Here is a 138,588-nt window from a genome sequence, read left to right as displayed (position 1 = left end):
AGTGCAGGGGGGGGGGGGGGAGACACTGCCTCCACAGTGCAGGGGGGGGGGGGGGAGGAGACACTGCCTCCACAGTGCAGGGGGGGGGGGGGGGGGAGACACTGCCTCCACAGTGCGGGGGGGGGGAGACACTGCTCCACAGTGCGGGGGGGGGGGGGGAGACACTGCTCCACAGTGCGAGGGGGGGGGGGGGGAGAGACACTGCCTCCACAGTGCAGGGGGGGGGGGGGGGGGAGGCACTGCCTCCACAGTGCAGGGGGGGGGGGACACTGCCTCCACAGTGCAGGGGGGGGGGGGGACGACACTGCCTCCACAGTGCAGGGGGGGGGGACACTGCCTCCAAAGTGCAGGGGGGGGGGGACAATGCCTCCACAGTGCAGGGGGGTGGGGACACTGCCTCCACAGTGCAGGGGGGGGACACTGCCTCCACAATGCAGGGGGGGGGGGGGACACTGCCTCCACAGTGCAGGGGGGGGGGGGACACTGCCTCCACAGTGCAGGGGGGGGGGGGACACTGCCTCCACAGTGCAGGGGGGGGGTAGACAGCCTCCTCAGTGCATGGTTGGGGGGGAAAGAGGCTGCCTGCTCAGAGTGCAGGGGGGGGGGGGGGGAAAGAGAGAGACTGTGGCAGTACGTATTGGGGGTTATGTGGGACTGGAAGCCCTAATGTCATTGGCTCCAGATCCCAGGTCCTGGTGGCCGTTGACCTCAAGCTCCGCCCTGAAGGCGAAGTATAAGAAGCCGGTGTCTTCCCCCGCAGGCCAGTTTACTATCGGGCTGCTGGGGAACAGACACGCTTAATAAAGCCTCATCGAATTCACTATATTCGTCTCATGGAGTCTTTGTGCGCTACAATTTATTAAGACGTGCCTAAAAAGGACTATGGAGCTCAGGATCATTCCAGAATGCCTGAGGATCAGCCCACACGCAGTGAATGCGGCAGCAGCCTTCAAACACTGGCAGACTTGCTTCGAGGCCTACCTCAGAACGACCACCGGCCGAGTCTCAGACGAACAAAAACTGCAGGTCCTGCACTCGAGGGTGAGCACGGAGATTTTCACCCTCATTGAAGACACCGACGATTTCCAGACGGCGTTCGCAACACTGAGAAGTCTCTACGTTCGCCCAGTTAACCAAATCTACGCTTGCTACCAGCTCACGACGAGACGGCAAGCTCCCGGAGAATCGATGGACGAGTTCTACGCCGCGCTGCTGATTTTGGGACGAGCCTGCAGCTGCCCGTCGGTGAACGCAAACGAACACACGGACATGTTAATGCGTGACGCTTTTGTGGCAGGTATGCAATCCTCCCAAATCCGCCAAAGACTTCTAGAAAGAGAGTCGCTAGGACCTCTGAGGCACGGGCCCTAGCAGCCTCCTAGATGTGGCCGCGTGTAATACCCGCGCCTACGGCACCGACCGTGCGGCAGGCCATTGGGCCCCGTACGTACCCGTCGCGGCAAACCCCCTACCCCCCCCCCGACACCCCACAGGCTTGCGCGGTCCAAACGCCGAGTCGCACCGGGGGCGCCCGCTGTTATTTCTGCGGCCAGGCGAAACACCCCCGACAGCGCTGTCCGGCCCGCGCAGCCATCTGCAAAAGCTGCGGGAAAAAGGGCCATTATGCGGTGGTGTGCCGATCCCGCATGGTCGCCGCCGTCCCGGGAGCACAGGGAGCCCTGCAAGCAGTCTATGCGCCCAACCCCCCCAGCACGCCATTGTGCGACCCGCAGGCGCAGCCGCTCTGGGTCCCGACCACCGTGGTCCCGGGAGAACTGGGAGCCCTGCACGCCGCCTACGCTCCCCAACCCCCCTTCCCGCAGCCCACGTATGACCCACCGCCGGCGCTACCGCTTTGGGTCTCGGCCAACACTCCCACGGAGAGGAGGGGGTTTTCGCATCCCTAACGCCACCCTAACCCCCGTCTCACACTCCACCCGCCGGCGCCACCTACTTGGACCCCGACCACCGCTGTCCCCGGTGAGGGAGCTCCTCGCTCTCGCGGCCCCACGCCTGACCCGCCGTTGCCACCTACTTGGACCCTGACCACCGCTGTCCCCGGTGAGGGAGCTCCTCGCTCTCGCGGCCCCACGCCTGACCCGCCGGCGCCGCCGACTTGGGCCCCGACCACCGCTGTCCTCGGTGAGGGAGCTCGCGCGGGTCCTAGCGCTCGCGGTGAGGGAGCTCCGCGCGGTCCTAGCGCTCGCGGTGAGGGAGCTCCGCGCGGTCCTAGCGCTCGCGGTGAGGGAGCTCCGCGCAGGTCCTAGCGCTCGCGGTGAGGGAGCTCCGCGCGGTCCTAGCGCTCGCGGTGAGGGAGCTCCGCGCGGTCCTTAGCGCTCGCGGTGAGGGAGCTCCGCGCGGTCTAGCGCTCGCGGTGAGGGAGCTCCGCGCGGTCCTAGCGCTCGCGGTGAGGGAGCTCCGCGCGGTCCTAGCGCTCGCGGTGAGGGAGCTCCGCGCGGTCCTAGCGCTCGCGGTGAGGGGAGCTCCGCGCGGTCCTAGCGCTCGCGGTGAGGGAGCTCCGCGCGGGTCCTAGCGCTCGCGGTGAGGGAGCTCCGCGCGGTCCTAGCGCTCGCGGTGAGGGAGCTCCGCGCGGTCCTAGCGCTCGCGGTGAGGGAGCTCCGCGCGGTCCTAGCGCTCGCGGTGAGGGAGCTCCGCGCGGTCTAGCGCTCGCGGTGAGGGAGCTCCGCGCGGTCCTAGCGCTCGCGGTGAGGGAGCTCCGCGCGGTCCTAGCGCTCGCGGTGAGGGAGCTCCGCGCGGTCTAGCGCTCGCGGTGAGGGAGCTCCGCGCGGTCCTAGCGCTCGCGGTGAGGGAGCTCCGCGCGGTCCTAGCGCTCGCGGTGAGGGAGCTCCGCGCGGTCCTAGCGCTCGCGGTGAGGGAGCTCCGCGCGGTCCTAGCGCTCGCGGTGAGGGAGCTCCGCGCGGTCCTAGCGCTCGCGGTGAGGGAGCTCCGCGCGGTCCTAGCGCTCGCGGTGAGGGAGCTCCGCGCGGTCCTAGCGCTCGCGGTGAGGGAGCTCCGCGCGGTCCTAGCGCTCGCGGTGAGGGAGCTCCGCGCGGTCCTAGCGCTCGCGGTGAGGGAGCTCCGCGCGGTCCTAGCGCTCGCGGTGAGGGAGCTCCGCGCGGTCCTAGCGCTCGCGGTGAGGGAGCTCCGCGCGGTTCCTAGCGCTCGCGGTGAGGGAGCTCGCGCGGGTCCTAGCGCTCGCGGTGAGGGAGCTCCGCGCGGTCCTAGCGCTCGCGGTGAGGGAGCTCCGCGCGGTCCTAGCGCTCGCGGTGAGGGAGCTCCGCGCGGTCCTAGCGCTCGCGGTGAGGGAGCTCCGCGCGGTCCTAGCGCTCGCGGTGAGGGAGCTCCGCGCGGTCCTAGCGCTCGCGGTGAGGGAGCTCCGCGCGGTCCTGGCGCTCGCGGTGAGGGAGCTCGCGCGGTCCTGGCGCTCGCGGTGAGGGAGCTCCGCGCGGTCCTGGCGCTCGCGGTGAGGGAGCTCCGCGCCGGTCCTGGCGCTCGCGGTGAGGGAGCTCCGCGCGGTCCTGGCGCTCGCGGTGAGGGAGCTCCGCGCGGTCCTGGCGCTCGCGGTGAGGGAGCTCCGCGCGGTCCTGGCGCTCGCGGTGAGGGAGCTCCGCGCGGTCCTGGCGCTCGCGGTGAGGGAGCTCCGCGCGGTCCTGGCGCTCGCGGTGAGGGAGCTCCGCGCGGTCCTGGCGCTCGCGGTGAGGGAGCTCCGCGCGGTCCTGGCGCTCGCGGTGAGGGAGCTCCGCGCGGTCCTGGCGCCTCGCGGTGAGGGAGCTCCGCGCGGTCCTGGCGCTCGCGGTGAGGGAGCTCCGCGCGGTCCCTGGCGCTCGCGGTGAGGGAGCTCCGCGCGGTCCTAGCGCTCGCGGTGAGGGAGCTCCGCGCGGTCCTAGCGCTCGCGGTGAGGGAGCTCCGCGCGGTCCTAGCGCTCGCGGTGAGGGAGCTCCGCGCGGTCCTAGCGCTCGCGGTGAGGGAGCTCCGCGCGGTCCTAGGCGCTCGCGGTGAGGGAGCTCCGCGCGGTCCTAGCGCTCGCGGTGAGGGAGCTCCGCGCGGTCCTAGCGCTCGCGGTGAGGGAGCTCGCGCGGTCCTAGCGCTCGCGGTGAGGGGAGCTCCGCGCGGTCCTAGCGCTCGCGGTGAGGGAGCTCCGCGCGGTCCTAGCGCTCGCGGTGAGGGAGCTCCGCGCGGTCCTAGCGCTCGCGGTGAGGGAGCTCCGCGCGGTCCTAGCGCTCGCGGTGAGGGAGCTCCGCGCGGTCCTAGCGCTCGCGGTGAGGGGAGCTCCGCGCGGTCCTAGCGCTCGCGGTGAGGGAGCTCCGCGCGGTCCTAGCGCTCGCGGTGAGGGAGCTCCGCGCGGTCCTAGCGCTCGCGGTGAGGGAGCTCCGCGCGGTCCTAGCGCTCGCGGGTGAGGGAGCTCCGCGCGGTCCTAGCGCTCGCGGTGAGGGAGCTCCGCGCGGTCCTAGCGCTCGCGGTGAGGGAGCTCCGCGCGGTCCTAGCGCTCGCGGTGAGGGAGCTCCGCGCGGTCCTAGCGCTCGCGGTGAGGGAGCTCCGCGCGGTCCTAGCGCTCGCGGTGAGGGAGCTCCGCGCGGTCCTAGCGCTCGCGGTGAGGGAGCTCCGCGCGGTCCTAGCGCTCGCGGTGAGGGAGCTCCGCGCGGTCCTAGCGCTCGCGGTGAGGGAGCTCCGCGCGGGTCCTAGCGCTCGCGGTGAGGGAGCTCCGCGCGGTCCTAGCGCTCGCGGTGAGGGAGCTCCGCGCGGTCCTAGCGCTCGCGGTGAGGGAGCTCCGCGCGGTCCTAGCGCTCGCGGTGAGGGAGCTCCGCGCGGTCCTAGCGCTCGCGGTGAGGGAGCTCCGCCGCGGTCCTAGCGCTCGCGGTGAGGGAGCTCCGCGCGGTCCTAGCGCTCGCGGTGAGGGAGCTCCGTGCGGTCCTAGCGCTCCCCAGACCCCCCAGCACACCATGTGCGACCCGCAGACGCCGGCCATTTTGGGTCCCGGCCACCACGAGGGGAGGAAGGGCGCCATCTTGGACCACCCCAGACCTGTACGACGCGTGGGGGCGGCCATTTTGTCCACCCCGCCCGCCATCTTGTGACCCCCCCAGCCACGTGCGATGTATGGGGGCGGCCATTTTGTCCATCCCCGACGCCATCATGGACGGCAACAACGGACCCCACCCACTACTACAACCACGGCTCACTTCGGTACACTCGATCAGGCTCGGCCCCAGACACTCCAGACGACGACGTCAACGGTCCTAATTAACGGCCACGAGACGCCATGCCTAGTCGACTCCGGGAGCACGGAAAGCTTTATACACCCGACACGGTAAGACGCTGTTCCTTGACCACCTATCCCAGCGCACAAAAGATTTGCCTAGCTGCAGGATCCCACTCCGTACAGATCCAGGGATTCTGCATAGTTACCCTAACGGTGCAGGGGAGGGAGTTCAAAAACTACAAACTAAACGTCCTTCCCCAACTCTGTGCCCCCACCTTGCTGGGATTAGATTTCCAATGTAATCTACAGAGCCTTACGTTTAAATTCGGTGGCCCCATACCCCACTCACTATCTGCGGCCTCGCTACCCTCAAGGTGCAACCCCCGTCCTTGTTTGCGAACCTCACCCCGGATTGCAAACCCGTCGCCACTAGGAGCAGACGGTACAGCGCCCAGGACCGGACCTTCATTCAGTCCGAAGTCCAGCGGCTACTAAGGAGGGCATAATCCAGGCCAGCAATAGTCCCTGGAGAGCGCAGGTGGTAGTAGTGAAGACAGGGGAGAAACAAAGGATGGTCATTGACTATAGCCAGACCATCAACAGGTACACACAACTAGACGCGTACCCTCTCCCCCGCATATCCGACAGGGTCAATCGGATTGCCCAGTATAAGGTCTTCTCCACCGTGGACCTCAAGTCCGCCTACCATCAGCTCCCCATCCGCCCAAGTGACCGCAAGTACACAGCCTTCGAGGCAGACGGACGATTATACCATTTCCTACGGGTCCCTTTTGGCGTCACAAACGGGGTCTCGGTCTTCCAACGGGAGATGGACCGGATGGTTGATCAACATGGGTTACGGGCCACGTTCCGTATCTCGACAATGTAACCATCTGCGGCCACGATCAGCAGGACCCACGACGCCAACCTCCAAAAATTCCTCCAGACCGCCAAAGCCTTGAACCTCACGTACAACGAGGACAAGTGCGTTTTTAGCACCGACCGGCTAGCCATTCTGGGCTACATAGTACGCAATGGGATAATAGGCCCCGACCCCGAACGTATGCGCGCACTCATGGGATCTCCCTCCCGCACTGCCCAAAATGCTGCCTGAGGTTCTTTTCGTACTACGCCCAGTGGGTCCCCCAGTGCGCAGGACAAGGCCCGCCCCCTAATACAGACCACGACCTTCCCTCTGTCGACAGAGGCTTGCCAGGCCTTCAGCCACATCAAAGCAGACATCGCAAAGGCCACGATGCGCGCCATCGACGAGTCCCTCCCCTTCCAGGTCGAGAGCGATGCCTCCGACGTAGCTCTAGCGGCCACCCTTACCAAGCGGGCAGACCCGTGGCCTTTTTCTCCCGAACCCTCCACGCCTCAGAAATCCGCCACTCCTCAGTGGAAAAGGAAGCCCAAGCCATAGTGGAAGCTGTGCGACATTGGAGGCATTACCTGGCCGGCAGGAGATTCACTCTCCTCACTGACCAACGGTCGGTAGCTTTCATGTTCGATAATGCACAGCGGGGCAAAATTAAAAATGACAAGATCTTAAGGTGGAGGATCGAGCTCTCCACTTTCAACTATGAGATCTTGTACCGGCCCGGAAAGCTGAACGAGCCGTCCGATGCCCTATCCCGCGACACATGTGCCAACGCACAAATTGACCGCCTCCAAACCCTCCACGAGGACCTCTGCCACCCGGGGGTCACTCGGTTTTACCACTTCATCAAGTCCCGCAATCTCCCATACTCTTTAGAAGAGGTCCGGACAGTCACAAGGGACTGCCACATCTGCGCGGAATGCAAGCCGCATTTTTTCAGGCCAGATGGAGTGCACCTGATTAAGGCTTCCCGCCCCTTTGAACGCCTCAGTCTCGATTTCAAAGGGCCCCTCCCCTCCACCGACCGCAACGCATATTTTCTTAATGTAGTGGATGAATACTCCAGCTTCCCTTTTGCCATTCCCTGCTCCGACATGACCGCGGCCACAGTCATTAAAGCCCTGAACAGCATCTTCACACTGTTCAGTTACCCGCATACGTCCACAGCGACAGGGGGTTCTCTTGCATGAATGACGAGCTGCGTCAATTCCTGCTCAGCAAGGGCATAGCCTCAAGCAGGACGACCAGCTACAACCCCGGGGGGAACGGGCAAGTAGAGAGGGAGAACGGCACGGTCTGGAAGGCCGTCCTACTGGCCCTACGGTCCAGGGATCTCCCAGTTTCACGTGGCAGGAGGTCCTCCCGGACGCTCTCCATTCCATCCGGTCGTTATTATGTACAAGCACTAATCAAACGCCGCACGGGCGTCTCCTAGTCTTCCCTAGGAGATCCTCCTCTGGAACGTCGCTGCCGACCTGGCTGGCGGCCCCAGGACCCGTCCTGCTCCGAAAGCATGTGCGGGCACATAAGGCGGACCCGTTGTCGAAAGGGTTCACCTCCTCCACGCAAACCCCCAGTACGCCTACGTGGAGTACCCCGGCGGCCAACAGGACACGGTCTCCCTGCGGGATCTGGCACCCGCCGGCACCACGCACACCCCCCGACACCATCAACCCAACCGCCCCCTTCCTGCCACCGCCGCACCCCGCGACCGCCCCCTTCCCAGGAGGATCAGTCCCCTTCCCCTTTGCACCGACAGCTGAAACCATACGGCTCCTGGAGGTGACAACACTGGTACAAGCACCACCACCACCGCCGGGGCAGAGGCGATCGACACGGACGACCAGACCGCCCGAACCGACTCGTGGCGTCGATGTAAAACAAAGATGGACTGTTCAAAGAACATTTTGTTTTTTCCTATACCCTCTGTAAATAGTTGCAACAGGACGAAACTGTCCAATACTGTGCTACCATGTGAATGTTCTATCCTCCCAGGACCAGCCCTGTAAACCCTTACCACCATACGAAGCATCACCCCGCCGAGTTCATTTTTGACAAGGGGTGAATGTGGTAGTATTGTATTGGGGTCATGTGGGACTGGAAGCCCGAATGTCATTGCTGACAGATCCCGGGTCCTGGTTGGCCGTTGACCTCAAGCTCCGCCCTGAAGGCGAAGTATAAGAAGCCGGTGTCTTCCCCGCAGGCCAGTTTACTATCGGGATGCTGGGGAACAGACACGCTTAATAAAGCCTCATCGACTTCACTATATTCGTCTCATGGAGTCTTTGTGCGCTACAGAGACTGCCTCCTCAGAGTGCACGGGGGGGGGGACACACTTCCTCCACCGGGGGGGGGGGGAGACACACTTCCTCCACCGGGGGGGGGACGGGGGACACACTTCCTCCACCGGGGGGGGGACGGGGGACACACTTCCTCCACCGGGGGGGGGACGGGGGACACACTTCCTCCACCGGGGGGGGGACGGGGGACACACTTCCTCCACGGGGGGGGGACGGGGGACACACTTCCTCCACCGGGGGGGGGACGGGGGACACACTTCCTCCACCGGGGGGGGACGGGGACACACTTCCTCCACCGGGGGGGGGGACGGGGGACACACTTCCTCCACGGGGGGGGGGACGGGGGACACACTTCCTCCACCGGGGGGGGGACGGGGGACACACTTCCTCCACCGGGGGGGGACGGGGGACACACTTCCTCCACCGGGGGGGGACGGGGGACACACTTCCTCCACCGGGGGGGGACGGGGGACACACTTCCTCCACCGGGGGGGGGACGGGGGACACACTTCCTCCACCGGGGGGGGGACGGGGGACACACTTCCTCCACCGGGGGGGGGACGGGGGACACACTTCCTCCACCGGGGGGGGGACGGGGGACACACTTCCTCCACCGGGGGGGGGACGGGGGACACACTTCCTCCACCGGGGGGGGGACGGGGGACACACTTCCTCCACCGGGGGGGGGACGGGGGACACACTTCCTCCACCGGGGGGGGACGGGGGACACACTTCCTCCACCGGGGGGGGGACGGGGACACACTTCCTCCACCGGGGGGGGGACGGGGGACACACTTCCTCCACCGGGGGGGGGACGGGGACACACTTCCTCCACCGGGGGGGGGGACGGGGGACACACTTCCTCCACCGGGGGGGACGGGGGACACACTTCCTCCACCGGGGGGGGACGGGGGACACACTTCCTCCACCGGGGGGGGACGGGGGGACACACTTCCTCCACCGGGGGGGGGACGGGGGGACACACTTCCTCCACCGGGGGGGGGACGGGGGACACACTTCCTCCACCGGGGGGGGGACGGGGGACACACTTCCTCCACCGGGGGGGGGACGGGGGACACACTTCCTCCACCGGGGGGGGGACGGGGGACACACTTCCTCCACCGGGGGGGGGACGGGGGACACACTTCCTCCACCGGGGGGGGGACGGGGGACACACTTCCTCCACCGGGGGGGGGACGGGGGACACACTTCCTCCACCGGGGGGGGGACGGGGACACACTTCCTCCACCGGGGGGGGACGGGGGACACACTTCCTCCACCGGGGGGGGGACGGGGGACACACTTCCTCCACCGGGGGGGGACGGGGGACACACTTCCTCCACCGGGGGGGGGACGGGGGACACACTTCCTCCACCGGGGGGGGGACGGGGGACACACTTCCTCCACCGGGGGGGGGACGGGGGACACACTTCCTCCACCGGGGGGGGACGGGGGACACACTTCCTCCACCGGGGGGGGACGGGGGACACACTTCCTCCACCGGGGGGGGGACGGGGGACACACTTCCTCCACCGGGGGGGGGACGGGGACACACTTCCTCCACCGGGGGGGGGACGGGGGACACACTTCCTCCACCCGGGGGGGGACGGGGGACACACTTCCTCCACCGGGGGGGGGACGGGGGACACACTTCCTCCACCGGGGGGGGGACGGGGACACACTTCCTCCACCGGGGGGGGGACGGGGACACACTTCCTCCACCGGGGGGGGGACGGGGGACACACTTCCTCCACCGGGGGGGGGACGGGGGACACACTTCCTCCACCGGGGGGGGGACGGGGGACACACTTCCTCCACCGGGGGGGGGACGGGGGGACACACTTCCTCCACCGGGGGGGGACGGGGGACACACTTCCTCCACCGGGGGGGGACGGGGGACACACTTCCTCCACCGGGGGGGGGACGGGGACACACTTCCTCCACCGGGGGGGGGACGGGGACACACTTCCTCCACCGGGGGGGGGACGGGGGACACACTTCCTCCACCGGGGGGGGACGGGGGACACACTTCCTCCACCGGGGGGGGGACGGGGGGACACACTTCCTCCACCGGGGGGGGGACGGGGGACACACTTCCTCCACCGGGGGGGGGGACGGGGGACACACTTCCTCCACCGGGGGGGGGACGGGGGACACACTTCCTCCACCGGGGGGGGGACGGGGGACACACTTCCTCCACCGGGGGGGGGACGGGGGACACACTTCCTCCACCGGGGGGGGGACGGGGACACACTTCCTCCACCGGGGGGGGGACGGGGGACACACTTCCTCCACCGGGGGGGGGGACGGGGGACACACTTCCTCCACCGGGGGGGGACGGGGGACACACTTCCTCCACCGGGGGGGGACGGGGGACACACTTCCTCCACCGGGGGGGGGACGGGGGACACACTTCCTCCACCGGGGGGGGACGGGGACACACTTCCTCCACCGGGGGGGGACGGGGGACACACTTCCTCCACCGGGGGGGGGGACGGGGACACACTTCCTCCACCGGGGGGGGGACGGGGGACACACTTCCTCCACCGGGGGGGGGACGGGGGACACACTTCCTCCACCGGGGGGGGACGGGGGACACACTTCCTCCACCGGGGGGGGACGGGGGACACACTTCCTCCACCGGGGGGGGGACGGGGGACACACTTCCTCCACCGGGGGGGGACGGGGACACACTTCCTCCACCGGGGGGGGACGGGGGACACACTTCCTCCACCGGGGGGGGACGGGGGACACACTTCCTCCACCGGGGGGGGGACGGGGGACACACTTCCTCCACCGGGGGGGGGACGGGGGACACACTTCCTCCACCGGGGGGGGGACGGGGGACACACTTCCTCCACCGGGGGGGGGGGGGGAACTGCCCTCCTCAGAGTGCAGGGGAGGGGGGGGAACTGCCTCCTCAGAGTGCAGGGGAGGGGGGGGAACTGCCTCCTCAGAGTGCGGGGGGGGGGGGGGGAAACTGCCTCCTCAGAGTGCAGGGGGGGGGGGGAGGAAAACTGCCTCCTCAGAGTGCAGGGGGGGGGGGAAACTGCCTCCTCAGAGTGCAGGGGGGGGGGGGAAACTGCCTCCTCAGAGTGCAGGGGGGGGGGGGGGGGGAAACTGCCTCCTCAGAGTGCAGGGGGGGGGGGGGGGAAACTGCCTCCTCAGAGTGCAGGGGGGGGGGAACTGCCTCCTCAGAGTGCAGGGGGGGGGGGGGGGGGAAACTGCCTCCTCAGAGTGCAGGGGGGGGGGAAACTGCCTCCTCAGAGTGCAGGGGGGGGGGGGGAAACTGCCTCCTCAGAGTGCGGGGGGGGGGGGGGGAACTGCCTCCTCAGAGTGCAGGGGGGGGGGGGGGAACTGCCTCTCAGAGTGCAGGGGGGGGGGAAACTGCCTCCTCAGAGTGCAGGGGGGGGGGGGGAAACTGCCTCCTCAGAGTGCAGGGGGGGGGGGGAAAACTGCCTCCTCAGAGTGCAGGGGGGGGGGGGGAACTGCCCTCCTCAGAGTGCAGGGGGGGGGGAACTGCCTCCTCAGAGTGCAGGGGGGGGGGGAACTGCCTCCTCAGAGTGCAGGGGGGGGGGAACTGCCTCCTCAGAGTGCAGGGGGGGGGAACTGCCTCCTCAGAGTGCAGGAGGGGGAGGGGGGAGGGGGGGGGGGGGGGGAACTGCCTCCTCAGAGTGCAGGAGGGAGGAGGGGGGAGGGGGGAGGGGGGGGGAGGGGGGAGGGGGGGGGGAACTGCCTCCTCAGATGTGCAGGGGGGGGGGGGGGGGAACTGCCTCCTCAGAGTGCAGGAGGGGGGGGGGGGAACTGCCTCCTCAGAGTGCAGGAGGGGGAGGGGGGGGGGAACTGCCTCCTCAGAGTGCAGTGCGTAGTTACAATTATATAACATGTTTTGCAACATAAAAACAGCTTATTTACTTGCATTACATTTTCGAAGTTGCTAGTGATACTTGCAGATTTGTCCACTTTCCTCTTCCTTGTCTTGAAATCTTCAGTTTGGAATTGGATTTCCCTCCTGGATGGAATTTCAATGTCACATCAACACTCTGTCTGATTTCCGAACATTGTTTGTGTGGCAGCTCGCTGCACAATTCTAGCTGCAACAGCGCAATGTGGATCTATTCAGCAAGTTCCTATTCTGAATCACTCTTCTAATCGGATGTTAAGTGGGTTTATCGTGCCGAAATCTTCAAGTTCTGGATAATCGGCCCTCCACACTGAGGCACACATTAGTTGATAGTTACCAGATGACATTATTCAAATATCATTTCACTTCAGTCACTGCAATCAAATTAAGATCTGACTTGTGTAAATCTTATTTCAACACTTGGCACTTTATATTGCTAACTAGATAAAATCAATTCTGTCCTCACCCAATCACAACTTAGTGGCTATTAAAACGTTCCGGCTCTGTCAAATCTTGCCATAATTGTTTCATCCTGGTAGGGTTATCATGTAAACCACTCTTCTGCCAAGACGAGTTGGGAACACATTAAAATTGTTCTCAGGAGATCATCGTTCCTAAACTGTTTGATCTTCAACGTTGTTTGAAGACTTTTTCATATTCCGTCTTCAGTGAAATTACAATAGGTTATTTCTGGCCAAAAACAAGCGCCGTATGTCTGTTAATCCACACAAGCACTAATTAGGAAATGATTAATTTTCTAATTAATTGATTACCAATAATTTGGAGGGCAAAGCGATTCAACAGCCGAACGTTATGTTTTAGAAACACGAGCAGCTCAGTGGTTAGCACTGCTGCCTCACGGCGCCAGGGACCCGGTGGCCTTGGGTGACTGTGTGGACATTTGCACTTTCTCCCCTTGTTTGTGTGGATTTCCTCCCACATCCAAAGATGTGCGGGTTAGGTGGGGCAAGGGGGGTAGGTGGGGCAAGGGGGGTAGGTGGGGCAAAGGGGTAGGTGGGGCAAAGGGGGTAGGTGGGGGCAAAGGGGGTAGGTGGGGCAAAGGGGGTAGGTGGGGCAAGGGGGTAGGTGGGGCAAAGGGGGTAGGGGGCAAAGGGGTAGGGGGGGTAAGGGGTAGGGCGGGCAAGGGGGTAGGGGCAAGGGGTGGGGGGTAAGGGGGTGGGGGGTAGGGGGGTAAGGGGGTGGGGGGTAGGGGGGCAAGGGGGTGGGGGGTAGGGGGGCAAGGGGGTGGGGGGTAGGGGGGCAAGGGGGTGGGGGGTAGGGGGGCAAGGGGGTAGGTGGGGCAAGGGGGTAGGTGGGGCAAAGGGGTAGGTGGGGCAAGGGGTGTAGAGGGGACAAGGGGGTATGGGGGCAAGGGGGTATGGGGGCAAGGGGGTATGGGGGCAAGGGGGCAAGGGGGTAGGGGGGGTAGGGGGCAAGGGGGAGGGGGGGCAAGGGGGTAGGTGGTGGGGGCAGGGGGTAGGTAGGGCAAGGGGGGCTGGTGGGGCCAAGGAGGCAGGTGGCGCTAGGGGGCGGGTAGGTGGCGCTAGGGGGCGGGTAGGGGGCGTTGGGGCCAAGGAGGCAGGTGGCGCTAGGGGGCGGGTGGGGGTGGGGGGTAGGGGGCGTTGGTGGAGGTGGGGGGTAGGGGGCGTTGGTGGGGGTAGGGGGCGTTGGTGGGGGTAGGGGCGTTGGTGGGGGTAGGGGGTGTTGGTGGGGGTAAGGGTGTTGGTGGGGGTAAGGGTGTTGGTGGGGGTGGGGGTAGGGGGTGTTGGTGGGGGTAGGTGGGGTTGGGGAGGTAGGTAAGGTTGGTGGGGGTAGGGGGTAAGTGGGGTTGGTGGGGGTAGGGGGTGTTGGTGGGGGAGGGGTGTTGGTGGGGGTAGGTGGGGTTGGGAGGTAGGTGGGACTGGGGGGGTAGGTGGACATAGAGGGTTAGAAGGGGCAGGTGGGGTAAGGGGGTAGGGCGGTATAATGAACCTCGGTAGGGTGCTCTTTCAGAGGGCCGGTGCAAACTCGATGGGCCGAATGGCCTCCTTCTGCACTGTGGAGATTCTATGGACAAAATGTATTTCTGTCCTCTCTGTAGATATTGAATAGCGGTCGGTTAGAAAATTAGATTTGAAAAAATAATTACTAGCCGTCCGATGTTGGACGAAACGGCCGTTTTATAAACTGCCGGGACTTTTAGATGTGTTTGAAATGGAAGCAGAGACTGAAAGCAAACACACCTTTCCCATAACATACAGCTGGTAACTCGTGCAGGAGAGGAGTGGAATGGTGACTGGGAGACGTGTCAGACATTAACAATCTGACGGAGGTAATCGAGTTGATTTTTGTGCTTCGCCTCCCCACCGAGGAAGGTTGAGCCACAGTATGAAGTGCCTGTGCGCCGCGTGGCTGGGTGTTGCCTCGTTTGCATGTAAAAATAAACATCGCTGATAATCATATCACTTCTGGTTAGGCAGGAAATTAATTTTAATAGAGAATTGAGAAGGACACTTGAGATTCACCCAAGATATTTTCAAAAAAACAGTAGACGAAAAAGCGGGCAAATCTCGTTCTCCCTCTTGCCCAGGAATAGGATTTCAGTGAAGCCTGAAATCTTACCAACTTGCGCGTTGACAGGAGCAGAATTTGCAGAGCTGTGAATGCAAAGTTAGCTATTCGTTACACAAAAAGCTGACACCCTTTTTAAATGTAGGATTTGAAAACTGCAGAGTCCATTGTCAATTAATTTGGGACTCGGCGTCCGAGGGGTTATGCATGTGCGTTTTGAACTGAACCCACTTCAAAAAGTGAAGGCATATTCCTCGGTTCTCATTTGATCACCTCTCCTATCGCAATGGTGAGGTGAACAAGCATGTCCCAGCTGCCCCAAGTGTCCACATCGATCATGTCTTGTACGAATCTAATGGATGCTAACACGAAGTAATTGAGAAATTAATGATCAGCACAGTGAACGCGGCGTAGTATTTCTCGACCCTGAAAATGGGATATGATGTTGAACATCGCCCCAAGGACACCCAAAGCCAAATGCTCCGGGCGAAGGAGACGGTTAGCTTCTGACGGCACACACCGGTTTCCCATGGGGACCGTAGTTGTTTGTCGGGGAATCTTCAAATCAACTCAGTCGGACCGCAAGTGATCGGTACTGGGAAGAGGACCATCAACTTCAATGACCAGAAATGTCAACAATTGGCAGAGTTGCAGCGTCTAACTCCAGTTGAGTCGGTCCCCAGCTGTAATCAGACCAAGGGAGCTCGAATCAGACCAAAGGGACTCAATTAAGCCCCTCTCCTCATTTTAGTGGAAAGACTCAATACAGACTGCGCCGCATGGAATGGGGGTAGATTTTCCTAACATGGCTCGACCTACACATGCCAAAGGCCATCTCCCATTTCTGATTGAAACTGGATTCACCTTCCTCAGCAAACAGCTGTTGCAATTCTTCCGGCCGGTTTAATTGCATCCACATTGTGTAGAGAGGCATTGGAGTTACAATGCATGAAGTTCCTGGCTGGAGCTTCTAACCCCTCCCAGTCAAACCCACGACATGTATTCTGAATCGGCCAGATCATTTCATTGGCGTGTATTTGTTTACTGAAGAACCGGCAACGTGGGCAGGAGGGAGATACTGTAGTTGAATAAATTATAGATACAACAAATATTTATCAGGACAGTATCGCCTATATTAACACATCCTGGTTTGGCACAGTGGGCTAAACAGCTGGCTTGCAATGCAGAACATGGCCAGCAGCACGGGTTCAGATCCCGTACCGGTCTCCCGAACAGGCGCCGGAATGTGGCGACTAGGGGCTTTTCACAGTAACTTCATTGAAGCCTACTTGTGACAATAAGCGATTATTATTATTATTACATCCACTGTAACACTTGAACCATTCATTTCTATGTTTCAATCTCTATCCCACACTTCTGAATCTTAAACGATATATGAACCATCTCAAACTGGCCAGTTATCACATGTGCTTCAACCAAATTAGCATGAAACTAGAATATATTTAAATAAAAGTAAATATGATATTCTCTATTTCGCATTTTCACTTTCCCTCCGTATCCTCATAAGTTTAGATACACTTCAAACGTGAATCTACTTGTCGCCTACAGAATGTCCGGTCTTTAGTCCAGCTTTATTTGGACGAATTTAATTGAAGCGATTATTCTTGTAAAAGGTGGGTTAGTGGGCTTTGAAGAAACGGTGTTATGTGGGATCCAGGATGAATCTGTGGCCAAGACCATCTCGATTATCACAGGAATAAGTAACTGCAAAATCACAATCCGTGTCCTCTGCTCAGAAACTCATCCACATCCTTCAACTCGAAAGCCAAGCTTTGTGATCCGGAGTTTGGCAATGGGGATTTTTTTTCTCCTTTGGCGTGTGGAAGTTAAGAAGATTATATAAAGACAATTTTTCAGTTTTATCTCTTCCTTCCAGAGTAATTATTATTGACTGTGCTTCTTATCTGACCTTGCCAGGATCCACATTCTGCCCGTTGAAATTGGGGGTTGTGGCCAAGTGAATTATTTTGAGCTTCTCATTCAGGGGGTTATTTTAAAAAAAATAAACTGTGGGCGTTATCTTTACAACGGGAAGATGTGATGTTTGCTTTCGTATATTGAGTGAAACTTTCCCTGCCCCTGAAGTCAGGGTAAAATGTTATATCCCGCCATTCAATATGCACTTGATCCAACTTTTGCTCGACCCGTGTCTACTCCTATGCAATTCATAGTAAGATATTAGCACCCTATGCAATTCATAGTTGGACAGAGCACCCTATGCAATTCATAGATATAGCACCCTATGCAATTCATAGATAGATATAGCACTCTATGCAATTCATAGTTGGACAGAGCACCCTATGCAATTCATAGATAGATATAGCACTTGGGATCAAAGGATAGGGGGGAAGAGGAGGCGGGATTAGGCCATTGAGTTGGATGACCAGCCATGATCATAATGAATGGCGCGGCAGGCTCGCAGAGCCGAATAGCCTCCCTCTGCTCCCATTTCCCACCTAATCCCGTTTGTTTTAAAACTTTGAACCCTTGAAATGGCTCCTGACATAACTTGAGGGGCATGAACGGGTTTGGGTTGCTTGATCTTCAGACACAACGTGCGCCCTATTAAAATGCTAATACTTTCCACTTGGAGTTTTCCAGCCAGCCCTCTCAAGTGGGCATGTGTTTGGCCTCCGCGCAGTGTCAGCTGGTTGGAAGTGGGCAGCAAACCGCCAGGAACAAAAAAGCCCCGAGCGTGTCGAGGGCAGGAGCAAAACGAAAACACAAGGAAGAGGCAGCAAAGCGACGCCCACTGCTCTCAGTGAATGTGACTTTGAGATGACATTGACGCTATGTAGATGAAAGGGGAGCAGGCTGGCCGCCGCACGCTACGTCCTCGCTGGAGGCATTTGGGGAGTTGCGCGGGAGCCTCGTCCCTGCCCCTTTTCTGCTTCGCTCCGCTCGGCGAGGCTCAGCCAGACCCGCCGCACACATCAGACGGATACTGCGCCCGATGCTCTGAGCTGGGCAGCTCGCAGACGCGAATCAGACCAAAAGGAAGCGCAAAGACTCGGGGTACTGGAGTAAGGAACAAGTTGGAGCAGTAAACCCGACCTCACCCTGCGCTTGGCAACAGTAAGTGGATGTTTGAACCATGTAACATTTGCAGAGAGTGAACTTTTGTTTCAGTCATTTATGTGGAAATAGAAGAGGAAAAAATCCAGAAAGACAACAGGCTGATCTGAAGCAGAAATCACACCGATTGGTGTGCATTGATTTCACTGAAGGATAGTGGAAACTTCCAGTGTTGCTGTGTGAGAATGTCCCGACGTGAGAGGGTTTGGTGGCAATTGCTACGATGTAAAGTCCGAAACATTAGGGTTAAGACGCTAACGGTTACATGTGGAGGGGTGGGGGTGGATGGGGGGAGGGGGGGGGGTAGAAATGCTGGCGGTCTTTACAGTGATCAATTGAAGGCGACAAGGGATATTTTTATCCACATCAGGAATAGGCAGGCTGACGGGCAAATCTCGGAGTTTGAGGCCAGTGGTTGGCGTGGCCGCTTCAATGTGATTGCTATTACTCTGTGGCAATGTCCGAAAGACAGACAGGGGCTCTATTGCACACAGCTTGTGTTGTTGCCCGCGCTTCGGAGAGAGGCTTTGTGCCAAGTGCACGCTTGGTAATATTGTAATTGGCACACAGTAGCAGAGCTTGGTGTGGACATGTTAGGGAATGGGTGAGAAGCGACTGTGTGAACCTGGGTGAGATTTTCCACGTTAATCTTTAATTTAAAAAAAAGGTTAAACCGCTTTTACTTTCCAAACAAGGTTCACTTGTAAACAGCTGGAAAACGGATGACTGGTTTAGAATCGTGTCAATCTCGCCGAGGTTGATTTTGTTTTAAGGCAAGCTCTTAAACCAGCGGCGGTGAGTCCCTAAATGCCATCAATATTGAGCAGAATGTAAGCACTTGCCCCCGGTTGTTTCTATATTTACCGACTCTAGCCTTGTGTATCCTTGTTTCATTTCAGAGTCTCCCTCTGTCCCCCCCCCCCCCTCCCCCCCCCCCCCCCACAGAAGCCCCTGCCTCAATCTGCCCGCTCGCCTCACATCCACTCCCGACTCGACCCAGCTCGTGTTTTCCGTGTCCGCCGGCGGCCGCCGAAGGTGTCCTGCAAGAACTTCCCTTTTCTCACCTGTGCTGTGGCCAGACAGAACCGCGAAGCTGCTTTCCACGTGGTCCGGTGCTGAAAATCTCCGACCTGCTCCGAGACGCTCGGCGCCCAAGTCGAAAGGCATGGCGGCGAACGGCGCCAGGACCCCCGACGGCCAGGTCTCCACCGAGCTCCACGACGCGCCCACGTCGAACGACAAGCCCAAAACCCTGGTGGTGAAGGTGCAAAAGAACAGGACCATCCCCGAGCGGGAGAAATGGGGAGGAAAATTTGACTTTCTGCTGTCCTGTATCGGATATGCAATCGGCCTGGGCAACGTGTGGAGGTTTCCGTATCTTTGTGGCAAAAACGGCGGAGGTAATGGAAAAAACAAAACTTTTTAAAATTTCACCATAATAATCTTTATTGTCACAACTAGGCTTACATAAATAAGGCTACATTGTAAACAGACGTGGGCCGGAATATCCCACCTTTCCTGGATTTGTTTTTAACTAGAGTCAATTAAACCACAAATATCAACTGTCCCCCACAAAAAAAGTTGTTTGCAGATGTGTTGAGGTTGGATCTTACCAGCTGTTTAATTCCTGCAAATAATGCATCGATTTGATGTATGAAATTGGAATAGTAGAATCCAGATGCATATCCATCCACCTAGACTTATATTTTCGAATCGAGTGCATTAAGTCCAAAAGCAGCGATGCAGCGCATTTTAACGGTGTTAAAAGGTGTTTGATAGCATGACCAGCCCGCGCACTTCACATGGCAGACTGTTTATTGACTAGCTGGATTTGAAGAGGTTTCCCATCAATGTCTAACATGCCGCTCATTGTTCTCCAAAGGGGCCTTTCTCATTCCCTATTTTTTGACGCTGATCTTCGCCGGGATGCCCATCTTCCTCCTGGAGTGCTCCCTGGGTCAGTACACATCTGTCGGGGGACTCGGCATCTGGAAACTGGCGCCGATGTTCAAAGGTATGGGATGAAATCAGCACCGTAGAGAGGGCGCCGCTGATTTCTCGGCGGGTCGGGGTGCAAGGGAAACAACACGATTCCTCTCCAAACAGCGCCGGTGGAATTTGAGCCACTGAAATTGATTTGTTTACAAGGCGACTGCTTTGAAATCCGCGCGCCAAGTGTTCGTGTCAATTTCACAGTGGTGCAACAACCCGGAGTTGGTCATTGCAATCGTTGCAGCCAATCTACATTGAATTTTTGCAAGTTGAAATAAAATCCAGCCACAGGCGCCTTCAGTCCCGTTTCATAGAAGGCGTCCCAGGCGACATTGTGCCTTTCATTCAATTAAATAACGGTGGAACAGTCTTCCCTGGACTTCCATGGGAGGCGCGGCCAGAAATGGCACAATCTGTTGCATTAGGCTGTTCAGTTTAACATTTCGGGTTATTCTCGATGTGTCCTCTATTTACAGGCGTGGGTCTGGCCGCTGCCGTCCTCTCCTTCTGGCTAAACATCTACTACGTCGTCATCATTGCTTGGGCCATTTATTACTTGTACAATTCTTTCACGTCAGTAAGTTGCTTCTGCTTATTTTGGGGGCGCGAGTTAAATTCTCTTGGCTCTGACACGAAGCCTCCCGTGATGCCAGCGTGGCCACATTCTCATTCTCGGCTACAACTACCGAAGCAACTACCACATTCAGCCACCCCGAATCAATCCGGTTTCTCCAAAAGTGAATGACAAATAAAGGGGGGGGGGGGGGTCCGTATGTTCACACAGCGGGGGTGGATTAAACTGACAAACAAAATCCGTGAACAATAGACTTTGGTTGTTGGCCATGTGAGATCCAAGTGGCCAGTTGTTTAAAACATGTATAATTGTGACGTTTTGTAAACAGGAACTTCCCTGGCAGAGTTGTGACAATTCCTGGAATACCGAGAGCTGTTCCTCAAACTACAGCGCGGCCAATGCAACTAACCTCACCAGCCCGATTGTGGAATTCTGGGAGTAAGATAGCTTTTACGTCTTTGGCCTGTTGTCCTTTAGTGCCAATTAAGGTTAACTTTAACAAAAACAATACTAATGTCAAGGCTGAAAAAATGTTATTGAGAAACTCGTCACTATGTCCACAGACGCAACATGCACCAGTTATCAGTTGGACTGGATCAGCCTGGAGAGATCCGACCTCCCCTCGCAATATCACTGGCCATCGCCTGGGTTCTTGTGTATTTCTGTATTTGGAAAGGTGTCAGCTGGACTGGAAAGGTAAAGTGATTCGTTACTTACAGAAAACATTATTAGTCCGGCCGCATGGGTTTAATTGAAACTACACGAGGCTAGGGTCCCAGCAGAGACACGAAATCTTGGTGCCCCTCATTACTTCCCATGTGCCCTTGGCCATAGCGCCCTTCGCCCCAGTGCTGTTTAAAAAAAACCCAGCACTCTCCACAAGACTGTTAGTTTAAAGGAGTTTTACTTTCCGACTTTAAATATGCAGTGGTCTTAACCATCTCCAATTGGAATCAATCTTTTCCGCAATAGGTAAAGGGAAGCTCTGGCCAATCCAAACTCGCTCTCTCTAGCTCTTCGGCTACCGTGCCCCAAGATGACATGGACTGGCCACCACCTGTTGGCCCACAGTTATGCTTGGCAAGTATTGCAGTTCTCGGCCGACCAGGAGACTCTCCCGCTCTTACGCGCTCTGCTCATGGGCAGATTGATAATGAACCTGCCTAGCCAGGTTATGAACGAACCTCTCGTTACATCAAAACCCCGAGAGGGACTCGAACCTGAAGTTTTAGACTCAGAGCTGGACACATACCACAGGACTCCCTTCCAAAGTAGCTCGTGATGAATAATAAGGTCGGTGGCCTCCAAGAATACGGGCAGACATTTCCACAGCCTCACACTGACATTCTCTGTGATACACGACATCGCCAACGTAAGTTTCAATGGATGCAAAGTGCGTATTATTTATATCATTCCAACTTTTCCCTTCGTGCAAGGCTTGTCTTCCCAATGAAATTGCAAAGGCCCCGCTAGAATTAACAGTGGAAGGAACCTAATCAAGACTTCACGAGACAATTAAAACTTTGAAGTAATTATACGCTGCTTAGAACGTCACATCAAAGATTTGAACATCTGACAACCAGGGCTAATTCTTAATGAGCATATTTTGTTGCTTGAGTCTTTTAGTATTAATCCTCTGGAGGGAAAAACATGTATTAAAGTTGCAAATCTAAGCCTGATGCTGGTAACACTTTGAAAAATGATCAGTGTCCATGGCACTAAATGCTGGGTGTCTTTTCACAGGTAGTTTATTTCTCTGCAATCTACCCCTATGTCATGCTTGTTATTTTGTTTTTCCGTGGAGTGACACTGCCTGGGGCTCGCGAAGGGATATTGTTTTACATAACCCCCGATTTCAGCCGTCTCTCTGACTCCGAGGTACGTGTCGACAGCAATCTTTATGTTTGGCTCTCATCTAAAGAGGGGAATGAATGAAGCCACTTTAATGACTGTGTTCCCATCCCGACCATTTCTCTCGCAGGTATGGCTGGATGCAGCCACCCAGATCTTTTTCTCATACGGCCTGGGACTTGGCTCCTTGGTGGCGCTTGGGAGCTACAACACCTTTCACAACAACATTTACAGGTAACATATTCCTTCCGCTGTCACTGTGACAAGTTGTACATTTCTACTGATACAAGTAACTTCTGCAGAGCCTCAGAAGGAGGCCAGTCGGCCCCTTGCGCCCGTGCTAGCCCATTGAAAGAACCATCCAATTGACCTCCCCTCCCTGCTCTTTCTCCATTGCCCGCCAATGTGCAAAATACGCTATATCAGTCTCCTGTTGATTGGGAGCAACAGCGTCAGATACCATGGATAAACCTCGCCAATTTACCTTTTTTTGTCACCATCTGGATTTGTTAATCAGACGACTATTTTAGCATCATCTCTAATCCCCGCTCCCCCCCCCCCCCCCCCATTATTCCTACAGAAAAGGGGCCTCTCCCCATTCCAATGCTTTCTACCAGAACGACTGCGAAATCATTTATTCTTTGGAAATAAGTCACTCCCACCAATTATTGTCCGAATCCCTTCGATCATATGCAGAACAGAATTTATTGCACGGAAGGAAGCCATTCAGCCCATTTTGTGGGTGCCAGCCAACAAGTAGCCATCCAGCTGAACCCACTTGCCATAGCTTCGTGGGTCAAGGTAGTTCAAGTGTATATCCAAGTAGGTTTCAAATGTTAGGAGGGTTTCTGCCTCTACCACCCTTTCAGACAAAGCTCCAGTCCCCATCACCTTCTGGGGATAAATAGCCCATCAAATCCTCCCTAAACCTCTTAACTCTTACCCTAAAGCCCCTGGTCATGGACCTATCAACCAAGGTGAATAGGACCTTCTCATCCATTCCATATAAACTACACATAACTTTACACCAGCCTGTGTTTGCTGCCAGTTTTTCACATACAGTTCTAGTGTTTGTCCGCCATGTTTACTCTTTTCGTACAGGTCTGGATACAAGTCAGATTTATGAATCTGGAGGGAGTGATGAGGCAGTTGGAGTTGGGTGGTATTGTGCAAGGGGTGGTGCGAACCAATTGCTTTAAAGCTGTGGCATTTGTTTGTGGTCATTCCCTCCAGGATGTTTGCGATTACACTGTAATTCATTCCGTTAAATATACACTGAAAGGATATTTGCATTTGTGTTACACGTCTCCTTTTCAAATTTCAATTGGATCATGAACCAATTTGGTCCCAATTTCTCAATACGAACTGTAATATGACCCACCACCTTGTTTGCCTGGAATATATTGTAGCAGAAATATATCCTGTGTGTTGTCAGGACATTAATTGCTTTCCAACTGAACAAATTGAAGTCCAAATGGACCAGTGCACATGTGCAGATAGCCATTTTGTGTTGGGAGTGTTTTATACACTTCATTTAGATCTCATATCTACCTCCTCTGCTCCACAGAAAACAACACTAATCTATCCAATCTTCCCTCATAATTAAAAGTCTTAAACACAGGCAGCATCCTTGTAAATCTGCTCTGTACCCTCTGTAGTGTGATCATATCTTTCCCATAATGCAATAAGGAAAAATCCAATGGAATCTAAGTCTCTGAATTCAGTTTTGCTTGACATATCAACACAGGATTGTTCCATTTCATTAAATCTAGCTGGACTATGTCATTTGATCAAACAGGCCGGATTAAAAAGTGTTGAACATATTTCTGTTTTAAATTGATGCCTGATTCGACAATTGTTTTGTAAAGGGGATAGTTTATTTTAATTCTCACTTCAAATTTAGGTCAGTCATTTGGGGTTGGTTTTCACTCCTGTGCTACCAGCTGCTGGATGTTTCTGTGCCTTCGCATTCCCCAAATTGTTTCATTAACTCAAATGGAAACACCAGAGAAGACAGTCAGTGTTTTCTTTTGGAAAAGGTTTTGTTACATTTTTGACATTTTATACAAAATTACAAAACATGTAAACAAATACCTTCAACAAAACATCAACCGCATACAGATACCCCCACAACCTTGCAAAAACAATGAAAAGAAAATAGAAAAGACAAGAATACCGCCCCCCCCCCCCCCCCCCCCGCAGCTACACATCCCTCCCCCCACCCACCCCTCCAGCAGCTAACAGTGACCAGTTCTCTGAAATACAATATAAATGGCTGCCATCTCCAGTAGAACCCTTCAATCAACCCTGTCATGGTGTATTTAACCTTCTAGAGGTGTAAAACTCCATCAAATCCCCTCGCCACGCCAAAGCACTCAGCGGTCTTGTCAACCTCCAGCTCAACAGGACCTGTCTCTGCGCCACCAATGAGGCGAAGGTAAGGACATCTGCCCTTGCAGTCACCCGGCACATCTGAAATCCCTAAAATAGCCACCGGGGGCAGGGTTCTAACTCAATATTTAGGATTGCTGACATGGTGTCACAAAAGGACCTCTTGAAACCCACCAGCTTGGAACAGGACCAGAATATATGTGTGTGGTCTGTGGGCCTCCTCGAACAGCGCTCGCACCTATCCTCCATCCCCTCAAAAGAAAATGACTGATCCTCACCTTTGTGAGGTGCACGCCATACATTACCTTTAACTGGATAAGGCTCAGTCTTGCACACAATGACATAGCATTCACACTCTGCAGTGCCTCAATCCACATCCCCTCCTCCAGTATTAATCCCAACTCCTCCACCCACATTGCCTTCACCCCTTCCATTGAACTCAACTCTTTCCCCGCTATCCGCACACATATGCCGAACATACTGCCCTTCTCCGACCCCAAACAGGAGAGAATCCGCTCGAATAAGAAAAGCTGAATAAAACCTCTGAACAAAGCTCCTCTAGAACGTCAAATACACCTGGAGGTACCGAAACATGTCCAAGCCCAACAGCCCAAATTTTTCCTTCAGCTCCTCCAGGTTGGCAAACCACCCAGAAGACTGTCAGTGTTGGTGGTTTGCAATCCCGTAAAGTTATTTCTAACCATCTTGCAAATAAGATGAAACCAGACCATGAATGAACCATAGCAGAGAAGGCAGCATGCTAACTTGCTTCCCCAGCCTTTGTTAATGCTATTATCAACTACCTGAAGGTTGTACATGGGTCGCATGATGTTGAGACTCATACATTCCCCTTCTGATGCGTTGAGGAATTGTTTGCCTCCATTAAATACTCCTCTTAGATATCAGTAAATCAACAATTTGCCAAATCATAAGCCGGAATCCAAGTTCCACTACTCTGTGGCATTGCATTTTGGTGCTACATTGATGTTGCCCCCATAATAATTCAGTAATGTTACACACTCTAGAAACAAAAGCATTTTTTCTCTCTCACTTATTTCAGAGACTCGATCATTGTCTGCTGTATAAATTCCACCACGAGTATGTTTGCTGGCTTTGTCATTTTCTCCATTGTGGGCTTCATGGCACATGTGACAAAAAGATCTATAGCAGACGTGGCTGCTTCGGGTAAGTTAAATCCTCGCTTACACCATTTTGCAGCGTTAATCCATCTCTAATGTATAGATTTAGACCTTCCTTGATCTTATTTGAGCAATAGGGAATATCTTTTGCGCCATTTCTGAATGATCCAAATAAATTTTTGATGTTGTTTGCAAGACACTATTATTTTTCCCAATGCCAGTCGTCTAATAACAGAGATTTCAGATGGCTTTGTGTTTGAACTTCAATGGTAAAATGTTGTACTTCTGTCCAACTTTGGAATAACTTTTGCACCCCTATACCGAATGTGGTACCTTCTCTCATCTTAAAAATATTCAAGGATATCAGAAGGTTTAGTTTCTGAAACCCTTTCTCGATGTGTTTCACTTCCACAAGGAACAATTCCTAACACCTGAAATTTAAAAAGAAAACAGAAACCATTGGAAAAACTCAGCAGGTCTGGCAGCATCTGCAGAGAGGGAAACAGTGTTAACGTTTCGAGTCCGTATGACTCTCCTTCAGAGCTAAAGAGAGAGAGAAATGTGATGGATTTTATACTATTCAAGAGGGCTGTAGTAGGTGGAGCAAAATAGAAAGTCAGGGATAGGTGGGAGCCAGGACACATTTGGTAATTATGTCATTGGCACAAGATGCAGGGAGTGCTAATGGTAGTGTTAAAGTGCGGTCTCCTCTAATTGGGGAGACTAAACATTGATGGGTGACTGCTTTGCAGAACATCTCCTTTCAGTCCACAAGCATGATCCCCAACCTTCTTATCACTTGCCATTTTAACTGGCCATCTTTCTCCCATACTCACATGTCCGTCCTTGGACATTTAAGTAAAGCCCAAAGCAAACAGGAAAAACAGCACTTCATCTTCCCATTGGCCACTTTGCAGCCTTTTGGCCTTAACACTTGAGTTCAAAACTTCAGGCCATGAACTGTCTCCTTCATCCTGACCACTTTTTTAAATCCAATTTTCTTGTCCCAACAATTTGCCGGACTCTAGAGACCTTTTTACCAAATAGCTGGAAGTAATCTGTCTACTTATGTCTCGGAACACATATCCTCAAACGTCCATCACCATTGTGAGTATCGCACTGAAATCTGCAATATTTTCTTATCTGGGGTAGATCGTTATACAGTCGTGGAATAATAGACTTGGAAATTTGCAGCCAAATCCAGAAGGCTAGCCTATAGAAGTGGTGAACATTTAGGCATGACATGACATTGGGTTGGGAAATGAAAATGAAAATTTAAGTCCATCAGGCTGCTGTGTGTTAAGCTGCTGCACTTGAATTGCACAATAATTGCAGAGTTATAACTACCACAATGAGCTGGGGAATTTCCAATTGTAATAGTCCTGCACCCTTCTTCATATCAAATGACATGGCGAGATTCAACACCGACATCTTCATCAGGGAAGCAACAACCAGCAATGACCGCATGTTGCTGTAAATGAGATGAGATATGAAAATGCCACCTGGCAGACTTCTGCGTAACATTTCCTTGATGACCAAGCTAGAAGATTAAGCAAGAACAGAAGAACAAATTCTGAAATTGAAATATCCAGATACTAGTAATTATCATTGCGGAAGGACCTAAAACTCTTAGGCGACAGGCCTGAGACTCTTGCAATCATCATCATGATTACAATTAGATTGCCAATATTATATGCTTACTAAATCTGTCAAGATGAATGCATATTTCATGCATGTTGAATTCAGACAGTTCCGAATGTCATCATGTACGAGCAAACAAATTAGCAGCAGGAGTAGACTACTCAACCCGTCCGCCATTCAATAAGATCATGGCTGTTCTGATTGTAACTTCAGCCCCACATTCCTGCCCACCCACAATAACCTTTCACCCCCTTATTAATCATGAAACTATCTAGCTCTGCCTTAAAAATATTCACAGACTATGCCACCCCGCCTTTTGAGGAAGAGAGTTCCAGAGACTCATGACCCTGAGAGAAAACATTTATTCTCATCTCTGTCTCAAAATGAATGATCACTTATTTTTAAATGGTGACTCCTAGTTCCAGATCTGTACTCTACAACAAGAGGAAACATCCTATCCACTCCTCCCTCTCAATACTCGTCAGAATCTTAAAGGTTTCAATCAAGTTGCCTCTTACTCTTCTAAACTCCACTGGATACAAAACTAACCTCTCCAACCTTTCCTCGTAAGACAACCTGCACATTCCTGGTATTAGTCTGTAAACCTTCTCTGAACTATTTCTAACACATTTACATCTTAAATAAGGAGACCATTATTGTACACAACATTCCAGATGTGGTCTCACCAATTTCCTTTCCAACTGAAGCACAACCTCCCTAATTTTGTAATTAATTTGCCTCACATTAAATGCTGTACCTGCAGTCTTTTGTGATTAATACACGAGTGTTGCTCCTTTTAACCTTAGTCTATTTGCTCTGTTTACGTCACCTTTGCTCATGAGTCGCCAGGTATCTTTATGATACCGCCACGTGGTTCAAGTTCAGGTTATGATTAATAACACAGCACACCGCTTAGTAAGGATTAAAACAACGGTCATTTATTATATACAACAAGCAATATCAATACCCTAATACTTCTTTCTATATAATAAACCTATCACTACTGGCCAATACTTAACTTAGGAAGAGCCCACCAGGTCAGGGAAACAAATGGCTTGTCCAATCAAATCTGGCCCGCGGGATTCAAAAGGCTGCTACAGGTCGGTGGCTAGGTGCCTCTACCGGATAGCGATCGTTGGATTCAAACTTACTGCTACCGGTGGCTGGTCTTCCGAAGGTCTCGAGCAGGCGAAGGTGAGAGAGAGAGAGATCTGAACTTGGACCTTCACTTTTATAGGGCCATGGGGCTTCACGCCTCCCGGGGCGGCCCTTGACCCTGAGTCCCAAGTGATTGGATCTGTCTCCAATCTCTGGGGTTGATGTGTCCAATGGTGAGGCGATTCCTCGATCGGGGGGTGGTCGCTCACCTGTCTTTGTTTCGGCCACTGCAGGCGCCGACAGGTCTGGCCCAGTATTCAATTGCTAATATGTTGCAATTGTTCCCGGGGATAGCCGATTTAACTGTGGATGTCTGAATAGATTGGCTGCAAACAGTCCTGAATGCAACTGCGAATACCTGGGTTGATGGGCTGTTGATAGCCCTGTGTATCGATCTGGGCTACCTTCCCAGAGCCGAATATGCAAAACTGTCTGCAGCTGCCTGCTTGTGTCTTCTTGGCTGCTTTTCCCAGCAGTCTTTCGGGTTAGCTGTTTTAAACTGGGTTTTGGCCAGATTAATCGGAACGCAGCCATTTTACATGGCTACACGAGGACACCCAAAACCTTCTGCACCTCAGAACTTTGCAATCTCTCACCATTTAGATAATAAGCTTTTTTATTCTTCCTCACAAAATGGACAATTTCACCTTTTTCCAAATTACACTCCATTTGCCAGAGTTTTGCCCACTCACTTATGGTGGCCAGCCAATGTTTAGCGACATGCTTTCCTTTCGGACAAGAGTATTTGAATGAGGCGCAATATCCAATCAGTTGTAGAACTCTCTTGCATGCAAATTCTGTTCACAATCATTTGAAATATATATGCGATTGTAATGTCCCGCACGCGACCTACGGGGTGGGAATGGTTGTCTTTCCCGTGTTCCTTGTGGAGTACAGGCATCCCCGCTAAGGTTGGCCAATAGGGCACCGATCGGAGAGAGAGGAACCCCGGTAGATCCGTATATATCATTTGTGTAAATAAAACTTTGTTCTGATTTTACTCGGTGTGGACTTCCCATGTGCATATATAAAAGAGATGTTTTTAAACCATCTCTGCTTTATATGCCTACAAGATAACCAAAATGTCAAGGAAGAGTAATATGGGATATAACATTTAATAGCTTTTCTGGAGTTTGTCACTACTTTTTTTGAAATGAACTTTGCAGCAATTTAATTGGTTGAGTCTTGATGAAGAACTTGTACATTGTCTGTGAATGGATAATCACTTTTCAGTTAGTGCTTTATAATGCTTTAAGTTCATTTTAATAGTGTGTTCCCCCAGTGAAAATTAACATGGCTAAATTATATTACAACAGATTTAATATTGCCCATGTTTACTCTTGAAAATAGGGCAGGTAATGTTTGATCCTGTTTTTTCTAAGGTCCTGGCCTGGCATTTCTGGCCTACCCTGAGGCAGTGACACAATTACCAATATCTCCGTTATGGTCCATTCTTTTCTTTTCAATGCTACTTATGCTTGGGATTGACAGCCAGGTAAGCTTCAGCTTTAACCCTTTGTGTTTTATTGTATATCTGATGGGTCAGTGGTAAAAGTTGCTGGTTGTTAATTTTTGAATAGAGTTAATTGTCAGGTAGTTCTGTTTTTTTTTGATTGATCGCAGTTGATTAAAATTTTAAACAGGGAAAGAAAAATAGTGCAACAACAATATTTGCACATATTTTAATGACATTTTCAATATCTGTTACGAACAGATATTTATATGGTGTTCAATATGTTAAACATTTAAAAATTATGCTATTTGAACAAATTTGAATTGTTAGATTTACAGTGTAAGCAGCATTTAATATTACACTTAAGCAAAAACAATTTGATTACAGTTTATACCACAATGAAGAATTGCAACTCTACATTCATAGAGCTGGGAGGTTTAGCCAGAGATTATTCATGCCATTTGCTTGAAGTATTCAACATGAGTCTAATGATTTAGGGGGATAAACACCATGAATGCCTTTACTAATTGTGCCTGACAAGTGCAGACATACCCAATCCTTGCCTCCGCCACACATCAGCACTGAACAGCCTCCTGTTGCTATGGGCAACACTGCTGATTAGCCCCTGGCCGTGTTCTTGCTGCAATCTCTAGGATGAAGTGCTGTAATAAAAATCACATTTCTTCGTAAAATCAATGTTTTGTGTGTCAATAGTAGTCCAAGTTAGGCTGTCTAAATATGCCAGTGTGAAGAACTGTTCTATTCTCAAAGCATTCTTCCAATGAAAAAAATCACTGTACAACAGTCTAAATAAATTCATGCTCGGCGCACAGGCTGAGATGGTTGCAAGCGAGATAAGAAGAGAGGGGTTTGGCAGATGGCAAGTGCAGCAGTGTGGTCAACATTTAATAACAAGTGTGACGGAGACAGGCAATTACTTTTAAACATTTTCCAATATTCACTTGGGAAAGCGAAATACACTCTGGGACACAGTGGCTTGGACGATTTAGCTACAAAATTGATTTGTCCCTAGATGTTTGGGTAAACATGTTTTGTTAAAAGTCTCTCTCTCTCACCCTTTCCGCACCTTGACGGTGCATTGGTCAGACTTTGGTCTGTTTCCGTAGCTAATTATTCCTGAAACAGGTCGGTAGTCTGTCATCAGGGGCTTATAGTTTATGGGGCATTACACTACATCAGGCATAGCCGCAATCACACAGTCAAACAAAGGGCAATTTAGTATGGCCAATCCACCTAACTTGCACGTCTTTGACTGTGGGGGGAGAAACTGGAGCACCCAGAGGAAACCCACACAGACACTGGAGGAAAGTGCAAACTCTACACAGACCGTAATCCAAGGCCAGAATCAAACCCGAGTCCCTGCTGTTGAGAGGCAGCAGTGCTAAGCACTGTGCCGCAATACTGCCCTTGATTAAAAATAAATAATATATATTGAAAAGATGGAATTTGAGGGGAGGCATTTTCTGTTTTCAACATTATCCCTGTAAGACAGTTCAATGTTGGTCCTGCCAAACCTTGTACTTTGTTTCTTCGGCTGTAGGTTCCTACACCAACATGCTCAGCATGTAATGGAGCAATACACAAATTTACACTTTGCCATTTTACACACAATGAGTTCCCAAACTCAGGTATGCTAGCAAGAGGAGAAGTTGAGTGAAGATTAGGCACTTAGGCTGAACAGCAAACCACTTTGATTTCCTGTTGTTGACTTCGCCATTCTCAGCATCCAGTCACAAAGTTGAATTTCCAGAAACTATGTGTAGCTCAGTACACAAAATGTAACAAACAGCAGGCAAATTATGACTTACTTATGAAAAAAATGTTACTTTTTCTCCACACTTATTGTACAAATGCTAGTTCACCAATTTGCAGTCTTGCACAATTTTGTTTGGAAGTTGTTTTGTGGGCAATCATGAAGATCTGTGTGAGATGGGGAAAATATGATTCATAGATTCCCTACAATGCAGAAGGAGGCCATTTGGCCCATCTAGTCTGCACCATCCCTCCGAAGAAACACTCTGCCTAGGCCCACTCCCCCGCTCACTTCACCCGATCCCCGTCACCTAGCCTGCACATCCCTGGACATTAATTTAACATGGCAAATCCACCTAACATGCACATCTTTGGACTGTGGGAAGAAACCAGAGCACCTGGAGAAAGGCCACACAGGCACAGGGAGAACGTACAAACTCCACACAGACTGCCACCCAAGGCAGAATTGAATCGGGTTCCTGGCGCTGTGAGGCAGCAGTGCTAAGCACTGTGCCACCGTGCCACCCTTTATTAAAAATAAATAATATATATATAAAAAGGGAGAATTTGAGAGGAGGCATATGATGAAAGGAGGGGAAAATTATTTTAGAGGTTAAATAACATTAAAGATTGTAAACTTATTCAGAGGAGAGACTGGCACTCAATGGAAAGTAAAGAGTAAAACAAATTTTAAATCAAAATGAGGTTGAAGCATGAAGAAAAGGCAACCATTGGGCAGGGTCTGAGGCAATATTCACTCAAAAATGTTTTGTTTTCATCTTTAATTCAGAAGCCTAATATTTGTGAAATGCATTGGGCGAGATTCTCCTGTCGCATTTGCCCGGTGACCAGAGAATCCCGCCCGAGGTCAATGGAGTTTTCCATTGTACGCGGCTCACCCGTGGCATTCTTGTGGCCGGCGGGGCAGGGGGATCCAGCCCAATTTTCTTCAGAATATTGACTAATTTACAGGTACGGTGCAATCAAGAAGTTATAATGACTACTGATTTGCTAATAGGGAATGCCCAAGATTGTACATTTTATTTTATCTTTGTAAGTAAGCTTTTGCATTTATCATTGAGTTTGTTCTGTTTACAAACAAAAGCATACATAATGTAACAAAAAAATAAATTGAATTTCATGTGCAATACTTCTTCATTTTCAGTTTTGCACAGTAGAAGGCTTTATAACTGCTTTGGTGGATGAGTTCCCCAAATTATTACGAGGAAGAAGAGAAATTTTCATTGCTGTGGTCTGTGTTATTTCATATTTGATAGGACTCTCGAACATTACCCAGGTAAATTACAATACATTTCCATGAAACCGTATTAAATATGATTTTTTTTATTTTTAAGGGATTTCCATCTGAAAAAGTGACAGATACAGTGTAATATTTTGTTGCTCTGGGTTCTACAGCTGTGAGTTTGGCTCAGCTGAAATTGAAACAATGCAAACCTACAGCATCGCTAAACAAAAGTCTTATTTTTATGCACATTTATGACATTTGGATGTCACAGCGCCAGGTTGAACTGCAACCATTGTGTGTAAATGGGACAGAAGTAGGTCAAAAATGTAATCAGGTCACTTACTGCTCTGTTTATGCTGTATTACAGCCATCACCATCTTAGTAAGAGCCTTTGGCTTGCCATTCCTTTCATATTTACCATGAATGATGGCATCCTATGAATTAAATAAGTCTTCAGCTGAAACTCTAAGTATGCACTATGCAGTTCCGCCCTTTTTTGTTGGCACTGAGCATCCTAATGAGCAGAACGTAAAGGCCCAACTAAAACACTCCACCCTTCTACCAGTCCATGCATGTCATTCCCCACACACCCTACCAGCATTGGAATCTCTCAATTTAATGTCCTTCCCATCCATTGAGTTGCACTGCAGTGTCTTTAGAAAGTGCAGCTTACAGGATTGATGCAAATGAAAGCCTCAAAATAGCTTTGGCCTTTTACCAGGGATGAACAACACTGCCCATTAACTACCAATTTTACACCAAAAGTTAAAAATCAACACCTGCATTTGGAAGCAGCAGAAATATACGTCGACAGAAATAGTTATTTCTTCAGATCGAGAGTTGGAAATCTACAAAGTAATCTTCAAACTTCCCTCGCAAACAACAGTTAATCTCTAATTGAATCAGGATCTTTTATTCACAGCAGTTTTGGCTTTAAAGAGGTATCATTGGTTAATTGTAGAATTGTACTTTACCTGCCACAGATCATTCCAAAACAATATATAAAATATATAAATATATAAAATATCCCATACCAGCCTCCCCGAACAGGCGCCGGAATGTGGCGACTAGGGGCTTTTCACAGTAACTTCATTGAAGCCTACTTGTGACAATAAGCGAATATTATTACATAAAAGTAACTAATCCTGAATCCAGACTTAAATGGAACTTCCAAAACTGCATTACTTGACTTTTTAAAAGAACAGTTTCATTGGATGATCTAACTAAATAATGGGCAGACCTTTCTGAGGACTCTGTTGCACTGGCAGGGTTCCTTGCTAAGGTTCTTCTGTCCATCAATATACAAGACAAGTGGTCTCGGAAAATTCTGTCCACCATGCGGTGAATGGCTGAGTTGCAATCCATGAGATTAACCTGGGAAAACGCCAGTAGTAACATAAATTATAAACATAATAAGAGAGTCAGTGTCATAATTTAAATATTGTGACTTTTAAATAAAAGATCAATTAATTGTTAAAATTAACAAACAAATAAAGAACAAAGAAATGTACAGCACGGGAACAGGCCCTTCGGCCCTCCAAGCCCGTGCCGACCATGCTGCCCGTCTAAACTACAATCTTCTACACTTCCTGGGTCCGTATCCCTCTATTCCCATCCTATTCATGTATTTATCAAGATGCCCCTTAAATGTCACTATCGTCCCTGCTTCCACCACCTCCTCCGGTAGCGAGTTCCAGGCACCCACTAGCCACTGTGTAAAAAACTTGCCTTGTACATCTACTCTAAACCTTGCCCCTCGCACCTTAAACCTATGCTCCCTAGTTATTGACCCCCCACCCTGGGTAAAAGCCTCTGACTATCCACTCTGTCTATGCCCCTCATAATTTTGTAGACCTCTATCAGGTCGCCCCTTAACCTCCGTCGTTCCAGTGAGAACAAACCGAGTTTATTCAACCGCTCCTCATAGCTAATGCCCTCCATACCAGGCAACATTCTGGTAAATCTCTTCTGCACCCTCTCTAAAGCCTCCACATCCTTCTGGTAGTGTGGCGACCAGAATTGAACACTATACTCCAAGTGTGGCCTAACCATGGTTCTATACAGCTGCAACATGACTTGCCAATTCTTATACTCAATGCCCCGGCCAATGAAGGCAAGCATGCCGTATGCCTTCTTGACTACCTTCTCCACCTGTGTTGCCCCTTTCAGTGACCTGTGGACCTGTACACCTAGATCTCTCTGACTTTTCAATACTCTTGAGGGTTCTACCATTCACTGTATATTCCCGACCTGCATTAGACCTTCCAAAATGCATTACCTCACATTTCTCTGGATTAAACTCCATCTGCCATCTCTCCACCCAAGTCTCCAAACAATCTAAATGCTGCCGTATCCTCTGACAGTCCTCATCGCTGTCCGCAATTCCACCAACCTTTATGTCGTCTGCAAACTTACTAATTAGACCAGTTACATTTTCCTCCAAATCATTTATATATACTACAAACAGCAAAGGTCCCAGCACTGATCCCTGCGGAACACCACTGGTCACAGCCCTCCAATTAGAAAAGCATCCTTCCATTGCTACTCTCTGCCTTCTATGACCTAGCCAGTTCTGTATCCACCTTGCCAGCTCACCCCTGATCCCGTGTGACTTCACCTTTTGTAATAGTCTACCATGAGGGACCCTGTCAAAGGCCTTACTGAAGTCCACATAGACAACATCCACTGCCCCACCTGCATCAATCATCTTTGTGACCTCCTCGAAAAACTCTATCAAGTTAGATAGACACGACCTCCCCTTCACAAAACCATGCTGCCTCTCACTAATACGTCCATTTGCTTCCAAATGGGAGTAGATCCTGTCTCGAAGAATTCTCTCCAGTAATTTCCCTATCACTGACGTAAGGCTCACCGGCCTGTAGTTCCCTGGATTATCCTTGCTACCCTTCTTAAACAGAGGAACAACATTGGCTATTCTCCAGTCCTCCGGGACATCACCTGAAGACAATGAGGATCCAAAGATTTCTGTCAAGGCCTCTGCAATTTCTTCTCTAGCCTCCTTCAGTATTCTGGGGTAGATCCCATCAGGCCCTGGGGACCTATGTACCTTAATATTTTTCAAGACACCCAACACCTCGTCTTTTTGGATCTCAATATGACCCAGGCTATCTACACACCCTTCTCCAGACTCAACATCTACCAATTCCTTCTCTTTGGTGATGCAATGTATTCATTTAGTACTTCGCCCATTTCCTCTGGCTCCACACATAGATTCCCTTGCCTATCCTTCAGTGGGCCAACCCTTTCCCTGGCTACGCTCGTGCTTTTTATGTACGTGTAAAAAGCCTTGGGATTTTCCTGAACCCTATTTGCCAATGACTTTTCATGACCCCTTCTAGCCCTCCTGACTCCTTGCTTAAGTTCCTTCCTACTTTCCTTATATTCCACACAGGCTTTGTCTGTTCCCAGCCTTTTAGCCCTGCCAAATGCCTCCTTTTTCTTTTTGTCGAGGCCTACAATATTTCTCGTTATCCAAGGTTCCCGAAAATTGCCGTATTTATCCTTCTTCCTCACAGGAACATGCCGGTCCTGAATTCCTTTCAACTGACACTTGAAAGCCTCCCACATGTCAGATGTTGATTTGCCCTCAAACATCCACCCCCAATCTAGGTTCTTCAGTTCCCGCCTAATATTGTTATAATTAGCCTTCCCCCAATTTAGCACATTCACCCTAGGACCACCTCTTATCCTTGTCCACCAGCACTTTAAACCTTACTGAATTGTGGTCACTGTTCCCGAAATGCTCCCCTACTGAAACTTCTACCACCTGGCCGGGCTCATTCCCCAATACCAGTCCAGTACCGCCCCTTCCCTAGTTGGACTGTCTACATATTGTTTTAAGAAGCCCTCCTGGATGCTCCTTACAAACTCTGGCCCGTCTAAGCCCCTGGCACTAAGTGAGTCCCAGTCAATATTGGGGAAGTTGAAGTCTCCCCATCACCACAACCCTGTTGTTTTTACTCTTTTCCAAAATCCAAAAAGTTTCTGTTTACAAATTTAGATTGAGAGTACTTTCAAATGTGCAATTGGATGGTAAAGAGGATTATTAAACTGTCCTTTAACTGGTCAAGATGAACAAGTTGAAAGTTTCCTTCCTTTGAAGATTCCAAAGAAAATATGCTTGTATTTTTAAATCCTGTTCTTAACGGGCTTGAGTCCACAGCACATAAATTGCCTGTGTTCGTCCAGCCAGTGATTGACAATGCCACTTAGACTGATATGGAAATAGCCAGATTGCACTAGTGCAACAGCATATGTTCTCCTGAGGCAAGGGTAAGGGTCGTTTAAAGACATTTTCCCCTTACATCTAACCTATTTTAAATATGTGAGAGTCCGAAGAAATTGTCAGGTTTCACAATGGTCAAAAATGATGCAGTAAAAGCTTTAAGCAACATATCGTATTTCTAAAATCTGTACATAAAGCATTAAAACGTATCTGTCACATTTTCAAACCAGTTGTACCGGTTGTTTGGTCACAGAAGCGAGAATGTTACAGCACAGAAATAATCAACTCAACCCAAAATGATTCCCCTGAAGTTTTTTTCCCTCAACTTGAGCCATGTCTATTCTAATACGACTCTCTTCCCATACCTTCAAACATTTCTCCTTATTAAGCAACTGTCTAATTCCCTTTTCAAATCACTTCATGACTTTATTTCAACAATTGTTTGTGGCAAAGTTTTCAACATTCAGATTCTCTCTGTATAAAATGTGTTTTCTCCCCAGCTTATATATTTTTTCTGATTAGCTCAAATCTGTTCCATGTTGCTCCCACACACTGACCAATAGAAACAATTGTTACGATTTACCCTATCATTGCCTTTCACAATCTTGAACATCTTGTTCAGGCCATTCCTCAACCTTCTAATTTTCAATTAAAAAGCCCTAGCGTCTTCGGTTTCTCTTCATAATTGTAACAGCTCACCCCTCATGAAATTATTTCTTCAACTGCTTTTATACCTTCCTACAATGGGTGACTAAAATTCTACTCAATACTCCAACAAGACCTAACCACAAAGTACTACCTTAACATGATGCCCTTGCTTTTGTAACCTGTGCCTCTGGATATAAAATCAAATATTCTCTCTGTCTATTGTTATGGGCGAGGCGTTTTCAGAACCCCAAAATGTATCATGGAGTTCAACCAACCTCCCCATTTAATGTATTTGTTGCTTTTCCTAGCACACGGCTTGTTCCCTAGGTGTGGGATTACAATTATGGACACAAGGGTTTTTAAACACAAAACAATGTTTACTCTATGAACTCAACTTAACGTCTTAAATAAACATTGGATCCCTTAACACCCCTTACTTCAAAGATATCTCAGAAAATATTGCAACAGTAAATAATTCCTCAAAATGTTCCTTCAAACTTCCAAGAGACTTAACACCTTTAAACAGAATCACATCAGGTTAAAGGCTTTACTATTAGAACAAAGAACAAAGAACAAAGAAAAGTACAGCACAGGAACAGACCCTTTGGCCCTCGAAGCCTGTGCCGACCATGCTGCCCGACTAAACTACAATCTTCTACACTTCCTGGGTCCGTATCCCTCTATTCCCATCCTATTCATGTATTTGTCAAGATGCCCCTTAAATGTCACTATCGTCCCTGCTTCCACCACCTCCTCTGGTAGCGGGTTCCAGGCACCCACTACCCACTGTGTAAAAAACTTGCCTTGTACATCTACTGTAAACCTTGCCCCTCGCACCTTAAACCTATGCTCCCTAGTTATTGACCCCTCTACCCTGGGTAAAAGCCTCTGACTATCCACTCTGTCTATGCCCCCCATAATTTTGTAGACCTCTATCAGGTCGCCCCTCAACCTCCGTCGTTCCAGTGAGAACAAACCGAGTTTATTCAACTGCTCCTCATAGCTAATGCCCTCCATACCAGGCAACATTCTGGTAAATCTCTTGTGCACCCTCTCTAAAGCCTCCACATCCTTCTGGTAGCCATGATGTGGAGATGCCGGCGTTGGACTGGGGTGAGCACAGTACGAAGTCTTACAACACCAGGTTAAAGTCCAACAGGTTTGTTTCGATGTCACTAGCTTTCGGAGCGCTGCTCCTTCCTCAGGTGAATGAAGAGGTCTGTTCCAGAAACACATATATAGACAAATTCAAAGATGCCAAACAAATCTTATAGACAAATAAAAATATAGACAAATCTTTGAATTTGTCTATATATGTGTTTCTGGAACAGACCTCTTCATTCACCTGAGGAAGGAGCAGCGCTCCGAAAGCTAGTGACATCGAAACAAACCTGTTGGACTTTAACCTGGTGTTGTAAGACTTCGTACTATCCTTCTGGTAGTGTGGCGACCAGAATTGAACACTATACTCCAAGTGTGGCCTAACTAAGGATCTATACAGCTGCAACATGACTTGCCAATTCTTATACTCAATGCCCCGGCCAATGAAGGCAAACATGCCGTATGCCTTCTTGACTACCTTCTCCACCTGTGTTGCCCCTTTCAGTGACCTGTGGACCTGTACACCTAGATCTCTCTGACTTTCAATACTCTTGAGGGTTCTACCATTCACTGTATATTCCCTACCTGCATTAGACCTTCCAAAATGCATTACCTCACATTTCTCTGGATTAAACTCCATCTGCCGTCTCTCCACCCAAGTCTCCAAACAATCTAAATCCTGCTGTATCCTCTGACAGTCCTCATTGCTATCCGCAATTCCACCAATCTTTGTGTCGTCTGCAAACTTACTAATCAGACCAGTTACATTTTCCTCCAAATCATTTATATATACTACAAACAGCAAAGGTCCTAGCACTGATCCTTGCGGAACACCACTAGTCACAGCCCTCCAATTAGAAAAGCATCCTTCCATTGCTACTCTCTGCGTTCTATGACTTAGCCAGTTCTGTATCCACCTTGCCAGCTCACCCCTGATTCCATGTGACTTCACCTATTATACTAGTCTACCATGAGGGACCTTGTCAAAGGCCTTACTGAAGTCCATATAGACAACATCCACTGCCCTACCTGCAGCAATCATCTTTGTCACCTCTTCGACAAACTCTATCAAGTTAGTGAGACACAACCTCCCCTTCACAAAACCATGTTGCCTCTCACTACTACGTCCACTTGCTTCCAAATGGGAGCAGATCCTGTCTCGAAGAATTCTCTCCAGTAATTTCCCTACCACTGACGTAAGGCTCACCAGCCTGTAGGTCCCTGGATTATCCTTGCTACCCTTCTTAAACAGAGGAACAACATTGGCTATTCTCCAGTCCTCCGGGACATCACCTGAAGCCAGTGAGGATCCAAAGATTTCTGTCAAGGCCTCAGCAATTTCCTCTCTAGCCTCCTTCAGTATTCTGGGTTAGATCCCATCAGGCCCTGGAGACTTATCTACCTTAATATTTTTCAAGACACCCAACACCTCGGGTGAAATTCTCTGGAAACGGCGCGATGTCCGCCGACTGGCGCCCAAAACGGCGCCAATCAGACGGGCATCGCGCCGCCCCAAAGGTTCGGAATGCTCCGCATCTTTGGGGCCGAGCCCCAACATTGAGGGGCTAGGCCGGCGCCGGAGGAATTTCCGCCCCGCCAGCTGGCGGAAAAGGCCTTTGTTGCCCCGCCAGCTGGCGCGGAAATGACATCTCGGGGCGGCGCATGCGCGGGAGCATTAGCGGCCGCTGACATTTTTCCACGCATGCGCAGTGGAGGGAGTCTCTTCTGCCTCCGCCATGGTGGAGACCGTGGCGGAGGCGGAAGGGAAAGAGTGCCCCCACGGCACAGGCCCGCCCGCGGATCGGTGGGCCCCGATCGCGGGCCAGGCCACCGTGGGGGCACCCCCAGGGGCCAGATCGCCCAGGACCCCGGAGCACGCCCACGCCGCCTTGTCCCGCCGGTAAGGTAGGTGGTTCAATTTACGCCGGCGGGACAGGCAATTTATCGGCGGGACTTCGGCCCATCCGGGCCGGAGAATCGAGCGGGGGGGGCCCGCCAACCGGCGCGGCGCGATTCCCGCCCACGCCGAATCTCCGGTGCCGAGACTTCGGCAACCGGCGGGGGCGGGATTCACGCCAGCCCCCGGCGATTCTCCGTCCCGGCGGGGGGTTGGAGAATGTCGCCCCTCATCTTTTTGGATCTCAATGTGACCCAGGCTACCTACACACCCTTCTCCAGACACAACATCTACCAATTCCTTCTCTTTGGTGAATACTGATGCAAAGTATTCATTTAGTACCTCGCCCATTTCCTCTGGCTCCACACATAGATTCCCTTGCCTATCCCTCAGTGGGCCAACCCTTTCCCTGGCTACCCTCTTGCTTTTTATGTACGTGTAAAAAGCCTTGGGATTTCCTTAACCCTATCTGCCAATGACTTTTCGTGACCCCTTCTAGCCCTCCTGACTCCTTGCTTAAGTTCCTCCCTACTTTCCTTATATTCCACACACGTTCTGTCTGTTCCCAGTCTTCCGTTCCTGACAAATGCCTCCTTTTTCTTTTTGACAAGGCCTACAATATCTCTCGTTATCCAAGGTTCCCGAAAATTGCCGTATTTATCCATCTTCCTCACAGGAACATGCCGGTCCTGAATTCCTTTCAACTGACACTTGAAAGCCTCCCACATGTCAGATGTTGATTTACCCTCAAACATCCGCCCCTAATCTAGGTTCTTCAGTTCCCGCCTAATATTGTTATAATTAGCCTTCCCCCAATTTAGCACATTCACCCTAGGACCACTCTTTTCCTTGTCCACCAGCACTTTAAAACTTACTGAATTGTGGCCACTGTTCCTGAAATGCTCCCCTACTGAAACTTGTACCACCTGGCCAGGCTCATTCCCCAATACCAGGTCCAGTACAGCCCCTTCCCTAGTTGGACTGTCTACATATTGTTTTAAGAAGCCCTCCTGGATGCTCCTTACAAACTCTGCCCCGTCTAAGCCCCTGGCACTAAGTGAGTCCCAGTCAATATTGGGGAAGTTGAAGTCTCCCCATCACCACAACCCTGTTGTTTTGACTCTTTTCCAAAATTTGCCTACCTATCTGCTCCTCTATCTCCCGCTGGCTGTTGGGAGGCCTGTAGTAAACCCCCAACATTGTGACTGCACCCTTCTTATTCCTGATCTCTACCCATATAGCCTCACTGCCCTGTGAGGTGTCCTCCCGTAGTACAGCTGTGATATTCTCCCTAACCAGTGGCGCAACTCCGCCACCCCCTTTTAGATCCCCCTCTATCCTGCCTGAAACATCTAAATCCTGGAACGTTTAGCTGCCAATCCTGCCCTTCCCTCAACCTGGTCTCTGTAATGGCAACAACATCATAATTCCAAGTACTAGTCCAAGCTCTAAGTTCATCTGCCTTACCCGTAATACTTCTTGCATTAAAACATATGCACTTCAGGCCACCAGCCCCGCTGTGTTCAGCAACTTCACCCTGTCTGCACTGCCTCAGAGCCATACTGGCCCTATTCCCTAGTTCTCCCTCAATCCTCTCACCTTCTGACCTATTGCACCCATGCCCACCCCCCTGCCATACTAGTTTAAACCCTCCCGTGTGACACTAGCAAACCTCGCGGCCAGGATATTTATGCCTCTCTAGTTTAGATGCAACCTGTCTTTCTTATATAGGTCACACCTGCCCCGGAAGAGCTCCCAGTGGTCCAGATAACAGAAACCCTCCCTCCTACACCAGCTGTTTAGCCACGTGTTTAGCTGCTCTATCTTCCTATTTCTAGCCTCACTGGCACGTGGCACAGGGAATAATCCCGAGATTACAACCCTAGAGGTCCTGTCTTTTAACTTTCTGCCTAGCTCCCTGAACTCCTGCTGCAGGACCTCATGCCCCTTCCTGCCTATGTCGTTAGTACCGATATGTACAACGACCTCTGCCTGTTTGCCCTCCACCTTCAGGATGCCCTCTACCCGTTCGGAGACATCCTCGACCCTGGCACCAGGGAGGCAACTTTCCATCCTGGAGTCTCTTTCACGTCCACAGAAGCGCCTATCTGTGCCCCTGACTATAGAGACCCTATGACTATTGCTCTTCTGCGCTTTGACCCTCCCTTCTGAACATCAAAGCCAGCCGTGGTGCCACTGCTCTGGCTGCTGCTCTTTTCCCCTGATAGGCTATCCCCCCCGACAGTATCCAAAGGGGTATACCTGTTCAAGAGGGGGACAACCACAGGGGATTCCTGCACTGACTGCCTGCCCTTTCTGGTGGTCACCCATTTCTCTGCCTGCACCTTGGGTGTGACCACATTTATATAACTGCTATCTATGATGCTTTCCGCCACCTGCATGCTCCTAAGTGCATCCAACTGCTGCTCCAACCGAACCATGCGGTCTGTGAGGAGCTCCAGTTGGATGCACTTTCTGCAGATGAAGCCATCCGGGCCGCTGGAAGCCTCCCGGACCTGCCACATCTCAGTCAGAGCACTGCACCCCTCTAACTGACATTGCATCAATTAATTAGTAAATTAAATTTAAAAGTTTTTTTAAAAGTTACTGTTAAACTGTATGTTTCCTAGCACTAGATTTCTACTATAAATGTGAAAGCTAAATACAGTACTCTTCGATCTCTGGCTTAGATACCCCTCTAAATTATAATTCAGTAATTATGTTTAATTATTTTACCAATGCTTAATTTTTTAATTTAGTGTAGATTCCCAACCAGCCAATCACATCACAGCTTTTCTGTGATGTCACTTTAGTTCCACCCCCCCCCCCCCACACACACACACACACAATTTGAAAAGGTAATAAAAGTAAAAATGAGTAAAAATCACTTACTTACCTTCTGTGGGTCTCAGATGCTCTCAGGTTCTCTCGCTGCTGATTAAAAGTTACAGGCCAGAAGAAAGAGAGAGAACAAAACAGTAGGGACAAAGCAGCTTCTCCCACTCTGCATTGAATTACCTCACTGCACCAAATTACCAAGTTCCAAATTCCCACTCTGGATGTGTCTCACTCAGGCTGTGTCTCTTTGACCTGCGCAACGCAATGAGTTTAAATCACCCAAATGATCCAGAGATAGTCTTTCATGGCAGACATCACAGCAAATCCAGCTCACTGCAAAACGCAGACACTCCCCAAGCTCTTTTCCTCCAAACTGCAGCTCTCTGGAAACACAGACACACACAAGCTGCTTTTTCAAACTCAAACTTCAAAATGGTTGATCTAAAGCCCAGCTCCACCCACTCTCTGACATCACTGTTTTCTTAAAGGTACATTGCTTAAACATCCATGCCTTAAAGGTACTATCACATGACACCTCCCCGAAGAAAATAAAATTAACCATCAACTTCAAGATGGTTTTATTTTTCACTTTTGCACCATCCACTAAGAAATGTACACAGTAAATATACATTTTCATTTAAAGAAAACAACACACTCAAACAGCTATAATAATATAGTCCATTTTTTTTAGTTCTTCTTCCTCCGACCGTAATCCTCCTCAATTGATCACATTCGTGACAAAGCATCGGCTATCACATTTTCCCGTCCTGCCACATGTACTATTTTTAAATGAAATGGCTGTAACAATAAACTCCAGTGAAACAGCCTTGCATTGTTATTCTGGCATCGCTCCAAAAACGTCAAAGGATTATGATCAGTATACATAATGGTGTCAGATGTATTGCTGGTCACATAAATGTGAAAATGTTGCAAAGCCAGCATCAAACTCAAAGTCTCCTTTTCAATCGTCAAATACTTTTTCTGGTGAGAATACAATTTCTTTGAAAAATAACCAACAGGCCGCTCTAGTCCTTCGTCGTCGTCTTGTAGAAGCACCACACCTACGCCTACATCGCTCGCATCAACAGCCACTTTGAAGGGTTTGGTATAATTTGGGATGACTAACACAGGAGCAGTGGTTAACACGGCCTTCAGGCCGACAAATGCCTGTTGACACTCCGCTGTCCACTGGAATTTGTTACGCTTCTTGAGCAAGTCCGTCAGTGGAGCGACCACACTGCTAAAATTTGGTGCAAATTTCCGATAAAATCCATTCATACCAAGAAATCGCATTATTTCCCGTCGTGTCAAGGATATCGCAAACTCCCCAATAACTTTCGTTTTCACATCCCATGGGACCAGTCGACCCTGTCCGATTGTATGGCCAAGGAAAGTGACTTGGGCTTTTCCAAATTCACTTTTGGCTAGGTTTATCACCAAACCCGCCTCCTGAAGTCGATTGAATAACTCCCACAGATGTTTTAAATGTTCTTTCCATGTCTGGATGAAAACTACCAGATCGTCGATGTATACCGCACATTTGGGTAATCCTGAAACAACTGTATTAGTTAACTGTTGAAATGTTGCTGGGGCGTTTTTCATGCCAAATGGCATAACTTTGAACTGGTATATACCATCTGGAGTCACAAAAGCTGAAATCTCTTTCGCCATATCAGATAAAGGTACTTGCCAGTAACCTTTCAGTAAATCCAATTTGGAAATAAGAGCGGATTGTCCCAATTTCTCAATGCAATCCTCCAAACGTGGGATAGGATAAGGGTCCGTTCTTGTAACTGCATTCACCTTTCGATAGTCCACACACAACCATTGGGTACCGTCTGGTTTAGGTACCATCACTATGGGTGAGCTCCATTGGCTGCAACCCTCTTCAATTATGCCATTCTTCAGCATACTCTCAATCTCTCTGTTAACCTGTGCCAATTTTAAAGGATTAAGTCTATATGGATGTTGTTTGATAGGAACAGCATTTCCCACATCTCCATCATGTATAGCCATTTTAGTACTTCCCAATTTATCTCTACAAACTTGCCCATGTGACATATATAACTCTTTCAAGTCAGTTCGTTTTTCCTCTGGAAGGTAACTTAACAATTCATCCCAATTTTTAAGAACATCCTCATTTTCCAATTTAATTTGAGGTATGTCAAATTGACTGTCATCTGGATTTGGTTCGTCACTTTGAGTTAGAATCATTAAAACCTCCTTTTTCTCTCCTTCCCTTTCAAAGTACCTTTTAAGCATATTCACATGACACACTCGGTGAGTCTTCCTTCTATCTGGTGTTTTTACCACATATTTCACCTCACTTAATTTCCTGTCAATCTGATACGGTCCACAAAACCTAGCTTTTAAAGGCTCACCTACCACTGGTAACAACACTAAAACTTTATCCCCACTGACAAAACTACGAACTTTGGATTTCTTGTCCGCTACCCATTTCATCACATTTTGTGCAACTTTCAAATGTTGTCTAGCCAATTCACCTACTCTATTTAATCGTTCCCTAAAATTTGACATGTAATCCAATAGTGTAATTTCCGATTTCTCACCCACCAATTTTTCCTCAATCAATTTAAGTAGTCCTCTTACCTCATGACCAAAAATTAGTTCAAAAGGACTAAATTTGGTAGACTCATTAGGTGCATCCCTAATTGCAAACAATACGAATGTAATTCCTTTATCCCAATCCTCTGGATAATCTTAACAATACGCCCTCAACATTGTCTTTAATGTCTGATGCCACCTTTCTAATGCTCCCTGCGATTCTGGATGGTACGCAGTTGATTTAAATTATTTTATTCCTGATCAATCCATAACTTCTTTGAATAACTTTGAAGTAAAATTCAATCCTTGATCCGATTGAATTTCTGTGGATAGTCCATATCTAGTAAAAAATTTAAGTAACTCCTCCACAATCCTTTTAGCTGTAATATTACATACTGGAATGGCCTCTGGAAACCTAGTAGACACATCCATTACAGTCAAAAGATATTGATTCCCACTTTTTGTTTTAGGAAGCGGTCTACACAATCGATTAGGACCCTTGTAAAAGGTTCCTCAAATGCTGGAATGGGTATTAAGGGCACTGGTTTTATCACTGCTTGAGGTTTCCCTATCACTTGACATGTGTGACATGATTGACAAAATTTAGCGACATCTTTATGTAGTCCAGGCCAATAAAAATGTTTCTGGATTTTAGCTTGAGTTTTCCTTATTCCCAAATGACCTCCCACTGGTACCTCATGTGCAACTCGCAACACGTCCTTTCTATACCCTAGCGGCAATGCTACTTGATGAACGGCTGCCCACTTTTCATCCACCTGCATATGTACAGGTCTCCATTTTCTCATCAAGACATCATTTTTACGGTAATAACACTCTGGAATACTCTCAGATTCGTCTTCCGTATATGCTTTCTGATATATCCGTTTTATTTCTACATCTTTCTGTTGTAACTCCGCCAATTTTCCTGAACTAAAAATATCCACCTCATCCTCCACCTGTTCTTGTTCTTTTTCAACCATCTGATCAAAAATCGTTTCTGATAATTGCAGTTCAACTTCATCTTCACTCTTTGATTTCTCCTCTTGTCTTAACCTGTGACTTTGCGACCTTGTTATCACACAATCCGGAAAAATCTCAGGATATTCGTCCTTCAACCCTTCAGTTGTCTTATTTTCCACTGGCTTATCAACCACAGTAGGCATCACTCCCACCTGCGATCCAGCTATATCATTACCCAAGATAAACTGTATTCCTGGACAAGATAGTTTATCTATTACTCCTACTACCACTTCACCACTCTTCACTGGACTTTCCAACCTTACCTTATATAATGGAACGCTAATCCTCTCACCCTGAATTCCACATATAACCACCTTTTCTGGCAACATTCTTCCCAAACTACATAATTCCTCATTTCTTACCATTAAAGATTGACTGGCCCCTGTATCTCTTAAAATTGTGACTTCTTTACCTGCTCCTCCTGATACACATGAGTAAACTTTATTCACACAAGTAAATTCTTTAAATACATCTGGCACCTTTTAACAATTACTTCTTGAACAGGCTGTACAATGGTTTGCACCTCCTTCTCTTCCCTTGGGCTTTCCTTTTCCACTCTAGCAAACTTCACTGTCTTATCCTGTTTTACCACATCCGCCTTCCCAGTGCTTTTCTTCAACCACCAACACTGTGACTTTACATGGCCTAGTTTATACAGTGAAAACATCTGAAACTTTTCATTTCTTTTCCACCCTCCTGGATTTCTTTTTTTAAAAAAATATATTTTATTCAAATTTTTTGGCTAAACAAAACAATACAAAGGTTTTCCTTTTTACAACAGTAAAACAGTATAAATAACAGTGGCCGTTTTTAACAAATAAATAAATAATATATAAACTAAGTGGCAACTGCCATATCGAAAATAATAACTCTCCAACAACAAAATCAAACAATCCAATATACATAGCCTAATACAATATCTATACCTAAAACACCTCTGAGGACCCGCCGGGCCCTCCCCCCCCGGGTTGCTGCTGTTACCTTCCCATTTCCTTTATCGTTCTGCGAGGTAGTCAATAAACGGTTGCCATCGCCTGGTGAACCCTTGAGCCGAACCCCTTAGTGCGAACTTTATCCGTTCTAGTTTTATAAACCCTGCCATGTCATTTATCCAGGTCTCCACGCCCGGGGGTTTGGCATTCTTCCACATAAGCAATATCCTTCGCCGGGCTACTAGGGACGCAAAGGCCAAGACATCAGCCTCTTTCGCCTCCTGCACTCCCGGCTCTTCTGCAACCCCGAATATAGCCAACCCCCCGCCTGGCTCGACCCGGACTCCCACCACCTTCGAAAGCACCTTTGCCACCCCCACCCAGAACCCCTGTAGTGCCGGACATGACCAAAACATGTGGGTGTGGTTTGCTGGGCTTCTCGAGCATCTCCCACACCTATCCTCTACCCCGAAAAATCTACTGAGCCGTGCTCCGGTCATATGCGCCCTGTGTAAAACCTTGAATTGTATCAGGCTTAGCCTGGCGCACGAGGATGACGAGTTTACCCTACGTAGGGCATCAGCCCACAGCCCCTCCTCAATCTCTTCCCCCAGCTCTTCTTCCCATTTCCCCTTCAGCTCATCCACCATGATCTCCCCCTCGTCGCTCATTTCCCTGTATATATCCGACACCCTACCATCCCCCACCCATGTCCCTGAGATCACTCTATCCTGAACCTCCTGTGTCGGGAGCTGCGGGGATTCCCTCACCTGTTGCCTCGCAAAAGCCCTCAGTTGCATGTACCGAAATGCATTCCCTTGGGGCAACCCATATTTTTCCGTCAGCGCTCCCAGACTCGCAAACGTCCCGTCTACGAACAGATCTCTCAGTTGCACAACCCCAGCTCTTTGCCATGCTCCAAATCCCCCATCCATTCTCCCCGGGACAAACCTATGGTTATTTCTTATCGGGGACCGCACCGAGGCTCCCGTCCTTCCCCTATGTCGTCTCCACTGCCCCCAAATTTTTAGTGTTGCCACCACCACTGGGCTTGTGGTGTATTTCTTCGGGGAGAACGGCAATGGCGCCGTCACCATTGCTTGTAGGCTGGTTCCCTTGCAGGACGCCATCTCCAATCTCTTCCACGCCGCTCCCTCCCCTTCTCCCAACCACTTACACACCATTGAGATATTGGCGGCCCAGTAGTATTCACTTAGGCTCGGTAGTGCCAGCCCCCCCCCCCCTATCCCTGCTACGCTGCAAGAACCCCCTCCTCACTCTCGGGGTCTTCCCGGCCCACACAAAACTCATGACACTTTTCTCAATTCTCAAAAGCCTTCGTGACCATCACCGGAAGGCACTGAAACACAAAGAGGAATCTCGGGAGGACTACCATTTTGACCGCCTGCACCCTACCCACCAGTGACAGGGGCACCATGTCCCATCTCTTAAAATCCTCCTCCATCTGTTACACCAATCTTGTTAAATTAAGCCGGTGTAAGGTTCCCCAACTCTTGGCTATCTGAATCCCTAAGTACCGGAAATCTCTTGTTACCTTCCTCAGCGGTAAGTCATCTATTCCCCTACTCTGTTCCCCCGGATGCACCACAAACAACTCACTCTTACCCATATTCAATTTGTACCCCGAAAATTCCCCAAACTCCCTGAGTGTCTGCATTATCTCAGGCATCCCCTCCACTGGGTCCGCAACATACAGCAATAAATTATCTGCATACAAGGATACCCGGTGTTCTTCCCCTCCCCTGAGCACTCCCCTCCACTTCCTGGAGCCCCTCAGTGCTATGGCCAGGGGCTCGATCGCCAATGCAAACAGTAACGGAGACAGGGGACATCCCTGCCTCATCCTTCTATGAAGACGGAAGTAATCAGACCTCTGTCTGTTCGTGACCACGCTCGCTACCGGGGCCCTATACAGCAGCTGTACCCATCCGATATACCCTTCTCCAAAACCAAATCTCCTCAGCACCTCCCACAGATAATCCCACTCCACTCTGTCGAATGCTTTCTCGGCGCCATTGCCACCACTATCTCCACCTCCCCCTCTGGTGGGGGCATTATCATTACCCCTAGCAACCTCCGTATGTTCGTATTCAGCTGTCTCCCCTTAACAAACCCAGTTTGATCCTCATGGACCACCCCTGGGACACAGTCCTCTATCCTCATCGCCATCACCTTGGCCAGGATCTTAGCATCTACATTTAAAAGGGGAATGGGCCTGTAGGACCCACACTGCAGCGGATCTTTTTCCTTCTTCAAAAGGAGCGATCTGGATTTCTTTTTTAATCTGAGGTACACTCTCTTTATTGTCTCCCATCAGATCACCTTTACCTTTATCACTTGAGTATTTCTCATGTCCCCAGTTTCTATCACTCACCGGCTGAAACCGATGTCGGAAACCAATCTTTGATTTATGAACTAATTCATAATCATCTGCCATTTCCGCTGCTGATCTCGCAGTTTTAAGCCTCTGTTCTTTCACAAGAGTTCTCACTACATCAGGAATTGAATTTTTAAACTCCTCCAAAAGTATAATTTCTCTGAGAGCTTCATACGTTTGGTCTATTTTCAAAGCCCTTATCCACCTATCAAAATTACTCTGTTTGAGCCTTTCAAACTCCATGTATGTTTGACAAAATTCTTTCTTTAAATTTTAAACCTTTGTCTGGAAGATTCAGGCACTAGCTCATATGCACTTAAGATGGATTTCTTCACCTCCTCATACGTTCCAGATACCTCCTCCGGTAGTGATGCAAACACTTCACTAGCCCTACCTACCAGCTTTGTTTGAATCAGTAATACCCACATGTCCTGTGGCCATTGGATTTGTTTAGCTACCTTCTCAAATGAAATGAAAAAGGCTTCCACTTCCTTCTCGTCAAACCTTGGCAATGCTTGGACATATTTAAATAGATCCCCACCACGTTGTCGACTATGACGCTCTGTCTCATTATCCTCATCCATCTCCTCCAACTGTACGTGTCCCTTTGTGTCTGGCAATTTTAATTGATTTTCATGTTTCAGAGCCATTTTCCGAAGGTCAAACTCTCTCTTTTTCCCTTTCCTCTCTATCTCTTTCTTTGTTTCTTTCTTCTCTCTCCTTTTCTTTTTCCTCTCTATATATTTCTCTTTCTTTTTCCGCTCTCTCTCTTTCGTATTAAAGCCGCTTCAATTCTTTCTCATGTTCCATTTGTTTAATTTGCAACTGAATTTTTGCCATTTCCCATGAGTCAAACTCTATATCTCAGGCAACTTTAAATGCTTAACCACTGCCATAATTACCTCATCTTTTCGCATTTTGTCAGGTAATGCTAACTGCAATGTTTTTGCCAGATCCAACAGTCTGCTTTTCGTCTCTGTCCGTAAAGTACTGCGTGTGAGTCTCCATCCCCAAAAACCTCTGAGCCTCTGAAAGAGCCATTGTCCACAACACATTGTCCTCACTTAAACTAAAATACCACACCGGAAAAGCAACAATCCTTCACTGTCTTTAAGTTCACAAAAGCCAATCCAATAGACTTTTATCCCCCTCGAGCCCCCAATTGTTATGGATGAGGCGCTTTCAGAACCCCAGATGTATCATGGAGTTCAACCAACCTCCCCCTTTAATGTATTTGTTGTTTTTCCTCGCACATGGCTTGTTCCCTAGGTGTGGGATTACAATTATGGACACGTGGGTTTTTAAACACAAAACAATGTTTATTCCATGAACTCAACTTAACATCTTAAATAAACATTGGATCTCTTAATACCCCTTACTTCAAATATAACTCCGAAAATATTGCAACAGTAAATAATTCCTCAAAATGTTCCTTCAAACTTCCAAGAGACTTAACACTTTTAAACAGAATCACATCAGGTTAAAGGCTTTACTATTATGAGTTTAAATCACCCAAATGATCCAGAGACAGTCTTTCATGGCAGACATCACAGAAAATCCAGCTCACTGCAAAACACAGACACTCCCCAAGCTCTTTTCCTCCAAACTGCAGCTCTCTGGAAACACACAGACACACACAAGCTGCTTTTTCAAACTCAAACTTCAAAATGGCAGATCTAAAGCCCAGCTCCACCCACTCTCTGACATCACTGTTTTCTTAAAGGTACATTGCTTAAACATCCGTGTCTTAAAGGTATTCTCACATGACACTTTTCTTGGCCTTATTCACTTGTGCCACACTGGTAATGAGCTGCACACAATGATATCTCTGCTCCTCTACCATTTTTGAAATCTTACCATTCAAGTTGTTCTCCTTTAGCAATCGTAATATCTGCTTTTGTTTCAAATTTGAGCTAATCTTTCTATTTACCCAAGGAACACCAGTTTTTGATATACCTTACATTTATCATCTGAATCAGGACTAGCAACAGAACAATCTTTTCCCCTGTTTTTCCCCGAATGCAATACGCCCAGTTTGCTCTCTTTCCATCTCCTGCGTAAATGTTTCCTACTGCTGGTTTCTGATACTGTTTGTAGCATATATATATTTAGAAAACTATTTTTGAATGCCCAAATTAGATTTCACCAAGGGCAAACAAACTCGCATTGAAATTAAGAGTAATGCTTACTTGATTTCAATAGAGTACATCGTTGGTACAAAATGTGGAGAATAATTATATGGCAAGTAAGTGTAGAATTACACAAAGTTGGTCAAAGGTTGCTGATTTTGTTACTTTATTATATAGAGTTTCAGGAATAACTTATTATAATCACGACATGCTGAACTTAAAACTTGAAAGTTTGAAAAAAAGCTTTTCCTCTGAGCTCATCCGACGGAAGTGAAATAGAGAAAAATTATAATTATTCAACGTTGCTAGTCACTTTGTATGAGCATATTGGGTTAATAATGCTTATACACATAGGCACCTGAAGCATGTTTAAAATATATCAAAGGGATTGTGCAAAATGCATTAATGGTAACTTTATTTTTGTGATGTTAAACATTGCACATCTTGCAAGCTTATTTTAATCATAATTATCCACAGAACAGTATTATCAGGTTAGTTAATCTGCCAATTATATTTAGAGTAGGTCAGTTATAATCCACAACTGGTGCAGAACTAAGAGATGCTGATGAATGATGAAGATTGAAAAATGAAAAGTTATCTAAGCAATTTATTATCATTTTTCTCCCCAGGGTGGTCTGTATGTCTTTAAACTTTTTGACTACTACTCTGCTAGTGGAATGTCTTTGCTGTTTCTTGTTTTCTTTGAGACCGTCTCAATATCTTGGTGCTATGGTAAGAATTATAAAAAAAGATTTTCTTTTATACCATGAACCTTCTCTGTTAAAGATTTTGGGCCGAGGTGAAAAACATCAGCATTTTTCCCGTCAGTCATCATGAGGCCACAATCATTCATTTCACAAGCAGCTCATCCCCACGGCCCAACACGGGGAAAAAATATTCAGTCCCAAATAGCTTGGTATCAGGTCACTTCACTGAAGATCAAGCTCACACATTTTCTGCGAAAGGCTATTGAGACAATTTGGGAACCAAAATTCAACTGTGTAATTGTGTTTGTTTCAAAGCACAATGACAAATAACATGCACACATGCGGAAGTGTGTGAACTAATAGCAGGTGAGCCATTCGACCCCTCGAGCTTGCTTCACCATTTAATAGGATTGTGGTTGATCTGTTGTGTTTCCATGTACCCACGATAACCTTTGATTCCCTTGCCTAACAAGAATCTATCTACCTCCGCCTTAAAGATATTCAACAGCCCTGCACCACCGCTTTCGGTGACAGAGTTCCAAAGTAGCACAACCCACCGAGAGGGAAAACAAATCTCATCTCTTGTCCCAAAAGGAAGACTCTTAACTTTAAAATGGTTCCCCCTAGTTCTGGAATCATCCTTTCCACATCCACCTTGTCAAGGCCGTTCAGTGTCTTATATAGTTCAACCAAGTCACCCCCTCACCTTTCTAAACTCCAGTGGAAACAAGCCCAGTTTGTCCAACCTCTCCTCATCCAACATCTAACTACATACCAAATATTTCAGGTGGCTGAACCCTGCTTCCTCATACAACATACCAATAAGTACACTTCAATTACATTTGACCAGGAAAATCCTAGATTCTAATTTCCAAAATATGCTTTTTCTTTGCATATTTTCACAACAGTTCCACCACTTCTGTGAATATTCATCAGATTACAATGAATTCAAACCTTTAGCAGATTATCTCAGTTAAATCTGTTTTACTGGTATTTTTAAAATAAATGTATGTATATTTTTATACACGTACAGAATAAATGACAGTATTATTAGTCATTCATAAGCAGGTACTGATAGCAGATAGTATCAACACCGTACTCGTCAGCTGTATTGCTATTTATATGCGTAGACGAAAATGGCAGGTAATGTGAACATTTGTGTTTAAACCGCCTTGCTGTTGTGCCCTCCTCTTACAGCTCTTCTTATCTGCCTGTTGTTTCATGAAGTTGTCTCAATCAGCAGCTAAGTGTAGATCATGTGCTATCGTCAGAGCAGGCTGAGTTGGCACTCTCCGCCACAAACAGTTTGATCAGTATATTATCATATCAGATTAAGGCTGTGCAAACAGTTATTTGTAACTGTAGTGGCAGCTGATTACCAGTACAAAGGAGGAAATGTTCATCTGCTCAGCAGGGGAAATAATCTACTCTCCATGAGAAACACAAATGCTTGGTCATTAATTTGACATCCAACATAGCAATCACCACATCCTCTTCGAATAGTGTTCAAAAATAGGAGAAGAAGCTACACTTTTGTCCTTGATTTAACCAATGGTTAATAGTTGATCTTGACCATTTTGTCTAGTATGAGCCATCTCTCAACCAACTCAGCAGATCATAATTATGGAGGCCAATGGTATTTCACTCATTTTTTTTCACAAGAGGATTTGTCAAATGCAAAAATCTCAATCTGAGGATTTTTATTTGGAATGGAATAGAATTTCTGAATGTAACTGGAATAATATACTGTTGAGAAACTCGGCATTGATGCTTTTTAGCTTGGATATAAAATCAAAAAGATTGTTGCCTGACGACAATTTATTTAAAGAAAAACAGACAGATCAATAAATTGCTATTAAAGCCATAAGTAACCCGTATGAACTTGATGCCGTTGCTGATTATCAATGTCAGGCAACCAGAAACATTTCCATAAAACATAAGAGCAGAATTAGGCCATTCGGCCCGTCGAGTCTGCTCCGCCATATTTCATTGATGTGTTAGACCATTTTTGGGGATGACTAAAACAAAAGGCTGACTATTGACAGAGTGACTGCAATCTGGATTTGCATTGAACGTTGACCTCATTGATGCGAGACCCTTATTTTGGCCACAAGAGCATTTTCAACATTTTTCCAGTTTAAGAATACAACCATTTGCATTCGCTGAAATTCTCTCAATGGGATGGGCTGTGTATCCAGTCATTCCAGACCAATAAGGACATCCTTTTAATGATTCAACTCGATATCGAAGCTGATTCGACTTTTAATGTCCCAAGAGCTAAAAAAAAGTTACGCACTTAATTCACAAACAAATCAGTTTGTGACACACATTGTGACAACAAATAACAACTCTGCTGAGTTACATTGTTATTTACGACTTTTGGAATACATCAGGCAAGCAACATGAACGCCAGTGTTCTGCGAGAAGAAAAGTAACTAACTCTCCATTTCCAAAAATAAAGAAAGAGAATTTGGTGACAGAAATCCCAAATTAAAGAAAAGAAGCGAAGGAGGAAAGTGACAGGCCGTAGGAATCCCCCATCTTTATTTGCAACCTCTTCCCTGTTGCGGGAAATAAATAATCGTCTGACTTTATTTATTTCAGCAGTCTAACTCAGGATGCACATCATAAAACGGGGCACAAGGAGTTAAGGGGGAAAGAAGAGAAGGTAGCCCAAAACTACACTGTTGCAGGGGGAAAACAGCTATTCAACTTTAGTGTACTTCACTCTTCCACTCACTAGAAACCAGACAAGGGCTTTTGGAGTTAAAACTAGGCCTTTATTCCAAGCTATAGTAGGGGCTAGTGGCATTCCTAGTTGGGGTACCAGAGAGCACAGATTCAAGAATGGTACAGACAGATATACTTTGAGATTCGGTTACAAGAAATTAGCATATACCAATAATTTGTTACTAGTTATCTATGTCCAATAATGACTATTGATTAAGGTTACATTATGTATAATGAGTTTAATTACCAATCATAATCACGGCATGTATGTATTATATAGGCAAGCATGTATTTGTCTCTACTTATCTACTAACTGCTAGACATGAGTAAGATAAAGATATGCCTGGTGTCCCATACTCCCATCCCATTGTTAAGTGTTTTGTAAGACACACATGGGTGGCAGTTGCATAAAGATCAATTGAATGTTTGCATGCAAGCTACGTGACTACATTCTTTCTGTAATTAATATAACATGGGTCCTTGAATACGATCTGTAAATGGTCTGCGCTGTAGCAACTGGTTTCTCATCGCTGGTTTCTGTGTTTAAGAATTTACCAGCTAGCAAGCAGCAGCCTGCATGAACCGTTTGGTTTTTAACCTTTTCTAGACTAATCATAGGAAGGGGGGAAGGAGAGACAGGACCTCCTTGAGGATGAGGAAAGAACAAACACATAACCCCTCTGAAGATAAATGAAGGGAGAAGAGAGGCAAAATGTTACACATTGAGCGAGAGAGGGGCTTTCCATGTCTGGAGATACCCGAAGCATAGCTGCTGCTGGATGCACATTATAATACAGCCTCCCATTAGCCATTTGCAATACCATGGGAGTATCACTATTAAATGTGAGGAGGTGAAAGCTCAGAACAAAATACTTATACAAATTAAATTTCACAATAATAGTAATTTTGAAAATAAAAATATTTAATAACGAAAATGTGGCTCTAAAAATCTAGTCCATAGTTATATCTGCTTATATTGGGAACAGTCCATTCATTACATGGCCAAATAAATTAGTTCAGAGAATTTGGATAAGAATATCTTCCAGCACATTTGAAGTTATTTCGGGACGGGGTCAATTCACTACAGAAAAAAGTAAGGAACAAGGCAGATGACCAAAAAACTTGGCAATTGTCTCAACTTAGCGTTGATACAGCTGTCAAAGACACCCAGGAGGAAGAAACTATCTGAAACAAAAGAATATAAAATCCCAAGGGATCGTATGCTAAATTCAGAATTAACAACTTTACAACTTCCATTGGGTGACATCTATAGATTTATTTCAATTTCTGACATGCTGATTTCACCACAGCAATCAATCTGCCAATAAATGGATGCAAAATTCACTTGATGAAAAGAGTGTCAATTATGCAAAGTTTGTGAAGTGTTGGAAATCCTAGTTCCAAGTCTCAGATCGATGCTCCTATGTGTAATCTTGCAGACGATTGCTAACTGAATGATTCTCTCCCAAGGGCCAAGTCTGCATTAGAAAGTGAAGATTCAAAGAAATGCTAAACAAGTGACAATATATCTACTGTGTGGCTTTTGTGAGGGTCACAAAGAGTACAGCATGAGTTTGTTGAGTCAAACAGAAAGTAATTTTCATTTACAACAATATTTACACAGCACCAGTTGTTCACTGCTGGTTCTCTCTAGCCGGTACCACGCTGTCCAGCTCTATTTATACAGCTGAAAGGTTAACAATTGCTCTACCCCCTTATTGGGGGAACTCATATTCCCCAAGATCCAAGGGGTAACCAATTGTCCCGACTGAATAACATCCGGGTAGGTTATAACAGTGTTTGTGAAGGTTTCATTATAGTTTTGGGAAAAAATACACAAGAACACAGGAGATAGGAGCAGGAGTAGACATTACTTCGAGTACTCTCTCACATTCAATGCGATCATGACTGATCTTGAACTTAAACTCCATTTTCCTGCCTGTTCCCCATATCCCCTAAATTCCCTGATAGTCTAAAAGTCTGCTGATCCCAGGGTTAAATATATTCAATGATAGAACTTCCACAAATCTCTGGCATAGAGAATTTCAGAGACTTATAACCCTTTGAGTGAAGTAATTTCTCCTTATCTCAGTCCTAAATGATCAACCCTCTTGTCCTAAGACTGTTACCTCATGTTGTAGCTTTGCAATGCTGACCGTGTCAAGCTCATTCAGAATCTCAATGACATCACCTCTCATTCTTCCAAACTCCGAAGAACATAGACCCGATTTGCTCTGCCTCTCATTACAGGGCAACCTTCTCATCCCAGGGACCAATCTAGCACAATAAATGGTTGATTACCAATAAAAAATTAAATACATTGATGTAGCAGTGCGGAGGTACATGAGACGACATTCCAAGCAATTAATCTCAACATCGCTTAAAATGGAGCTGCGATTTCTCTTCCAAAATGCCACTAGAATGACAGAATCCAACAAGTCCATCTCTGCCTAGTGGATTACATCAATATCCATTTGTTCCTCACAAAAGACAATTTCTCTGTGCAATCTATAGTGTAGAACATGCTGATTGAAAAATCTTCATCCATGTACTCACTATCCTGTGTAGATATATCCTGAATCCAAACTCAGTAGGCAAAAAATAAATGAAGTGGGTTCTCATAGGAAGATAGGAGCAGGAGTAGGCCACTCAGCCCCTCAAGTCTGCTCCGCCATTCAAATAGATCCCAGCTGTAGCTTGTAGAAGTACAATATTGAAAGCACGAGTGATAGCGAGTCCACAGTTTCTTTTATGTCTCTCTCTATTTTCATTTCCATTGAAGTCAAAATCCAGAAAGATGAAAGCAGGTTGCTGACTCACCACCCATTTTACGTAATTATAATGCCAAGACCTACTCCAATATAAGCAGTTCAAAGATGATCTTACCAGGAGTTGGTATTATTTTATGCTCTTCCAATCACAGACAAATATCTAAATTCATCTTCTCTAGATTTCAGGACAGACCTTAATGTTAAATTTAAATTCTGAGACTGGAAGCTTTACATTTTTAAATGTATTTCGAGTTTCTGCTTTGAACATTTTCCAGGGTGCCTTGTGGCTGCTACATTTATATTGATACAACTGATGTTCAGGGGTGCATCAATACCGGTGTCAGGGCAGCCCACAGATCAGATCTGCACCTCGTGCCTGAACATACAGTAACAAGCTGTGTGAGACCCCCTCCCAAAGCTTGTCTCACGGTGCTATTTACTAGCCTGCCTTACATACTTAACGCAAATCCAGAGTTATTTGGAGCCTGACTCCCGAGTGATAATCAGATCCTGATTCTGAGTCCGGAGTGAATTACTGCCAGAGCATGGGCATGAGGTGAAACAACTTCACACTAATTCTCCTGTTGCAGAGTGAATGCACCCTCACACTGCTCTGAGTTGGCACTGACCATCACTGTAGGTCAGCTCAACGTGCAGCATTGTGCTAAATAATAAGCAATAATTTTCTTGGCGATTTATAGCTTCACTGACACTTTCTCATGGGGTTGGCCCTGGGATGCGAGGCGCAATAAGTTTTGAGGCTGGGAGCAAGGAGTTACAAAAAGACACAGCACAGACTGAATGAACGAACAAAACAATGGCAGATAGAGTTCCACGTGGGGAAGCGTGAAGTCATCCAGTTTGGATCTGAGGAAGGCAAATCAGAATATTCTCCTAATGTTAGTGCTCAGATAGAAAAAAGTAATTAATTGGAATGCTGGAATAAAACAAATAAAAATAAAGGTTTTCAGCATCCGTATTATTTTGCTTGAGTGTGTAATGAAATTGGTCTTTATTGTAAAGGGTCTGAGTTTTTAAAGTGAGGAAGGAATGCTTCAGTTGCACAGAGAATGTTCAGATCCCATGTGGAGCTGTGCCATTCAGTGCTGGACATCCTCAATCAACATATATTGATCTTTGATAGGGAATGATACAGATTCACCAGGATGTTAACAGGACTTAAAGAGTTAAATTATGAGGCCGTAGTGCAGGGGAGAATCAATTTTAATGGAGACAAGAAATAGCAAAGGAAAGAAGTACCTGGTGAGAGTAATTTATGGGCCTCCTCACAATAGCTACATAGTAGGACTGAGTATACATCAAGAAACAATCAAGAAAAGAAGGTAGTGCAATAATGACAGGTGACTTTAATGTTCAGATCAATTGGACAAATCAAATTTGCAATGGTAGCCTGGGGGATGAGTTCATAGGCTGCATTCAAAATACAATTTAGAATACAAATTCTGGAATCTACCAAGGATCAGTCTTATAATGAGACAGGATTAATAAAAGAGCTCATGTAAAGATCCTCTGGCAAGAGAGATCAGAACATGATAAAATTTCACATTCAGTTTGAGAGTGAGAAATGTGGGTCCATAACTAGTGTGTTAAACTGAAATAAAGGCAATTAAAAGGGTAAGAAGACAGAGTAGGCTAAAGGTGACTGGGAAAATAGGTTGTAAGGTGAGATTGTAGAGGTGTAGTGCAGACATTAAAGGATATATTTCATGGCTGTCAACAAAGATGTATTCCATTGAGAATGGTGCAACATCCATGGTTAACTAAGAGAGTTAAGGCTGATATCAAATTGAGAGAAACGTTGTACAAGCTGCGAAGATTTGTGGTAGCCAGTGTAAGTATTTTGGATACCTAAATAGACAGTTGACCAATCAGAGGTCATCTTAAGATGGTTTATTAAGAAACATCACTTTAGATATGATACATTAATTAGACAGAAAAAATATACAATTGGCACCAGTTGAGAGTAATTTACTGATTCCGGAGGTCAAGTGGATGGTTCAGAGTTCGTTGATCTCAGTAGCTTGTGATAACAGCACTCTGCTCTCTAGTCCAAGTGTTGGGTAAAACTTTCTCTCCCGCCGGTCCATTGTCCACCTGAGGAAGGCAAATGCCCAACGAGCTCTGCCACCTCCCCAGTGCCTCAGCTCTTTACCACCAGTATAAACTTATATTTATATACTCTTTTTTGGGGGCTGGTAGCTTACCTAGTATTAATCATCTATCTAACCATTCTGACCAATAGATACATGACAGGTACTCTAAATGTCAGGGTGGTTACCACCTTCCCTGTCCATCTCCCTGCTCAAGATCAGCTTTTTAGTTTACATTCTGCCGAGGGTCATATCCTGGTCCTTTCTAAACAATTGCATAGTTAAGGAGGCGGGGGGGGGGGGGGGGGGGGGTTCACAGGACGCTATCCTAACAGCTTTGGAATGTCAACATGACAGCCTGACCTGAGAGTGTTTATAGGTCCAAGTGTTTAGTAATCCTCTTTCAGAGAGCGAATCAACGCTGTTCAACAAATCTTAAAAAGGTTCGAATTACACAGAAAATGTCTGTTTGTTAAAGTCGCTGATTGTTTTGTACCAGATGATTGGGAAAGTTTCAGAAATCTGTAAAGAAGGACTAAAAGATAGCAAAGGTGGAGAAATTGGAATATGTGGCAAAACTAGCAAGAAATATAAAAATAGACAATAAAAGCTTCTACAAGTATATAAAAAGTAAAAGAGCAGCTGAAGTGAGTGTTGGTCCCTTAGAGGGTGGGACTGAGGAATTAACAATGGGAAATGAGTGGCGCGATGCTCCCCCAAAATTTTGAGTTTCCTGCCAGCTCTGCAGGTGAGTTCTCCACCGCTATTCAATAACAGTTTGTTCACTTTTTTGTGCCCTGGGGAGTTTCTCACCAGTTTAGCCCACACTGGGGAGCTGAACTCCGAGATCGGGCCACCATTTTGAAAAGGTGCCCTGATCTCTAAGTGAGCTTATGGGTCCCCCCCCCCCCCCCCACCCATGGGCAATGTCATCCCCCACACACATGGGCACTACCTCACACACCCCCACGTGAGAACACCCTGCTATGGCGTCCCTGAAGGTCCCCTCTCTTCAGGTCCCCCCAAGCCCACTTACAGTATCCCCTCCCTTCTAGGACCCCCACCCAACCTCCTGGAGGCCCCTGCTTACCTGCCCTGCACTGCCCCACCCTTCAAACACCCTTCAAACTCATTTCATGGGCATGGCCTCGCTCCTCCCAGGCCCTTAGCAATGCCTCACTGGCACTCAGACACTCTTGCACTGCCACCATGGCACTAGCTTGGCAGTGCCATCCAGGCACCTTGGCAGTGCCACTGGGCAGTGCCAAGGTGCCCAGCTTCCAAGTGGAGGGCATTTAACCTGACCATTCTGGAGTCTCCGATGTCCGGGAGACCCCCCGGGTGCCGTTCCTCCTGGTCCACGTTTATGTTGACCAGCACTGATTGAGCTCAGTTGCAGCCTCCCTGGGGAGGCTGAAGAATCAAGGGAGACCGTTGGATCCCAAGCAGGTAGGTTGTAAGTAGGTTTACGACCTACATGAGTGAGCATCATTTGGTCCTGCCCATTTGGGGCGGGGTTCTGCTTCTGACATCTCGCGGGACTTCAGAGAATCTCGAGAGGTACAGAGGCTGTCAGGACTCTTGCCGCAAACCCCTCCCGGCATTCTCCAGCCGCGTTGCGCTCAAGCTAGAGCACAACGCAGACGGAGAATCGCGCCCACAGAAATGATAGAGGCTTTGGACAAGTGCTTTGTATCCATTTTCCCACTAGAAGGCACAAATAAAGCATCCCATGTATAGTTGAAAATCAAGAGAAAAACAGAGAGAAGAACTTTGAATTATTACTGTCATAAAAAGTCGGAAAAACTAACCACTCTAAGTATATTATAAATTCATGCAAATTCGCACCCTTCCTCGCCGGTGCAAATCCCATTTTTGGCCTCTCGTGAGATTACAAGATTAGAGGATTTGCACCCACAGCTAGCGGGCCTGCCAAATTCCGCCCATGGGCTGTTCAGACACCAACATGTTTAAAATAACCAGGTTGTCACCTCTGCTAAAGGAATGGAGAAAGAAATTCAATACAAATTATATTCAACATTTGTACCCTGGTATTCCATGACACATTTTCAACGCCATTAGAAACAAATTGCTTGAGGAGCATAAGTTCAAGCAAATATACAGCACTCCATGTTAGCTGACCTTAATATGACCAGAAACAGTGTAACTCAGATTCAACTGATGCTAACAGGGTGTCATACTGTGCAGCTAATAGCTCGATAATAGTAGCTTCGGTGTAATTGCAGCTCTAGGCTTATATTCATAGCAATAGCATCAATATATAATGCTTCTATTAAATACCTTGGTGCAGTTATCAAATTATTATACTGCTTTTGCTGTGTATGATGCCATTGGCCATCTGATATTGTAACAGCGCAATCTGTTACTGATATCCATGTTATGTAGCTATAGCAACCATAAATGTCAGCTACTAGTGTCCTGCTTTCTGCGACTGCATATATGCTTTATTTTCGGCTTTTTGTTCACCAGAAACATTGTTTCAATGCTAATTCACTCTCACTTCTTTTTGGATGTGCTTACACGTAACAGAGTGAGTTTTCATTTTGGTGGAAGGGGTATGAAAAAAGAGAGAGAACTCACATAGACATTTGTCCCACAACCCCATCTTTTTAACGTGGTAGATTTTAAACAGAATACCATAGAATCTCTACAGTGCAGAAGGAGGCCATTCGATCCATTAGTCTGCACGACCCTCTGACCCTACCTAGGCCCACTCCCCCACCCTAACCCTGTAACCCCACCTAATCTGCACATCCATGGACAGTGAGTGGAAATTTAGCATGGCCAATCCACCTAAGCTGCACATCTTTAGACTGTAGGAGGAAACCAACGCAAACACGGGGAGAAAGTGTAAACTCCACACAATCTCCCAAGGCCAGAATTGAACCCGGATCCTTGGAGCTGTGAGGCAACAGTGCTAACCATTGTGCTACCATGCTGCCCTTAATTCTCCCCTCATTACAACTCAACCGTCACATTGGAACAAGTGAATATTCATACCATGGATATTCCAACTTCATATAACAACAGGCTACGCTGGAAATATTCTGTCAGGCCGCCAGCTTCTGTGGAGATGAGAAATACAATCAACGTTTGGGGTCGATGATCTCTTATCAGAACTCATAGCCAACCGGCAGACCTCACTTTGTTTGGTCCAATGATAAGTAACATTCGGTCATTCAGAGGAGGGGGGGGGGGAAAGTGAGCAAATTCCTTTTCATTAGTGAAAGACACTAGAAGAGAAGAATGAATGAAGCATAATACAGAACTTACTTCTGAAAAATGCATTTCGAAGAAATTACAGAAATAAGGTAACATGTTCCAAATTGTCAAAAGGACAGAACTGCTTTATGACTGTCAGGAGTTTGGAAGAAAGAAGAACTCCTGCAGAGAATGTCACAGCCGGGAGAGACAGTCATGAAAAATAATTGAACAGATGAATTGACCAGCCATGATAGTTGGGAATGAAAATGAAAAGTTACGGCAAGATGAAACCAATTTGTCTTAGAATCAGCATCAGCTCCGATGGACTATCTCAGGCATTTTTCTGTATTTTCCTACATATAGTGGAAAAACCCAACAAAAAGGTACGGTATGATTGTGAAATACTTAACCCCGTCAAGGCTGGAATATCTGATACATTTACCTTAATTGGTTTGTTTCAATATTTCCAGGAAAGAAGACTTCAGTATTGTTGAAAAAAAAGAGGCATGCTGTCAAAGTTTATCATCTTGTGCCCATCAGGACAGAGTCACAAACATACAATCTCAAAGGAAAGTAGAATTTATACTGAATGAGAAGAGGGTGCTAATTTGTTGGCAATTGGGTTCTGATTGCCGGAGATACTTCCATGGCTAATTCACCAGGAAACAGTTACCTGTCAAACCTTTGTTTAAATTCAAACCAGGCAGATTGATTTTGATTGATCAAGGCTTTTACATGGGGAATGTACCAGGAAATGGCTGTCCCCCAACCTTTTGTTTCGTCGAAAAATGTGCAATGTGTTGACACGTTCTTTCTGTTTCCAAAGGACAGGGCCCTGCGTATGAATATATGTTGTTTTGCACATGCATAAGTGAGCCACAATATAAGCTCAACTGATGATCTCAAATTGGTTATTAGTGTGGTTCTTAGCACAATCACAGCTACTGGAAGTTATATGTATTCACACACAGAACACTGCATTTTGCAAACAAAAAGAATATGTACATTGCGCTTTTTTCAACTACACAAAAACTTGGGAGCAGCCATTCTCTGGTTCATTCCCCAGTAATGCCTTTGCCAATCAGAGTTTACTTGCCTGGTTTGAATTTAAACAAAAGCTTGGCAGTTATCTGTCCTCTGTGCATCCTCCATGGCAATGCCTCTACTATTCAGAGCCCATTTGCCAACTAATCAGCCCCCTCTTCACATGCAGTATAAATTGTCCCCATTGAGATTTGAGATTTTGTCCTGATGAGTGCAAGATGAAAAGCTTCAACAGCATGTCTCTTCTTTGAGCAACTACCTGGTGTACTACCTAGTGCCAAAAAAAGGCTCGCTAATACTCAGGAGATTCCAACAAGGCCCAATGACAGATTCAAAATAATGGTTGCGATCTACCAGCTGCGTAGTGCCGAGCGCGAAAACGAGTGGGCCGGTTAGATAGCGAGAGAAGCCGATATCAGGAACCATGCGGGTCGCCGATCAGTTTTCGATCTAACCAGCCTGCTCCCGTAGGCGAGATCCCGATCCCGCCGCAGCGTGGCGAGAAACCAATAATCACCAATTGAGGACAACCCTATCCCGTTAATGGGAAGGACCCCCTATCGAACGATCTCCAGTGATCGAACCCCCAGCGAGTGGTCACGCATGCGCCGTTCAGCACACCAATTTTAAAACGTGAAGCACTGTCAGCGGGTCAATATACAAGTCAGGAGGGTGATGATAACCCACTGTGAACTGAGCTCTGGTGCTTCCCAATCTATGCCATAGTCTGACTCCTGTCTGCTAGTAGCGCACTCACAACATGTTGTATGCCTTGGGCAGGAGAGGATCCAGGTCTGGTAGCTGGGAGCCCAAGGGGCTGGGGCAGGGGTGGGGGGGAGCGTGCAAAAGGCTACTGGGGAGGGGGGGTTCCTGGTCGGCCCATAGTGCGGAATAATAGGACAGAAGCTTCACATGTCTCGGATGTAATGTTCTTTAATGGTATACAGTAGCGACCCCCAATAGTCCCGAGCTCTCGATGGTGCCACCCCCTTCCCCCCCATTACCTTATCAATGACTATCTGCTTAGCCACCCTTGCCCTGCTGCTATGTCTAGGTGTGTCCGCAGGATGCACATCAGGGCTGGGTGAAACTTGCTGATTACTGCGTCATGTGCCCTTTGATGCGCTTGACGTGCGTCCTCTGAAGGGTTTGTGGCTGGAGGGCCCCGACAAACTTGGCGGTGGCACATGCCTTGCCGTGCCACCCTTTTCTGCACGCTGACCCCAAAATGTTCCGTTGTCGGGGGCAGGGGTTGGACTCGGGAGAGCTGTCATCACCCCATAGGGAGGCCCCGGGTTGGCCTCCAGCGCTCCATCCTCCCAATCAGTGCTCCGAGGGCCCTGGATGTCACTTTGGGATGGAGGGACAGTTGGGTTGAGATCTGGATGCGCCTGCATCGTTAGGCTTTGCCAGACCCTGGCATCTCCCCAATGTCTGTGCCATGGTGTCGATACCCTCAGAGATGCCCCTCTGAAAGCGGGCCATGCTCTGCAGTGCCTCACCAAAGTCCACCTGCATCTGGGACACAATCCTCAGCAACCAGAATGTGCTCTGGAGTGTCTCGGCAATGCCCACCTGAGACTGGGACTTGCTCCGCAACCCATCGGAAAGGTTCACCTACGTCAAGGACACGTCTCCCAGGGACCCGGACATGCTGTCGAGGTGTTCAGTCATGGCCGTCAGCTACACCTTGGACACCACCATTCATGGTGCTGACGCGTGCTCCAGGCTTTCCACTGCGGTCATCACTAGCAGTGTTGGCCTCGGTGCCATGCATTGCCGGCACCATCTCCTATGCCTGATGCCTTTGGAACTCCTCCAATTGGCTATGGACCCACGGGAATGTCACTGACAAACCCCTCTGAACCTCACAGCTGCACTCTATCGACTGCATCAGCTGGGCATGGGTGAGGTATAATGGTGGGTGCAAGGGTGCGCTGGGGCATGTGCATGTTTCGGTCTTGTTGGAGGAGGGCGGCCGTGCTACGCGCAGGATCGTCGGGGGCGGGGGTACAGGTGGGACCACTGCCAGAGGGCCAATGCCAACTCTCCTGTGTGGCCCAATGATGGTGGTTGAGCTTCTTGTGGCACTGGGTGGCAATCCTCCCGGTGGCACTCCTCGAGCTGACGGCTGCTACCACTGCCTCCCAGGTGGCACTGGCCGACTCTCCGACCCCATCGGGGGAACAGGGTAGCCCGTCTGGACTCCACCGCATCCTTCAGCCTGGCCGGGTCGGCACCTCCGAACCGTGAAGCTGATCTGCGTGGTGGCATGGCTGCCATGCTGTCTGGGGGATCCCACTGTTTGCTCTGCTGGATCGGTTTAAGTGCTGCTCCCCCTCGTTAGCAGGGAGTTGACGGGCGCGGTCCTGGCGAATCAGCTGGCAGGACAGTCATTTGCGGCATGAAACCCGTGGGGCATCAGTAAGTGCCCCAATTAACATTAGATATCGGTGATAGCCTCACTGGGTCAGATGTCGGGAAACACCCGGTGATTCCAGCTCGCGTCCACACTTAGAACCAATTTGGTTAGATCACGTCCAATAAATGTTAGCACTGTCTCTCCAACAGTGACATAAGACAGATAGATACATTTTGTCTTTGCTCTATGACAGAAAGGTCAAGGGTGCAGCGAAGACAAGTAGCACAACCAGAGGGCGATATAACTTAAGACAGCAATAATGAATTACAACTGATGGAAACGTAGAGAAGTTCTGAGAAGGGGGATTGGTTTGTAAAAGGACTGTGTGTCAAACTAGAAGACAATTGAAAGTAATAGCTGAGCAGCAACATGGAAAACATACAAAGAATAATAGATAATTCATTGGAAAAATGTGTTAACGGTTGTAATTGTAAAATCATCACAGTGCATTTGTCATTAGGGAACTGAGAAACGCAATTTGTCACATTCACAAATTAACCTAAAACAGAAATGACCGAAGTATATAGTTTAGAAATAGTCATCTGTGAAAGGGGTTAACCTATTTGTATATGTGAGGAACATACATACACCAGGTACCACCCAAAGCAAACCTGACAGTCGGGCTTTACAGAAAGATACTTGTTTAAACTGTGCAATTCACAAATCCCATCTGTGTTCAGTGTGTCAATAGGCTATATTGATTTGTTCGCAATGCTGTAACATTGGCCAGTGATAGATTGTGTGCCATGAAACATGTAGAAAAGTTTCTACTTAGCTTTCAGATCACCTCTTCATTAATCCACACTGTGGTGGAAAAAACACGTTGGTAATATTATATTCAGTTGCAGAATATTTTGTAACATTTTCAGAGTTTTGCTTTAAATAATTGCCTCTATCCTCCACACAGAAATATTTAATTTATTCAACAAGTTAATGGTAAATTATATTACTGTACTATAGCACTCTATTTAACTAGTGCTGCGTGCTGTTGTGTCAATCTGGGAGTGAATGTGTTTTATATTACTGCATTTATTTATTTAGTGAATTCCAGTAAATTTATATTTTCTTCCTTCAGGCGTGAACAGATTCTTTGAAAACATCGGGGAGATGGTTGGCCACAAACCTTGTCTCTGGTGGAAGCTTTGCTGGTCCATTTTCACTCCAATTATTGTGGGGGTAAGGAAGAGCATGCATGCACAAAATATCTTGGTGCCAAAGGGATGACCTATTATCCCAAACAAACTGTAATGTGTTCCATTCCAAACATCACAAAGGTTACGGCACAAATCGGTCCATAAGGTCCATGACGTTTCTCAGGTGGAGCTCACTTACTGGAAGGGGTGACGACAGCCCACACCGTGGAATCTTCGGGTCTGCTGGGGGTGGGAGTGGGGGAACGTGAGGGCGAAAAACAGTGGCACTGGCCAACGTGCTGGTTTTCACCAGGATTGGGGAGGGTGGTCCCAAGAGTCTGCCCACTCCATTGTGAAGGCCAACTAATGTTGTTAAAAAGCTCATAGGAACATAAGAGCAGGAGTAGGCGATTCAGCCGCTCACTGCTGCTCTGCCATTCAACTAGATCATGGATGATATCTACTTCAATATCACTTTCCTGCATTATCCTCATATCCCTTGATGTCATCAGTATCTAGAAATCTATTAATCTGTCTGGAACATGCTCAATGATTGAGCTTCAACAGCTCTCTGGGATAGAGAATTCCAAACATTCACCATTCTCTGAGTGAAAAATTCCCCCTTGTCTCAGTGATCAATAGCCCATCCCTTATTCTGAGATGGTGTCTGCTGATTCTAGATCCCCCAGCCAGGGAATTGTATTCTTTCCGCATCTGCCCTGTCTTGCCCTTCAAGAATTTTGTAAGTTTCAATTAAACCATCTCTCATTCCTCCAAATGCCAGAGATTTCAGGCCGGTCTCCTCAATCTCTCTTCATAAGACATTCTGCCCCGTCATCCCTGGAATTAGTCTAGTGAACCTCTGCTGAACTCTCTCTATGGCAAGTATATCATTCCTTAGGTAAGGAGGTCAAAACCCGTACACAATGCTCCAGGCGCAGTTTCATCAAGGCTGTATACAATTAAAGCAAAACATCTTTACTTGTGTACTGAAATCCTCTTGTGATAAAGGCCACCACACCATTTTCTTTCCTAATTGCTGGCTACACCTGCATGCTAGCTATCAGTGACTTATGAGCAAGGACATCCAGGCCCCTTTGGACATCAACACTTCCCAATATCTCACCATTTAAGAAATACTCTGTATCCCTGTTCCTCCTACCTCGCCCTTATCCATCTTATATTCCACCTTACATATTGTTGCTTATTCACTTTGTCTGTCAAAACTATTTCCATTGCTCCATCCTGCAGGGGTGTGATGACTTGAGGTAAGGGGTTGTCTGAGCCTTTTCTTGCGTATTATATGCCCATTTCTCGTACAAGGACGAGGGATAGCGAGATAAGGCTCTGGGGATAATCATTCACCAGCAGGACAATTCATAAGTCTGGAATTAAAAGCTAATCTCAATACTGCTGACCATAAAGTTGGTGTAGTAAAAGCCCGTCTGGTTAACTGATGCCTTTTGTGAAGGAAATCTGCTGTGCTCACCAAGTCTGACCTACATGTGACTCCAGACCCACAATTGACTCTTAAATGCCCTCTGAAAATGGCCTAGTGGCACTTGCTCAGCAAGACCCTGCTCACTGACAGTCAGTTTGGGTTCTGCCAGGGCCACCCAGCTCCTGACCTCATTACAAACTTCAAACTTGGCCCAAACATGGACAAAACAGCTGGACTCAAGGTGAGGTGAGTTTTTTTGAATTCATTTACGGGATATGGGCGTCACTGGCCTATTGCCCATCCCTAGTTGCCCATCAGAAGGTGGTGGTGAGTTGCCTTCTTGAACCGCTGCAGTCTTTGAGGTGTAGGTACGCCCACTGTGCTGTTAGGGAGGGCGTGCCAGGATTTTGACCCAGCGACAGTGAAGGAATGGCGATATTTTTCCAAGTCAGGGTGGTGAGTGACTTGGAGGTGAACCTCTAGGTGGTGGGGTTCCCAGGTATCTGCTGCTCTTGTCCTTCTTGATGGCAGTGGTCATGGGTTTGGAAGGTGCTGTCTAAGGATCTGTGGTGAGTTACTGCAGTGCATTGTGTAGATGGTACACATGGCTACCACTGTTCGTCGGTGGTGGAGGGTTTGAATGTTTGTGGAAAGGGGAGCAATCAAGTGGGCTGCTTTGACCTGGATGGTGTTGAGCTTCTTGAGTGTTGTTGGAGCTGCACTCATCCAGGCAACTGAGAACTCGGGGGCTGGTTTAGCACACTGGGCTAAATCGCTGGCTTTTAAAGCAGACCAAGGCAGCAGCACGGTTCAATTCCCGTACCAGCGTCCCCGAATGGGCACCGGAATGTGGCGACTAGGGGCTTTTCGCAGTAACTTCATTTGAAGCCTACTTGTGACAATAAGCGATTTTCATTTCATTTCATTTTCATATTCCATCACACTCCTGACTTGTGCCTTGTAGATGGTGGTATGCCTGATGTTGCTGCTGGCATGCTCTCCTGCTTTCTTCCTTGGACCAGGGTTGGTCCCCTGGCTTGGTGGTAATGGTAGAATAGGGGATATGAGGACAGCACGGTGGCGCAGTGGTTAGAACAGTTGCCTCACGGCGCCGAGGTCCTAGGTTCGATCCCGGCTCTGGAACACTGTCCGTGTGGAGTTTGCACATTCTCCCTGTGTTTGCCTGGGATTCGCCCCCCCCCCCCCAACCCAAAGATGTGCAGGGTAGGTGGATTGGCCATGCTAAATTGCTCCTTAATTGGAAAAAATGAATTGGGTACTCAAAACTTATTTTTTTAAATTTAAAAAAATGAGTAGGAGTATGCCGGGCTATGAAGTTGCAGATTGTGGTTGAGTACAATTCTGCTGCTACTGATGGCCCACAGCGCCTCATGGGTGCCCAGTCTTGAGTTGCTGGATCTGTTTGAAGTCTATCTCAAACAGCATGGTGGTAGTGCCACACAACACGATGGAGGGTATCCTCAAAGTGAAGACGGGACTTTGTCTCCACAAGGACTGTGCGGTAGTCACCTCTACCAATACTGTCATGAGAGATGAGAGTAGGCAGATTGATGAGGATGAGGTCAAGTAGGTTTTTCCTCTTGTTGGTTCCTTCACCACCTGCTGCAGTCCCAGTCCAGCAGATATGTCCTTTAGGACCCGATCAACCCGGTATTACTGAGCCACTCTTGGGTGATGGACATTGATGTCCCCCACCTAGAGCATATTCTGTGCCCTTGCCACCTTAGTGCTTCCTCCAAGTGGTGTTCAATATGGAGGAGTACAGATTCATCAGCTGATGGTGGCCGGTACTTGGTAATCAGCAAGAGGTTTTCTTGCCCATGTTTAACCTGAAGCCATGAGACTTCATGGGTCCGGAGTTGATGTTGAGGATTCCCAGGGCAACTCCCTCCCGACTGTATACCCCTGTGCCACCACCTCTGCTGAGTTGGTCTTGCCGGTGAGATAGGACATACCCAGGAATGGTGATTGTGGTCAGGGACTTTGTAAAGTATGATTGTGTGAGTAATTATGTCAGGCTGTTGCTTGACTGGTCTGTGAGACAGCTCTCCCAACTTTGGCGCAATGGTTTCATGGTCATCATTAGACTTTTAATTCCAGATACTTTATTGAGTTTAAATTCCACCACCTGCCATGGTGGGATTTGAACCCAGGTCCCCAGATCATTACTCTGAGTCTCTGGATTACTAGTCCAGCGACAATACCACTATGCCACTGCCTCCCTTTGCACTACCATCGCTGAGTTATCCACTGTCAAAATCCTGGGAGCTTACCATTGACCAGAAACTGAGCTGGACCAGCTATATAAATACCGTGGCTCTAAAAGCAGTTCAGAACCTGGGAATTCTGTGAAGAATAATTCCCCTCCTGACTCCTCAAATCCTGTTCACCATCTCCAAGGCACAAGTTAGGAGTCTGATGGAATACTCTCCACTTGCCAGGGGGAGTGCAGCTCCAACAACTGAAGAAGCTCGACACCATATGGAAAAAGCAGTCCAGTTGATTGGCACCACATCTGCCACAGCAAACATTCACTCCCTCCACCATCGATGCACAGTGGCAGCAGTGTGTACCAAGATGCACTGCAGCAAGCCTCCATCGACAGCACCTTGCATACCTGTGACCTCTACCACCTCAAAGGACAAGGGGACTAGATGCATGGGAACATCCCACAGACGTTCCCCTCAAAACCACACACCATCCTGACTTCGAACTATATCGCTGTTCCTTCAGTTACTGGATCAAAATACTGAAATTCCCTCCCAAACAGCATTGTGGGTGTACCTATACCTTGGGCACTGCAGCAGTACAAGAAGGCAACTCACCACCATCTTCTCAAGGGCAATTAGGGATGGGTGATAAATGCTGGCCTAACTAGCGACGCCCACATTCCATGAAAGAATAAAAACAAATTTGAGCAATTTATGGTACTTACTGAAAAATCTGATTCATTTGATTTCTCGGCAACAATGCATGTTTATTGATTGTTGTTTTACCTGTCGACTGAATGGATATAGTTTGTAACCTCTTTGTGTTTAATCATTGACGTGACTTACTTAACAGTAGTTATTTTGGCTAACCACTATTATATCAACTTCAGTATGTAATAGACATTTTGAAATCCAATGCTGTGTCACATACCAAGCTCTCATTTGTAAAACTATACATGATAAAATTCATTAAGTTCTCACACAAGTATTATTAATTAAATAATTCTAATAATAATCATTACCTCCTTGTCCTCAGTCTCCCTATTCCACCTGGCGTCTGCACTGAGCTACAACCTACCAAGGTTGGTTGCCACGGTGAGATTTGAGAACGGTAAAGATACCAATTATTAAATGATTAAAGCAACGCACACCCAATGGGTCCAAAGAATGACGGGCTACACATAAGATAAAAAAGGAGAGATTTAGAAAGTTGAAGACACAACAATTGGCGCGAGTGTGTAAGTTGCATGCAGAATGAATGGAGGTAAAATTGGTCTTGAGCATTAGCAAATTGACTTAAATCTAAATGAAAATTAGGCAGTCTGTAAAACAGGCTGGAGATTTTCTACTGCCCATTCTTCCCTTCCACTCTTGTTAAACTCCAATCCCAGAGAGTAGGAGACACACACACACACACACGTGAAGAAGAAAAACTTGTGAATGATGTCACAGAAGATCAACAAACATACACCAGTGTTATTTAACTTCCAATGTCCAACAATCTGAGCACAAATTTCCTCTTCAAAATCAGATTAGCTGTGCATTCATTTTCTTTCATTTATTTTAATGCAAAGGTCCAGGCGGACAAAACAGCGCCGTAGCAAGGGAGTGCTGCATTGTTGGAGATGCCTTCTTGGGTAAAATGTTAAACTGAAGCCCTCTCTACTCTATCATGCAGATGTAAAATATCCCAAGGTTTTATTTCAAAGAAGTGCAGGGGAATTCTCAATGATGGCCAATATTTATGCCTCAATCAACATCTGCTAAGCCATGCTGGTCATTAGCATATTGCTGTTAGTGGGCGTTTTCTGTGCACAAATTGAAATACAACAGTGACTACACTTCTAAAGTACTTCATTACTTCTAAAGCACTTTAGAACATCCTGTAGTCATCAAAGGCATAAGACTTTCTTTTATTTTCCTCTAGGATTTTGTTGAACTGTGCCCATATAACAGCACTAACTATACTTTAAAGGAATGCAATTTAGGTGAAGTGTTTTGAGATGTTCTTGCAAGATGAAATAAGATGGAATATAAATTCTAAAATTTCTTTATTTCCAGGGTGTATTTCTCTTCAGTGCCATTCAAATGACACCACTGAAGATGGGAAGTTATGTTTTTCCCAAGTGGGGCCAAGGTGTGGGCTGGCTTATGGCTTTATCGTCCATGATATTGATTCCTGGCTATATGGGTTACTTGTTCCTCACTACAAAGGGCTCCCTAAAACAGGTATGTGAGAACAAGTGACAAGCTATACTTAATACATTTATGGTGACTTAACTCCTGAAATGTAACCAGGATCCAATCAGTTAAAAGTTAATCCAAGTTGACTGGAAAAAGTACAAAAGCAAAATACCGCAGATGCTGGAATGTTGAAATAAAACAGAAAATGCTGGAAATGCTCCACAGGTCAGGCAGCATCTGTGGAGATGGAAACGTACATTATGGGTAGGATTTTCCATGAGCCCCCCACCATGTTTGGCAGCGGCGGAGGTGGCATGATGCTGGCTGGCCACAGGATCTTCCAGTCCCACCACTGCATTCTCTGCTGCTGGGGAAACTGCAACCGGGAAGGTGGGGGGGTGGGGTTGTTGGGGGCACTGTTCATGCGGCCGGAGGATCCCGTCAATGGGAAAGGCCAGAAAATCCCACCCAATGTTTTGAGTTGATGATCTTTCAGCAGAATGGGAAAATGGTGGGAGAATTACTCGCTGGGCTACAAATACTACACAAACATCTATGAATTTTATCTTTGTAGCAATTGATTGTCATATTTGTAAAAACCTAAGCACATTGCTGGCCTGCTTGTTCCAGTATATGAACCTTGATCCAGATATAACTGTAAACATCATATCCTCTGAAGACTCCAGCGTGCCCATAATTAGCATGACTTCTACTTCAGTCACAGAACGGAATCTAGGAGTACTTTGAATACCATATAATTCCATATCTTTATAATGAAATAAATGAGGAATATGTCTGCTACCTGGTAGGGTTTTTTTTCAGTCATTCACTTGCATGACCTTAGAGCTTTGACCCTTTCTATCTCCATTCATATCCATTATCTGGTGACGTAAATTATAAGGGTGTAATTTTGCAATATCTTCATTCACTTATACATCAGTTGTTCCTGCAGTCTGGTCTAAAGTGAATGCCCCAGGCCAAGAAAAGTTGAGCTTTATGGGTATTCCTGTAATCTCTGTAGTACAACATTTCCCTGGTTCGGTTGCCAACAGAAGCCAGTTCAGAATATCAGTTTTCATTTAACTATATTAAGCATTTCAGGGCACCATCATAATTTGTCACCTGAATGAGTCGAGGTGCAAATGGAATCCAAAGTGAATGATATCCCCTGGCAGCTATGAAATAGGTTTTTCATTTTATTTTGAATTATACACATAGCAAGGTTTATCGTGTTCAAAATATTCCACCCATGTTTTTCTTATCATTTAAATATGATATTGATGTTAGGCTTTTCTTGAAGAACTGCTATTCTTGACTTGAGGTTAGTTCTTAATATATTCTAGCACAGTCATTATTATGTATATTCCAAGCCTTTAAACGTGTTTTTCCTTTTATATTTTTGGTTTTAGCGTCTCCGACTTATGACCCAACCAACTGAGGACACAAAATGCCGGGGGAATGGACCCGAACAACCCGAGCATGGCAACACTCCAAGTGATGAGGCCTATATGTAGATTATTTATTAAATATAAGATACTAACACTGCCCAGAAAATGAATCTTTCACCGGTTGATCGAGACCAAGGACTGTAGTTACATTATTGTGCACCTACCTCCTATCACAAATATGATCAATAGTTATACAAGGCTATAAACCTTTGTTGATGGACATCAGTAAAACTCTTAACGAAAAAGTTACAAATCAAGTTTTGATAACAATGTAATTTTGGCAAAGGACCATCAATAGAGGCAGACTGTTAGCATTTTTTAAACTATAGTTTACTCTTCCAAAGAGCCAGCACAGACATGATGGACCAAGTGGCTTCCTTCTGTGCTGTAAGTCTCTTTGATCTTATGATCATATGGACGTGATTAGAGTCACTGACTTATTTTATACACGTCAACATACTCAGTCTGTCAAGTTTATAGCACTAAGGCCATTAATCAAAATTATGGTTTTGCAATAAAATTATAGAATTTTCTTACCTACTCTTTAATAGTCCTGTCATACTTTCCAGAAGTCTACTTAATTTTCTTTCTGTAACCCCTACACTCCCATGGTGGATTCTACAATCTGTGGAAATCCCCTGTCCACCTGGCATCCATTTTTTAGCCCTATGTCCACATATTCACTTCACTTCTGGGTCCACCCAAGTACCTTTGTCAGATGCCAATGTGGGAATTCACAATTTTTCCATTGAGAGAAAGCAAAGTATTGATACTAGAAGATGGAAAGCACAGGCAGCACGGTAGCATAGTGGTTAGCACAATTGCTTCACAGCTTGAGGGCCCTAGGTTCGAATCCCGGCTTGGGTCACTGTCCGTGCGGAGTCTGCACGTTCTCCCGTGTGTGCGTGGGTTTCCTCCGGGTGCTCCGGTTTCCTCCCACAGTCCAAAGATGTGCAGGTTAGGTGGATTGGCCATGCTAAATTGCCCTTAGTGTCCAAAGTTGCCCTTAGTGTTGGGTGGGGTTCCTGGGTTATGGGGATAGGGTGGATGTATGGGCTTGGCTAGAGTGCTCTTTCCAAGAGCTGGTGCAGACTCGATGGGCCGAATGGCCTCATTCTGCACTGTAAATTCTATGATTCTAAAGAAAGCTATTCTTTTCTATATTGTTGATAAAATTTTATAATTTAAATTAATGTCCAGAATAGTCCCAACCTTTAATAATGTTGATTTGCTGTCTCTCACTGAAGAATGAGTAGAAAAAGCACTTATGGCAGTGGCAATTGACAGCATGGCAGTAAGGAGCAGAGATGTAGACGATAGGCTGGTGAAAATGAGGAATGAGAGGCAGATGTATGCAGTCTGGAATATGAACAAGATGATGATGCACGGGCATGGGGCATGAGATATGATACTTAGGGTCAGAGAAGGAAAGAGAGACATGCAGATTGGAGGTTGGGTTGCTTAATATCACTCACCCGGCTTCCCCAGGATTTTGCTTGTAAAAGGTTGGAACTTTTTCTCCTGATATCAATTATTCATTTTCCTAAGCTTCAATGCTCAACTATCTCTAACCAAACACCCACTTGGTCCCAAAGTCAATTCATTAGCATTGAAACCCAGCATTGACTAACCAATTCCCCGAGTACGCCAAATCTTCATTTTCTTTCTTTTCAAACATCCTATGGTCAAGTACAGCCATCATATCTTGGCTAGGTCAGAATATATTTAAATATTTGTATAAACATTTTATTTACTCAAACATGACCTTCCATTTCAGTTAGTATAGAGAAAGTAGTTGCAGCAAATATTTTGGAATTGCTATATTTGAAGATCCAGTTCCGGGCATTAACAGTGTACTTTATACTCCAGGGAGTGGTAAATGACTATTGATTTCATTATATCATGTAGCAGTAGTAGAGTAAGGCAGTGCTTCAACAATTTTCTACTTTGAGACAGACATCAGCTTGTGTCTATGGCAGCTAAGCAAATGTGACAGGGAAACAGAACCATGGAAGAAACTTTAGTATATTGTACAATGTATTCTAAGTAAAAGCATAGAAAGTACATGTGCATTAATTAAACATTGGTTGCTTTAAAAACAAAACTATTACAACTATATCTGTCAAAATGTTGTCGCATAGCACGTGTGTAAAAATTAAGTATAAATGTCTGCATCTTATTTAATGTAGTTTTGTCAAATAAAATAACAATTCTTCCATCATAGACCTTAACACTGCAATAACTCTTAACACAGACACATAAAGTGTTATTCTTTCAACATCAGCTATGTATTTAATTTGTATAAAATATATTCAATATATAATGAGTCTAGTAAAGAGAGTATTGTTTTGTAGATTTATAAATGTTAAATTGATCAAATGTACAGTTTTCAACGTATATATTAAATGGTGTAGTTAAGGTCTAAATGGTGTTATTGATACCAGGGCATGATTGTCATATATATGTTGTCAATTTTTGGAAAGCAAATAAAAACTTTATCTTACGCTGTAATTACATGGAGGTATATTGAGATCTATATTAAGATTCAGTTTAGTTTCCTTCCATGGAACTAAGCAATAAAGTGGAATATTTTCTCCAGCCAATATACTAGGGTCAAAGTCAATTCGCAATATCTTTACATTATGACTGTGCTATGGTTGGCATTTGCAGTCCACGTGTTATAACTGAGAAATGGCAGATCCCTCTCACCTGAAGCATTTTGTCCAACTCAAAGTGAAAGGTTAAAATTATTTTTTAAATTGGTTGTCATCGGATGCACACTCTTTGGAATCAATCAGCTTCTTGCAGGCTTGAATCATCGGTCCTTCTTGAAAGTTACTTTGAACAATTTCATTCCCATCCAAATTATTTTGTTACCAACAAAATCACTATCAGGGGGCAGCACGGTGGCACAGTGGTTAGCATTGCTGCTTCATGGCGCCAAGGTCCAGGTTCAATCCTGGCCCTGGGTCACTGTCCGTGTGGGGTTTGCACATTCTCCCCGTGTTTGCATGGGTTTGCCACACCCCCCCCCCCCCCCCCCCCCCCCCCCCCCCCCCCACAACCCAAGGATGTGCACTAAATTGTCCCTTAATTGGAAAAAATGAATTGGGTACTCTTAAAAAAAAAAATTTTTAAACAAAATTAGTATCAGGTATGAATCCCTGCCTGGTTGATTAATCTGTCGATACTCACTACCTGGAGTCACACTTCAAGAATGGGCACTGGAACAAAATAATTAGTAGGTGGATTGTCCTAATGGAACTGCAACCCAAGAAGGGAGAAAATAGAAAAGCAAATAAATTCGTTGAAATTAAGTGCTACTACCTTGATGTCTGCAGTAAAGCCATTGTAACATAATGGTAAGATGGTAAACTATTTATCCATATCCAGTCATCCAAGCTGACTATTTATTCAAGCTGTTTACTGGACCTCTTAGTGTGTCTTGAATATACAGTCATGTGAACGCACTGTATATTGGTGCCCATGTTAAAAATACTAGAATTTAACTTTGCACAACATTGGATTAAAAGTCCAATGATGCAAATTCTTCCCCTATCCAAACAGGTATAGTTCCCATCCAACTTCTCCTGCCGGGGCAGGTGAATGGTGGTGAATAATTAAACAACTCACTGGAGAAGGAGGCTCCACAAATATGCCACCTTCAATGATGGGGGAGTCCAACGCATCAATGCAAAAGATAAAGCTGAAGCTTTTACAACCATCTTTACCCAGTAGTGCCAAGAGAATGATCTGTCCTGGCCTCCTCCGGAGGTCACCACAGACATATGCATCACAGGTGTCAGTCTTAAGCCACTTTGATTCACTCCACATGACATTAATAAAGGGCTGAAAGTATTGGATACTGCAAAGGCTATGGGTCTTGACAACATTTCAACAATAATACTGAAGATTTGTGCTCCAGAACTTGCCAGGTCCCTAGCCAAACTGTTCCAGTACAGTCACAACACTGGCATCCACCCAACAATTTAGAAATTTGTCCGGGTAAGGCTGTACACAAAAAGCAAGACAAATCCAACCCATTCAATTACCACCCCATCATTCTACTCTCCATTATCAGTAGAATGATGAAAGGGGGCATCAACAGTGCTATCGCTATCAAGTGGCATCTGCTCACTGATGCTCAGTTTGAGTTCCAGTAGGGGTACTCAGATCCTGGCCGCATTCTAGCCTTGGTTTAAACATAGACAAAAGAGCTGAATGCTAGAGGTGAGGTGAGAGTGACTGCCCTTGACATCAAGGCAGCAGTTGACCGAGTATTGCATTGAGGAGCCCTAGCAAAACTGGAGTCAATGGGATACAGGGAAAGCCCTCCGATGGTTGCAGTCATACCCAACACAAAGCAAGATGGTTGTGGTTGTTGGCAGTCAATCATCTCAATCCCAGTACATCACTGAAGGAGTTCCTCAGGCTGGCATCCTATAGGTCCAACCATCTTCAGCCCCTTCATCAATGACCTTCCTTCTATTATAAAGTCAGAAGTGATGATTTTCACTGATGATTGCACAAGTTCAGTACCATTCACATCTCCTCAGATACTGAAGTTGTCCATGCCCAAATGCGGCAAAACATGGACAACATTCAGGCTTGGGCTATTACATTTGTGCCACACAACATTTGTGCCACACAGGTGCCAGGAGTCCAACAACTATCCAGGGGGTTACCATTGATCAGAATTGAACTGGACCATCCATATAAGTACTGTGGCTACAAGAGCCAGTCAGAGGCTGGGAATTCTGCATCATGTAACTCATTCTTCTGACTCCCAAAGCCTACAAACATCTACAAGGCACAAGTCAAGAGTGAGATGGAATACTCTTCACTTGCCTGGATAAGTGCGGCTCCAATAACACTCAAGAGGTACGACACCATCCAAGACAAAGCAGCCCACTTGACTGTCACCCCATCCACCCACCACCTTAAACATTCACTTCCTCCAACACTAATGGACAGAGACAGAATTCGGCACCATCTACAAGATACAGCAATTCACCAAGGCTTCTGTGAGACAGCACCTTCCAAATTCACAATGTCCGCCACCAAGAAGGACAAGGGCAGCAGATGCATGGGAACACCGCCACCTGGAAGTTCCTCTCCAATACACACCATTCTACTTTGGAAACATATTAGCATTCCTTCACTGTCACTGGGTCAAAATCCTGGAACTCCCTCCCTAATAGCACTGTGGGTGTACCTACACCATATGGTCTGCAACAGTTCAAAAAGGCAGCTCACCACCATCTTCTCAAGAGCAATTAGAAATGGCCAATAAATGCTGGTGTAGCCAGTGAAGCCCACATCCTGGGAATTTAAAAAAAAATTTGAATAATCGGGTCACAAATCTGAAAGGTCCTCTTTTGGTAATTAAATAATGTATGTAATAGTACATTTACATGAATTCTGTTGGGCCCCTGCTTCTAATTATCACTTTAAGTCCAACTAATCTAAAATTCAAATAATGTTTAGTGTTGAAAAGGGTAAAGAAACTGAGGAGGTTTTTTAAAATTTAGCGTGCCCAATTCATTTTTTTTCCCAATTAAGGGGCAATTTAGCGTGGCCAATCCACCGACCCTACACATCTTTCGGTTGTGGAGGTGAGACCCATGCAGACACGGGGGTGGGGGGGTGGGTGGGGGATGTGCAAACTCCACACGGACAGTGACCTGGGGCCAGGATCGAACCCGGGTCCTCGGTGCAGTGAGGCAGCAGTGCTAACCATTGCGCCAATGTGCCGCCACAAAATGGAGGGGTTAACCTAATCATCTGATTTCTTGGTGCACCAATGCTAAAATGTAATATTGAGCGGAATTCTCTGGCCTTCCAGCCATGTGTTTTTCAGTAGCGGGAGGCGGTGCACCATTCGCTGATGGGTGGGATTCTCTGCCCCTCCCCTGCTGTGTCAATGGGAATTCCCATTGAAGCCGCCCCACGCTGCCGGGATCCCACGAGTAGGCATGCACCAGAGAATCCCGCCAGCAGACTAACAGCAGACAATCACATTTGGGCTGATGTGGTATATCAAAGAGTAGAGGCAAGCGAAGAGAGGAAGTTATTAATATGGGAAATGATAAGCAGATCATTACAGGAAACGATAGGAAGTACAAACCTAAGAGTAAATAACAGATAAGGCTAGAGGTTACAAAAATAATAAAAGGACAAAACTTAAGGCTCAATATCTGAATGCATGTAGCATCTGAAACAAACAGATGAACTTTTATGATAATAATAATCTTTATTGTCACAAGTAGGCTTACATTGCAATGAAGTTACTGTGACAAGCCCCTAGTCATCACATTCGGCACCTGTTCGGGTGCACGGAGGGGGAATTCAGAATGTCCAAACTACCCAACAGCATGTCTTTCGGGACTAGTGGGAGGAAACAGGAACACCCGGAGGAAAGCCACGCAAACACGGGGAGAACGTGCAGACTCTGCACAGACAATGACCCAGCCGGGAATCGAACCTAGGACCCTGGTGCTGTGAAGCCACAGTGCTATCCACTGTGCTAGAGATTGATAAGTACATCTAATAACCGTTACAGAGACATGGCTGCAGGATGGTATAGATTGGGACCTAAATATAATAATAATTTTTATTAGTGTCATAAGTATGCTTACATTAACATTGCAATGAAGTTACTGTGAAAATCCCCTATTGAAGGGGTTTATTGTAAGGGTATTGAACATATTGAATACAATATTGAAGGGTATGTGACTTTTAGGAAAGATAGGAAGTTAGGAAAGGGTGGAGGGGTTGTTCATTTAATTAAAGATTACAGTATGAGAGAAAGCTAGCTAGAAATATAAAGACAGAGAGTAAGAATTTCTAGAGATATTTCAAAAAGAAAAGAGTTAATAAAGTAAGCATTTGTCCTGTAGAAAATGAGTCTGGAGAATTAATAACGGAAAATAAGGAGTTTGCAGATGATTTGAAGGGTGTTTTGCATTGGTCTTCACTATGGAGGATACATGTGATATGCCAGAAATATCTGTAAATCAGGAAATGAAAGGGAGGGAAGAACTCAAGAAAATTATAATCCACAGGGAGGTGGTGCTGAATAAATTGTTGGAACTGTGGATTGACAAATCTTAGAGTCCTGATGGATTTCATCCTTGGGTGTTAAAAGAGGTGGCTCGGGAACTAGTTGATGTGTTTGTTTTATTTTCCAAAATCGACTAGATTCAGGCAAGGTTCCATTAGATTGGAAAATAGCTAATGTAACGTTGTTATTCAAAAAGTGGGGGAAACAGAAAGCAGGGGTGGGATTCTCCGCAATCGGCGCGATGTCCGCCGACCGGCGCCAAAAACGGCGCGAATCAGTCCAGCATCACGCCGCCCCATAGGTGCGGAATTCTCCGCATCTTGAGGGGCCGCGCCCTCACCTTGAAGGGCTAGGCCCGCGCCGGACTGATTTCCGCCCCGCCGGCTGGCGGGAAAGGCCTTTGGTGCCCCGCCAGCTGGCGCGGAAATAACTTTGCTGTGCGACGTATGCGCGGGAGCGTCAGCGGCCGCTCACGGCATCCCCGCGCATGCGCAATGGAGGGGGCCTCTTCCGCCTCCGCCATTAGATCAGTCATAATTTGGTGGACGAGCAGGCTCAAGGGGCGGAGTTGCCTATTCCTGCTCTTAATTCATATGTTTGTGTGTACGTACATCCACCTGAAAAGGTAATGGGGCCTTAGTTGAACGTCTCATCCAAAAGGAGGCACCTCCAACAGTGCAGCACTCCTTCAGTACGACTTTGATTTTGGAGTTTGGTTATTCTGATATATATGTAAACAAATACTTGAAAGCAATTTTTTTTAAGGAGCAGGTATTTTTCACCTACGATCCAGAATCAAAAGTTTTATTCTCACCACAAAGTTTCATTCCATACTTTGCATTGAAAAGGGAACATCGGTTAATCACTTTTCCACCGATTCATTTTTCTCCTGGTATGATTTGTTTTGACTGGTCTGATGCAGTGCAAAGATCCCAGAGTGCGAAGAAATCGTTATTGGGAACAAACTGCAAGCGTCAAAGTTGAGAACAATCTGAACAATTTTGGAAAGACAAAAGAAGGGTCAGATAGGGTGTGTTCTTTCTATGGGTTTGTTCAGTTTGTACAGTGAAAATATTCTCAGAGAGGTCGAAGACATTCCTGGATTATCAGTTTAATAGGATAAGATATTTCAATGTTTTTATTCTTATTGCTGACCCTGGAGAGAAACTGCTAAAGATTTTGGACAGAGGAGTCGGTGAAAGTGAGAAGACAGGGTTGAACATGAATAGTAATAAAGCAAAATGTCCAGTGGTGCCAAAAAAGAAAATCCAACCAGAATGTGACCAAGACCAGGAAGGGACAGCTGGAATTTCTTGTGCACATAATAAGAGCTCATGATTTAGAAAATCTGATGCTGATGGGGATGTTCGATGGTAAAAAGAAGATGGAGGTAGACAAAGAGCAATCTTTCTAAAGAGCCTCGCAAAGTGGATGAATGCACCTCTGTCGAAGATGATCCATGCCTTCTGAGCAAGGTTAACATGGAGGTCCATGGTTGCCTACGCCCTCTTAGGGCATGGTATCTGATGCGAGGGAGTGAGCTGCAGTCAGTGCAGAGAAACATTTTTATCATCTTGTTTATCCAAAGTGATTCATTATTAATTATTGTCTACAATTACACGAAGGTGAAAATGTACACCTTACAGAAATCCAGCCTCAACATTGAGATCAACAACGTAGGTTATAACCTCTGCTCCCACCTTCTTGGACAGCAGTTATTGGTTATGGTTCTGTTGTACAACGACAAGAACAACAACTTCAATTCATTTGGTGCCATTAGTGTAATAAAACATTCCAAAACGCATCACAAGAGTGTGTTATAAAGCAACATTAGACACCAAGCATCAGAAAGTGATAATTAGTGCAGAAAGCCAAAATCAAAGAGGTAGGTTTTGAGGAGTATCTTAAATGAAGAATGAGAGGGGGAGGTCCAGAGATGTTAGGAAGATTGTTTAGGACCAAGGCAGCTGAAGGCAAGTTCACCAATTGTGGAGCAATTCAAATCAAGGATACTTAGGGGCAGCACGGTAGCACAAGTGGATAGCACTGTGGCTTCACAGCGCCAGGGTCCCAGGTTCGATTCCCTGCTGGGTCACTGTCTGTGCGGAGTCTGCACGTTCTCCCCGTGTCTGCGTGGGTTTCCTCCGGGTGCTCCGGTTTCCTCCCACAGTCCAAAGACGTGCAGGTTAGGTGGATTGGCCATGATAAATTGCCCTTAGTGACCAAAAAGGTTAGGAGGGGTTATTGGGTTACGGGGATAGGGTGGAAGTGAGGGTTTAAGTGGTTCAGTGCAGACTCGATGGGCTGAATGGCCTTCTTCTCCACTATGTTCGATATCTATATCCTAAGTGGCCAGAATTAGATGAGCACAAACACCACTAAGTTGTGGGGTAGGAGGGGAGATTGCAGAAATGGGAGGGAGGGAGTGGGGAGGGAGGAGGTTATAGGCAGATTTGAAAATGAGGTCGGAAATTTTAAACCCAAAGGTGTTGTTTCGCTGGGAAGCAATGTAGTCAGGAGAGCAGGGATGAAAGGGTAACGGAACTTGGAGTGAGTAAGGACTCAACCAGAATAGTTTCCAAAGACCTCAAGTTTTCAGAGGATAGTATGTTGGAATATAACCATTTACACTACCCCTGGACCAAATTTTTGTTACTTTACTCATCCCATTACATCCCACTTTCCCTATTTCATCATCATCCCTTTTGTCAATCCCACGTTCACTACATGTATCACAGACCTTCTCCTTTGTTCTCTCATCCTACCCCACCAAGCCCTTTGTCAGCCCCATATTGCAAACATTCATTTCTTGGTAAGTTGTTAAATCTCTAACAGCTTGAGACGGCAGGCCCGAAGCCAGGGCATGATGTAGTGGAGATGTTCCACATCGGGTGGCTCCCGCCTAGAATGTGTTTGTTTTAAGAAGTCTGAAGTCCGGTCCCAGGGGAATTTTTGAGGAATATAAAAAGGAAATGAAAATTTTTTTAAAGAAAGTTTTTTTTAAATTTTGTTTTTTTTAAAAGGAAGAATTTTAAAAAAAAAGATTGAAGAAAGAAAAAATAAGAAAAAAGAATAAGTTGTTAAAGGATGCGAAAAGCAGCATCGAGGAAGGGAGGAAACGTGGGCTCGCCGTTGAATGAGAGGACCAGCAAAAGCACTGACGAGATGGCGGATGCCGGACCGCATGGTGGGGCCGCACTGCTTATGATGGAAAACATGACCAAGGTGATGGCTGTGGAACTGGAAAAGCAGTTTGCGAGGCACATGGAGGCTTTGAGGAAGGAGATGGCGGTCGCATTGAAGTCATTGGTGGAGGAGGCAATCGCCCCGGTGAGGATAGCTTTGGCAAAGACATCGGCCGAGGTGAGAGAGCAGGGCGAGAAGATGAAGGAAGTGGTGGAGTCCGTGTCACAGCACAGCGACCAGCTCACCTCGATGGGAGATGAGCTGCGGAGGGTGCTGGAGGTCAACAGAGGGCTCCGAGCAAAGCTCGAGGACTTGGAGAACCGCTCGACGCGGCACAATCTGAGAATTGTGGGCTTGCCCAAAGGGACAGAGGGCCCAAAGGCCAACAGAGTACTTCGCTAAGAGATTGGCTGAGTTGATGGGGGAGGTTGAGAACCCCTCCCGGGATGAGCTGGACCGAGCTCATCGGTCATTAAGGCCGAAGCCCAAAATAAATAAGCCGCCAAGGGCAGTAATTATCTGCATGAAGGAGAAGATATTATGCTGGGCGAAGCAGAAGCGCGAGGTGCAGTGGGATGATGCTGGAGTTCGGATTTACCAGGACTGGACGGTGGAATTGGCAAAAAGACGAACGGCGTTCGGGCGAGTGAAGGCGGCACTGTACAACAAGGGGGTGCGGTTTGGTATGGTATACCCGGCGAAGCTGAGGGTGACGTATAATGCCAAAGACTTTTATTTCGAAACAGTGAAGGCGGCTGAGGCATTCTTGAAGGCAGAAGGCTTGGGACAGACATGAGGAGCGGAGCTGGAAGAGAGACTGTGGACTGTGATTGGGGAGCTGGAAAATATATAAATGCTATAACTTTCTTTTCATTGACGTGTACTGTAATTTACTTCACTTCACATTGTTACAGAGCTCATGTTATTGTTTGGGTTGATTGGCATTCAGTGTTGCGACGGTTATATCTTATTTTAGTGAATTGTATGGGGTGGATTGTTGTTTTTTTTTCTCTGGGACTGGGTGGGAGGGGACGATATACCTTGGGGTGGGGGATCCACCCACGCTAGCTAACTAAAGTTGGCTAGTGAACGGAGGTGAGGTGAGAGGAGGGCTGCGGACATTGGAGCCTGGTTACCAGGTTTCGGTGGGCCTACGAGGGGAGCAAGCGGGCGGGGGGGGGGATCGATGCTGGGAGACGTTTCTTCGAGAGGAAATGTAGGGGGGGATTCTGGGAGCGGGGGAAGGGGTTTGATGTTAATAATGGATAGGGGCGGGTCAGGCTCATGCTGCAGGGCCCGGTGGTATGATGATGGTGGATAGGAAGGGTGGGGGGCGTGAGAGACCCCCAGTTAGGATAGTCACGTGGAACCTGAGGGAGTTAGGAGGTCCAGTCAAGAGGTCAAGGGTGCTTACGCATCTTAAAAGTTTGAAAGCCTAGCAATGCTGCAGGAGACTCACTTGAGGGTGAAGGACCAGGTGAGACTTAAAAAGGGCTGGGTTAGTCAGGTGTTTCACTCTGGATTTGACGGAAAGGCTCGAGGGGTAGTGGTAATGGTCAGCGAAAGAGTACGGTTCCAGATGGAGAATGTGGTTGCAGATCAGGGGGGTAGATATGTGATTGCGACAGGGGCGCTGGAGGGGAGGTTAGTAGCGCTGGTAAGTGTATACGGTCCCAATTGGGCCAATGTGGGATTCGCGAAGAAGGTGTTTGGGGCCATCCCCGATTTGGACACACACAAACTGATAGTGGGCCGGCCTCCACATTGCTGGAGGAGGTGCTGACAACAGGGGGACTGGAGAAGGGGGTGGTGGCGGTGATTTACGGAGCTATTTTGGAAGAGGAGAAGGCACCACTGGAAGGGATCAAAGCAAAGTGGGAGGAAGCGTTGGGAGAGGATATGGAGGAGGCGTTCTGGTGTGAGGTGCTCCGGAGAGTGAATGCCTCCACTTCATGCGCAAGGTTGGGGCTGATACAGCTGAAGGTGGTATATCGAGCACACCTCACGAGGGCAAGGATGAGCCGATTCTTTGAAGGGGTAGAAGGTGTGTGAGAACGTTGCAGGGGGGGGGGGGGGGGGGGTGCAAATCAGAGGAGCCCTGCAAATCACATTCATATGTTTTGGTCCTGTCCATAGCTGGAGGATTACTGGAAGGAGGTTTTTAGGGTAATCTCTAAAGTGATGCACGTGAAACTGGACCCGGATCCTCGGGAGGCCATATTTGGGGTGTCAGACCAGCCGGGGTTGGAAACGGGTGCGGAGGCAGATGTTGTAGCCTTCGCCTCGTTGATCGCCCTAAGGTGGATCCTGAGGGGATGGAGAGCAGCCTCTCCACCCTGTGCCCTGGCGTGGCGGGGGTACATGTTGGAATTCTTGACTCTTGAGAAGGTTAAGTTTGAACTGAGGGGAAGGACGGAGGGGTTCTACAGTTCATGGGCATTATTCATTATGCACTTTCAAGAACTGGATAACATCGAACATTAGTTGGGAGAGGGGGGGGGGGTTGGGAGGAGGGGGGCGGTGTGTGTTAATGGTGACTATGAGTGATTCCTGATTCCTTTTTGTCATTCGTTTATGTGAACCTGCGGGCTAATGTTTGGGGTTGGTGGGAGGATGGGATCGTTGTTATTGATATGGGGTTTGACATATTTGTTACTGGTTATTGTTTATTGTTGGTAGGTGTAAATTTGGGAGAAAATGTGAAAAAGGAGGAGAATAAAAATTTTTTTTAAAAAAATCTCGAACCACTTCCAGCTCTCATTAAACATTAACTCAGGGTGTGATTCAGCAGCCTTGTCGAGCCTGACTTGGTGTCGGGACGAGTCCATTGAATCTTGCGAGATGCCTTTTGTGTGACTCGTGATGATTGAAACGTCTTGCAAGATTCCAATGAATCTTGTGAGATGTCAGATCTGGATCGGACCCTCATTGGGCACGATCCAGATCTGCATATTTAAATAAGCCACATGGCTCATTTGAATATACGTTCACCGGATTCACCCAGAGCTCTGGACTCAATGGCCGTGCCTGCGAGACCTCGCCAGGGCATTGTGCCAAGGTGCCAGGGGTATTGCTAGTGCTGGGCTGTCACTGACAGTGTGCCAGGCTGGCACTGCCAGGGAATGGGTCTGGAGAGGCCTTACTAGGTAGAAGTAGTGAGAGGGGGTTCCCGGGGACTCACCAAGGTTCTAGGGATGAGGGGGGGATAGAAAGCGGATGGGGGCCTGACAGGGGGGAGTAGAAGATCAAGGCAGCCTTTGTGTTCCGATCTGCAAGGAGCCTTGCCTGCTTCAGCTCACCAGCAGGAAATCCCTCGAAGAGTGGCCCCAGCAGCAAGAAATGCCCTAGGGCCAAAAGAAATGGCAAAGTGCAATTGAATAGCTGGATGGTTCTCGGTGCTGCAGAGGCCGGCAAACACTCTACTAAATGCTCAGGTCCGCTGAATCGCGCCCTCCGCTTCTCTCTCCGCAGATGCTGCCTGACCCGCCACGTGTTTCCAGCATTTTCTCTAGTGAAAGGGTACAACTGGCATTCTACTGAATAAATGATATTGTCCCAAAATGTTGGGGGCTGAGGGCTGTGGGGATTAACTTGGATAGCCATCGGCCCATGGCGACTGGGATATGTGAATAACTCTTGCTCATTGATTGCAATGCAGGCAGGTTACCAACTCTGCTGCCTGCCTATTTTCATGATTGCCGTGTGCAGCCAGTGCTTCCCACACAGTTCATTGTCTGTGCGCACCACCAAAATGTTCAACATCAGGAGTGGCTGGCATTACTTGTGCTTTACATTCATATATTTTACCTCATTATCACACATTTAGCACTGTAGCAAGTCTAGTGCCTACACTGGCAGCTTGCATAAACTGGCTGCTATTCATTGGCAGCCACATCACCCAAATATATTGCACAACAGGGCTGGTTTAGCACAGTGGGCTAAACAGCTGGCTTGTAATGCAGAACAAGGCAGCAGCGCGGGTTCAATTCCCGTACCGGCCTCCCCGAACAGGCGCCGGGAATGTGGCGACTCGATGCTTTTCACAGTAAATTCAGTCTTCACAGTCACTGAAGCCTACTTGTGACAATAAGCGATTATTATTATTATTATTCTCTCTTGCAAGAGAAGGCAGCGCATAGAAGAGGGAGCAGGAATTAACAGGAGGGGTAAAAGTGTTGGTTGCATGTGTTAACCTCATGGAGGAGGCTGTGCTGGCCATTGTGGGAAGGACCATTGCTGAGACCACAGCCAGCTAAGGAGCTGAAGAGACTGAAGGTGAAGGTAAGGGAATCGATACACACCTACTCCTTCTCTCCACCCACTCCTCCCTCACCATTCAACCGATTTTGACCTACAAACTACAAATGATGTAAGCCTGCACTCCGAGCTTTGTCCTCTCCCCTCGTCAAAGCCCATCTTCCCCTTCTTTTCATTTCAGATACTCAGCAACTAGAAACAGAAAATGCTCGAAGAGGCCAGCAGGTCTGACAGCATCTGTGAAGAGAGAAACAGAGTAAACATTTTAAGTCTACTTCGAAACTCATTACGTTAACTCTGTTCCTCTCTCTACTGATGCTGCCAGACCTGCTGGGTCCTTCCAGCATTTTCTGTCTTTATTTCAGATTCCCTGCATCCACAGCATCCTGGGAGTTACCATTGACCATATATTTAACTGGACCAGCCATGTAAATACTATGGCTACAAGAGCAGGCCGGAGGTTGGGAATTCTGCAGAGGGTAACTCACCTCCTAACACACAAACTCTGTCCACCATCAACAAGGCACAAGGCCTTGTAATGGAATACTCTCCACTCGGCTGGATGAGTGTATCTCTGACAATAGTCAAGAAGCTTGACATCACCCAGGACAATACAACCCGCTTGATTGGCAGTCCATTCACTCCCTCCACCACTGAAGCACAGTTGCAGCAGTGCGTTCCATCTGCAAGATGCACTGCAGCAAATCACCAAGGCTCCTTTGACAGCACCTTCCAAACCCACATAAAACAGCACCACTACCTGCAAGTTCCTCTCCAAGCTACACACATCCTGACTTGGAAATATATCTCAGTTCCTTCATTGTCGCTGAATCAAAATCATGGAACTCCCTCGCAAGCAGCACTGTGGGTGTTCCTACACCACTGGACCTGCAGTGGTTCAAGAAAGCAACTCAACACCACTTTCTCAAAGGGAATTAGGAATGGGCAATAAATGCTGGCCTGGCCATCTACACCCACATCCCATGAACAAAAAAAACCAAAATGGAACAGGTTGGCTACACAATACAATAAACATCTATTTTTAGGGGAAAAGGCCAGCACTGTAAAATAATATTGTGAGCTACCATTGAATGTGTGTATCAGAGTAGGGGATGCCCAATCTCACATCAATATAAAACACAATAAGGTCAGATGATCAATTTTCACTTTGATATAAATAAAATAATAATAATAACCTTTTATTGTCACAAGTAAATTTAGGATTTAATGTGTGAAAGCATTGTTATTTTAAATCTACAAACAGCGTTCACACTCAAATAGTTCACAGTTATAGGGATGGAATATCAAATATTTAACTTTGCAAAGTAACAACCTAACAAATTGTTGAGGAGTTTAAGATGTTTTGTCGTCAGCAGCTGTTAGCATGGTTGGCAAGTGATAATGACTCATTTCTCATGAGTAACTAATTAGCTTTTTTTTACTGCTAGAGAGGAATTAACTTTAAATAATAACCATATGGCATCAATTACCCGGGAACAACCTGGTATTACCCGTGATCACCTGGTAATCTGGTAATTCTGGAAGCCCCACTCTCCCAGGCTCTGTGACAGGATTAGTTTGGCCTGTGCTGAGGGAGTGGGGTAGGTGGGATCCTAATCATTTTGCTGAATGAAACCAAAGTTCTGTAAGCTGATGAGGTCTCAAAGAACAAAGAACAAAGAAATGTACAGCACAGGAACAGGCCCTTCGGCCCTCCAAGCCCGTGCCGACCATGCTGCCCGACTAAACTACAATCTTCTACACTTCCTGGGTCCGTATCCCTCTATTCCCATCCTATTCATGTATTTGTCAAGATGCCCCTTAAATGTCACTATCATCCCTGCTTCCACCACCTCCTCCGGTAGCGAGTTCCAGACACCCACTACCCTCTGCGTAAAAAACTTGCCTCGTACATCTACTCTAAACCTTGCCCCTCTCACCTTAAACCTATGCCCCCTAGTAATTGACCCCTCTACCCTGGGGAAAAGCCTCTGACTATCCACTCTGTCTATGCCCCTCATAATTTTGTATACCTCTATCAGGTTTCCCCTCAACCTCCTTCGTTCCAGTGAGAACAAACCGAGTTTATTCAACCGCTCCTCATAGCTAATGCCCTCCATACCAGGCAACATTCTGGTAAATCTCTTCTGCACCCTCTCTAGAGCCTCCACATCCTTCTGGTAGTGTGGCGACCAGAATTGAACACTATACTCCAAGTGTGGCCTAACTAAGGTTCTATACAGCTGCAACATGACTTGCCAATTCTTATACTCAATGCCCCGGCCAATGAAGGCAAGCATGCCGTATGCCTTCTTGACTACCTTCTCCACCTGTGTTGCCCCTTTCAATGACCTGTGGACCTGTACTCCTAGATCTCTTTGACTTTCAATACTCTTGAGGGTTCTACCATTCACTGTATATTCCCTACCTGCATTAGACCTTCCAAAATGCATTACCTCACATTTGTCCGGATTAACCTCCATCTGCCATCTCTCCGCCCAAGTCTCCAAACAATCTAAATCCTGCTGTATCCTCCGACAGTCCTCATCGCTATCCGCAATTCCACCAACCTTTGTGTCGTCTGCAAACTTACTAATCAGACCAGTTACATTTTCCTCCAAATCATTTATATATACTACAAAGAGCAAAGGTCCCAGCACTGATCCCTGTGGAACACCACTGGTCACAGCCCTCCAATGAGAAAACCATCCTTCCATTGCTACTCTCTGCCTTCTATGGCCTAGCCAGTTCTGTATCCACCTTGCCAGCTAACCCCTGATCCTGTGTGACTTCACCTTTTGTACTAGTCTACCATGAGAGACCTTGTCAAAGGCCTTACTGAAGTCCATATAGACAACATCCACTGCCCTACCTGCATCAATCATCTTAGTGACCACTTCGAAAAACTCAATCAAGTTAGTGAGACACGACCTCCCCTTCACAAAACCGTGCTGCCTCTCACTAATACATCCATTTGCTTCCAAATGGGAGTAGATCCTGTCTCGAAGAATTCTCTCCAGTAATTTCCCTACCACTGAAGTAAGGCTCACCGGCCTGTAGTTCCCGGGATTATCCTTGCTACCCTTCTTAAACAGAGGAACAACATTGGCTATTCTCCAGTCCTCCGGGACATCCCCTGAAGACAGCGAGGATCCAAAGATTTCTGTCAAGGCCTCAGCAATTTCCTCTCCAGCCTCCTTCAGTATTCTGGGGTAGATCCCATCAGGCCCTGGGGACTTATATACCTTAATATTTTTTAAGACACCCAACACCTCGTCTTTTTGGATCTCAATGTGACCCAGGCTATCTACACACCCTTCTCCAGACTCAACATCTACCAATTTCTTCTCTTTGGTGAATACTGATGCAAAGTATTCATTTAGTACCTCGCCCATTTCCTCTGGCTCCACACATAGATTCCCTTGCCTATCCTTCAGTGGGCCAACCCTTTCCCTGGCTACCCTCTTGCTTTTTATGTACGTGTAAAAAGCCTTGGGATTTTCCTTAACCCTATTTGCCAATGACTTTTCGTGACTCCCTTCTAGCCCTCCTGACTCCTTGCTTAAGTTCCTTCCTACTTTCCATATATTCCTCGCAGGCTTCGTCTGTTCCCAGCCTTTTAGCCCTGACAAATGCCTCCTTTTTCTTTTTGACGAGGCCTACAATATCTCTCGTCATCCAAGGTTCCCGAAAATTGCCGTATTTATCCTTCTTCCTCACAGGAACATGCCGGTCCTGAATTCCTTTCAACTGCCACTTGAAAGCCTCCCACATGTCAGATGTTGATTTGCCCTCAAACATCCACCCCCAATCTATGTTCTTCAGTTCCCGCCTAATATTGTTATAATTAGCCTTCCCCCAATTTAGCACATTCATCCTAGGACCACTCTTATCCTTGTCCACCAGTACTTTAAAACTTACTGAATTGTGGTCACTGTTACCGAAATGCTCCACTACTGAAACATCTACCACCTGGCCGGGCTCATTCCCCAATACCAGGTCCAGTACCGCCCCTTTCCTAGTTGGACTGTCTACATATTATTTTAAGAAGCCCTCCTTGGTGCTCCTTACAAACTCCGCCCCGTCTAAGCCCCTGGCACTAAGTGAGTCCCAGTCAATATTGGGGAAGTTGAAGTCTCCCATCACCACAACCCTGTTGTTTTTACTCTTTTCCAAAATCTGTCTACCTATCTGCTCCTCTATCTCCCGCTGGCTGTTGGGAGGCCTGTAGTAAACCCCCAACATTGTGACTGCACCCTTCTTATTCCTGATCTCTACCCATATAGCCTCACTGCCCTCTGAGGTGTCCTCTCGCAGTACAGTTGTGATATTCTCCCGAACCAGTAGCGCAACTCCGCCTCCCCTTTTACATCCCCCTCTATCCCGCCTGAAACATCTAAATCCTGGAACGTTTAGCTGCCAATCCTGCCCTTCCCTCAACCAGGTCTCTGTAATGGCAACAACATCATAGTTCCAAGTACTAATCCAAGCTCCAAGTTCATCTGCCTTACCCGTAATACTTCTTGCATTAAAACATATGCACTTCAGGCCACCAGACCCGTTGTGTTCAGCAAATTCTCCCTGTCTGCTCTGCCTCAGAGCCACACTGTCTCTATTCCCTAGTTCTCCCTCAATGCTCTCACCTTCTGACCTATTGCTCCCGTGCCCACCCCCCTGCCATACTAGTTTAAACCCTCCCGTGTGACACTAGCAAACCTCGCGGCCAGGATATTTATGCCTCTCCGGTTTAGATGCAACCCGTCCTTCTTATACAGGTCACACCTGCCCCGGAAGAGCTCCAAGTGGTCCAGATAATGGAAACCCTCCCTCCTACACCAGCTGTTTAGCCACGTGTTTAGCTGCTCTATCTTCCTATTTCTAGCCTCACTGGCACGTGGCACAGGGAGTAATCCCGAGATTACAACCCTCGAGGTCCTGTCTTTTAACTTTCTGCCTAGCTCCCTGAACTCCTGCTGCAGGGCCTCATGCCCCTTCCTGCCTATGTCGTTAGTACCAATATGTACAACAACCTCTGCCTGTTTGCCCTCCCCCTTCAGGATGCCCTCTACCCGTTCAGAGACATCCTGGACCCTGGCACCAGGGAGGCAACATACCATCCTGGAGTCTCTTTCACGTCCACAGAAGCGCCTATCTGTGCCCCTGACTATAGAGTCCCCTATTACTATTACTCTTCTGCGCTTTGACCCTCCCTTCTGAACATCAGAGCCAGCCGTGGTGCCACTGCTCTGGCTACTGCTGTTTTCCCCTGATAGGTTATCCCCCCCGACAGTATCCAAAGGGGTATATCTGTTCGAGAGGGGGACAACCACAGGGGATTCCTGCACTGACTGCCTGCCCTTTCTGGTGGTCACCCATTTCTCTGCCTGCACCTTGGGTGTGACCACATTTACATAACTGCGATCTATGACGCTTTCCGCCACCTGCATGCTCCTAAGTGCATCCAATTGCTGCTCCAACCGAACCATGCGGTCTGTGAGGAGCTCCAGTTGGGTGCACTTTCTGCAGATGAAGCCATCCGGGACGCTGGAAGCCTCCCGGACCTGCCACATTTCACAGACAGAGCACAGCACCCCTCTAACTGACATTGCGTCAATTAATTAAAATTAAATGTTAAAATTTTTTTTTTTTGAATATTTTTTTTAAAATTTCAAAGTTACTGTTAACTATCTGTTTCCTAGCACTAGATTTCTAATAGAAATGCGAAAGCTAAATATAGTACTCTCCGATCTCTGACTTAGATATCTCTCTAAATTATAATTAAGTAATTATGTTTAATTAGTTACCAATGCTCAATTTTTTTAAATTTAGTGTAAAATCCCAACCAGCCACTCAGGCCACAGCTTTTCTGTGATGTCACTTCAGTTTCCCCCCGACACACACACAATTTGAAAAAGGTACAAAAGTAAAAATGAGTAAAAATCACTTACTTACCTTCTTAGTGTTAATAATAAAATATGGTACTTACCTCACACCAATGGGTTTTATTATTAGGTTAGAGGAGGAGGGCGGGTGGGAGACAGTACACGTGTAGTGTCTCGGGTTTCCTCTCCACCAGAATTTATTGGTGAGGGTCTTCCCAGATGTCCGCGGGTCTCCCATGTGGAAAAAAGTGGAACATGAGCCAGTTACCTCGCTGGGGATGGGAGCGATTTCACCGCCCTGCGGCAGTGATGCCCAGAGCCTCTCCAGTATAAATGATGCTCCACATAACTCAAGGAGGCAAGAGGGCCCACATTGAAAATACCTGTCCTGAAGCTTTTTTGTAAAATGTTTATGAGCAAAGCGTCTACATATGTGTTCAAGCAGGAGGATAAAGCTAATCGGTCAAATCTGTTTAAGGAACTGCCCAGTACCAAACCCCGAGGCACAGGCAGATTGAATAAAAAACTTTCATTGACAAACTTTGCCATACTAGCTATGCGTGTCATCTCGGAGAGGTGCACCTCGCCCTGTTCAGAGGCATTTCCTTGGTTGCGGTACATTTTGTGAACTCTTGTCAATGGGTCTAAGGTGAGGGCGACAGTTGAGTGGGAGACAGGAGAGGAGGAGGGAGTCTATCCAGACACTGGCCCGGGCCCACAGGCCCGGGCTCAGGACCCACAGGCCCGGGCTCAGGTTCCACAGGCCACGGCTCAGGCCCCACAGGCCCGGGCTCTGGTCCCACAGGCCACGGCTCAGGTCCCACAGACCACGGCTCAGGCCCCACAGACCCGGGCTCAGGTCTCACAGGCCCGGGCTCAGGTCCCACAGGCCCGGGCTCAGGTCCCACAGGCCCAGGCTCAGGTCCCACAGACGCAGGCTCAGGTCCCACAGGCCACGGCTCAGGTTCCACAGGCCACGGGTCAGGTCCCACAGGCCCGGGCTCTGGTCTCACAGGCCACGGCTCAGGTCCCACAGACCACGGCTCAGGCCCCACAGACCCGGGCTCAGGTCTCACAGGCCCGGGCTCAGGTCCCACAGGCCCGGGCTCAGGTCCCACAGGCCCAGGCTCAGGTCCCACAGACGCAGGCTCAGGTCCCACAAGCCACGGCTCAGGTCCCACAGGCCCGGGCTCAGGTACCACAGGCCCGTGTTCAGGTCCCACAGGCCACGGCTCAGGCCCCACAGGCCCGGGCTCAGGTCCCACAGGCCACGGCTCAGGTCCCACAGGCCCGGGCTCAGGTCCCACAGGCACGGGCTCTGGTCCCACAGGCCACGGCTCAGGTCCCACAGGCCATGGCTCAGGTCCCACAGACCCGGGCTCAGGTCCCACAGGCCCGGACTCAGGTCCCACAGGCCACGTCTCAGGTCCCACAGGCCCGGGCTCAGGTCCCACAGGCACGGGCTCTGGTCCCACAGGCCACGGCTCAGGTCCCACAGGCCATGGCTCAGGTCCCACAGACCCAGGCTCAAGTCCCACAGGCCCGGGCTCAGGTTCCACAGGCCATGGCTCAGGTCCCACAGACGCAGGCTCAGGTCCCACAGGCCACGGCTCAGGTCCCACAGGCCCGGGCTCAGGTCCCACAGGCTCGAGCTCAGGTCCCACAGGCCCGGGCTCAGGTCCCACAGGCCACGGCTCAGGTCCCACAGACCCAGGCTCAAGTCCCACAGGCCCGGGCTCAGGTTCCACAGGCCATGGCTCAGGTCCCACAGACGCAGGCTCAGGTCCCACAGGCCACGGCTCAGGTCCCACAGACGCAAGCTCAGGTCCCACAGGCCACGGCTCAGGTCCCACAGGCCCGGGCTCAGGTCCCACAGGCTCGAGCTCAGGTCCCACAAGCCCGGGCTCAGGTCCCACAGACCCGGGCTCAGGTACCACAGGCCCGGGCTCAGGTCCCACAGACCCGGGCTCAGGGCCCACAGGCCCGGGCTCAGGTCCCACAGGCCCGGGCTCAGGTCCCACAGACCCAGGCTCAGGTCCCACAGGCCACGTCTCAGGTCCCACAGGCCACGGCTCAGGTCCCACAGGCCCGGGCTCAGGTCCCACAGGCCCGAGCTCAGGTCCCACAGACCCGGGCTCAGGTACCACAGGCCATGGCTCAGGTCCCACAGACCCAGGCTCAGGTCCCACAGGCCACGGCTCAGGTCCCACAGGCCCGGGCTCAGGTACCACAGGCCCGTGTTCAGGTCCCACAGGCCACGGCTCAGGTCCCACAGGCCCGGGCTCAGGTCCCACAGGCCACGGCTCAGGTCCCACAGGCCCGGGCTCAGGTACCACAGGCCCGTGTTCAGGTCCCACAGGCCACGGCTCAGGCCCCACAGGCCCGGGCTCAGGTCCCACAGGCCACGGCTCAGGTCCCACAGGCCCGGGCTCAGGTCCCACAGACGCAGGCTCAGGTCCCACAGGCCACGGCTCAGGTCCCACAGGCCATGGCTCAGGTCCCACAGACCCAGGCTCAAGTCCCACAGGCCGGGCTCAGGTTCCACAGGCCATGGCTCAGGTCCCACAGACGCAGGCTCAGGTCCCACAGGCCATGGCTCAGGTCCCACAGGCCCGGGCTCAGGTCCCACAGGCTCGAGCTCAGGTCCCACAAGCCCGGGCTCAGGTCCCACAGGCCCGGGCTCAGGTCCCACAGACGCAGGCTCAGGTCCCACAGGCCCGGGCTCAGGTTCCACAGGCCACGGCTCAGCTCCCACAGACGCAGGCTCAGGTCCCACAGGCCACGGCTCAGGTCCCACAGGCCCGGGCTCAGGTCCCACAGGCCACGGCTCAGGTCCCACAGGCCTGGGCTCAGGTCCCACAGACCCAGGCTCAGGTCCCACAGGCCCGAGCTCAGGTCCTACAAGCCCTGGCTCAGGTCCCACAGGCACAGGCTCAGGTCCCACAGGCCCAGGCTCAGGTCCCACAGGCCACTGCTCAGGTCCCACAGACCCGGGCTCAGGTACCACAGGTCACGGCTCAGGTCCCATAGACCTGGGCTCAGGTACCACAAGCCTGTGTTCAGGTCCCACAGGCCACTGCTCAGGTCCCATAGGCCCGAGCTCAGGTACCACAGGCCCGTGTTCAGGTCCCACAGGCCACGGCTCAGGTCCCACAGGCCCGGGCTCAGGTCCCACAGGCCAGTACTGCTTCCAGCCACTTGAGCTTTGAAGAAAAAAAGAACCCCCCTGTGCGGTTAGAGGAGTGAATTTTGGCCGCTGCCCAGCGGGTATTGTAGTTGTGCTGTGCTGGTGGCGAGGGGCTGAAGTTTTAAAAAATTAAAGATCGAGTCTCGTGAAAAGTTTCAGAAAGTCTGACTGGTAAGAAGGGGAAATTCGGTTTCAATAGCTCGGCGGGTCAATGAAAAATGAATGTAATGGTTTCTGCCCATTTGTAATTAGTCTATTGCCAATCTGAAGCTTTGGCCATTTCGGATGAGTGTTTCTGATGCTTCATGGCAAGTCCAGGGAGAGCCACAGATGGACCCTCAGTACACAACCATCAGTACAGACCGGGAGTGCCGACCCTCAGTACACACTGGGAGAGCGAACCCACTCCCCACTCATTTTCAGGGTCCTTTCTTGGATCAGCAGCAACCGGATAGAAAACTAGAACATAACAGTGCATGTAGCCAGAAATATAAATCCCATCATACTGTCAGCCTCAGGACTGTCAGTCTACTTAGAGAATTAATCTCACATATTAAGTAGGAACAACTTTGCCGTCACAATTAAAGAGTTAATATTGACCTTTCAAAAAGTACCTTTTCTTCACAATGTTTTAATTCATGCCTGGGATGTGGCTAGGCCAGCATTTATTGCCCATTCCTAGTTGCCCTTCAGGAGGCGATGGTGAGCTGCCTTCTTGAACCGCTGCAGTCCCTGTGGTGTAGGTACACCCACTGTGCGGTTAGGGACCCGAGGGAGCTCCAGGATTTTGACCCAGAAGAAAAAAGTGGAAGAGTGAATATTGCCCCTTTAACGTTGAATGTCTTCTGGAGGGGCTGGTGCCAAACATGTAAACTGCCGGCAACATTTCCCCCTCCCGCGGTGCTCGGAGGGCTGTGCCTTGGGGATAACGATCCTAACTTGTTCGCGGACAGACTTCCTTGTTATTTAAAAGTCATGGACAAAAGAGGCGGGAAGGGAGGTGTTTCTCAGTGAGATGCTGATGTTGTGGGTCGTGCTGCCTGGAAGGGTGCTGGAAACTAACACATACAATTTTCAACAGGCGAGGTCAACGGGGTAGGAGCTGGGAATGGACCAAAAAACCCCAGAAAATGCTGGACAATCTCAGCATCTGGGGAAGAGAGAAACGGAGCCACGTGTAAAGTCTGGATGCCTCTTTGACAAAGCTTTGACAAAGGCTGGAAACGTTAGCTCCCTTCTCCCTACAGATGCTGAGATTGTCCAGCATGTTCTGTTATTGATTCAGATTCCAGCATCCGCAGTAAATTGCTTGTGATCTTAGGGAAATGGATATCTGGGTAGCTCTTTCAAAGGGGTGTCCCAGTCTCGAAGGGCCGAATGGGCTCCTTCCATACAGATTTGACTCTGGTAAACCAGCTTGCTCCCTCATGCGACCTGCTAAAGCAAGTAGATACCAGATATAAGCTCGCAATCATCGTGTGTGTGTTTGTGAGAGAGAGATAAGTTTAAATGCAGCTGAGCACAGGAGAGCTCCCCTATTCAGTGTCTGTAGGTGTTTGAGGAGAGACGCAGCCATTTACTCTTTACATTCCACAACTGATCTGGGGCATGTTGGAATGAATGAAGTATTGCACCAATCATTAGCTCACTTGTCACTATCTGCCAGAGTGACTTGGCCTGTCAGTGAGCAAAGAGGCCCCCGCTTTTCCGCTGACTTTATTACAGAGTTGGCGGCCATGAGGTGCCATCTGTTCCGGCTGCTTTCCGTCTCCTGGGTGGCCCTGTTCTGCTGTAATCCTCTCCCAATCCAAGATCAGGAACAGACCTTCAATCTCCGGCTACATGGACCCAATCCAGCGCCAAAAGGAACTGGGAACTTTCAAATTGTGGGTAAGTTGCTCATTCATCTGTACATCATTGGGACACGAGTGTTATGTAGGTGTAAATCTGGACGCGTTGATTGTTTTTCTTTTAAATTTAAAAGACAATGCAAAGCAGACATTAATAGGACCGTAAAACTTTAAGGTTGACGAACTTTAACATGAATTAGCTGCAAATTAACTTTACACTGGCTGTTAAAAGCGTTATTCACTGCATCTGTGTAATGTATTTGTTAATCGCACCAAGCAGACAAATATCTCCCCCCTTATGCTTACAAATTCAGACCACTTTAGTTACAGCTTCCGTGAACATATTTTTTGATTTTCTTTTTACTATCCTGGCCTCTTTAGTTATTGAGCCAATAGATGAATACATTTCCCATTCAAGTGAGAATTGTGATAGCTTCCGCCAGCTGCGGATCTGAATTCCCCGCAGCGTTGAACCATGTCTGAGAGTGAGCCATTGTACTCGTGTTCCAGGCCAGCATGAAAAGGTCACTAAGGAAATCAGTGCAGACCTCATGCTCTGGACACAAAGAAAGATGCCGGCTAGCATTCAGTGGCTGGAAGTTTGGTCTCTGGAACAGATGTTCTTCTTGATGCTGCTGCTATACTGGAAACCTCTATCTCTCCATTTGGATCTCTGCACAGCACCAAAAGACGAACAAACATCTGGATTTTGTCAGCAAGTGACTGGCCCCAAGTGATATCGCTGACCCTTATACAACAAGTGAAGAGAGACATTGCAAGGTGGATTCGCAATGGTCAGCGATTAGAGTTTCAGACTTTAATGTAATTTTACAGAACCAGATAATCTTGTAAAAGTGGGGTTGGAACGGTGCAATCCTCAATTAGAGTCAGAGAACATAGAACGATACAATGCAGTACAGGCCCTTCGGCCCACGAAGTTGCACCGACATGGGAAGTCAAAAAACAAAAGTCATCTAACCTACACTATGCCATTATCATCCATATGCTTATCCAATAAACTTTTAAATGCCCTCAATGTTGGCGAGTTCACTACTGTTGCAGGTAGGGCATTCCACGGCCTCACCACTCTTTGCGTAAAGAACCTACCTCTGACCTCTGTCCTATATCTATTACCCCTCAGTTTAAGGCTATGTCCCCTCGTGCTAGTCATTTCCATCCGCGGGAGAAGGCTCTCACTGTCCATCCTATCTAACCCCCTGATCATTTTGTATGCCTCTATTAAGTCTCCTCTTAACCTTCTTCTTTCTAACGAAAGCAACCTCAAGTCCATCAGCCTTTCCTCATAAGTCTTTCCCTCCATACGTGGCAACATCCTGGTAAATCTCCTCTGCACCCGCTCCAAAGCTTCCACGTCCTTCCTATAATGAGGTGACCAGAACTGTACGCAATACTCCAAATGCGGCCGTACCAGAGTTTTGTACAGCTGTAACATGACCTCATGACTCCGGAACTCAATCCCTCTACCAATAAAGGCCAACACTCCATAGGCCTTCTTCACAACCCTATCAACCCGGGTGGCAACTTTCAGGGATCTATGTACATGGACACCGAGATCCCTCTGCTCATCCACACTTCCAAGAACTTTACCATTAGCCAAATATTCCGCATTCCTGTTATTCCTTCCAAAGTGAATCACCTCACACTTCTCTACATTAAACTCCATTTGCCACCTCTCAGCCCAGCTCTGCAGCTGATCTATGTCCCTCTGTAACCTGCAACATTCTTCCGCACTGTTGACAACACCACCGACTTTAGTGTCGTCTGCAAATTTACTCACCCACCCTTCTGTGCCCTCCTCTAGGTCATTTATAAAAATGACAAACAGCAACGGCCCCAGAACAGATCCTTGTGGTACGCCACTTGTAACTGAACTACATTCTGAACATTTCCCATCAACCACCACCTTCTATCTTCTTTCAGCTAGCCAATTTCTGATCCACATCTCTAAATCACCCTCAATCCCCAGCCTCCGTATTTTCTGCAATAGCCTACCGTGGGGAACCTTATCAAATGCTTTACTGAAATCCATATACACCACATCAACTGCTCTACCCTCGTCTACCTGTTCAGTCACCTTCTCAAAGAACTCGATAAGGTTTGTGAGGCATGACCTACCCTTCACAAAGCCATGCTGACTATCCCTGATCATATTATTCCTATCTAGATGATTATAAATCTTGTCTCTTATAATCCCCTCCAAGACTTTACCCACAACAGATGTGAGGCTCACCGGTCTATAGTTGCCGGGGTTGTCTCTACTCCGCTTCTTGAACAAAGGAACCACATTTGCTGTCCTCCAGTCCTCTGGCACTATTCCTGTAGCCAATGATGACATAAAAATCAAAGCCAAAGGCTCAACAATCTCTTCCCTGGCTTCCCAGAGAATCCTAGGATAAATCCCATCAGGCCCCGGGGACTTATCTATTTTCAGCCTGTCCAGAATTGCCAACACCTCTTCCCTACGTACCTCAATGCCATCTATTCTAATAGCCTGGGTCTCAGCATTCTCCTCCACAACATTCTCTTTTTCCTGAGTGAATACCGACGAAAAATATTCATTTAGTATCTCGCCTATCTCTTTAGACTCCACACACAACTTCCCATCCCTGTCCTTGACTGGCCCTACTCTTACCCTAGTCATTCTTTTATTCCTGACATACCTATAGAAAGCTTTTGGGTTTTCCTTGATCCTACCTGCCAAATACTCTGTCATAGAGGTTTTACAGCAGGGAGAGAGGCCCTTCGGCCCATTTTGTCCACGCCGTCTATCAAGCACCTATTTACTCTGAAACCATTTTCTAGCACTTGGCCCAAAGGCTACGGCCTTTGTGAGGGTTCCCGTCTCTACCACCCTTTCAGGCAGTGAGTTCTGTATTCCTACTGCCCTCTGGGTGAAAAAGGCTTTTCCTCGTATCCTCTCTAAACCTCGTGACCCTTACCTTAAATCTACTGCCCTGGTTATTGACCCCTCTGCGATGGGGAAATGTTTCTTCCCATCCACCCTATCTATGTCCTTTATCATTTTATACATCTCAATCAGGTCCCCCCCCTCAGCCTTCCAAGGAAAACAACATCAACCCATCCAGTCTCTCGTGATAGCAGAAACGCTCCAGCCCAGGCAACAAATCTCCTTTGCACCCTCTCCAGTGCAATCACTGCTTTCCTAGTGCTCCAGCTGTGGCATTTTATACAGCTCCAACATAATCTCCCTGCTCTTATATTCTATGCCTCAGTTAATAAAGGCAGGTATCACATATTCCTTCTTAACCACGTTACCTGCCTGTCCTGCTGTCTTCAGGGATCTATGAACATGGACACCAAGATCCCTTTGATTCTCTGTACTTCATGGGGTCCAACCATTCAGTGTATATTCCCTTGTTAGTCCTCCCAAAATGCATTACCTCACACTTTTCAGTGTTCAATTCTAATTGCTACTATTCTGCCCATCTAACCAGGATATCATCCTGTAACCTAAGGTTTTCCTCCTCACTATTTACCACACCACCAATTTTTGTGCCATCTGCAAACCTACTGGTCGTACCTCCTACATTCTCATCCAGATCAATAATGCACACCTCAGGGACTGCAGCGTTTCAAGAAGGTTCACTACCACCTTCTGAAGGGCAACTAGAGATGGGCAATAAATGCTGGCCTAACCAGCGACGGCCACATCCCATAAATGAATTTAAAAATCACACGTAAATGAAATTTTTAAAACTACAAACAGAAAGGGAGCCAGCACTGATCCCTGTGGTACACCAGTGGACACAGGCTTCCAGTCGCAAAAACAACCTTCAACCATCACCCTCTACCTCCTGCCACTAAGCCAATTTTGGATCCAATTTGCAAATTGCCCTCTATCTGTCCCCAGACATCCATGGCCCCGATGTATAAGACCTTAAAACGTAGGAAAAGTAGGCCATTCACCAGTTGAGTCTGCTCTGCCATTCAATGGGATCATAATTGATCTGATTTGATAATCCTCAATTCCACTATCCCACCTTATCCCCATAACCCTTGATTCCCTTACTGATCAAAAATCTGTCTATCTCAGCCTTGAACATCCTTAACGATCCAGCTTCTATAACCCTCTACGGTAAATAATTCCTCCGATTCACTGTTCTCGGAAAGAAGAAATTCCTCCTCATCTCTGTCTTAAATGTGCAACCCATTATTCGAAGATTATGCCCTCTGATCCTAGATTCTCCCACAAGGGGAAACAACCTCTCATCATCTACCCTGTCAAGCCCCCTGAGAATCCATGGTAGCACAGTGGTTAGTAATGTTGCTTCACAGCGCCAGGGACTTGGGTTCAATTCCTGGCTTGGGTCACTGTCTGTGCGGAATCTGCACGTTCTCCCCGTGTCTGCGTGGGTTTCCTCCAGGTGTTCCGGTTTCCTCCCACAAGACCCAAAATACATGCATGTTAGGTAATTTGGACTTTCTGAATTCTTTCTCAGTGTACCCGGACAGGCGCCGGAATGTGGGGACTAGGGAGCTTTCACAGTAACTTCACTGCAGTGTTAATGTAAGCCTACTTGAGACAGTAATAAAGATTATTATTTTTTAAAATCCTGTATGTCTCAGTAAGGTCACCTCTTCTAAACTTCAATGACTACAGGCCCAACCTACTTAATCTCTCTCCAATGGAAAATCCCGCCATAACCAGGATCAACCTAATGAACCTATTGGGGACACTTTATCTCAGCCTGGCGCTGAAGCCTTGAGTTTATAAGTGCGGCCTAGGCATTGATCTGCTTGGCTGGTCAATTGTTTCCTTCCTGCTTGCACAGCTGCAATGAAGTAAATTACCAGCAACAGTCTCCGTGTTTGAACAAAGTTGGCAGTAGGAAGAAGACAAGAGCAATAATGAAAGCGGAATAGAATAAACAACATTGAGGGAACAAGGGACAGGAAATCTCTTTTAAAAACCACGAACAGGATAAAACAAGAGCAGGTGAATAGAATTCTTTCAGAAGCACAAATACCAGAGTAAATAAGGAGAGGGCGAGTAGAGATGGGATTGAGCAGAGTTAAGAATGACCAGGAATCTGCAGTGAATGAAAAGTGAATATGTAAATAAAAACAGCAGGGAGCAGAAAAGTGAAAACAATGGAAAAATATTTAAGAACTAATAAATTAAAAAAAGATGAATGACAACAGATAACAAGAAATATGTTAAATAGAGGTGTCATTTATTGTTGGATAGTTAAATAATATTTTAAAAATAAATTTAGACTATCCAATTATGTTTTTCCATTTAAGGGGCAATTTAGCGTGGCCCTACTCTGCATATTTCTGGGATGTGGGGTGACAGCCATGTACATGAGAACATAAGAACTAGGAGCAGGAGTAGGCCATTTGGCCCCTCGAGCCTGCTCCGCCATTCAATGAGATCATGGCTGATCTTTTGTGGACTCAGCTCCACTTTCCGGCCCGAACACCATAACCCTTAATCCCTTTATTCTTCAAAAAACTATCTATCTTTATCTTAAAAACATTTAATGAATGAGCCTCTACTGCTTCACATGGCAAGGAATTCCATAGATTCACAACCCTTTGGGTGAAGAAGTTCCTCCTAAACTCAGTCCTAAATCTACTTCCCCTTATTTTGAGGCTATGCCCCCTAGTTCTGCTTTCACCCGCCAGTGGAATCAACCTGCCCGCATCTATCCTATCTATTCCCTTCATAATCTTATATGTTTCTATAAGATCTCCCCTCATCCTTCTAAATTCCAACGAGTACAGTCCCAGTCTACTCAACCTCTCCTCGTAATCCAACCCCTTCAGGTCTGGGATTAACCGAGTGAATCTCCTCTGCACACCCTCCAGTGCCAGTACGTCCTTTCTCAAGTAAGGAGACCAAAACTGAACACAATACTCCAGGTGTGGCCTCACTAACACCTTATACAATTGCAGCAGAACCTCCCTAGTCTTAAACTCCATCCCTCTAGCAATGAAGGACAAAATTCCATTTGCCTTCTTAATCACCTGTTTCACCTGAAAACCAACTTTTTGCGACTCGTGCACTAGCACAGCCAGGTCTCTCTGCACAGCAGCATGTTTTAATATTTTATCATTTAAATAATAACCCCTTTTGCTGTTATTCCTACCAAAATGGATAACCTCACATTTGTCAACATTGTATTCCATCTGCCAGACCCCAGCCCATTCACTTAGCCTATCCAAATCCCTCTGCAGACTTGGGGAGACACGGGGAGAATATGCAACTCCATACGGACGGTGACCCGGGACAGGGATCAAACCCGGGTCCTCAGCACTGTGAGGCAGCAGTGGTAACCACTGTGCCACAGTGCCGCACCGGTAGTTTAATAATAATCTTTATTATTGTTACAAGTTGGCTTAAATTAACACTGCAGTGAAGTTACTATGAAAATCCCGTAGCCCCCACACTCTGGCGCCTGTTCGGGTACACTGAGGGAGAATTCAGAATGTCCAACTCATCTGACAAACACGTCTTTCGGGATTTGTGGGAGGAAACCAGTGCATCCGGAGGAAACCCACGCAGGCACAGGGTGGTCGTGCAGACCCAGCACGGACAATGACCCAAGCCGGGCATCTAACCCAGATCCCTAGAGTTGTGAAGCAACAGTGCTAACCACAGTGCTACCATTTAATCTTCCCTCTAATAGAATCTGCAAGATGCTAAGCTGGTGCCTCTTTCTGTTCCCCCTGAGCTTGGTGCAAGATCAGACCTGATCATGGACCTATTGCATTTGATGCCAATAACACCATTAGGTTATAAGAAAACAAGGACCAACTGCTGGTGGACAAAATTCACACAGGTAGAAATTACCAGTATGTGCTAATCAGAAGTCAGAAGGAGTGAGGTGATGTAGGGGAAGGTTTTGTTTGGATGGAGAAATTTCATAGAATTTACAGTGCAGAAGGAAGCCATTCGGCCCATCGAGTCTGCACCGGCTCTTGGAAAGAGCACCCTACCCAAGGTCCACACCTCCACCCTATCCCCACAACCCAACAACCCCACCCAACACTAAGGGCAATTATGGACACTAAGGGCAATTTATCATGGCCAGTCCACCTAACCTGCACATCTTTGGACTGTGGGAGGAAACCGGAGCACCCGGAGGAAACCCACGCACACACAGGGAGGATGTGCAGACTCCGCACAGACAGTGACCCAAGCCGGAATCGAACCTGGGATCCTGCAGCTGTGAAGCAATTGTGCTACCCACAATGCTACCGTGCTGCAGAAGAAAGTTCCATTACATCTTCTGGATGGTAGTCTAGTCCTGGGAATGTATTTGTTTTTGTGCACCTGGGAGAATGTCACCTTTCAGAATGATTTCTCCAAAGTGAACAAGAGAAATCAAGGCCATGAAGGTGGACGTGATGACAGAAAAGATACTTTGGTTTATAAACTATTTGCAAACATTAGGATATTTTGTGAATATTAACTTTGCACATTTGCCTGCATCATTCAGAAATACATCTCTATCCATACAGTAACTTTCACCCCCTCAGAAAGACTCAAAGTGCTTCACAGCCAGTGTAATAACTGGTACAATAGAGGGAAACACAGTAGCCAAGTTTCACATGGTAAGGTCCCACAAATTACAATGAGATAAATGATCAAATGGTGTGGTTGGTCAGGTTTAAATATTAGCCAGAAGAACTCCCTTGTTCTTCAATTAGTACCACAGGATCTGTTACATTCTGCAATTTTCATTTCTGTGGTGTTTCTCACTAAATGGTACTTTTCTTTTTTTTTTAAAGTGCATTTTTTAAAAGCCTAACTTAAAAGTGTGTTTGTCCACATTAATGATGCATACAAAAAGCACAGTCATTTCACAAGCTCATCTTTTGTGTGCAGAGATACCAAGTGAATTTGCAGCATATGATGTGAACAAAGATGGATCAATCAGCCTCAACGAACTATCAAATATTACAGAAACGAATGAAGATGATACAGTCCAACCATTCCACACTGCTGATGTTGATGGTAAGATCGCCCAGACTGGGAAACATTTCAATACAAAAAGAATAGAAAACCCAGCTAGCTAATGACGGGCAGCGTGCTTTAAATGAACATCTTTTATGAGCAGTATTAATCCAAATCATACATTTTATGAGCCCTACAAAGCAAGGAATGAAAAGCTTATAAATGGGAGCAGTACAAATGATCGACAGCATGGGATGTAAAATTTCAATTTTATTTTGTAAAAAAACAATGCCCATGACTGTGGCTCTGCTGTTTTGTTTATTTGTAAACTGGAGGAGAATATTTGCAACCATTGTTTGTGACACCATCTGTAATAACAATGATTTTCTTTTCATCAGTCAGGTATCCATAAGCTATAGGAGAATGCCTGATGTATCCAGAGGGTCTAAAGTGTTCTGCTTGGTCATTTTTAAGTATATGTGTAACTCGAACCAATCAAATGCACAAACACAGCGCGCATATATTCTCTCCGTCTCCCATGGCAACTCTGTGGAAATGGCATTGGAAGCTGCTGTCAGCCCTTTGCATTGTTTCTCAAGGAGTTCAGCCTGTTAGCCGCCAGTGTCATGGAGGGAGACTACAGGAATCACTGCAGAATTGCAGGACCTAACTAGATTTTAGTATTTCTTGAACCAAAATCCAATGAACAACGTTCTTTGGCACCCTGCTGGAAATCAAATTTGTAATGGAATGAAGAAAAATGTTCCTGATGGTCCCTCTGAAATAAAATCTCCCTAAATAATTAAGACGGTGGGCAGCTTTGATCCAGAGATTATAGATACAGGATCATTTTTAATTCCTGTGGATGTCTCACATTATCTAATCTTTCTGACAATATTGAATAAATACACATTTTTACCATCAGTGGCCTGAGGAATATTTTTGAATGCAATGAAATCGAAACATATCACAAAGTCTTCTGCAACCAGATTAGAGGTCATATCAAACTTTAAAGTAATAATCTAGTGAGATCAGTTGCTAAGATGAAGACATAATCAGGTTACTAAGCTGCTACATTCAGAAAGAGACACATTTTTCTCTAATTGTTATTTACTTTCTCTAGATTACGATATAATTTGTTAGGTTTTGTCATTCACAAGCTCCACATGTGTGCTGATCATGGGCGCGATTCTCCGACCCCCCGCCGGGTCGGAGAATCGCCGGGGGCTGGCGTGAATCTCACCCCCGCCGTGTCCCGAATTCTCCGCTACCAGAGAATCGGCGGGGGTGGGAATCGTGCCGCGCCGGTAGGCGGGCTCCCCCCGGCGATTCTCCGGCCCGTGATGGGCCGAAGTCCCACCGCTGTCAACCCTCGTCAGCCGGCGTCGATTGAGCCACCTACCTTACCTGGGAGCAGATGGCGCGGGCGGACTCTGGGGTCCTGGGGGGGTGCACGGGGCGATGTGGCCCTGGGGGGTGCCCCCACGGTGGCCTGGCCCACGATCGGGGCCCACCGATCCGCGGGCGGGCCTGTGCTGTGGGGGCACTCTTTTTCTTCCGCCTTCGCAATGGTCTTCACTATGGCGGAGGCGGGAAATCCCCTCCACTGCGCATGCGTGGGGATGCTGTGAGCAGCCGCTGACGCTCCCGCGCAAGCGTTGCCCGGCGAAGTCCTTTCGGCGCCGGCTGGCGTGGCACCAAAGGCCTTTCCCGCCAGCCGGCGGGGCGGAAATCACTCCGGTGCGGGCCTAGCCCCTCAAGGAGAGGGCTTGGCCCCTAAACGTGCGGAGAATTCAGCACCTTTGGGGCGGCCCGACGCCGGAGTGGTTCACGCCACTCCATTACGCCGGATTCCCCCGCCCTGCCGGGTAGGGGAGAATTCCGGCCCATGTTTGAACTAAAAATATTTTAAAATAAAAAAGTCTATTCCCACAACAGACCTGGGGCGGGATTGTCCGTCGTTAATTGCTGGAATCGGGAAACGCAATTGGGAGGAGAATCAGTTTTGCCGCCAAAATCATGGTCGGTGCGAGTTTCACGCCAAATCACAATTCTCCAGTGCCTCGACAGTGGCATCAATGAGTTCCAGAATGCATGTACAGTAAACGCCATTGGCATATCATTAGCTGCCTGACCTGGTATTCTCCAGGGCCTCCGCGATGCTCCGCCTCCACTGGGGCAAGCTCCCGACGGCAAGATTCACTTGTGCTTTCAAACATCATGTCACAGGCTTGGCTGTTAAGGGAGAGAGAGGGGGTATGGAAAGTGTGCAACATCGCCATAGTTTTCTGACAGTTTTGCCGCTGGCCGGGAGGTGGGGGGGGCTTCTTCCAGGGCCGGGAGAGTAGCAGGGGGTGGCCAGGAGGTGGGCTGTGGGGTCAGTGTGTACGGGCATGGCACACCATTGCTGTAGCCTGCCAGGCAGCCATGCAGCTGCGCACACCACTGACTGTCCACTTTGAACTCAGGGCCACAGGTCATATGGGGGTCCCCCCAGACCACCTCCCTAGGTACCCTCTAGCCCCAGCCAGTCCATCAGTGGGATGGATGCGCTCCGGCGCAACCAGTGCCATCTTGTTGGCTGGGATGATGTGGGTGGGGAGTGAAGTGTGTATATGCAGCTGCAGCTTGTCAGCCTCCTGAGTGTCAATCACGAATCAGGCGAATCCGACACCATTTCTCATTGGAATCGATTGTGTTCCATGTGGCACCGGTGCTAGTCCCTCAAAGGTCGCTGAATCGGTCCAGGTGAGGTGGCAGTTTTGTTGTCGTGCAAGTTCATGAATCCTGCCTTGGCGTCAACAGGAACGGAGAATTCCGCCGCTGTTCTTCCAAAGACTCTGCAATTCATCTTCTTATACACTCCAGCCAATTTATATGACTTATCAATATATATCCTCATCAAATTTCCAACATATTTTACAATTCCCAAATACAAAGTAGTGAAACGTATTATTTTGCACAACCTTAGGACTTAAGCTGCCAATTTTTAAATGTTTTCTCTGATTCAAGATGCTCAAAGGCTCTTTTCACAGAGAAGCTGATCATCTTTCTCCCTAGCTTGCCTTACAAACATAAATAATTTTTCATTCTAAGTCATATTTCACATTGACATGAATGCTGTGTGCAAAACTTTCCTGCTTACAGTAATTCCCCACAGCAACAAACAACGCAGAGTAACATATTTGTCTTCCCTCCCAGGTAACGATGTTCTCAGCAAAGGAGAATTCGAGGTAGCTCCGTGGGTATTCCATATTCCAGAGGACATTGTCAATCCAGTGAAAGAAGACAATTTTGGGAATCTATTATTTGAAAAGAAGCATAAAGAAGATGAATAATTCAAAAATCTCTAATGCAGCACAGTGAAAGTGCTTATTTAGCTTGTGATTTTCAAATTGTTACTCCCCACTCCCTTTAATAGCATTCTAGCTGTAGAAAAAGCTCTTAGACTCCCAACGGACCAGGGAATTCTGGAGTTTCTTAGGGTTGGTCATTTACGTTCGCTCACTGTAAGGCTGAAATTCTTAAAATATTCCGATAACAATACTATGATTTCGGGGATATCTTTACTATGTGCAATTAGACCACTTTAAAAAACGTTTGGATAGGTTTTCAACACTATTGGATTTTGTCAGTCCTCCTTTTCCATCCTGTTCCTTTTCTCTACACTTCTACAAATTTCTGGCCAGTGAGTTCGACAGGACCAGACCAAAGGGAGAATTCAATGACCTTGGACTGAATGCAGCATACATTTGGTGCAATTAAAACTTGCACTCAGTAGCTTAAATTATAAGGAGAAATTACATAAACTAGCTTTGTATTGCCTGGAATTTAGCAGGCAAAAGGGTGGATTGAACAAAGTTTTCAAGGTGTTAAGGGAAATAGATGGGATGGATAGAGAAAAACTATTTTCACCAGTTCGGGGAGTCCAGGACCAGGGAGTTTCGTCTCTGTAATAGAGTCAGATATTTAAGGAAATTAACTAGGGAACACTTTGACACATTAATGATGGTAGAAGTTTGGAGCTCACTTCTACAAGTGGTCATTGATGCTGGATAGATGATAAATTTTAAATCTGAGATTGGCTGCCTTTCGTCAACCAAAGACATTAAGGAATATGGGGCAAAAGTAGGTTTATGATGCCAGTCAGGCCATGGGATGTTGGAACAGTCTCAAAGAGCTGAATGGGCTCTTCTAATCCTTATTATTTCCACTTACATTTTATATATTATTTTACCCTAGTAAAACAGTTCAAACTATACATAATTGTTTTTTTAATGCTCTCCATTTCAGAGATAAGACTGTGGAAGTAAAACTCAGATCTTTGGCTGAAAATTGGATTTGAAAAGCTGGTTTGTCAGCCAATCAGCTGTCAGAATATTGAACTTTGACTTGATCTAGTTACTACAATGTGATCTTATAAGCTCCTGAACTGACATTTACAAGATTTAAAAGCCCATTGAAGTAACTAGAACAGAACAGCAAGCGAAGCTAAAAATCTTACTACCAGATATTAACATAACTGTCGATCTTGGGCAATACATACTGCTAGATATTTACATGGAGAAAATGAAAGAATTTTAGAAGCAAGTTCGTTTTTGCAATTAGAATATACACTGGGTTGGGGAGACATGTGGCACAGTGGTTAGCGCTGGGACCACGGCGCTGAGGACCCAGGTTCGACTCCCGGCCCTGGGTGATTGCCCGTGTAGAGTTTGCACAATCTCCCCATGTCTGCATGGGTTTCACCCCCACAATCCAAAGATGCGCAGGTTAGGTGGATTGGTCATGCTAAATTGCCCCTTAATTGGAAAAATAAATAAATGAAAAAGAATAGACACTGGGTTAAGCAGAACGATTGTTACACATCATTTACAGTATGGCTTGTATACATCTCAGTGTTAATTCCTCTCTGTACTCTAAATAAAAGTTATAAGCTATAACAATGTTTACATTCCACAACCATGAAAACAGCTAGGTGTTTGGGGGAAGCTTCCAGACTAACATTGACGCTGGTGAGGATCTGCTTTACAGTTTGCCTTTCATTTATACATATGCTATAAAGTATCATTAAAAATATAGTTTAATACGAGAAGACTAAAGGATTTTTTTTTTTTGTTAAATTATTTTAATGGATCATCACCAAATTTTATCCCAGTGTTGGTGCTCTTATTTATAAGTCAAAAGATTGTGGGTTCAAACTCCACTACACCTCCTTGTGTATGCATAGTACACAACTGGGAGCTTGAGGGAGAATTTCCCTCCCTCTAAATGATAGATAATAGGCAAAACAGGGGATGAAATGACATATTACAAACATTGAACTTTAAAATGTTTCCTTTAATTTACAGTGAAAAATAATGTCTTGGGGAAGGGAAAGGTGATCAAACTAAACCTCTGCCTGGACACAGGCCCATGTGATCTGGCTGTTATTGGCAAAAGAGACCAAACCAAAATATATTGAAAATCAAGTGACAGTTTTCACACTTTTGGAGACACCAGGATACAAAGTGTTAGCGATAAAGGAATTACAGCTGTATGGAGAAGCAGCGGCTTCTCGTGAAGAGTGGGATGAACTGTGTTTGTGTTAACAAATAAGTAGGCTGCTAACAAAACTGTTTTTGTTTTGTTCAAAAGGGAGGGGAAAGGGCTGATGGGGCTTTTGGAGATGTAAGGGGCAAGGAGTCACCAGGGTGGATCTTGCTTGTGAAAGTAGGTTCTTGAGTACAAAGACTAGGTTGAACGATTTTTGAACAACACCGGAAAATTCGACTTGGTGTGGCAGGGAGAAGTGAGCCTGCTGGATGAATGGGATTAACTTCAGATTTAGGCCTGGATTTTCACCACAACAACACTTCCTAATTTCACAGGGATGGGGACAAGGCGTGTTATTGCATGTGTGGCTTACAGAGGTAGCAGGGCATTTAAATCAGCAACTTCCTTCCACCCTAGTCTGATTTTGGTAGCTGAGGAGTGTTTATCCCAAAGTGTGCAAGTAGATCTGGTAAGAGCAGGTCAGAAATGGCGCATTTCTTTGAATCCCTAGAAGCGAACAACAGATTTGAGTTGGTGGCTGAGATAGCAGAGGGTGTGGGAACTCTTTAATATAAGGAGTCATGGCAGTTGTCAGAAACCTTGCACACACATGAAGGAAGATCTTGTTCTGGTCACAAACCACCTGTACATTGATTGAGTGGAAGAACTTCCAGTTGTCAATGGTGTCTGCATGTGAATTGTGGCCTTTATGGCAACATGGGTGCAATGGGAACCCCTTTGAAGAGTTGGATACTCCTCTGAAATTTGCAATAAATTTTTATTCACAACCCCAGAAGCAGCACTGAACAAATTCTAATCATCTTCCCTTGACAAAAGGGAGTCGGAGGATGGGGTTCCTGGTTTCTGGAGAACAATTAGTGTTGCCTCCCCCCCCACCCCCCCCGACCCATGTACCCAGTTGCCAGGAAGACCTTGGAGAAGGATGCATAAGGCTTTATATGAAGGAACACAGAAAATGGGCATGGCACATCACAGATAGAGGCCATAGAGACTAGTTGCCATGGCAGCCAGTGGCCAAAAGGAGGCAGAAGGTCAGGAGGAAGAGCTGATTCCCACACACCAGGAATGAGGAGGAGCAGAGGAAGGACAAACGGGTCTGTACTCCCTGTGGGAAGGGTGTCGAGACCTCGGACATACCTCAATATTCTGCAGAATCAGTGTCAAGGACAACTGAGGCTAAGGTGGTGACAGACATATGTTGCATGGTCTAGCAGCAACCTCAAACCACAATCCATTGGCCCTTATGCTCTTCCAGTGGCTATAATGGTACCCATCGCTTTCAACTTCCATGCCTTAGGATCTTTCCAGGGCTCATCATGAGAGGTATACCCCAGTCAGCAGTACACAGCAGAATAATGCCGTAACTTTCACCCTGTTTGTTTGTGTGGGGGATCACATTAATTTCCCTGTTGATTTGATATCTCAGACAAAGAGAGCCACGGCCTTCACCCAATTAGCAGGCTTTCCTCAGATGCAAGGTGTTATTGATTGCACCCATGTTGCCATAAAGGCCTCAACTCAATATGTGGATCTTTGTCAACAGGAAGTCCTTTCACCCAATCAATGTACAGGTGGTTTGAGGTCATAACAAGGGCCGAATTTCTCTGGCCCCAGCTGCTGATGGGATCCTACAGTGATGCCGATGGTGACCCTGACACCCCCCAACCCCCCCCCCCCCCCAACCCAACCACTCCCCCCCCACCCACCCCCACCATCACCTCGGCACATTCCCCGATAGCAGAGAGTGTGGGGCATGCAAAACCCCATAGACATTGGTGGGACTGGAAAATATTCCTCGGGGGAGGGGCAGGATGCAGAAAATCCCACCCACAGTCTTCCTTCATGGACATACAATGTTATCTGGCAGCTGCCATGACCTCTTCATACTCAGGAGTTCCCAACTCCCTCAGCAATTTCGATGCAAACACCGATGCATGATTGGCTTCTAGGGGAGAAGGACTAACCCTTAAGAACGTGGCTAATGACCCCCTATAGGAACCCACAGAAGCAAATCACAACTGCAACAGCAGCCATATCATCCCCAGGAGCACAATTGGACAGGCCATTGGCATTTTAAAGATGAACTTCAACTGCCTCAACCGCTCAGGTGGCGTTCTGCAATATGCTCCAGTAAGGTATCAAGAATCATAGTGGTGTGTAGCAGAGGGGTCTACAAATCGATAATGATGACATCAGGGGCAGAGCTCTAGCCTCTGAGGAGGAGGAAAATGAAATGGAAGAAGACATATCCAACCTTGGGTCACTGCCTGTGTGGAGTTTGCACATTCTGCCCGTGGCTGCGTGGGTTTCCTCCAGGTACTCCAGAGTTTCCTCCCACAGTCCAAAGATGTGTGGGTTAGGTGAATTGGCCATGCTAAATTCCCCTTAGTGTCCAGTGGTGTACATGTTAGGTTATGGGGATAGGATGGGGGTGTAGATATGGGTGGAGTGCTCATTTGAAGGGTGGTGCAGACTCGATGGGCAAATAGCCATCGATGGGAATCTATGTTCAAAAGACAGCCTTTGTCCATTTGGATGATTCTGAAACAGATGAAGTTGAGAAGGTCACCAATGGCAGAGCTGCTGGGGACACAACCATGTAACCAGGGCTGGCTCTTTGCAGGAGGGATCATCACCAGGTGGCTTCCTGTGCAAAATAGTTTCTCATAAAGTCCTTCATATTACAATTGCCAGTAGCCAGTCCATGGTGAACCTTGTATATTAGTCAAAGGATGCCCTGTCCCCCATAAAGGAGTGAATCAACATTAATCAATTGGACTGTCATATTTATATTCCTGAAATACTCACTGTAATAACTTCAAGAATTGGCTCCACCAGTTGACTTATAAAACACAATGATTTATTACAGCTAAAAACGCTAATCACAGAGTGCTGAAATGGACCATATATACTCAGCTCGAATGTCCAACTGTTGGGACAAATCCTAACGCGTCCCAGTGAAATTCCAACTCAGTTCCTGATTGGATTAATGGGTCACATGACTCCTCCCTCAGCAAATGGCCCTTAAAGGGGCTAGCCCCTTAATGCCACTACTTTCACCATTATTACCATGGGCCTCATCATATTCCAAACGCACAAGGTAATAAGACACACACAACCAGGCCCCCTCACAGAAACACAATGACTGCAAATGAGAGGCCAATGCTGCCAAATTGTCTATAATCAAACCATGCCTTCAATGCAGAGTGGCACAACATCAGAATTCACACCCTATACACGGTGATAGGATTGTATGTTGAGGTATACATGAGGATAAGACATCTCGTCCATGATGAAACCAGAACTGTGCAACAGCAGGTCTTTGAAAGAACATGCGCACCATCCATTCCATCCAATGATTCAGTTTCTTTCAAAGCACATCCTTTGCAATGCAACTGCAGCCAAAGTGGTGGGCACGGCAGACAACCAATATTACCTGGTGGTATGCAATCAGGAGTGAGTTGTCCTGGGAGTCCTCAATATCAACTGGGGATCCCATGAAATCTCATAGCATCAAGCCAAACCTGGGCAAGGTGACCTCCTGCAGGTTATCACCTACTGTATTGCATCAGTTGATGAACCATAGAATCATGGAATTTACAGTGCAGAAGGGGGCCATTTGGCCCATCGAGTCTGCATCGGCCCTTGGAAAGAGCACCCTACTTAAGCCCACAGCTCCATGCTATCCCCCGTAATCCCATCTAACCTTTTTGGATACTGAGGACAATTTAGCATGGTCAATCCGCCTGACATGCACATCATTGGGCTTTGTGAGGAAACCGGAGCACCTGGAGGAAACCCACGCAGACACGGGGAGAACGTGGAGACTCTGAATAGACAGTGACCCAAGCCGGGAATCAAACCTGGGACCCTGGAGCTGTGAAGCAACAGTGCTAACCACTGTGCTACCATGCGGCCCCATGAATCAGTTCCATCAGTCCATAAGTTCCACGTTGAACACAACTTTTAAGAAGTGCTGAGGGTGGCAATGTCACAAAATGTACTCTGGCTAGAGGACTTCAATGTCCATCAACAAGTATGGTTTGTAACATTACTACTGAATGAGCTGGCCGAATCCGAAAGGACACAGTTGCTCGTCAGCAGTAGGTGGCGAGGGAACCAATAAGAAGAACAAACATACTTGACCTTGCCCTCACCAATTTGCCTGTAGCAGATGCATCCCTCCATGGCAGTATCAATAGGAGTGACCACCACACAGTCCTTGTGGAGACAAAGTCCTACCTTCACATCGAGGACACCCTTCATGTTGTGTGGCACTACCACCATACTAATTGGGACAGATTTCAAACAGATTTTTAAAAATAAAACTGGACATCCATGAAATGCTGTAGGCAGAATTGTACTGAACCAGAATCTGTAACCTCATGGCCCTGTATATCCCTCACTCTACCATTACCATCAAGCCAGGTGATCAACTCCGGTTCAATGGAGAGCACTAGAGGGCATGCCAGGAGCAGAACAAGGCATACCTGAAACTGATGTGTCAGCCTGGTGAAGCTGTAACATAGGCATACCAAACAACAGAACCAACATGCGTTAGGCAAAGCTAAGAGATCCCTCAACCACTGGATTAGATCTAAGCTTCACAGTCCTGTCATATCCAGCTATGAATGGTACATAGATACATACATAGAACATACAGTGCAGAAGGAGGCCATTCGGCGTATCGAGTCTGCACCGATCCACTTAAGCCCTCACTTCCACCCTATCCCCGTAACCCAGTAACCCATCCGAACCTTTTTTTTTGGTCACTAAGGGCAATTTATCCTGGCCAATCCACCTAACCCGCATGTCTTTGGACTGTGGGAGGAAACCGGAGCACCCGGAGGAAACCCACGCAGACACGGGGAGAACGTGCAGACTCCGCACAGACAGTGACCCAACAGGGAATTGAACCTGGGACCCTGGTGCTGTGAAGCCACACTGCTAATCACTTGTGCTACCGTGCTGCCCATTGTGCTATCGTGCTGGTGGTGGACAATAAACTACTAACTGGAGGAGGAGGCTCCACAAATATCCCCACTGTCAATGATACAGGTGCCCAGCACATCTGAACAAAAGATAAGGCTGAAGCATTTCCAGCTGTCATCAGCCAGAGGTGCGGAGTGGATAATCCATTTCAGCCTCCTCCAGAGGACTTCAGCCAATTCGACTTACTTCACAAGGTATCAGACTGGATACTACAAACGCAGGCCCTGAAAATATTCCAACAATAGTACTGAAGATTTGTGCTCCAGAACCTGCCCCACCCCAAGCCAAGCTGTTCCAATACAGCTACGATACTGACAACTACCCAGCAATGTGAAAAATTGCCCAGGCATGTCCTGTCCACAAAGAACAGGATAAATCCAACCTGGTTAATAACCATCCCATCAGTCTACTCTTGATCATCAACAGAGTGATGGAAAGTGTTGTTGAAGCTGCTATCAAGCAGCATTTACTCAACAATAACCTGCTCACGGATGTTAAGTTTGGGTTCCATCAGGGTTTCAAACATGGACAAAAGAGCTGAACTCCAGAGATGAGGCAAGAGTGACTGCTTTTGACGTCAAGGCAGCATTTAATATAGTATGGCATCAAGGAGCCCCAGCCAAACTGGAACCAATAGAAACCATGGGGAAAACTCTGTTTGGAGTCATGCCTAGCACAAAGGAAGATAGATGTGGTTGTTGAACGTCAATCGTCTCAGTCCTGGGGCATCTCTGCAGGAGTTCCTCAGGGTAGTGTCTTAGGCCCAACCATCTTCAGCTGCTTCATCAATGACCTTCTGTCCATCCTAAGGTCAGAAGTGGAATGTTCACGGAAAATTGCACCATGTTCAGCATCATTCATAATTCCTCAGACACCGAGCAGTCTATGTCCAAATGCAGCAAGACTTGGACAATATTCAGCCTTGGACTAATAAGTGGCAAGTAGAATTCGCATCACACAAGTGCCAGGCAATGGCCATCTCCAATAATCGTGAATCTAACCATCTCTCTTTGACATTCAATAGCCTTACAGTAATATCCTTATGTGACCCACAAGGATGATCCGATTGATCTCTATCAACAACTATGGCTGCCCCGGATTTGAAAACCTTTAATGAACTCATAGAGCTTGTCGCAGGCCATTGCGACCCGGAACCATCAGTGATCATGCAGAGATATCGGTACAACAGAGTTGGGCGAACCTTGGGAGAATTGGTCACCTGACCCGCTTTCACAAGCTGCCTGAGCATTACGACTGCAGCCCATCCCTCCCGGGGATGTTGCGAGACAGCCTAGTGTGTGGCATTAATAATGGGGTGACCAATGGAAATTGTTGGCCGAACTGCCATTGGATTTTAAAAGAGCCATAGATCTATCCCTCCCATGTGAAAAAGGGGCCCCAGGAACTTCAAGGTTGCATGGAATTTGATGTACACAGCATTGGTGAACCCCCATTCCAACAAGGAACGCCCCTCAAGAGCAGGGCCTATGGGCCTCAGTTGCCATCTGAGCAACGACGTGGTCAGACCCATTGGTCAAGAACCACTGCAGCCTGGCGAGGATCTCTTACAAAAGCTGGCCCTGAAAATATTCCGACAATAGTACTGAAGACCTGTGCTCCAGAACTTGCCCCACCCCAAGCCAAACTGTTCCAGTAGAGCTACAACACTGGCATTTTCCCAGCAATGTCTCCAATAAGATCAAAAGCAGAGAATGGACTGTACGTAAGCATGTGGCATACCTCAAAGACAGGGAGCCTGCACCAGAGATTACCCCACCAGACAAACCTCCTCTGAACTGCCTCCAATGCCACTACATCTTTCCTCAAATAAGGGGGCCAAAACTGCGCACAATACTCCAGACGCGGTCTTCCCAATGCCTTGTATGGTTGCAACAATACTTCCTTATCTTTACACTCTATTCCTTTTGCTATATATGTCAAAGTGGACATGTATTTTCTTTTATTCCCTTTTCTTCTCATGTACTTAATGATCTGTTGAGCTGCTCGCAGAAAAATACTTTTCACTGTACCTCGGTACACGTGACAATAAACAAATCCAATCCAATCCAATTCAATCCAATGCAATCCAAACATCCATGACTGTCTCAAAATGAGAAGTGGCCTCGTGGCCAATATTTACGCTTCAAACAACAGCACTATAGCAGATTATCTGATTGTCATCACATGGGAGATTTCTATGGACAAATGAACTGCCATGTCTCCAGCATTACAACCATGATTACACATCAAAATTTACTCTGTTGGTCAAGCTCATGGAAGGCGCTCTCTAAATGCATATCTTTTTTTTCAAGGCATTAGCTCTTAAGTTTATTGTTTACCTTTCATTATTTATTATTTATTTATTATTATATAACCCAGGCAAGTTTACAGAATGTCCGATGGTGGCATCTTCCTTAGAAATATGGAGCCAATTGAGACGGTATTTTGGTTTGGGAAATATGTCAGTGCTGGTCCCTATTTATGGAAACCACCGATTCACACCGGCAAGATTGGATACAACATTTAAACAGTGGCATAAAGGGGGGTTGAGACAGGTGAAAGACTTCGGGCGAAATTCTCCGTTATCGGCGGAAACTCCGCCGATCGGCGCAAAAAACGGCGCAAATCCCACTTGCGTCACGTCATAAAAATGGGCCGATAGTCTGCGGCCCGAAATGGGCTAGCAGCGACGTAACGGGATCCGCACTTGCGCAGTGGTTCACGCCGTGCAGCGTCATACGCGCTGCACGGCGTGACGGCTCATAAGGCCGCGCAGCTCCCCCCCACCCGACCGGAACAGCCGACCGCAACACCCGACTTGATGGCTGGCCGTCGCTCAGCCCCGAGGTTCGAGTCACGCGATGTGGAGGCGCTCCTGGATGCGGTGGAGCAGAGGAGGGACGCCCTGTATCCCGGGCACGGCCGCAGAGTTGCCCCACGCCACAGCCGGCGTCTGTGGAGGGAGGTGGCAGAGGCCGTCACCGCTGTGGCCCTAACACCACGGACAGGCACCCAGTGCCACAAGAAGGTGAACGACCTCGTCAGAGCAGGCAGGGTGAGCGTCCCCCATATCCCCCATATCCCCTCTCCCCCAAATCCCCCCCTCCCCCATATCCCCCCCTCCCCCATATCCCCCCCTCCCCCATATCCCCCCTCCCCCATATCCCCCCTCCCCCATATCCCCCCCCTCCCCCATATCCCCCCTCCCCCATATCCCCCCTCCCCCATATCCCCCCTTCCCCATATCCCCCCCTCCCCCATATCCCCCCTCCCCCATATCCCCCATATTCCCCCCTCCCCCATATCCCCCCTCCCCCATATCCCCCATATCCCCCCTCCCCCATATCCCCCCTCCCCCATATCCCCCATATCCCCCCTCCCCCATATCCCCCATATTCCCCCCTCCCCCATATCCCCCCTCCCCCATATCCCCCCTCCCCCATATCCCCCCTCCCCCATATCCCCCATATTCCCCCCCCATATCCCCCCTCCCCCATATCCCCCATATCCCCCCTCCCCCATATTCCCCATATCCCCCCTCCCCATATCCCCCTCCCACATATCCCCCCTCCCCCATATCCCCCATATCCCCCCTCCCCCATATCCCCCATATCCCCCCTCCCCCATATTCCCCCCTCCCCCATATCCCCCCTCCCCCATATCCCCCCTCCCCCATATCCCCCATATTCCCCCCTCCCCCATATCCCCCCTCCCCCATATTCCCCATATCCCCCCTCCCCATATCCCCCCTCCCACATATCCCCCCTCCCCCATATCCCCCCTTCCCCATATCCCCCCCCTCCCCCATATCCCCCATATCCCCCCTCCCCCATATCCCCCCTCCACCATATCCCCCATATTCCCCCCTCCCCCATATCCCCCATATCCCCCCTCCCCCATATCCCCCATATCCCCCCTCCCCCATATCCCCCCCTCCCCCATATCCCCCATATCCCCAAGTGAATCCAGCCCTAACCTTAACCTCTGCAATGCACGCGCAACCGATGGCGTGCATTCATATACCTGCCTAACACTGTTGCCTTTTACCCCTGCCACAAACCCCCCCCCCCCCAGGAGAAGCGCGCACACAACAATAGGGAGCATGTGAGGACTGGAGGAGGGCCCGCTGATGAGAGGCCACTGACCGTACACGAGGAAAGGGCCCTGGAACTGGCTGGCGGACCTGAGGACCGGGAGGTTGCTGATGCAGAGGTCGGGGCCCCACGAGCAAGTGAGCCACCAACAGCCCGTCCCCATATCCCCCCTCCCCTATATCCCCCTCTCCCGTATCACCTGATCACTGCCTGATGTCTAACCATGCATGCTTCATTGTGTATCGCAGGACCAAACGTCCAGGCACCCATCCCCGCAGATGCAGACCGCCCGCAGGATGCCCCTCGGAGACCACGGGAGACGGAGAGACCCGCACCCTCCAGCATGCGACGCCCGCAGGATGCCCCTCGGAGACCACGGGAGACGGAGAGACCCGCACCCTCCAGCATGCGACGCCCGCAGGATGCCCCTCGGAGACCACGGGAGACGGAGAGACCCGAACCCTCCAGCATGCGACGCCCGCAGGATGGCCCTCGGAGACCACGGGAGACGGAGAGACCCGAACCCTCCAGCATGCGACGCCCGCAGGATGCCCCTCGGAGACCACGGGAGACGGAGAGACCCGAACCCTCCAGCATGCGACGCCCGCAGGATGCCCCTCGGAGACCACAGGAGACGGAGAGACCCGAACCCTCCAGCATGCGACGCCCGCAGGATGCCCCTCGGAGACCACGGGAGACGGAGAGACCCGAACCCTCCAGCATGCGACGCCCGCAGGATGCCCCTCGGAGACCACGGGAGACGGAGAGACCTGGAGCAACAGGGAGACGACACCCCCGTCACGTGCGGGAGCGACCACCCAGCGATGAGGGGGGCAGCCACAGGCCCCCGTCACATCCGAGCCAGGACACCACTACCCAGGACACCACTATCCAGGACACCCCTACCCGGGACACCACTACCCAGGACACCCCTACCCAGGACACCACTACCCGGGACAGCACTACCCGGGACAGCACTAACCGGGACAGCACTACCCAGGACACCCCTACCCGGGAAGACGAAATACCGGACAGTGACTCAGAGTGGATGGGTGGAGACGAACCCCCACCCCAAAGTGCCATGGACTCAGAGTGGGACGAAGAGCACGACACAACGCCACTGCTGTCACCAACACCCTCCACCATCGCAGAAACACTCACCACGGTTGGGCACTTTAGTGATGAGGCGTCTGGTACACTCACTGGTGCGCACAACACAGCCGTCCCGGTACAGCAGGTGGAGGTAGAAGCAGCAGAGGGACCGGGCGGTCGGAGGGCAGCCCAGGCCAAGCGAACATCTGCCGCCCAGATAGATCCCGGGTTCCTGCAGTTACCACACCCACACATAGATCCGATGCAACCACCGACTCGGAGACGAGCGAAGAGGGTGACGGGCGGCTTGCGGCGGCTGCGGTCGCAGGTGGAGGAGTCCACCCGCGTCCAGGAGCTGGGAGTGGTCCCGGTCATGCGTGCCACCCAGGCTGACACCGCACGGGTGGCGTCCGCGGTGGAGGCAATGGGTGCGACGGTGTCAGACATGGGGAACGGTTTGCGAGGCCTGGGGCCTTCCGTGCAGGCGGTGTCTGTGGCCCAGGAAATGGCTGCCCTCTCACAGGAGGCCATGAGCCAGTGCCAGCGCCAGATGGCAGAGGCGCTCAACGCCATAGCCCAGTCTCAGCAGGCCATGGCCCAGTCTCAGCAGGCCATAGCCCAGTCTCTGCAGGCCATGGCCCAGTCTCTGCAGGCCATGGCCCAGTCTCAGCAGGCCATCGCTGAGGGCATCGGCGCCAGTGGCCATGTGCGAGCTGGCGTCGCACTGTCGCAGACAGGGTTCGACAACCCCCTGGGCTCCATGGCTGCAAACCTGCAGACCCCTGTCGATACCAGCACGGGCCTCCAGGACTGGCAGCGCCAGATGTCGGGGGCGCGTCGGATGGCCAGTCCGTTCGCATCCCCCACCCATGTAGAGGCCTGGGGGCCATCGGGCACCCCGAGGGAGGAGGAGGTGGTGTGGTCCGTCCCGGCTCCCTCTGTAGGGGAGGTCCCGGTACACCGCGACACCTCGGACTCCCCCCCTTCCGTCCCAGGTGCATCGGGTGGGCAACGGGCAGGACAGGCTGGCAGCTCGCCATCCCAGTCGCCCGGGCCGCAGCCTGGCCCATCTAGGCCAGGACGCCCCAGGAAACGGCCGCCAAAGGGATCCAGTGTCAGAGGGCAGGAATCACAGGAGTCCACCTCCAGTTCTGCTGTACCGTCTGGGGAACCACGTAGACGTAGTCAAAGGGCCCGTAAGGCCAAACAATTAGACACTGAGTAAGTTGGCACGGGTGCAGGGCACAGATGAGTTTTAAGCGCTAGGGCACGTGCATGAACTCCTTTGGTTATTAAAGTCAATGTTACACCTACCGAAGCTGCCTTTGTGCTCTGTCCAAAGTGTGCGGGGGTGTCATGTACGTTGAGCGCAAGTGTGTGTGTGAGGGGTGGTCTTACCTCAGCCCCAGGTGAGTCTGCCCCCTTCCCCCTGGGCCGCCATCAACATCCCCCGGGCAGAGGACGGGACCGTGCGCTGCAGTGTCACAGCCGCATGCAGGGATGGTCCGGGTGGATGGTGGTACTGTGGCCATGGGTCAGACATAGTCCAACGATGTAGAGCCAGGAGCTCATCGGAGGCGGGTTGTCATCATTCTCCATGGCCTGCGATAGACACGCGTCCACCCGCAACTGGGTGAGCCCGGCCCGTTGTGCCGCCGGTGGATCGGCAATTAGGAGTGGGGGGGTGGTGTGCATGCGGGTGGGGTGTGTGGGGTTGGGGAGGGGGGTGAGGGTGCTGGGTGGGTGGATGGGTGGGGGGTGTGGGTGGTCGGCTGTTGTCATGGTGTGCGGTCTGTGGCCATACTACCCGATTCCCACGCCCATCTAGTCAGTGAAGCGGGCGTCTATCAGTCTGTCCCGTGCCCGCTGGGCCAGCCGGTAACGGTGGACAGCCACCCGTCTGTGTCTACCCCGTCTGCCCTGACCATTGCCCCCATCCCCCTCATCTGGGGAGGACTCGGCCTCTTCCTGCTGCTCCTCCACTCCGCCCTCCTCTGCCTGCGGCACATCGCCCCTCTGCTGGGCTATGTTGTGCAGGACACAGCACACCACAATGATGCGGCCGACCCTATCTGACCGATACTGGAGGGCGCCCCCAGAGAGGTCCAGGCACCTGAAACGCATCTTCAGCACGCCAAAGCACCTCTCGATCACTCCCCTTGTCGCTACATGGGCATCATTGTAGCGGTTCTCCGCCTCATTGCGTGGCCTCCGTATAGGCGTCATCAGCCACGATCGCAATGGGTAGCCCCTGTCGCCCAGCAACCAGCCCCTCAGCCGGGGATGGCGTCCCTCGTACATGCCGGGGATGGATGACCGCGACAACACGAATGAGTCGTGTACACTGCCTGGGTGACGGGCGCAGACGTGCAGGATCATCATGCGGTGGTCGCAGACCACCTGTACGTTCATCGAATAGGTCCCCTTCCTATTAGTGAACACGGCCCTGTTATCTGCAGGTGGCCGCACGGCGACGTGCATCCCATTGACCGCGCCCTGGACCATGGGGAACCCGGCAACGGCAGAGAAGCCCACGGCCCGGGCATCTTGGCTGGCCCGGTCCACGGGGAAGCGGATGTAGCGGTGCGCCATGGTATAAAGGGCATCTGTCACTGCCCGGATGCACCGATGCACCGATGTCTGCGATATGCCGGACAGGTCCCCACTCGGTGCCTGGAATGACCCCGTTGCATAAAAGTTCAGGGCCACCGTAACCTTGACGGACACGGGGAGAGGGTGTCCCCCGCCAGTGCCACGCGGTGACAGGTGTGCCAGCAGGTGGCAGATGTGTGCCACGGTTTCCCGGCTCATCCGGAGTCTCCTCCTGCATTCCCGGTCCGTGAGGTCCTGGTATGACTGCCGGGGCCGGTACACACGGGGCGCCCTCGGGTGCCTCCGTTGCCGTGGGGCCGCGACGTCCTCCTCCCCCTCCTCGTCCTGTCGGTCAGGTGTCCCTCCAGCCTGGGCGGCTGCCGCCTGCCCCTCTGCGGCAGCCTGCGCCGCCTCTCTGGCACGCTCCTCCTCCTCCTCCTCCTCCTCCTCCTCCTCCTCATCCAGGGCAACATAGACATGAGCGGCTGCCACCACGGCGGCCAACATCGCTGGATGGTCTGAAAACATGACGGCCTGGTGGGGGGGAGGGGAACGACGACATGTCATCATTGCCCATATCCCCTCCTCCCCCCAGCCAGGTGGCATGGACCGCATGGGTCCAACTGTTGGAGGCTGGCACCTGGCCAGGTGGACCAACTCATTTGCCCTCCCATCACCCACCCCGGCACGGACCCCCCCCCCCAACCTCCACCCCGGCACGGACCCCCTCCCCAACACCCACCCCAGCACGGACCCCCCCCCAACCTCCACCCCGGCACGGACCCCCTCCCCAACCCCCAACCTCCACCCCGGCACGGACCCCCCCCCCAACCTCCACCCCAGCACGGACCCCCCCCCAACCTCCACCCCGGCACGGACCCCCTCCCCAACCCCCAACCTCCACCCCGGCACGGACCCCCTCCCCAACCCCCAACCTCCACCCCAGCACGGACCCCCCCCCAACCTCCACCCCGGCACGGACCCCCTCCCCAACCTCCACCCCAGCACGGACCCCCCCCCAACCTCCACCCCGGCACGGACCCCCTCCCCAACCCCAACCCCCAACCTCCACCCCGGCACGGACCCCCTCCCCAACCCCCAACCTCCACCCCAGCACGGACCCCCCCCCCAACCTCCACCCCGGCACGGACCCCCTCCACAACCCCCAACCTCCACCCCGGCACGGACCCCCCCCAACCTCCACCCCGGCACGGACCCCCTCCCCAACCCCCAACCTCCACCCCAGCACGGACCCCCCCCCAACCTCCACCCCGGCACGGACCCCCTCCCCAACCTCCACCCCGGCACGGACCCCCTCCCCAACCTCCACCCCGGCACGGACCCCCTCCCCAACCCCCAACCTCCACCCCAGCACGGACCCCCCCCCCCAACCTCCACCCCGGCACGGACCCCCTCCACAACCCCCAACCTCCACCCCGGCACGGACCCCCTCCCGGCACTCCCCCGGAGCCCAGCCTACTCTAACCACCCCCCCCCCCCCCCCCGCCGCACACACACACAAGCCGAGACACACCTCTCCTCAGGCAATCAGTCTGCGGCCACGCCATTTCCTGCCCAGAGCCAACCCCCCAGGCCGTCACTCACCTCCTCGCTGGTCGGCGTGAGCCTGGAGCACCGGGTCACGCCGATGAAAAGGAGGTTTGATTCACGTCTACGTGAACGGTCATCACGTCGACGGGACTTCGGCCCATCCGGAAGGGAGAATATCGGCAGGCCGAAAATCGGCTGCCTTGCGCAGACCCGTGACATTCTCCGCGGCAGCGGCGCCATTAACGTCCCGCCGACTTTTCTCCCTTCGGAGACTTCGGCGGGGGCGGGGGCGGGATTCACGGCGGCCAACGGCCATTCTCCGACCCGACGGGGGGTCGGAGAATGACGCCCTTGTTCTTAAAAGGTAGGTTTGCGAACACAAAATGAAAAGCGAGCAGTAGTTTAAATATCTTCAATTATGAAATTTGGTGAGAAAGGAGTTGTCCTCTTTCCCTCAACTACCAGATGACAACCTGCTTGATAAATTGCTCTTGCCAGATGAGTTGGGGGAATGGGAGAATTAGATGGCTAATGGATACAATGAAAACACAGATTGAGGAGATAAAACAAAAGTGGAAGGAAGAGTTGGATATGGAATTAGAATGGGGGCATGGAGTGAAATTATACACAGGGTCAATACTACATCTTCTTGTGCTAGGAAGAGCTTGATACAATTCAAGATAGTACATAGGGCCCATATGACACAGGAAAGAATGAACAGATTCTTCAGAGGTAGAAGATAAATGTGAGGTGTAAAGGAGGACCAGCTAAAACATGTCCACATGTTCTGGTCATATCCATGATTAGTGGGATTTTAGATCTTGGAATTTCAAACATTAACAACAATTGTGGAGGTGGGAATATTACCGGGACTCTAGAGGCAATTTTTGGAGTGTCGGAAGTACCAGGACTAATAGAAGAGAAAAGAGTCAATGTGGTGACCTTTTCCACATTGATCGCCCGGAGGCGAATTTTATTGGAATAGAAGTCAGAAGATCCGCCACAAATATCAACATGTTTGGGGGATGTTTCGGAATTCCTTAAACTGGAGAAAGTTTGCCTATCTGGAGCGAAATTCTCCATCCCGCCGCGCCACATTTCTGCCCCGACCCGCCGGCGGGATGCTCCGTTACACCGGCCGGTCAATGGGGTTTCCCATTGTGGGGCAGCCCCACGCCGTCGGGAAACCCCCGGCGCCGGCAAAACGGAGACTCCCGCCGGCGGAGAATGACGCCCCATGACTCAGATGGGGGATTCTGGACGAGATGGAAGCTGTTCTTGTCTCCATTTACAGATCCGTTTGTTGCCAGTAGATAAGGGGAGTGGGGTAGGGGAGGTGGGAAGTGGGGGGGAGGGAAGAAGGGAAAGTTTTAATGGAAATAAAGGGAAAAATCTCAAATTAGGAGAATTGTATTTTGTTTGCTTTGTTATTGAATAAGTGCTTTTATGTTGTTATGTTTATCCTGATTTGAATAAAACTATTTTTTAAAAAAGTTTATTGTTGGGATGAATTATCATTAACCTACATTATCCCTGACCTTGGTGTCCTTGATTCTAATGGATGGACATGCACTGGCATCCTAACCCAAAATCTTCTCAAAGAATACTCAAATCAAATTTTAATTGAGCCTTAGTCTACTGCATCATCTTCTGACTGCTTTGGTGAATGAAATACCAGAAATAGCAATGAAAGCTCAAAGTGTGATATCTCACATTAACAGTGTCATCATGTGTCAATATTTCGTAGCACAGTGGTTAGCACTGTTGCTTCACAGCGCTAATGTTCCAGGTTCAATTCCTGACTTGGGTCACTGTATGTGCGGAGTCTGCACATTCTCCGTGTCTGCGTGGGTTTCCTCCGGGTTCTCCGGTTTCCTCCCACAAGTCCCAAAAGACATGCTGTTAGATAAATTGGACATTCTGAATTCTCCCTCAGTGTACCCGAACAGGCGCCGGAGTGCGGCAACTTGGGGATTTCCACAGTAACTTAATTTCAGTGTTAATGTAAACCTACTTGTGACAATAATAAAAATTTATTATTATAAGAGATCGAGCAAGGTGGTTTGTTTTTCCATTCGATTCCGAAACAAAAGATGAGGTTGTCTAGCTGGTCAGAAGCATGGCATAAAATAAAGATGGTTTGAATGGCATATTTTGATTGCGTTAATTAGTCAATGTGAAAATACCTTATTATTGTGTGGATAGCTAACAATTATTATAATTGCATTCTTATCACGTGGATGACTGGGATTTGCTCTCTGTCTCGTTTTTAAAATGTATTTCTTCTGTTCCAATCCATACCCTGTTCACCTCAAATAGACTTGCACCATCAGCACAATTAGTATGACTTTGATTTTAAGAGGTGAAATTTTGATTTATTTATTGTAAATACAAATCAGTATGACAGCCTTGACCGGTGTTGTATACAATCTTAATTGTTAAAGGGTCACAAATAGAGCCTTGCACATACGGTATGTTGAAGTTAAATGCATACAGTAGCTTTGATTTGAATGTACATTGGCATTAACTTATTATAAAATAGCTAGCTCAGTGTAATCACACAAATCAGTGCGATTTGTTCTTTATTCATTCCCTTGTGAATGGCTTTATACAGCCAGTTATTTTGAACTAGTTCTGTGTTGAGAAGGATTGTGTTTCAAATTCAGTTTCATAAACCCTAATATGGGAGAATCTTCCTTGTTGGATACTCTTGTGTTTGCTACACACATGTATTTGGAACTTGATCTCATTGTAGAAATCTCAGCGAGGAAGAAAAGATTTCCGGATTCCAAACCTTTATCACGTGCCATTATATGCCACCTGAGTGATAAATCATTTGGACAACACCAAGGGCGCGAATCACCCAAAGAATTTTCAAGTGTCATTTTGGCCGAGTTTGGCAGGGTGTTTTGCATCGCTGCAATGGCGAGATCGAGGTCTGCACTCACCCGCACCTAGTGCAAAAAATGTGCCTCCACGTGAACCTCGACATGCCTGACTCCCTTTCCAGCTGATTCACCCGACTCACATCTCAGCTGCTCATCGCTAACAAAGGGGAGCTGCTTTTAAACACTCCGTCAGCACTCACTCCCAGTCAACAAACGAGGATGGCAGCGCGGAGACCTGCTCCTCACGTTGGGGATGCCGACCTGACCAGGCGTCTCGATGCCGTGGATGAGAGGCGAGGCACCCCCCGAGGGGGTCGGAGAACCAGCAGCGAGGTCAGCAATGCCGCCTGGGAGACAGTGGCAGCTGCAGTGAGTGCAGGCAGCATGACCAGGAGGACCGTGGTCCAATGTCAGAAGACCAATGAACTCCAACAAGTTGCAAGGTTAAGTTACCTCCTCACTCCTGCGTCAGTTCCGCTTGCTACCTCTCAAATTCCCAACCGCACCCCCCCTCCCCCACCCCCTCCCGCTCCCAATCCACTGGCTGACCCCTTGCACCCTGACAACATCTTCAAGCTTTTCCTCAGAACCACCGGCACAACCCCTTCAAATCTAGGTGCAGTTCCCACACATGCCACCTGCTACGACCCCGCCCTGACCCATCAAGCATGCGACTCACACTTTATCTGTGCTGGAGAAGATAGCGAATAATTAGAGGGAAACGATGATGATGGGGGAAAAATTCCAGAGATCCATGTTCTCACCCCCTATGAGGAACGGGTCCTGGAGATTGCAGGGTTGCCTGAGGAGAGAGCAGTGACAGACAACGCGATGAGCCCGCACCAGAGAAGTGAGGATCCACTGTCCCTTCATCCAGATGACATGTCTCAAGTGAGTTGTTGATGTCCCACAAATTAACTTTTCCCTTTCCCAGACCACGGGCGAAATTCTCCCCCAACGGCGCGATGTCCGCCGACTGGCGCCAAAAACGGTGCCAATCAGACGGGCATCGCGCCGGCCCAAAGGTGCGGAATGCTCCGCATCTTTGGGGGCCGAGCCCCAACATTGAGGGGCTAGGCCGGCGCCGGAGGGATTTCCGCCCCGCCAGCTGGCGGAAATGGCGTTTGTTGTCCCGCCAGCTGGCACGGAAATGCGGCGCATGTGCGGGAGCGTCAGCGGCCGCCGACAGTTTCCCGCGCATGCGCAGTGGGGAGAGTCTCTTCGCCTCCGCCATGGTGGAGGCCGTGGCGGAGGCGGAAGGGAAAGAGTGCCCCCACGGCACAGGCCCGCCCGCGGATCGGTGGGCCCCGATCGCGGGCCAGGCCACCGTGGGGGCACCCCCCAGGGTCAGATCGACCCGCGACCCCCCCCCAGGCCCACGCCGCCTGGTCCCGCCGGTAAATACCAGCTTTGATTTATGCCGGTGGGACAGGCAATTTCTTGGCGGGACTTCGACCCATCCGGGCCGGAGAATTGAGCGGGGGTGTCCCGCCAACCGGCGCGGCCCGATTCCTGCCCCCGCCCAATCTTCGGTACCGGAGACTTCGGCGGGGGCGGGATTCACGGCGGCCAACGGCCATTCTCTGACCCGGCGGGGGGTCGGAGAATGACGCCCCACATGTCCATTGTCTTGCAGGATCACCGTCTGATGAAGCCGGGCCATTGGGAGCCCCCCCGCCAGCCAAGTGACAACCTTGGAGGAGAGCTCTGAGGATAACACCATCAATGATTCACAGCTATCACCCGCACCTACCACCAGTGCACAGACACACACCTCAGTGGCCAGCATTGGTGGGCAGGCTTCGGGGCACAATCTGGTGAGCACCACACAGTTGCTGATGCACATCAGGTGAAGGCAGGAACATCCAAGGGAGGCAGCAGTCACAGGTCTGCTGGATCCCAGGACTCAGCTGTGTCCCAGCCAGATGCCGGGCATCTGCACAATGTTCTCCCAGAGCTGATGGAGATGATAGGACACAGCCATGACATTCAGAAATTGGGTGTCAGCGACATTCCATGGTTGCCACAGACTGAGCCATGCCTTGGCCATCACCACTCCAGGTGTTGACATCGTGCTGCATGTTTTTCACTGCAGCCGCCACCCCAGCAGTGTTGGCCTGGGTGACACACATTGTCGGCACCATCTCCCACCTGGAGTGGTGATGGCCAAGGCATGGCTCAGTCTGTGCAACCATGGCTGAGGGCCTCAACATCATGTTCCAGACTCTGAAGGATATGTCCCAGACATAGGTGGATATTGCCGAGCCATCCACTTTAGTCTTCACAGCGGGCTTGCCCACAACACTATCCCCTATTCCCCCCACTCCTCTTCCCCTCCCCTCCAACCCCCCCCCCCCCCCACCTCACCCCTCCCAACATAATCAGTGGTCCAAGATCAAACCCCCCGAAGCAGACTCCACCATGAGGATGGGTGGGAGCGCACTGCCAGCAGAAATACAGGAGTCAGACTCAATCAGATCCTGAGGAGCACCACAACTTTTCTCACAGCGAGTGGCGTAGAAATTTAGCACTGCAGTTACATTCATGGCCACCGGGAGTGGGTGTCCTCCTCCTCCACGGGGTACAATGTCCACGAGAACGTGGCACAGGTGCTGTGCTGTCTCTTTGTTGAGATGCAGTTTTCGGCGGCATATGGTTTCCATCAGTTCATGGAAGGACCGACGACTCCTGTACACATCTTTGGACTCCCTTGTGATAAACACAGCAAGGACAGCCTCAGCAGGATCCACACCAGCAAACATAGTTGTATTTGGTAGGAATGGAGAAGGAGAGAGACCGACAATCAGTTAGAACTTCCATCCCGGGACCCTCAAATCCCCTAAGCCTCTCCCACCCTTAACATGGCTGTCCCACATTCTCTCACTGTGTCATCCAGTGAGTCAGTTGTGCTGGCAAACCTCGTTCTGGACACTCACTCCTGGCCAGATCACGAATCCCTGGACTCCAGACATCTGCCGGCAACATAAGGGAGGTTATGCTCAGCTGCCATCTGCTCATCCAGACACTTACCCTTAGGACGTGAGAGGCTCCTCAGTGGTGAAGCCCTGCCCTGTAGTGTTTGATTTTTGGCAGCTGCCTCTATGGTGCTGATGCTCATAGAGTACATGCACACTGCTCAGGCATAAAACGTTGCAGGACATCCAGTCGACTAATCATCCTCTCAGACATGGCACCTGTTTCTTCAAGGAGGCACTTGAGAGTTGAGGAGCGTGAAGTTCTATCACAACTAACAAAGGTAATCCCTCCTTTGAAATAGACTTCAGTTGTGAAGCTAGAGGCTGCTCATAGTCAAAGGGGGTGAAATTGACTTTCATGAGAGAAGCTTCAGCTTGGCTCTGTCCTGGGAGAGTCTGGTGGGACAGACAGGCTGTAGCTGTGGTTGCCCCTGTTGTGGGTCTCCACAATATTCAAAGACGGCTTGAAGGCTCACAGGTGAAAACCCCATCAACCCCCCCCCCCCCTCCCCCCCCCCCCCCGAGGACTGGGGCAGCAGCTCTGGTAACCTTCAGCTGCATGCCAGCTTCCCGTTTATGTAATGGGAGTACTAAACGATGCCCGCTTGACAACTCGCTGGGAAGTTGGTTGACTACCAGGAGGCCGCGGCATCCGACTTCAACCTCGCTAATGAGACAATGATACGAAGTCTTACAACACCAGGTTAAAGTCCAACAGGTTTGTTTCGATGTCACTAGCTTTCGGAGCGCTGCTCCTTCCTCAGGTGAATGAAGAGGTCTGTTCCAGAAACACATATATAGACAAATTCAAAGATGCCAAACAATGCTAGGAATGTGAGCATTAGCAGGTGATTAAATCTTTACAGATCCAGAGATGGGGTAGCCCCAGGTTAAAGAGGTGTGAATTGTATCAAGCCAGGACAGTTGGTAGGATTTCGCAGGCCAGATGGTGGGGGATGAATGTAATGTGACATGAATCCCAGGTCCCGGTTGAGGCCGCACTCATGTGTGCGGAACTTGGCTATAAGTTTCTGCTCGGCGATTCTGCGTTGTCGCGGGTCCTGAAGGCCGCCTTGGAGAACGCTTACCCGGAGATCAGAGGCTGAATGCCCTTGACTGCTGAAGTGTTCCCCGACTGGAAGGGAACATTCCTGCCTGGTGATTGTTGCGCGATGTCCGTTCATTTGTTGTCGCAGCGTCTGCATGGTCTCGCCAATGTACCACGCTTCGGGACTTCCTTTCCTGCAGCGTATGAGGTAGACAACGTTGGCCGAGTCGCACGAGTATGTACCGCGTACCTGGTGGGTGGTGTTCTCACGTGTAATAGTGGTATCCATGTCGATGATCTGGCACGTCTTGCAGAGATTGCCATGACAGGGTTGTGTGGTGTCGTGGTCACTGTTCTGAAGACTGGGTAGTTTGCTGCAAACAATGGTTCGTTTGAGGTTGCGCGGTTGTTTGAAGGCAAGTAGTGGGGGTGTGGGGATGACCTTGGCAAGATGTTCATCGTCATCAATGACGTGTTGAAGGCTGTGAAGAAGATGACGTAGTTTCTCCGCTCCGGGGAAGTACTGGACGACAAAGGGTATTCTGTCGGTTGTGTCCCATGTTTGTCTTCTGAGGAGGTCGGTCCGGTTTTTCGCTGTGGCGCGTTGGAACTGTCGATCGATGAGTCGAGTGCCATATCCCGTTCGTACGAGGGCATCTTTCAACGTCTGTAGATGTCTGTTACGCTCCTCCTCGTCTGAGCAGATCCTGTGTATACGGAGCGCTTGTCCATTGGGGATGGCTTCTTTAATGTGTTTAGGGTGGAAGCTGGAGAAGTGGAGCATCATGAGGTTATCCGTGGGTTTGCGGTAAAGCGAAGTGCTGAGGTGACCGTCCTTGATGGAGACGAGTGTGTCCAAGAATGCAACTGATTTTGGAGAGTAGTCCATGGTGAGTCTGATGGTTGGATGGAACTTATTAATGTCATCGTGTAGTCGTTTCAGTGATTCTTCGCCGTGGGTCCAAAGGAAAAAAATGTCATCGATGTATCTGGTGTATAACGTCGGTTGAAGGTCCTGTGCGGTGAGTAGGTCCTGTTCAAACTTGTGCATGAAGATGTTGGCGTATTGGGGTGCGAATTTGGTCCCCATGGCTGTTCCGTGCGTCTGGATGAAGAACTTGTTGTCGAAGGTGAAGACGTTGTGATCCAGAATGAAGCGGATGAGTTGCAGAATTGCGTCTGGAGATTGGCAGTTGTCGGTGTTGAGTACTGAGGCTGTTGCAGCAATGCCGTCGTCATGGGGGATACTGGTGTAGAGTGCCGAGACGTCCATTGTGACGAGGAATGTTCCTGGTTCAACTGGTCCATGGGTGCTGAGTTTCTGTAGGAAGTCCGTCGTGTCGCGACAGAAGCTGGGTGTATCTTGTACGATGGGTTTCAAGATGCCCTCGATGCAGCCAGAGAGGTTCTCACACAGGGTCCCATTGCCTGAAACGATAGGGCGGCCTGGTGTGTTGGCCTTATGTATTTTCGGTAGGCAGTAGAGATCTCCAATGCGGGGAGTACGTGGGATGAGAGCACGTAGGGTGCTCTGAAGATCTGCATCCAAGGTCTTGATCAGTCTGTTAAGTTGGCGGATGTGTTCCTTGGTCGGATCTGCGGGTAACTGTCTGTAGTGTTCTTGGTTGTTCAGTTGTCGGTATACTTCTTTGCAGTAGTCCGTTCTGTTCAGTACAACAGTGGCCCCCCCTTTGTCTGCTGGTTTGATGACGATGCTGCGGTTGGTCTTGAGAGCGCGGATGGCATTGCGTTGTGCTTGGGTGACGTTCGGGGCTGTCTTGTGAATGCGACTGATGAATCTGGCATTGACGCGACTCCTGACGGCTTGAGCATACATGTCGAGTCTAGGGCAGCGAGCGGCCTTCCGGAGGGGTCCAATTCGACAATTTCCTCTTCGGTTGCCGCACCGCAGATCTCTTGGTCTGCTGTTCCGGTTCATTGGTAGTCTGCTTGGGTTCGCTGTTGGCTTCTTGGCGAGATAATGATGGGTGCTATACCCATCTGTGTTCGACAATATTCCCTGCCTAAGAGATTCAGGGGTAGACTATGAGGCCTCTTGAC

General features: G+C 48.7%; 1 protein-coding gene and 1 long non-coding RNA gene across 3 annotated transcripts in view; one reads left to right on the top strand and one right to left on the bottom strand.

Annotated features, from left to right (window-relative positions):
- LOC140387750 (uncharacterized) overlaps positions 1-12,504 on the bottom strand; it is a 111,900-nt gene extending 99,396 nt beyond the window's left edge. For both annotated transcript variants that reach the window (XR_011934001.1, XR_011934000.1), the window contains exon 1: positions 12,305-12,504. This is a non-coding gene — a long non-coding RNA (uncharacterized lncRNA). The remainder of the gene's footprint in view (positions 1-12,304) is intronic.
- Positions 12,505-17,540: 5,036 nt separating this feature from the next.
- On the top strand, positions 17,541-78,880 carry slc6a1b (solute carrier family 6 member 1b). Its single transcript, XM_072472595.1, has 15 exons — positions 17,541-17,930; positions 18,830-19,330; positions 19,813-19,944; positions 20,399-20,499; positions 20,825-20,934; positions 21,060-21,192; positions 22,240-22,374; positions 22,478-22,581; positions 25,799-25,923; positions 30,059-30,171; positions 33,068-33,199; positions 53,552-53,654; positions 69,008-69,108; positions 74,799-74,966; positions 76,331-78,880. The coding sequence occupies exons 2-15, from the start codon at positions 19,096-19,098 to the stop codon at positions 76,433-76,435; spliced, it is 1,797 nt and encodes a 598-aa protein (XP_072328696.1). The 5' UTR covers positions 17,541-17,930; positions 18,830-19,095; the 3' UTR covers positions 76,436-78,880.
- Positions 78,881-138,588: the final 59,708 nt, after the last annotated feature.

The sequence above is a fragment of the Scyliorhinus torazame genome, chromosome 13 (assembly GCF_047496885.1).
Source record: "Scyliorhinus torazame isolate Kashiwa2021f chromosome 13, sScyTor2.1, whole genome shotgun sequence".
NCBI lineage: Eukaryota > Metazoa > Chordata > Chondrichthyes > Carcharhiniformes > Scyliorhinidae > Scyliorhinus > Scyliorhinus torazame.
This window is presented reverse-complemented; position numbering and strand designations above follow the sequence as displayed.

What these genes read in the sequence shown, in the direction of transcription:
- slc6a1b (XM_072472595.1), top strand. Translation starts at nt 19,096, where the DNA reads ATGGCGGCGAACGGCGCCAGGACCCCCGACGGCCAGGTCTCCACCGAG. An exon ending in TTTCACAACAACATTTACAG is followed by an intron (nt 22,582 to 25,798) that starts GTAACATATTCC and finishes CACTTATTTCAG; the next exon opens with AGACTCGATCATTGTCTGCT. An exon ending in CAAAGGGCTCCCTAAAACAG is followed by an intron (nt 74,967 to 76,330) that starts GTATGTGAGAAC and finishes TTTTGGTTTTAG; the next exon opens with CGTCTCCGACTTATGACCCA.